This window comes from Schistocerca cancellata, chromosome 2, assembly GCF_023864275.1.
Source record: "Schistocerca cancellata isolate TAMUIC-IGC-003103 chromosome 2, iqSchCanc2.1, whole genome shotgun sequence".
In the NCBI taxonomy this organism is placed as follows: domain Eukaryota; kingdom Metazoa; phylum Arthropoda; class Insecta; order Orthoptera; family Acrididae; genus Schistocerca; species Schistocerca cancellata.
In genome coordinates this window covers 672,734,607-672,865,279 of record NC_064627.1, presented here as the reverse complement: position 1 = coordinate 672,865,279, position 130,673 = coordinate 672,734,607, and the positions used below count along the sequence as shown (strand labels likewise).

The 130,673-nt window shown below is 39.7% G+C and overlaps 1 protein-coding gene and 1 pseudogene across 1 annotated transcript; one reads left to right on the top strand and one right to left on the bottom strand.

The window, feature by feature from the left end:
• Positions 1–28,608: 28,608 nt before the first annotated feature.
• Positions 28,609–113,399, bottom strand: LOC126162394 (adenosine deaminase-like). The gene is made up of 9 exons (XM_049918872.1): positions 113,290–113,399; positions 79,982–80,043; positions 70,338–70,463; positions 53,082–53,218; positions 41,852–42,055; positions 41,484–41,596; positions 36,876–37,045; positions 31,772–31,898; positions 28,609–30,025 (listed from the first exon to the last, which is right to left on the bottom strand). Exons 1-9 carry the CDS (start codon positions 113,332–113,334, stop codon positions 29,933–29,935), a joined length of 1,077 nt encoding a protein of 358 aa, XP_049774829.1. The 5' UTR covers positions 113,335–113,399; the 3' UTR covers positions 28,609–29,932.
• Positions 82,529–82,645, top strand: LOC126163503 (5S ribosomal RNA; annotated as a pseudogene).
• Positions 113,400–130,673: the final 17,274 nt, after the last annotated feature.

Sequence of the window (130,673 nt, the reverse complement as noted above, 5' to 3'; positions counted from 1 at the left end):
TTTCACATACTTGTAAATCAAAAGAAGTACAGATTTTCTTAAAATATACTGTTCAGAAAAATGGACTTTGCAAAATGTTATTTCCTCTGGAAACTTAAACAGCAACAAAATGTATTCTCCAATTTTTCCTGATATCCACATTTACCTGAAAATGCATATGATAATTGTGGGTTTACAGCATTATATTCCTTGAGACTTGTAAATAAATGATGCACTGTGGGTGTTTGTGCATACAGAGTTATTTTAGTCACTACAGTTGGTTTCAGGTTTACACCCATGTTTCGTAGAATGTAATCAGGTACATATGCTAGTGCTTGTCTATCATTTATTAAACCACCACCAGCAGGAGCGACTTCATTATCAGCAAGGGCACTGTATAAAACACTTTGATCAATAATGGAATGGTCTGTTGTGGAGTCAAGAAAGCTGTCATCACCTGCTCCAAAAAATTGTTTAATGGCATGCATCTACCATCCTCATAATTACCTAGTGAATTTATAGGTATGGACATGTTATTGACAAGAACTGTTTCCACTGCTGCTTTGAACTGAAAGCAAGCTGGGTTGGTGTTAGCAACACTATACTGCCTCCCACAACAAAATACATTCTCCAGTGGGTCTTGATTGAAAGCCCTCATGCTTTAAAGCAATTTTTTTAAATCTATTTCAAACGAACATCATTGATATTATTGTAGTCTGCCACCCACTTATGAAACTGAACATTTTTGTCTTATCTATCCCCGTGCCTTGCTCCAATACTTTCCAATTTTCCATTTACTTTAACAGACTGTACCACAATTCAATATGTGGGGTCTCTGCAGAGAGGACACACTTATTAGATTTGCCTTCTTGTGGATAATAATGGGAACTGTTCAGTGAATCAAATAAGCAGTACATCTTTTCAACAAATTCTGCAGTGTATATTGCCTCAGCAGGTAAGATATTAAATGCCACGTAAGTTTCAATAACTGCAGCAACTGTAGACTAAGCTGGGCTGCAGCTACCTTAACTTTCATTTTAGCAAAAGAATACTTAAATTCAAAATGATTCCTCTGTAATTTTGGCAATGTATTAATCATCATCTGCTGATCCAGATGTACATTTGACCTCCATAAATGCCCTAAATCTTGAAACCATGAAATTTGTTGTTTGCTTGCATCATAATAGAACCCTCTCTCCAAAGACATTTCATCAAACAACAAAGCACAATAGTTATCACTGTTGTTCATTGCCTCAACTTCTGCTTTTATTACATTCATCCCAGAAGTATTCAATACCAGTTCAAAAGGTACAGAAGACAACAGAGACTTCAGATGCCTCAAAGAAGGAAGGTAAAAACGAACTGACAAATATTTACAAGGTGGGGACTTCGTTTTTATAAAGATAAACCAAATACTTTGTCCTCAGATGTCCGTTGCCATACATCTCCTGATCATTGAGCATTTCTTAAAATTTATGAAATCTTTAGCAACAGAATTTTAATTAGTTTCTAGGAAAGAGAAAGTATTGACGTTGTATAAATCTTTGAGTGTTTTCAGTTCTGATTTTTCATGATGTAGCTTTGCTTGAGTACCTTGTTAGAGTATTCCTATGAATCTTGTACATTTTTCATTTTCTTGGAGTTACGGCTGCTTTTGAAACCTCTGTACCTAAAACTCCACTTTCCTCATTACAAAAGGTTCCAGATAAGAATGTGTACTCACCATCTGCAGATACATTTTGTGGGGAGATAAACAATTTAAGAGCGGTATCACTCAATGAATTACTCTGCTAACGCCAGTTTCACTTCTGGTAATGGCACCTGTATATATTCCATGGCACCACTAGTGCTTGGTAGACCTAATTCACTATTACTACCAGTTTCACGTGATCCATTTCTGGTACTAACAGCTGTGTGAGAACTACTTGCCACAGCACAACTAAAGCTTTGTTGTTCATTCGGCCGATCTCCTCCGAATGGAGGACTCCCGGCCCACAATGCTGTATGCTCATCTCATTTTTTACCAGTTTCACTTCTGGTATTAGCAGCTTTATAATGAACACTTTCCATACCACCACTAGTGCTTGGTAGGCCTAACTCACTATTAACAGTTTCACCTGATTCACAAGGAACACCTGCCACATGTTTTGGAAACACATCCCTGTTTAGCCTATACCTAGTTTTATTCATAAAACCTTCTTCAGAAAAATGATCTTCGCAAACAAAACAAGTAGCACAGTTCACATCAGGTGACAGTTTACACTTTTCCATTTCAGAAGCAACTATTGAGGTTGTTTTGGAAACCTGTAGAAATGCTTGTTGCTAACTTTATCTGTTGAACCCACATAACATCCAGATGAACAGCTAGAGAATTTAAAGGAGTATTTCAATGTCAATTTGCTGTGTTTAATATTCTGAAAAAAAAAATTCTTCATTAAATAAAACTGTTACTGACATATCAGTTTTTTAAATAAACAAAGGGAAACTACACAGCTTAATTCACAATAGAAGAGAATACATTTCATCTATAGGCTGTGAGATAATTTACTGAAAATTAAATGTCTTACCTTAGGATTAAGCAAGGAGAAACTACAACCATAATTTTTCCCAAGGGCATGCAGCTTTACTATACGGTTAAATGATGATGGTGTCCTCGAGAGTAAAATATTCCGGAGTTAAAATAGTCCCTCATTCGGATCCCTGGGCAGGGACTACTCAGGAGGGCATCGATATCAGGAGAAAGAAAACTGACGTTTTACAGATCAGAGTGTGGAATGTCAGATCCCGTAATCGGGTAGCTAGGTTAGAAAATTTAAAGAGGAAAATAGACAGTTTAAAGTTAAATATAGTGGGAATTAGTAAAGTTCGGTGGTAGGAGGAACAATTCTTCTGGTCAGGTGAATACAGTGCTATAAATACAAAATCAAATAGAGAGTTGGTTTAATAATCAGTTTAAAAAAATAGGAACACGGATAAGCTACTATGAACGGCATAGTGGACGCATTATTGTAGCCAAAATAGACACGAAGTCCACACCTACCACAGTAGTACAAGTTTATTTGCCAACTAGCTCCGCAGATGACGAAGAGATTGAAGAAATGTATGGTGGGATAAAAGAAATTATTCGGATAGTGAAGCGAGACGAAACTTTAATGGTCGTGGGGGACTGAAGTTCGATAGTAAGAGAAGGAAAAGTAGTAGATGAATAATGAATTGGGGTAAGGAATGAAAGAGGAAGCCGCCTGGTAGAATTTCACACAGAGCATAACTTAATCATAGCTTAACATTTGGTTCAAGAATCCCAAAAGAAGGTTGTATACATGGAAGAGGCCTGGAGACACTGGAAGGTTTCAGATAGATTATATAAATGTTAGACAGAGATTTAGGAACCAGGTTTTAATTTGTAAGACATTTCCATAGGCAGATGTGGACTCTGACCACAATGTGTCAGTTATGAACTGTAGATTCATTCTGCAGAAACTGCAAAAAGATTAGAATTTAAGGAGATGGGACCTGGATAAACTGAAAGAACCAGATGTTGTAGAGAGTTCCAGAGAGAGCATTAGGGAGCGATTGACAGGAACTGGAAAAGGAAATACAGTAGAAGAAGAATGGGTAGCTTTGAGAGATGAAATAGTGAAGGGAGCAGACGATCAAGTAGGTAAAAAGACGAGGACTAGTAGAAATCCTTGGATAACAGAAGAGATGTTGAATTTAATTGACGAAAGGAGAAAACACAAAAATAAAGCAGACAAAAAGGAATGCAAACATCTCAAGAATGAGATGGACAGGAAGTGCAAAATGGCTAAGCAGGGATGGCTAGAGAACAAATGTAAAGATAAAGAGGCATATATCATTAGGGGTAAGATAGATACTGCCTAGAGGAAAATTAAAGAGACCTTTGGAGAAAAGAAAAACACTTGTATGTATGAATATCAAGAGCTTAGGTGAAAAACCAGTCCTAAGCAAAGAAGGGAAAGCAGAAAGGTGGAAGGAGTATATAGAGGGTTTATACAAGGACAATGTACTTCAGGGCAATACTATGGAAATGGAAGAAGACATAGGTGAAGATGAAAGGGAGATATGATACTGCATGAAGAATTTGACAGAGCACTGAAAGACCTACGTTGAAACAAGGCCCAGGGAGTTGACAACATTCCATTAGATCTACTGATAGCCTTGGGAGAGCCAGCCCTGACAAAACTCTACCATCTGGTGAGCAAGATGTATGAGATGGGTGAAACACCCTCAGAGTTCAAGAAGAATGTAATAATTCCAATCCTGAAGAAAGCAGTTGTTGACAGGTGCGAAAATTACCTAACTATTAGCTTAATAAGTCACAGCTGCAAAATACTAACGAATTATTTACAGATGAATGGATAAACTGGTACAAGCTTAGAATTTGTAGACTTAGAGAAAGCCTTTGACAATGTTGGCTAGAATACTCTCTTTCAAATTCTGAAGGTAGCAGGTGTCAAATACAGGGAGCAAAAGGCTATTTACAATTTGTACAGAAACCAGATGGCATTTAAGAGTCGAGGGACATGAAAGGGAATCAGTGGTTGGGAAGGGAGTGAGACAGGGTTGTAGCCTATCCCCGATGTTATTGAATCTGTATATTGAGCAAGCAGTAAGGGAAACAAAAAAAAAAAAAAATTGGAGTAGGAATTAAAATACATGGAGAAGAAATAAAAAGTTTGAGATTTGTCGAGAGACAGCAAAGGAGCTGGAAAATCAGTTGAACGGAATGGACAGTGTCGTGTCTTCCTAGGAGGATATAAGATGAACATCAGCAAAAGCAAAACAGGGATAATGGAATGTAGTCAAACTAAATCAGATTATGCTGAGGGTATTAGATTAGGAAATGTTACACTTAAAGTAGTAAATTAGTTTTGCTATTTGGGGAGCAAAATAACTGATGATGGTCGAAGTAGAGAGGATATAAAATGTAGACTGGCAATGGCAACAAAAACCGTTTCTGAAGAAGAGAAATTTGTTAACATCTAATATAGATTTACAAGTCAGGAAGTCTTTTCTAAAAGTATTTTTATGGAGTGTAGCCATGTATGGATGTGAAACATGGACAGTAAGTAAACAAGAAGAGAGTAGAAGCTTCCAAAATGTACTACAGAAGAATGCTGAAGATTAGATGGATAGATCACATAACTAATGAGAAGGTACTGAACAGAATTGGGAAGAAGAGGAATTTGTGGCCTATCTTCACTAGAAGAAGGGATCCGTTAGTAGGCCATTTGAGGCATCAAGCGATCACCAATTTAGTATTGGAGGGTAGCTTGAAGGGTAAAAATCGTAGAGGGAAACCAAGAGATGAATACACTAAGCAGATTCAGAAGGATGTTGGGCGCAGTAGTTATTTGGATATGAAGAAGCTTGCACAGGATAGAGTAGCACGGAGAGCTGTATCAAACCAGTCTCTGAAGACCACAACTACAGGATTAATTGTGGACAGTTTTTCACCAGGAAATCTCTTCTATTCCACATTGAATGTTATTAAATTTAAAGTAAAAAAATCTGCTTTAAATGAAGATCAGTTATATGTAAATATAAAACAAATACAAAGACGATGTAACCGTAGAGTTCAGTATAGAGCAAGAGGACAGAATATCAACAACCACCATTGGACAGCTCTCATTGGTCAATTCCAGCTTCGTTTGACCCCTAGCGCCTTTAGTGGTCTGGAAGGAACAATGTGGCTTGTTGCCCCCTTCTCCCATGTAGCTTTCACCTCCGGCTTGTAGCTGCACTCGCCCACAATCGCCATGTAGTACCTCTTGATGTGCACAAATGGCTCTGCTGCTTCGCATTGTTCAGTGGCGATTGTAACCTGTTACAGCTTGCCCTGTGCATTTGGTGGTGTTAACCACCAGACGTGTGAAAATAACGAAAAAAGTATACCCGTGTGTATTTGTTACTTAAAGCGACAGTATTCGTTACAAACATACCGTTACACATTACCTTCGTTGTGACATTAACAATGAAAATAACATCTACGTGAGTGTAAAAGTATCGCACTTGAAGATAATTTTTTCAAACTAAGTGAAATCAAAACACAAATAATAGTCATTAAACTGAAACAATTGCTGGTAAAAAAATAAAAAAAAGTGTGTTTGCATTAAAGGCGGACCTGCAGATCACATCGAGTATTAATCTGCAAACAGTGACCATAAGTGAGATCTAAAATATCTTATAATGAATAATAACTGTCTAAAACTACGCATAAAAATTTGTCAAGGAGTTATACATAAATTACTCACCTCACAATAAACATTAATACAATATACCAATTCCAAAAACAATATTTTAAATTAAGTAATTTACACGAAAAGAAAGCTTGTGTGACACAAGCAACTACTGCGCTGATGAGGGTGCATCCTTTAAATTTTCAAAAATAGTCGAGTAGTACCGGGCGAGCCAAACCGTGCCGGACGCAGAGCGCAGTAACGACTTCCATCCAGTGTGCCGCATCGAGTGACAGTGCCATATATTTTGTATACGTAGATTCGTACCGCATTCACCATTGCCACATTCCAGTATACACATGATCCGTATTGATTTCTTTTAGAGAGATGGATAGATGCGAGTAACGTATAATATTTATGAATAACGATTCAGTACTTCGCGTCAGTACTTTCATCATTCAATACTGAATATATCCAGTTTGCTACATCTCAACTAGCCATCGCACAACACATCTTGATGTGTGTTTGTACAGACCATATTTTAGGAGAATGTGTGGCCTCAATAGAGCTGTCACCAATGTTGCTGCAATAAATGCCAATATTATGGAACGACTGGGATATATCGCCGATTGAACAGGCTTGTGCAAGTAGTTGCCATACTGCAGAGGTCTTCCCTGTTTTATCCACCAAAGGTGGAGAATATTTCACATTGTCGGGCCATAACTGCTGCTACCCTTGTCTGTAAATACTTCCCAATACTGAGTATTGCACAATAATACAACCATCTGAGGGTGGTATTGATGGTTTGTGCGCAGTGTGTTGCACAATATATTGTACCGAGTGAGGGTGGTATTGCGCAATACACGGCAGCTCCTGCCGAAACCAAGAGAAATCAAATCTGCAAAGACCTGAAAATAGTAAAATGACAAAAGATGAGGGGCTGTGCTGGAGGATGTATATTGAGGCACCATGCTGTACTTTGAGAAATTCCATACTGTTTTAGGAAACACCACAGCCGTAGAAGAAACTGAAGATCGCAGTGTCGTGACAGGAAGAAAGAGTAACCAGATTTCATACAAATCAAAATATGGGACACAAATTGGAAGTTGAAATGAACTGGCATGTGGAAAGTTTTGTTAATACTACATCCATTTAGCAGTTTTGTGTTAAAATATGTGCTTAATTTTACAACAACATAGATCATCTTATGTTTACCGTTAAAACGTTCACTAAGAAAATGTCAAAATACCTTGTAACCATCACATTCATCCTCGATGTATAACATTAGAGATCTTAGAAAAAGACTGAGTGCTGGTGTCAGCAAGTGGTGATAATCTCCAACCTGTTATGTTCTGATTGAATGTGTAAAGGTCATACTACAAATTCAGTTGGTCTTTGATATTTTTCTCCTCTTGGTGTTGACCTATTTGTGTGAAAAATGAGAACAACTTGAGCTACACCCGAGTAAATTTGCATTTATGGCTCACAATAGCCCCATGTCCATCCCCCATTTTCACCCAGGAGCATCAGATTATAAATTAAAAGGAGGTACAAATAACGACAATAAACAGACAACTGCACAAGTTTGATGGTAATGGGTAACATCCCCCCCCCCCTCCCCCCCCCCCCCCCCCCAATCCCCTTCTCACGTTTTTACAGGATTTGCTTCGAATCATGTTGCTCCTGTTATACGCTGAGAGTACTGCATACAACTGAAACAACATTATTAATTCCTATTTTCTGTTAACAACAAACATGGAACAGCATAAAAACCAAAGCACCTATTTGATGCCCTTCTTCGTTGCAGACCATTGTATCAAGTCTGAACAGCACAGGCAGGTAGAAACCAGGTACGAACACCTTCTGACATGTGCTTGTGTACGTGCCATGTCCTATCGATCTCTACTCAGCACCATTCGAGACATTTAACCAAATAACAATAACAGCAGTATCGAAATTTTTCATAATAAAAAGATACATACACTGACATGCCAAAATGTCATGACCACCTGTTTAATAGCTTGTTTGTCTGTCTTTGGAACCAAATACATTACTGATTCTGTGTATCATGGATTCGACAGTTTGTTGGCAGGTTTGTGAAAGTATGTGACAGATGTCTGTGCACTGGTCGTATAATTCGTGTAAATGATGGCACTTGACCCATATGGTTTCCACAGGATTTATGTCAGGCAAATTTGGTCACGAAGACATCAGTGGGAGTTCCCAATAATGCTCCTCAAACCACTGTAGTGTGGTACTGGCTCTGAGGTACGGACAGTTATACTGGTGAAAGATGACATCACTGTCATGGAAGACATCAAGTGTGAACGGATGCAGGTAGTTCACAGCTGTCAGCATGTCTTCGATTACTACCACAGGTCCCATGCAAGTACAGGATAACGTCTCCCGCGGTGTAATACTGCTTCCACCAGCCTGTGTCCGTGGCATACTGCACATTTCAAGCTGCCGTTCACCTTGATGACCCTGTTTGTGAAGACACCTAGTGTAGCAAAAAAGTGATTCAGCTGAAGAGCCAACAGTTTTCTATTGATCGACAGGCGAATTCTGATGGACATGTGGCCACTGCAATCATAACTGACTATGTTGTTGGGTCAACATGTGAACATTTAGAGGTGGTCTACTGCGGAGCTCCATGTTCAAGAATATACAATGAGCAATGTGCTCTGAAACACTTGTGAATGCACCATCATTGTGCTCTTTTGGCAAAGACGCCACAGATCACAGTCTACCCTACCGTATTTACTCGAATCTAAGCCGCACTCGAATCTAAGCCGCACCTGAAAAATGAGACTCGAAATCAAGGGGAAAAAAAATTCCCGAATCTAAGCCGCACCTGAAATTTGAGACTCGAAATTCAAGGGGAGAGAAAAGTTTTAGGCCTCACCTCCAAATCGAAACAAAGTTGGTCCATTGTAATATGAACACAATTTAGGTCGAATGAATGACGATACAGCTACAGTAGTTTGGTTCGAGACGTAAGCTTAGCAGTTAAGCTTTACCAGGTAGCCATTGCTATGTGTCAGGCGCTCCGTCCGTATAGGGTACCCGTCCTTTTACACGTGCTTCGTCTGGTTTGAATTGATTGCTTATTTTTCTTTGATCTGTTAAATGCCGTTCTCTTTTTTATAGGTGTTTACGTCACTCTAAGCTGAAGATGCATTACTCTACTGTGTCATGCATTGTTTGTCGCATTCTGATAATGAGTGTTTACGACCTGTCGCCGCGCGCGGCATGGCTTGTTTTTGTGTGAATGTGCGCGCAACTGCAGCCTTTTTTTTTTTTTTTTTTTTTTTTTTTTTTTTTTTTTTTTTTTTTTTTTAAAAAGTGTGAGAGAGAGGGGGGGGGAGGAGGGAGGAGAATCGTCTCATTAGTGAAACACTGGCAAGAGACTGCTATTTGTTGTTACTTCACTGCTGCTTTCTTTGATAATGATTAACAAGAACCAAATAATAGAGTGTGTATGATTGAAGATGTTGTGAACGAGAGTTTAGCGAAAATTTTTCTCCGTTTGAAAATCTTTGCAGACGCCTCTTTAGTACATTACATTCTGCACAGAAATTAGAGTCATCTTAGATGTAAAAATCTAGTCAATTGCCGTGCTTCATTTCAGACTGTATCACTATTACGCATAAGAATAATACGAATATAAACATGACATGATATGTATATTCTTCCGCGTTTGCTGTTGTCTCACTCTAGTTTCGTAGTTTATCAGGCAGACAGGATTTAAATGAGATAGTAGCAAACACGAAAGAATATGTGGAAAAATGTTTATATTCGTATTATTCTTATGGTGAAGAGAATACTGTATGTGATTCACAATTCGTAAAAGATCTTATTAGCAATGATCTCTTCTCACAGGTAGGAAAAAATTCAGAACGTAGAGTTGGCCATATTGACAAACATCCCAAACAGTCTTGCCAGTCGGATTTTCGTAGTACATTGAAACGCTGCAACATTCGAAGAAGAACAATACGGAATTTGTATTTACTTCGATGGATAATTTAATTTACTTACTGATGCAGAGGTTTTGGCGTCAGTATTTATCTTTGTGCCTACAAAGCATGCCTGTGTAGCGCTACATATATTTGTTTTGGCGGCACCTACAAACATTTTTCAGAACTTCCGCTTACTTTGCACTCAATTCTAAGCCGCAGGTGGTTTTTTGGATTACAAAAACCGGAAAAAAAGTGCGGCTTAGATTCGAGTAAATACGGTATTTTATAGAGCACACAAGCCTCTGAACCTCATGTTCTGTGGAGAGTTGTGGACATCCAACTATTTAGTGTCTAGGGGTAGTTTCACTGTCCTCCTAGCACTTTCCATAGCTGCTCATGGCAGTAGCACATGAATATTTGACCAATTTAGCCATTTTTGAGATACTCATTCACATGCTCTGCGTAATAATAATCTGCCCCTTGTCAAAGTCGCCTGTCTCAATGAATTTCCCCATTTACAGTCCATCCATGTCTGCTCCACTTACGTACTTTTGTTACCACATCACTTGCCCACAACGCTACTAGGTGACATCCAATGTCACTGTGGGCAGTAATCATAATGTTTTGGTTGAGCAGTGTATAATGATGTAACATGACAGAATGTATTTGTTAGTGTGGTTCTTTCCTTCAACCCAATATACTTGTTTTGGGAAAAGGAAGGTTGTATTTTTATATGAGGCGTGTTTTCTAAGTAAGGTCTGTTTGAACATAAGTACACAATGAAAGGTTATTTCAGAAAAGTAAATTTATTTTCAGAAAGTACATATTTCACTCTATTTTACGACATAGTTACCAAGTTTGTTGAAACATGTATCATACCTCTCAACCAATTTAAAATACCCTCTTCATAAAAACTTGCCACCTGCTCCGATAACCAAGAGTTCACTGCCGTTTTCACATTATCGTCAGCATTCTAACGGTTGCCACTGAGGCGTTGTTTGAGGTGGCGCAAGATCAGGGCTGTAGGGTGGGTGGTCTAAAACTTCCCAGCAAAAACTGTCCAATAAATCCTGAGTCTGACCTGCAGTGTGAGGTCTTGCATTGTCATAGAGAAGGACAATTCCCTTTGTCAACATGTAGCGTCTTTTGTTTTGAATTGCTCTGCGTAGCTTTCTCAGGGTTTGGCAGTATGCTTCTGCATTGATAGTGGTTCCTCGTTGCTTGAAGTTGACCAACAAAACACCATGCCTATTCCAAAACACCGATGCCATGATTTTGTGCTGGGACAGTCTGTTTATCCTTCACCTTTACAGGCGAGTGTGTGTGTGTGTGTCTCCATTCCATGCTCTGTTGCTTCGATTAGTGCGATATGCAAAACCCATGTTTCGTCTCCAGCTACGATCTGACTCAAGAAGCCGTCACCTTCTTCGTGATAACGAGTCAAGAACTTCATCGTACACTCAAATCTTTGGTTTTTGTGGTCCTCTGTTAGGAGTTTTGGGACCCAACGGGAGCACAGTTTCCTAAACTTTAGGTGTTCAGAAACAATTTTGTAAGGCACTGATCTCGACACATCAGGAAATTCGTTTGAGAAACCTGTTATTGTGAAGTGCCTGTTCTCACGAATCCTCGCTTCAACTGAAGCCACCAAATCGTCTGTAATCAAAGAAGGGCAACTGGAGCGGTCCTCATCATGGACATTGTCACGGCCATCTTTGAATTCTCGTACCCACTTACACACTTTGCTTTCACCCATTGCAGTATCACCATACACTTCACCAATCTGTCAATGAATTCCTGCAGCAGACAGGTTCCTTGCTGACAAAAACCGTAGCACTGAGCTAACATGACATGCGGTGGGCGAGTTGATAGTCTTAAACATTTTGAAAACGCAGAACAGAACCATACATGTTAGGTACATAGCTAAAACTGAGCACAGTTGTTCCCGAGACATGCCGGTACATGATGCATGCGCTCATTGCGGTATGCACGCTAACTACTAGTGTCTGCAACAAAACGGACCTTACTTAAAAAACACGCCTCATATGTATACTAGGTTAGCACCTGCTGCTTCACTCATATAGACTGTGTGGTCTGCACTGACTTTTACTATGGAATGTATGGTAATTCCCTCTCATGACACAAACACAGGGCAAGCTGTTTTGAATAATGTTATACAACACCTTTGATCTCTGTGGCAAGTTAGAAAAGAAAGAAGAAATACCTGAAAGATGTGCAAAAAAGATGCAGGCTTTGTGATTAACAAGTATTTGTCTTTAATTAATTTCTGAACACGATTCAACTTGCCACTCATAACATTTGCACTGTTGTAACTCTGAGCTATCAGTTTTGCCCAGTCATTGCCAATTAATGGTTCAGTTTCTTTCAGAAGACTGTCAGATATGGTAAAAGCATTCTGACTTTCTGGATTGACAAAGTTCCATAATCATTCAATGGGTTTTCCATCAACAACCTAACGCAAAACAATAACCAATTGAAATTTGCGAGACACATCTGTGGTTTCAACCGTGATTATTGCAACATAATCAGCATGTTTTATTTCTTTATGAACTTCATCATGGTACACTTCCAACGTGCATTGCAGTAGTTCGTTCTTAGCAATCTTAGGAATGCCTATGAATGCTGATGTTTGACTGAGATGAACTTGAAGATCTTTATCCAGTTCTGCACTGAACTGAATTAGCTCACAATAAACCCCCTTATTTTGAGAGACATCAGGTTCATCATGGCCCCTGAGGGCCAGTTCCAAAGCACCACAGAACCGAATATAGTTTACAATTAAATTCAGTATATATTTATTCTTTTCTACTTGTTTGTTGTGGCTGTCAGTTGTTTGTCTGTATTGCGAATTTAATTTCCACTGAATGTTGGTTTTGCCTAGAAATGAGAGACTAAGTACATTATTGGCATTTCATGTACTTTCATTTTAGACCATATATGCCCAATATCCAATATCATTTATTCTGGTCTTACACCAATGAACATCTCCCCCAAATAACACACAAGGAAAACAAAAAACAGCAGTGTTTTCTTCACAGCCACAAATCCATTTGTTCTTTCAGTAAATTTCCAGATTGAACTTACAGCTTCGACTTTTTGTGTGCCGCTGCAGATTCAGGAGTGGCCTACCTAGTGTTTTTATCTGAATTTTTTCACTGAGAGCCCTGTCGCTAATTGGCGTTTTTAATAATTCACTTACTTTTTTCATGATTGCTACTTTCACAGTCAACTGAACCTTCACTTACAGGTAACACTGTGCACACAGCTGTATACAGTCAATTATGTGACTACACAATAGCTACAACATGTTTGTATAGAACTGCATTACACAAACATAACAGAAATACTATACTGTTCTTTGGAAAACTAGTTGCTAGACAGTAGGTGAATACATTATTATTATTATTATTATTATTATTATTATTATTATTTCTCTCTGTATCAATAGCCCTGCTGCTGTGAAATACACAAATATTGAAATAATGCCTCTTAGTTTCAAAATTTAAGGGCATAATTATATTCAAACTATATATAGTTATTTATAACGATATTTAAGTGTATTATTTCTGTATTCAATTTTATTCAGCATTACTTTGCATTTACGAATACATTAGCATTAAATTGCAGAAAGTTGTAACAAGAAGTTTGCGCCCCGATATATTCTAAATGGTCACTAGATGGTAGATCATGCTTTAATAGGTTCTGCACTTTACTGCTCTCTAGTGAAAGGAACATAAAGCTCTGAGTTGGAGCAGCTGTGGCTGCACCTCTGCCCTAAGAAGTGTGTAGAAACCGACGCCCGAGACTTTCACTCGGTGCTTAAGAGGGCGGATGGTGCCAGTCTGCAGTTGGCTCCAAGCTTCAGAAAACTGTGAGAAGAGCACATATGGCAAAATGCACCTCTTCAAATCATAGAATATGTACTCTGAAACAATGTTTTAGTGCAATTTAATTAGATTTCTCTTTCTTTCTTTTTCATACAACTGGTGCCACGGCACATTGGCACTATCTCAGAAGCCGCCACTGATATAATGAAACATTTTCCCAAAAATTTTCATCCCCTTAGGGATTGAATTTCCAAAAACAGTGAAATACATATTTTTTAGTCCTAATCAAGAAGTCAAATACCAACTTGCATACATATAGCTTTAAAAATGCTTTGGCAGCTTGGCTTGTTACAGTAGATTTCTTGCATACATGAGTGTAGTCTACAAGGTGTTTGGCCTTGCCCATAGATTGCTGTGTGAAGTACTTGCTGGGGTTTTTGGTGAGGCTTTTTTCCCTCAAACATTATTGCTGCATTACAAGTGATCACCATCTACACATCATTTTTGTTACAACACTTCATGGCAAGCTTTATATCACTAAATGTAAAATGGATTTCTCCTCGTTTAGGTTTGTCCTGTAGTTTCAACATGTTGCTTTTGTTCTTATAAACAGTACCCACCACATGTACACTGCCTCACAAAAAAGTGCCCAGAAGACATGGTTGGTTGTTAATGTAACTTCGTATCCATGCCCACCATCAGTAGGTATGTAAGTGATCAGAGCTGAAATTTTCTATGACGTGTAGAATGGCGACCAGAGTGCATTAGTGTTGTGGCAAGGCTTGGTTGGGTATTTAAGGGGTGTGAAGAGATGCAGATGTTGAGTAACCATTGTGAAGAACATGGTGATGCTTCGTATTTGTATGAGGCAGTGTTATCAGCATGTGACAAGAGCTTGAAATGAGGCCTCATTGTGTGACTTCATTTGGCTGGTTGGTCAAATCATCCAATATCTTGATTTGTGGAGTACTCAGTTGTAACGGTGGCTCAAATTTGGACTGCATGGGAATGTGAGGATAGCTACGCTCATCATCAAGATTCTGATTGAAGAAATGTGACCACCACAAGGGAGTATCAATTTACTGTGCACCGAGCATACTGTAACATCTTCATATGCACGCGTACCACCTAAAACCAAGCAATGGACTCCCTGCAACATTTTATTTCATTCCAAACCTTCGATTGGATACTAGCGGCAGCTGGTTTAGGGAATTAGTGTTGCATGGATAGGCTGCTGTTAATGCAGAGGAGCTGTTTTGGCATGGTGCCATGACCAGGAAGCATGGACTGCTGATGACTGGTGTCACATTTTGTTTACCATGAAACACTGCTCTGCACTACCCCAAGTGACCACTGTTGGTGAGTATAGCAGTGATCTGGTGAGAGCCCCATTCTTCCAATCATTCGCAGAGGCATAGTGATATTACACCTGGTATCATGATATGGGAAACCATCATGTGTGACTTCAGTTCACAACTGGAAGTGATTGAGGGAGCTTGGCATAGGGTACATCCTGGACATTTTGTGTCCTCATATGTTATCTCTCTTGTGACAACTATCATGGTGCCATTTTTGAGCAGGACAATGCTCATCCACACATGGAAATGTCTCTATGAATTGTATGCTTGATCCTGACCACTCCCATGGCCAGAAAGATCCTCAGATCTGTCCTCAATAGAATATGTGGGATGAGCTCGGATTTTTACTTTGTGTCAGTCTGTCTGTGTGAAAGCTGTCAAGGAACAATTAACACAGTTGGTGGTGAGCTTGCCCCACAAGAGGGTTCAACGGGTTTATGACATTCTTCCCAATTGAATAGGTGCGTGCATCCAGGTCAGAGGGGATGCAACATCATACTGATAAGTGGGCTCATACTGCCAAATTCTTTGTATGTTTGACTTGACTATCTATCATTGAACTAACATCACATACCATTTCAACTAGTGAAGTTTCGTGTTGTTTTCTCTTCCCCTTCTTGGTGCTTCATTTTTTTTTTTTTTTTTTTTTTTTTTTTTTTTTAAAAAATCAGTCAGTGTCGCTGTTCCACAGTTACAAAAGTGAGAGGAACAGGTCTGGGTTTGAATAGCTGCTGTCAACATTCCAAATATGCCTTCATGAATGTTGCTACTATGTCACTACTTTTCCCCAAAGTTGTGGAGCCCATTTTCAGTTTTTGCAGCTATATACAAGAAAATCTAGGGCATAAGCACTCCAAAAGTAGTGCAGCATCAATGCTTTTATTACAAACTTACTTCATTTCGGAACAATTAACTTTTGGAAGGCCATTGTTCTTTAAACATCAATGCAGAGCTTTTGATCTGGATGAAATATGCTTTGGAATGTTGTACGATCTTTATCAACAATGTTTCTAATTTTGAATAACCTCTCTCCTTGTCACTTCTGCCTTGCACATCTCCTGCTTCAATTGTGATTTTAATGAGGCACATTTGCCAGCTTAAATAGACAGATTCACTTTGCTGGACATCCACACCACATCCTTCATCTGCTCCTGCCAAGCAATTGATAAAACTTTACTGGGCTCCATATAATGGCTCGTCATCTGCTTTCAAAGAAATTGCACATGCAGAACACTATACCTTTAATTTGTTTGGATAATACTTGATATTATTCTTTATTGTCACCTTTAACTAATAGTTCAAGAACAAAATATGCTCTAAACGAAAGTCACCACTAAACTTTCAAAACACATTAGGTAATGTACAGCTGGTTCATGTGGTGTATTGTGTGTTGCTACTGTGTATCTCCCCACTGCTCACTTTCTTAACTGCACATGTCACTTTAGCCATAGTGAAAACTGAAATTATTCACACTGAAAATGTTGTCAATTGAAGATTTGATACTTGCTGTTAAAAATAACCCTGTTTGATTTATGATGCACGCCACAGAAAGCGATACCATATCGAGGCGTGTATCATCAGTAAATAATCTTCAGCAGATCACTAGCAGAAGCTACTTCTGTAAGGTACTTTATGTGGAAACACCCCCAGCACATTGAGTTCCACAAGTTTCATCAGCTTCTAGAAGCAGCTTTCACATGTCAGTAGAAACAGTTTCTTGTATCTTACTGCAAGTACTTGCCAGTTTCAAATGTACCACTGGAACCCTTAAACGTATATAACTGGGTCCACTAAGCCAAGGAAGTACATAATGAATTGTTCCCATTACTTTCTTTGACCAGAAGAGGAAATAGAATGGCAGTACAGACTTCTTTACATTTTAGTTGATTTTTTTAGTGTTAGCTTACACACACATGGATTACATTTGTAGTAAAAGTAACAGATACTGTTTGCAAAGAAACTGAGAGTAATTAAAAGGTGATCTCTTAGTGGTATTGCTTGCTGCACTTTTGTATCCTGTTTCTGAACATTTGATTGTACAGTAGACAAGAGATTTTCAAAATATGTGTACTCCATTTACACAAAGTTTTTAATGTAGGCAAAGATCTAAGACTGCAGTTCATTCTATGGTGCTTCTTAGCAATTTAAATGTGTATGCCCCTCTATCTATTTCTTCATCCAAATATTTCTTTTTCTTCTCAGCTTCTTATTTTACATTTTGATTCTTCAATAATAGTAATAATGCAAAAACAGTATTCTGGTTTCTAAGCATGTCACTGTGCACTTTCACTTTTGTATCTCACCACATGACTAGTGGCAATGCTGCTGCAAGTACTTGGAGCAATTTCTTGAGCTTAACTGGCTCAAGCAACTTGTATAAGTAAACTTGTACAAGTATTTTTCTAATGTAAATACCCCAGAAAGTGCTTGAAGAAGTTGCTTGCTACAGGACCCATGCCTTCAGATAGCATTTCGGTGTTGATTTTAATGTAATTGTCTGTGTAGTGCAAGGTGGCAGTTTGCTTTCAGTTGAATGAATTGGTAAATTTATCACATTTTTCATACCAAAATTTGAAGCTTTATTGTGAGAATTTTGCTTTATGACAGAAGCTAAGAACATCCTTTTAAATATTTAGAATCTATCTTATTAAAAATTGGTATTGGTGCATTAAATCTGTTGTTCAATAAAACAGTACACTGTCCTCTCCCATGTTATTTGAACCACATTTTTTACACACTGGGGATGTATTTTGGAACCACTTCTCAGTATCTGGACTAGCTTAAACTTTTATGGAATTTGATTTTATACAGTTTCAATTGTTTCGATTTCCTTATAATGGTGGCACTGCTTGTTATATTCACTGTTCCATATTGTAGACAACTGGTTATGGATTAATTTTAAAATAATAAAATTAACATAAAAAGCTGCTACTTCCTGAGCTATCTTAAATGACTGATTTTTATCTCCTATTGCTAATTTAATATCTATGTGACTACACTGATGTGTACCATGAAACAAATTATATTTTTGGCATAAATGTTCTCACCAAAGAACTCTGTAACAGATAACACAAGTGACCAGCAGAGCTTTGTGCTCGGGTCTATGAAGTCATTAGTTCTAATTGGGGTAGGGCGGGGGGGGGGGGGGGGGGGGGGGGGGCAAAGGTTAGCTGACACGCTGCATTCACAACTGTGTCATACTAGTAGGCCAGGTGGCTTCTAGTGGCCAAATCAAGAAATACGCAATCTATGAAACAGTGCACACACAAATTTGGTAGAATTTACAGCAATAAAACCAACGAATGTCTTCAGTTGTTGAATTTACGTTATCAAATAATTTGTGCAAGTGGCTAACGAGGTAATTTTTTTAATTTATGGGGACTGTGTTTCTTTCTCTTTGTTAAATGAAAGATTGTTGAACATCTTTTTATCAGAATACAGAACCAAACTATGAATCCAAGACAAGGAGGTAAAGTTCATCATCCAAAGAGATTATTTCTCTGTAATGTGTAAACACAGTTCAACTGACAATGACTTATTAAATGTACTGAAGTGCGTGTAATAATTCCTGGATCATTGAAGAGCGTCTTCAAGATGTTTGGTTATCTAATTTACACAGTATGCCATCTATTGTTGAATGAATACTTCAATAATTGTATCTGCATTAACCCAAATGATTACTCAGTAGTAGATAGGCAATGTCATACTAATTTCAATAGTATCTTGTGTAACAAAGCAGTGCAGTCTTCAAATCAACCATAAGATTGAGATGAGTACTTTACTATATTTGTTTTCATTTTAAGTTAAATGTTGTAATTATGTGGATCAATATTCTGTGTAAACATTTTGTGCATAAATCTTTCCTGGCAAGCTAGGCCAAATCAAATAATTGCTCCCATCATCAATCCTGATAACTGGTTCTATTCAAAAATAATATATCAGTCAGCATCACAAGCTTTTAAATCTTTGTATGCTTGTCTCAGCTAAGATTAGTGTTAAATGTCTCCTTATAAAATAAATGTACATAAGATTTTTAGGCCATGTTTTTAAAATAATACTGTTTATTCAGTGTTTTGAAAGGAGGCTATAAGATGAACATCAAAAAGCAAAATAAGGATAATGGAATGTGGTTAAATTAAATCAGGTGATACTGAGGGAATTAGATTAGAAAATGAGACACTGAGAATAGTAAATGAGTTTTGCTTTTTGGGCAGCAAAATAACTGATGGTAGCTGAAGTAGGGAGGATATAAAATGTAGACTGGCATTGGCAAGGAAAGTTTTTCTGAAGAAAAGAAGTTTGTTAACATCAAATACAGATTTAAGTGTTAAGAACTCTTCTAAAGGTATGTATTTGGAGTGCAGCCATGTATGGAAGTGAAACACGGGTGATAAACAGTTTAGACAAACAGGGAATAGAAGCTTCTGAAACGTGATGCTGCAGAAGAATGCTGAAGATTAGTTGGATAGATCACATAATTAATGAGGAGCTATTAAATAGAATTGGAGAGACAAGAAATTTGTGACACAGCTTGACTAAAAGAAGGGATTGGCTGATAGGACACATTCTGAGGCATTAAAGGATCACCAATTTAGTATTGGAGGGAAGTGGAAGTGGGGTCAAATTTGTAGAGGCAGACCAATAAGTGAAAACAGTAAGCAGATTCCGAAGGATGTAGGTTGCAGTAATTTTTTGGAGATGAAGAGACTTACACAGTATAGATTAGCTTGGAGAGCTGCTTCAAACCAGTCTTCGAAGAGGTGTGTCAAACCAGTCTTCAGACTGAAGACCACAACAACAACAACAACAACAACAACCACCACCACCACTACTACTCCTGCTACTTATTTGTGTAACTAAATCTACTTCTACTGAGGAAATCACTGTTAGGGTGACTACAGATTTTTTTGTAGTATATGGGACTGCTTAAAGTTATCTGGTGGTGAATTACGAGTAATCAAAATTATAAAATTTATTTTATGAAGCTTTACTACAAATACATCAATATTTCACATCAACTATATTGTATGAAAATTACACCAGAGATTTTTCTCTTTTCCTAATTTAAATGTTGCTTTTCAAGTTTTCTTGTGTAAAGGTACACTGTGTTGATTTGTATGACTTACTTACACTTCATACACACAATTCATAATTACTTCAGATATTCTGTAAGTTTAATTTCAACAACATGTGACTGTGCTTAGCACAGGCCACATCTGTCTGCAAGAAAGGTAGTAGAAGTGATCCACAGAACTACTATCTGATAGCCTTGACATCAATTTGTTGTACAATCTTAGAACATATTCTGAGCTCAAAAATAATGAGGTATCTTCAACAGAATGACCTCCTCAACACCAACCAGTATGGATTCCAAAAACATCGATTATGTGAAACCCAACTCGCACTTTTCTCAGATGAAGTACTTAAAGCTTTGGATCAAAGCAACCAGGTAGAAGCAATATTTCTTGACTTACAAAAAGCATTTCACTCAGTACTACACCTACACTTATTGTCAAAAGTTCAATTTTGTGGGGTATCAAGTGAAAATTGTGACTGGATTGAGAACTTTTTTGGTAGGGAAGTAACAGCTTGTTATCTTGGATGGAGAGTCATCATCAGACATAGAAGTCACTTCGGGTGTACCCCAAGGGTTTCGTGTCATTTTCTCTTCCCCTTCTTGCAGATGATGGCAGATATCTATAAGGAAGTACTATCTGAAAGAAGCTGCATAAATATTCAGTCAGATCTTGATAACATTTAAAAGTGGTGCAAAGATTGGCAACTTACTCAAAATCTCCAGAAATGTAAAATTGTGGACTTCACAAAACAAAAAAATGTACTATCCTATAATATCAATAAGTCACTTTTGGAATTGGCCAACTCACAGAATTACCTGGGTGTAACACTATGTAGGGATATAAAATGGAATGATCACGTAAGTTCAGTTGTGGGTAAAGCAGGCAGTAGACTATGACTTATTGGTAGAATACCAGGAAATTGCAATCAGTCTACAAAAGAGATTGCTTTCAGGTCACTCATGTGACCCTTCCTAGAATATTGCTCAAGTGTGTGGGACCCATACCAAACAGGACTAAAAGGTGATATTGAGCATATAGAGAGAAGGGCAGCATGAATGGTCACAGGTTTGTTTAATCCATGGGAGAGTGTTACAGAGTTTTTGAAGAAACTGACCTGGAAGACTCTTGAAGACAGACATAAACTATCCTAAGAAATACTATAAACAAAGTTTCAAGTACTGGCTTTAAATGGTGACTCTATGAATATACTATAATCCCCTACGTATCACTCACATAGGGAGAATAAGATTACAATAATCACTGCATGCACAGAGGCATTCGAACAATCATGTTTCCTACACCTCACATGTGAACAGAACAAGAAGAAATCCTAATAACTGGTACAATGGGACATACCCTCAGCCACGTAACTCACAGTGGTTTGCCGAGTATAGGTGTAGATGTAGACTTTACCCAGGTTTACTACATCTTTCCCTACCTTCCTGAAGAGAATTCTTAATTCTACAATTGTTCCAGCAACTTAAGATGATCCTAATTTTACTTCCAATACTTAAGCACCCTTTCTACTCTATCTACCATTCAAAATCATCAGTTTGTGTCTTCCTATATCACTTTTCAGTTGCAGCAATATCTGGATAAGTCAACATATCTTTGGTTGGTATGTGCTCATTCTGTGATCTCTACAAGGTATATTATTTAATACATTTTTATAGTGGGTGATGACAATCAAGTTATCTTCAGTGAAAAGTTTCTGAAAGAACAGGTTGCCATGCTGTTTATAAAACCAGGCTTTCGGTTGCAGTTGCTAGTGGTGTTCAACAGAGTGTTATGTCATCATGTTGTTAAAAAACTAATGTTTTTGCCACTGTTGTAAGTGACTGAAATGTTGGTTTTATGATCAATATGAGGGTTCTGTCACATTCCTACAAATTTTTTGTTGAAGATGACAATAGTAGGGAAGACAATGCTCATGCATTTTAGATTTATTTTAGCGATATTTTTGTTTGATAATGCATTTTTTATGTTTCTTTCTTCCTAATTTTGACTGTCTCCCTGATCGACTCACAAAGGACAAAGCTACAAAAAGTCACTTGGTTTAGACTTTCAGCTGAAAAACTTCCCAAGTTCACACCTATTTTTCCCATTCTTTGCTTGAAACAGAACCAGTGATTTATTCTTTCATCATGGTTTTTAAGATGCTGTTTTGTTTCTCATCATCCTTTTTTTCCTGTCATTCTGTCAGCTTTATACAAGTAGTGAGCTAATAATTTGAAGACTAATTTAATATATTTTACAAATTGCATCATATAAATGTGAAAAAGTTATTATTAAGTGAAAAACTTTCTGAATATAGTCACAATATTAACAAATCCTCATGTAATTTATTGCAATTTTTCTGTTAAATAACACAATTGTTACTGAAACTTAAAATATATGAAAGGTATAGTGGCATATGTTTTGTCCTGTTAAACATGTTTCTGTAGTTAGTGAAATTTTTATACAATGAAAAAAGTGATAAGCATGACAAACCAAAAAGGCACTTTTACACCAGCCTGACTTATTCTCAAACATTAAAGTTGCCATGCTGTCCTGAAAAGCAGAGTCTAGTGAAGTGCAACACTGTGCCCAGTGTTCATTACCTGGAGAGAAGCAAGTTGTGTGTACACACTGAGCAAGGTGGGATGACCATACCAAAAAAAGATCTGTAGTGAGAATGTTGAATTTTCCCCCTTCTCGGAATGTAAATAATCCAAAAAGAATTCAGCTTTTTGGATGACAGCAAACACAGTATTCCACATGTGTGTACTTGATTAACTATTAAAGAGAGAGAGATAGAGTAAATTTCCTTTACTTCACATCTATGGTCACAACATTTTTGTCATCAGACTATTGCATTTGGTCAATAATGACCATGTTCAGATCTGCAGTAAAATATGGAAAAAACACAAATACACTAGCAGATTGTCTACAGCTTAAAACAATGAAACATACCATAATGAAAAGTATTACTGACACACATGTGCATTTGTACACTTTAAATGTGAAAAGGCATACCTGTTTTATAAAAACATGTCCTAATATACTTGAGCCATAGTGGCATTGTCAAATTCTAAACACAAAATCAGCACCAACATCATCAAATATGTATAAATAATAGTATATACAAGAGTCATCTTGTCAGCTGCACTACTGTTCAAAGCAAATTGCCAAACCATAGCCGCAAACTGTTTGTGTTGCAAGTTCACCAGATGTCACTACTGTAGGCATACGCATATTCTTCATTGATTAATTGTATGATGTAAAATAAAAGGGGATACAATCAGTAAAGTCTGTAACTAGTTTATAATGCATAAGAGACATTACAGTAATAAAAAGCAATGAAATAAAACATGAAAAAAGTTAGAGTGTTAAAAAGGAAAAAGTTAAAAGACAGTAATAGACATACACTCAAGTTGCAATTTTGTAGATAATGACATAAATACTAAACCGCTTTCAAAGTACACAGAATAATATAACAATTACAAAGAAATAGCTAAAGAAGCCCAATGAATGAAAACAGACTGCCTCACATAATCAGTTCCCTCTGTTAGCGCTAATGCCAGAATGCCACATAGATAAGAAGTGGATAGAGCTACATGACAGCCAGAGGACTTCACATACCCTGCATCATACCATCCCAAGAAAAGAATAATAAAACCTTGTACTAGAGTTTGAGCAAGATTATCTAGTTAATGAAGTATATTATATGAACAGAGAAGGAACACGAAAACATTAGAGTTATTTGCACAATGAAAGAAAATGAAGTAAATATGTAAGGTACACAAGATAATATTGTCACAGTTACTGCAATCAATCCTGTATACTCCAGAGCCATCAAATTTGTCATAAATTCTTTTAGTTTTTGGTTGTTGTTAACTTGAAAGCCACAATTAAGATCAGACTTCCGAAAACATTTTTCTATTTGCAGGGACATTTTGCCACTGAATGTCATAGGAATGGTTTTAGTTCTTTCTTTACTGGTTCTGCATTCTATGTGAGTGTGTGTTTGCCTGCTATTTGTTATACATTTCTTTAGCCTGCTGTAAGGGTGCATGACATTTACAGAAAAACCCTAAGCTACTGCAGTCTGCGCTAACAGAGGGCACCGACTGCATGAGGCAGTCTGTTTTCATTCATTGGGCTTCTTTATGTCTCTTAGGCCTTATAAGTTGGTTACAGACTTTACTGATTGTATCGCCTTTTATTTTACATCATACAATCAATCATTGAAGAATATGTGTATGCCTACAGTAGTGACATCTGGCGAACCTGCAAAACAAACAGTTTGTGGCTACTGCATGGCAGTTTGTTTTGAACAGTAGTGCTGCTGACAAGATGATTCTTGTATATATTATTTATATTTATATATATTTATATACATTTGATGGTGCAGATCTGATTTTGTGTTTAGCATTTGACAATGCCACTATGGCTCCAATATATTAGGACATGTTTTTATAAAACAGGTATGCCTCTTCATATTTAAAGTCCACAAATGCACATGTATGTCAGTAATACTTTTCATTGTGGTATATTTTATTGTTTTAAGGTGTAGACAATCTGCCAGTGTATTTGTGTTTTTCCCATATTTTACTCCAGATCTGAAGATTGTCATTAGACCAAAACCGATAGTCTGATGACAAAAAATTTGTGACCATAGCTGTGAAGTAAAGGAAATTTATTCTATATTCAGGTCACTGTTCAATTTGTGACCATGTTGCAGCTTGTGAAAAGAGAGAGAGAGAGAGTTTCAGACTTGATTTCAAACAGAACCTAGCTCTAATGGACCTACAAAATCATGGCCACACAGAGTAACAATATTTATCAGTTTGTAGGAAAATATAAAGTAATTTTGCTTGATCATCACTAAACTCCTCAAAATTGTAAGGTGTATAATAATTACATGTTATTTATGGTTGTTCAAAGCAGAAAAATATGTAAAGACTTATTATAGGTTAAGTAAACTCCTCAAAATTGTAAGGTGTATAATAATTACATGTTATTTATGGTTGTTCAAAGCAGAAAAATATGTAAAGACTTATTATAGGTTAAGTAAACATCTTAGAGACTTTGACATGTTAAGCTACAATATTTGGAAGCTGCAGCAGTCAAACAAAAAAAGCCAGCACATGTGTGACACTGGTGACATTTTTGCCCAATGTGAGAAGGCCAATGACCAGCAGAGTTTGCACAGCAGCAGTCAGCATTTCGACAGATCGACGACCAAGCAGCTGGGCACTGCTTCCAAGGAGAACAATGGCCAGCACAGTTTGCACATCAGTGGACAATCCTCCAGAAATTGTCAGCACACTGAACTCACGTATGTGACATATCTGGCAATGCAGAAGAGGACAACAGGGCAATGCCCAACCATGCCAGCATAGTGGTAAAACAATGGAAAGCTGGCATGTGTGTCCACATTAGTCACATTTCTGCTCAACTCGAAAAGCATAGATCAATGACCACAGAGTCAGTCATCCCTGTAGAAACTTTGCGACATTGGCAAAAACACTGAATAAATACCTCTGACAAATGGGCATGAGATGGTCCTTTGAGGAGGTCCTTCGAGGGGAAAAAGAAGACACAAAGAAATGTCACCTGGACAGATGGGCCGATGGTTAGTCAGTGGATGTCATATTTCGCTACAACGATTTAACCACTATGCCGCTCAACAGAAGAAGATGCTGGTACTGTGCCAAAAGGTCAATGCAGAAAATGCCATTCCAGATGTTACCAGGATGAAGTTCGCATGGCATTTACCCAGGTGGCTGGTGAGGATGAAGGGGCTGCGGTCTCACCAAATGGGTCACCTGTGAACCTAGGGGTTGATGAGCTCCAGCAGAAGGCACCGAACCTGGGGTCTTGGTTTGATTCTGGGATGGAGCACTCCACGCCACACCGTAGCTGCTTATTAATAACGCAACAAGCAAACTCACAAGTAGAAGGCTGCGCTGCCACCACAGAGAGTCACAGGCACAGTACTGAGGGAAGTATACACCATTGGCGTGACACTGCAAAATGAGCCATCTTCGCATAAGCTGTCACCGGAATCTGCATGCTTCAACTATGCCACTCCACAGCCATGAGGAATTAAGCAAGTGTATCACTGTGTTTATTTAAAGGGTCTTATGTCTCAATAAGTAACTGTTAGTGGAACCCTCAGTGTTTCATTCACACCTTACCCAGTGAGCCAAGGAAAGAGCCCACCCCACCACCCACAAAGTGTCACTTCAAAATAATGACCTTTGCTCCCCTCTGTCACTGTTGCTCAGTGTCTACTTTCACTAAACCCTGACCTGCTACAAAATAGACACTTCCATGTTACTTATATTTTACTCTTCTTTGAGCAAAACAGTTTAAGTCCAGAAATACAAAGAGAGAGAGAGAGAGGTAGTATAACATGGAATAATGACAACTTGGAGCAAAAGAAGTATAAGCAGGCATGCAGTGATTACCTCTGTTTGTGCGACTGCTGGAGTTTATCAGACTGAGCGGGAATATTGTTTTGCATTTTGAGCTAACATTCACAAATATAAATAACTTCAAGGCAGAAGGATAGAAGTGTGCCATGTTAAATTGTAGAAACAGGACTTCTGCCCAAAGAAGAGTGATCTCAGAATCCTTAACTGAAGCTGGCAGGAAAATGGTACAGCAATAGCAAGAGAGCCCATTATAACATGAAGCATCTTGACAGTGCACTTCCAGGACAATCGAGTAGCTTTCCATGTGTGTCAAATGCTGTAAAACTTCACAATGTGTGTAATGACATTTCCTCACCATATTTTCCATTTTAAGAACATGATTCTAAAGCTGTTCAGCCATACTGAATACAGTTAACATCAACTACACACACTCAAATGTCTTAGTGTGGCTGTAGTGGGAATTTCTGCTTACAGCTCCACAGTTTACACATATTTGGATTTGTGATATTGAGGTTCTCCAACTTCTCTACTATTGCTGTAACTATAGGATGTTGAAGCAGATAATGCAGCAGTATCAAGACCTGTTAGCTATAGCTGTGTCAACCAAAGGTATAAGCTTGGGCTCTCTCTGGTTGCCTTGTGATATACCTTAAACAAAGTTCTACAAACGGATAATTCAGATTTGCTAGTTTTGCTCAGTAACATAATAACACATCCACATAGAAGAATGTCATTTCATATCAACAAATCTATTTATAAGATTCCTAATCCATTTTGTAACTTGTATCATTTGAAGACTAAATGAATATGTCATCTTGAGTCAATAAGCGTCACCTTTCCAGCATGCAAACCACGTTAACATGCGATCTTACAGAACACATGGCTAGCATGAACTGACTTTGCAGACAATGAATGTTTCTTTGATTGTGTAAATAAATTTTTCTTTCATAGATGATTCTATAAAAATTCCTCAGAGGGATCAGCATCTTCCATGACCCCTTGGATTGCAGGCATGCAGTGATTACCTCTGTTTGTGCGACTGCTGGAGTTTATCAGCTTGCAGAGCCCCACACAAATACATGCCCAATGAGAAAAGATACACGAGACACAACACTATTTATTTAAATAGGGTATACCTGCGTGTCATTTGTCATCTTCCTTTGATGAAGCAATCGAAAGAAAATGCTTGATTTTTTACCTTATGTTGTCTACATTTCTGTAGAATGCTACTGAGTTCTTAAGACAATAGACTGTGCCTCATTCCAGTCAGCATCTCCTTCATTTAACACAAACTCTTCCAGAATGAAATTTTCACTCTGCAGCAGAGTGTGCACTGTTATGAAACTTCGTGGCAAATTAAAACTTTGTGCCAGACTGAGACTCAAACTCAGGACATTTGCCTTTTAAGGGCAAGTGTTGTACTGACAGCTACCCGAGCATGACTCACAACCCATCCTCACAGCTTCAGTTCGATCGGTACCTCATCTCCTACATTCCTGACTTCACAGATGCTCTCCTGCAAAGACAAAGGTCCCAAGTTTGAGTCTCAGTCTGGCACACAGTTTTAACCTGCCTGGAAGTTTCGACACACACTCTTGTTATAAGGGTAGTTTTAAGCCTTAAGAAACTGAAACAAAGATTCAGAAATTTGCTAGTTGTGTCACTGACACTTGGAATTAAAAAACAAATTTTTTGAAAGTGTTGCATATGAATATATATATCATAAAATTTCCCTGTTGCCATTTGTAAAATGTTCCACATGAAGAAGTTGAAAAATTCTGTGCACCTTCACAGACATGTCCAAACATTCTTTGACTCTAAACACTAGGTCAATCATTTTTATGAGACTTTTGATTGGTTAGTATCAGGAGAGAGCAGAACTTGAAAGAAACAATAGAGGTTTATTTTACAGTTTCTACCTGTGTACTGCTAGTGCTTTGTGAACATAAAATTTGATATTTATGTGACAGAATTAGTTCAGATTTGAAGACTAATTCTTTCCTGCTATTTCCTTTTTTGGGAAAACTAATTCACCATTCTTACTGATGCTCTACAAAATTACAGTCACTATTGTAAGGCATCATGAAATCTCAAATTTTTATTTTTTCCCAGTATTAGTATGAGTTCTCTGCACTTATAATTTATTCCTTATATGTAACATCTATGATATGTTGTACATGTGCATTTATAAGTGACTACTGGCATTTCATGAGAAATGAGTAACATTTTCCTTTCAATATGGTAAGGGAAAATCCTAAATGAGATATGAACAATTGAATGAGTAAAGACAGTCACTCACTTGTTACTAAAGGTAATAAGTTCCACAAATGATTTAGTGAATAATATCATCTAGTTCATTTAATGTACTTCCAATTATTATGATGTGTTTTAGCTACAGCCGTGATCAGATCCATAACATATGAAACAAAGTTAGAGTCAGTTGCAGTCTGCCTCTGTAGCGTAGCAGTAGCATTACCACCTACCACGCAGGGGGCCTGGATTCGATTCCTGGCTGGGGACTGGGTGTTGTGTGTCCTTCATCATCATTTTCATCATCATTGACTTGCAAGTTGCCGATGTGGCGTCACCTAAAAAGGACTTGTAATACAGCGGCCGAACTCCCCCGAATGGGACCTCCCGGCCAACAATGCCATACGATCACTTCCATTTTTTTTTTTAGAGCCAGTTGCAGTAAAACCTAGTCTGAAATGGTGCAGTAGCTAAAATGTAATAATAAATTGAAACACATTAAACAATCTAGAATCTAGATGGTATTATTCACAAAAACAACCAAGCACCATGTAGCTGACATTCTTAACATATGTTCCTATCTACAGTTTCTCAAAACTGTTATTTTTTGAAACTGTCTTTACTCACTTAATTATTTTATTTTAATTTTTTTCTCTTCTGGAACAATATGTTATTTTTTTGAGAAGTGAAGCACTGGAAAAGAAAAGAAGAAAGGGGAAGCAAGTCATTGTATCAATGTCAAGCAATGTGATTCCAATCCACTGTGGTAATTCCACTTTACATAATTCATTATTAAAGTTAATATATCAGAAGTCACCAACAGCATTTTAAATATAATTTAGTCACTTATGTTTAGTTCTTTGTAGATCTTCTTAATTAGCTGGGCTTTCTCATTATCTGGCAGAAAGCATGCGTGGGCTGCATTTAAATTCTGAAACAGACAGACATTTCACTGCTGTGTGTTCATATGTCAACAGAACAATGCACATGATATGTATGAATATTTTTAAAAAATGTAACTTTTTCTGTAAGAATATTAAGTGTTATTGAAGAAGAGTGTCTCATTAAAAGTTGACATGAGAATAAATGGTGTATCAGACTGACAAACACGTATAGTTAGAAACAGTAATGAACTGGTACAATTTTTTAAAAAAGCAATGTAGAGGAAGAAGGAACAGAAACAGGAACTTCCAGCAAAATGAAGGAAAGGCACAAAATGTGAGAGTAAGGATGGATTATTAGTTATTGGAAGAAATGACCTGTGAAATGTCAGTGCATCATTGCATCAAGTGTTGAGCAACCACTACAGTACATTCAGTAGACTCCATGCCTAGCCTTTCTTTGTTAGTTCTTTATGTCACACTAAATAGAATAGCAATGATTATACGATTCAGTGTTGCACTAATGGCAGTTGACTTAAACATCTGGCAGTGACATGTAGTGTTGTACAAAGTAATAACAGTGTTTTAGGCAATGAAAGCAGCTAATCATTACTAGGTCAGCCGAAAATGCTACAAGAGAAAATAAATCACTGTAAGGGAGCATGAATATTTAAAGGGCGAGTATAGCTCCCTTCTGTAGAGAAGCAGCTATCAGTATGTTCTTAAGTTTATTTGCTTACAAAAATTCTGACAGTTCTGTCCCAGGTATATGCCTGTGAAGCTTGGAATAGATAAAGGGGTACTGGTTGGCTGAGGCTGTGCACTGAGCTATGCAACACACTGGGGTGGCTGAACTGAAGCAGCCCTGCATTTTAAATTACAAGTGGTGTTGTCCAGCCTACAGTTAACTTGTCATAAACTTGCTGCTTCAGTATGTGTGTTCTTTTGTCTATGTTTTTTGCCAGTACTCTTTTCAAAATTTAATTTTATATGTTATTACAATAATGAAAACTACTTGATGAAATATAAATAGTGAGAGAGGACAGACAACAATTAACCTTTAAGACAAAGTGGTTAAAACACCCACACAAAACTGTGGAGTGTGTGCTTATATAGGCTGAGAAGAATAAGAAGAGCGGGAAAGGTAATGACTGATGATTAAAATAAAGCAAGAAGTAAGGAGGCACAGGCATTTTCTCACCAAATTCAGGAAATTGTGGGAGGAGATGGCAAGAGATAGAGAATCCATATAGTCATTATTTTTCTTTCTTATTTTTACCAAGAGTAAGAGAAAACCTGATAGAAGTTGGAGCAGGCCACTGAAAACAACACAATTTCTTTCAACAGCTGTTTCTGATTCATCCTGTACAACCCTCCTCTCAGTACCAGCACTTCTCAAATTTGAAAGTGTGAATTGTCCTTTTAACACACATTATTACCCCACACATCCCCTATCCTCCCATTCCACTACTCTGTATGCTCATTATCTCCCCTTCTGAGTTCCATGTCTCTATGTATCCATTATAATTCAGTTTTCCATTCCTCCCCATAATTGAGTCTGAACATATCTATTTTTCCCTGTCATTGCTCAACTAGTGTTTTTTACTATTTATCTTATTTGCTGAAACCAATTTCTTCCATGTTTATCATCATAATAAAATAATAGAAATCAGAGCTTGCTCAGAAAGATATAGGTGTTTAATTTCTTCTGTGTGCAAAAAAAAGAAAAAAGAAAAAGAAAAAAAAAGCTGCCAAAATAAAATAATAATTCTAATAATATCATTGGCTTAACTTACTGCACGAATAGCGTGGGCCTCAGTAAGACCCCAACTAGCTGCAAGAGCATAGTCATCTCTCAGCGTTCTTCCGGTTAGTGTGGGATCATCAGAATTGAGAGAGAAGTTAACACCATCTTCAGCAAATCTGAAAATAATAGATAATACACTACTAAAAATTTTGGCCATCATATATGCATTAACTCACAATCCTGCACTATATAATCCATCTGAAACTGAAATGTATATTCCTTATTAGTAGCCAGTCCAGGTTTATGATATAAATTATTTGTAAAACATGGAATAAAAGTGAACATAATGTTTATAGTAGTTTTTAGAAAACATGTTTAAGTGTCAGTTATGAAGAAATAGACTGCTTTGTGAATTTGTCAAAACTATCTTCTGCCTTTGTGAAATTGTCAAAACTATCTTCTATCTATCTGGCTTGTCAGAATGAGTTGATGTAAGCAGTGGAATCAAAGAATGCTTTATTGTCTTTTCAAAAAAAGGCTATACCATTTATCAAAAAAAGACTGATTTCTGAAGTTGCTTCATGAAATTATAACAGCAGTTGTGTGAAATTGCTCAAGTGTGTGGGACCCATACCAGATAGGACTAGTAGAGGATGCTGAATGTATACAAAGAAGGGCAGCACAAATGGTCACAGGTTTGTTTGATCCATGGGAGAGTGTCGCAGAGTTACTGAAGGAACTGAACTTTCAGAGTCTTGAAGACAGACTAAACTATCCTGAGAAAGTCAATTAACAAAGTTTCAAGAACCAGCTTTAAATGATTACTCTAGGGATATACTACCACCCAATACATATCACTTACATAGGGATTGTGAGGATAAGATTAGAATAATTACTGCACACACAGAGGCTTTCAGACAATCATTCTTCCCCTGCTCCATACATGAATGGAACAGGAAGAAACCCTAATAACTTGTACAATGGGACGTACCCTCTGTCATGCTCCTTATGGTGTAGGTGTAGATGTAGATGCAGAAATGAAATATTTTTATTTAAAAATGTACATAGGAAGTTTCTGATCTTTCAAACTTGCCTCCTCTTCTCAGAAAGACATTATTGGCACACATACCCCTAACCAGATTTTGAAATTTATTTAAGTTTATTGCCTGTTGCTTCTGGTATCCAACATATAGCAACCAACCTGTTAACAAACTATGTGATGTAGATGTTTTTATTTTCTAGTGCATTTCTTGCCATTGTGTTAGGAAACAATTAATATCACTTTGTAAGACAAAAATTCATTTTCAGACAAGTTAATTGAAGGCTAACCATACTGTACATTCACAACTCTGCATGCATTAGTAAAAGGCTGTGGCATATTGATCCTCTAAAACTCAAGCAATGGGAAAATTCAGGCTGTCTCATATATCCTCCCACACTGCAACCTACTCCAGTCCTCTAACAGGCATTTCTCACCCCATGAATGGCAGGGCCTCTTGTGAAAACAGCCATGTAGTCTGAAAACTTAGCTGCAACAACTGTGTGGCATTTTATGTGGGCATGATCATTAACAAAGTGTCTGTCCGCATTAATGGCCACCACCAAACTGTGGTCAATAGACAGCTAGATCACTCAGTTGCTCAGCAGGCTATGCAACACTATAAAGTCTGTTCAAAAAAATTTTCTGCACTTGCCTTTTACTTATTGTACTTGATCTCCTTCAAAATATTCTCTCCATAATTGAAACAAGACTCCCAACACCATTTCCACTTCTGGAAGTAGTCTCGATATGTCTCTTGCTGGATCACTCAAAGCACCATCTGTGAATTTTCTTTTATCTCGTCTATCATCGCAAAATATTTTTCCTTTCAATGAGATTTTCAACTTCGGAAATAAAAAAAAAGTCTGCAGGGGCCCGTCCTGGAGAGCACAGAGGATGAGGCAGCACAATGATTTCGTTTCTTGTGCAATAGTCATACATCAACAGTGATGAATGTGTGGGCGCATTACTATGATGCAAGAGCTATGAATTGTCTCACCAGTTTCAGGTCATTTCCTTCTCACATTTTCTCGCAGGCTTCACAGCATGTCCCAATAGTAGCATTGATTAACAGTTTTTCCCCTGTGGCACAAATTCATGATGAACTAATCCTTCAAAGTCTAAGAAAATAATCAGCATGGCTTTGACATTTGACCTGACCTGACAAGCTTTTTTTGGTCTTGGAGAATCTTTCCCAACTCATTGCGAAGACTGAATTTTGGTCTCTACATCATAACTGTAGACCCACATCTTGTCACCAACTGTGATTCTTTTAAGGAACATGTCATTCTCATTTGTGCAATCCAAAAGCTCTTCACAGATTGTGAGGCAAAGGTCTTTCTGGTCTTGGCTCATGAGCTGTTGGACAAATGTGGTGGCAACATGATGCATTCCAAGATGCTGTGCACGATTTCATGATGTGATCCAACTGAAATGTTACATTCTTCTGCAATCTCTTGGACAGACAGTCTTCAGTTGGCATGCACAATTTTGCTGATGTTCCTGACACGAGCATCTTCAGTAGACATTGAAGGGCGCCCTGAATGAGGATCATCTTCAACTTCTGTCTGGACATTTTTAAACAGTGTGAACGACTTGTAACACTGAGTATGGCTTAAGCACTCATCACTGCCTTTCCTGCATTATTTAGTGTGTCTCTGCAACAGTTTTCCCGAGTTTCACACAAAATTTACTGCAGATTCATTGCTGCCTTAACTCTGCCCTCTTGAAATTCACAAACTTTGCAATGCAACTTTCTACTCAATACAGCACTGAAAAATAACTAACAAACATACAACAATGAAACTTCTGGCAGTTACACATTAAACACAGGCGTGTGCCAGGATGCCAACTGCATTTCTCTCCAACACACCATTGGCATGTAATTATGAATGTTCTGGAATTTTTTGAACAGACTTCATATAAGCCTGACTTCAATAACTGCTTCACAGCCTGTGCTATCTGAATTCTTCCCACCAGCACCGGCTTTCTGAATTGTGCGGGTGGGAGATTTACCTGCCACATATCCTACATTTCCATAACCTTTCTGACCTCAACCTTCACTAGTCCCTCCCCTCCACTTGCCACAATCCCTCCCCTCATTCCACTCTAGCCTCACACACACCTTCTATCTCCACAGCTCACATGCATAATACTATCCCCACCATGTCCTTGCAAGTTCCCACAGGCAGCACTACAGCATCTTCCCCTGCCCTGCCCTGTTATTTCTCCTTATTCTCACCCCTTGCCTCTTATTGTACCCCCACTACATACCCCCAGCTGTGATTGCAACTCATCGCAGTGGGACTACAGACAAAGGACTTCATCTTTAAATTTGCCCATCTGTTATTCATTGCTTTTCTCTATGTGGTGAGCAGCAATCTGCCCCTTTTATAATATCCTTGATTAGCTGTATGACAAGGCTCTGCAGTCCTTGTGATTCACCTTATTTTTCACATTAACTTTTCAGATTAGAACTATCCTTGAATGCTGCTAAAATACAGGAAATTTCACAAAATATTAGAGAACAAGCTTTATTTAACTATGTTCAAGATTATGGCATAGACTATCACAAAGAGGTGCTATTTCTGCTTTCTGATAGTGTCATACAGCATTTGCTCTTGTTTACAGCAGTGTCACATAAATGTTTCTGGGAAGTTTTCCTCCACACAGTTTGTATGTGAGTCCATAAAAAGATCAACAGTAGAATGAAATTTTCACTCTACAGCAGTGTGTGTGCTGATATGAAACTTCCTGGAAAATTAAAACTGTGTGCCAGACCGAGACTCGAAGTTTGGAAGGTAGGGGACAAGGGACTGGTGGAATTAAAGCTGTGAGGATGGGGCATGAGTTGTGCTTGGGTAGCTCAGTTGGTAGAGCACTTGCCTGCGAAAGGCAAAGGTCCTGAGTTCGATTCTTGGTCTGGCACACAGTTTTAATTTGCCAGGAAGTTTCAGATCAACACTAGTTGCTGCAAAGTTGTGCTGAAGAAATTGCTTACCAATCTTAGTCCCCCTCTCCTCCCTCTACCCCCTCTCAAATATTCAAGACAGGGAAATAGGATTTGAGGAACATGGGCAATATGAAAGTGCCATTGATAAAGGAAACAGGCCTGTTACTGTGCAGGATTATCAGAATATAGCTTCATTAAAGTGCAAAGTTAATATTTCTTTCTGTTAACTCTCTCAGTTATCAAAAATAAAGGCATTGTCTACACACATAGAGACAGACAAGTTGTTGACTTATTACATAGTGTAGAGAAGGATGAGTCATCATCATCATGCATACATTTAGATAGTATTTATAAAAGGAGACTATGTCTAATTTTAATACAAGGAAAGAAGAAATCCCTCTACAGTTAGAAGAAACAAATATTTCAGTCTCAGGTTCCTGTACAAAAGTGATAATTTGGAGTTAATCAAGCCATACAATCAATTTGAGCTTGACTACATAGAAAAAAAAAACCATGAACCATGGACCTTGCCATTGGTGGGGAGGCTTGCGTGCCTCAGTGATACAGATAGCCGATAGTCGTGAATGAAGGCTGTTAACCACTGCATTGTGCATAGTGAGAGGTAATGCCGGAAATGTGGTATTGCTACACTCTTGACGCTGTGGATCTCAAAATATTGAATTCCCTAATGATTTCAAAAATGGAATGCCTTATTCAAGTAGCTGCAACTACCATTCAAAGTCTGTTAATTCCCATTGTGCAGCCATAATCTCTTCAGAAACCTTTTCACATGACAAAAGTACAAATGACAACTCTATCAATACACTGCCCTTTTATATCTTGTGTACATGATGCTACAGTCATCTGTAATATTATTCTGACAGATTTTAATTGTTAGCCAAATTAGCTTAAGCAAGTTCACTGGCAGAATTAAAATTCATAAGCCAGGCATTGTGACTGGAATAAAATATGGCAATTTCATTTAACTGATTATTAATAAGTTACATAACAGATTGAGGAATGTCATAAAAACAAGTGTCAGTAGAAGATATGAAAACTGAAAACATGAGATTTGTTTGTGCTATATGTTAAACTTTCTACATTTGCTGCTGTTTATGAAAGTTAGTTGAAATTAATATGTTACAGTGTTAACAATATTACCTGACAATTGGGTGCTTCCTTACACCTAATGGGACTGTTCCAGTAAGATAGCTTGACCAAGGACAGGTCTCAAAATGTACTCTTCTTTCTTTACAACTGCTGTAAATAGCTTCATTTTCAACCACACGATAACCATGCCCCACACGCTCTGTGTGGTATACATCCAGGGCCTAGAACACAAATCATTCCATATGAAACAACCTAGAGTTATCCATTAAGTATGGTATACTCATTGTCACTTATTTATTTATGTGGAATTTGGCCATCTATCTGAAGCAGTATGAATTTTCTTATTAAGATTTTTCTCATTTTCTTTGTTTATATTTGCTGTAGTATTAGTTGACCACAATATTATTGCACCTGGGAATGATTGTCCTATGGGTGGCTTATTGTGAATTTTTATTGTGATATTTAACCACAAATTCTGAACTGCTTGATAATATGTGCAAAACTGTCTTGAAATCATTTACAGTGTGATGCATTTTCCTTAGTAACCTTTGTAACTGTATAATGTAAAGTCACTGCATGTTTCAAATATTGGCCATGAGAGGGCAAGTGAGATAGTATCATGGTCAGATAGTACACATTTAGGTGAAACACAGCGATTTTTTGAAGTGCGTATCTTTACTAATATTTTTAAATAAGCGTGTAGTGAACAAGTCTTTGGATAATATACCTCATGTGAAAAATGTTGGGTGTCTATAGCAGCTTTATACACTGTGAACACAGAAGAAAAACAGCAAACTGCTCACAGACTGATAATAAGTATACACTGACCAGTGAGTGAATTAGTAGCACATGGGCAGTAGCGATCAGAATAAGAACATAAGGTAATCAAAGATAACGGGGCCTCACTTCAGTGAACAAGAGAATAATTTACCATGTGAAAAATAAAATGGATGTTTTTAACAAAGAGGTAGAATACCATAGAGAGGCAATGCAAAATGCCTTTCAACTGTAGCACACTAAATATGTAGTAGGAATATCAACAATGTTGGAAAAGATAGATTGCTACTTACAGTAAATAAGCCACATTAAGTTGTAGACAGGCACAATTAAAAGACACTTACACAAAGCTTTTGGCCACAGCCTTCATCAGCAAAAGAGAATAAGGAAAATAGAGAAACACAGACCATTCTGTCTTTTTCTGATGAAGTCTGAGGCCGAAAGCTTTGTGTAAGTGCCGTTTGATTGTGCCTGTCTGCAACTTAATGTGTCTCCTTTATATAGCAATCTATCTTTTTCTACATTTTTCTATGTAAAGCCACAGAGGGAGCAACGCTTGAGAACAGGTAACCACTTTATTCCTCTATGTTTGGAAAAGAAACATTTGTACCTACACAGTGATTGTACAGTGAAACAGAGAAATGAATCATTCAGAACACTGGTTCACAGGCTCACATCCTCTTTGACAGTGAGAGACTCACTGATAAACTCAAATGTCAGAAGGCTGTTTTCCATAAGAAGAACTATGCAGTGACATTCTAAAATAACATCAAATTGCCTGCTTACAAAGTTATTCTCCACATTAAATGGATATAATTAAAGACTGCTTTTGTGGGCAAAACTGACATAAATTATTCCACTCATGTGGTTGGCATTGAATGACATTTGTCAGAGCACAAGGTATCTGGAATGACTGTGCAAACACCTTTGTTTAGAGTCATGAGATTCTGACACATGCTATGAAAATAATTGTAAAAGATCATAGATTTCACATAACTATGCGACAAACAAAATATTGTTTGTGTAATTCAAACCACTATTTCTGCTCCTGTTGAGAGACAAACAGGCAATGCCTTCATGGAAAAATGTTTGTGCTTGCCCATGGAACCATGACTGTATTGGGGTGTGCACTTCTTCATCCAAAGCAAATTCATAGCCATGAATATCTTTCTTCAGGGCTCCAAAAATAAGAAAATCACTTGGGGAGAGATTGGGACTGTATGGAGGATGTGTAAATACTTCTGCAGTGTAGTCAAAACAACCTTGGCAACAGAATGATGCCGTCCATCAAAATTCTTGAGGATTTGGACTTGACTGTGAGCTTCAATTTTTTAAAAGTGTCCATTTGTCACATTAATTGTGATACTGTGTGCCAGAAAGCCAATAAACATCAGACTCTTGCAGTCGAAGAAATAAGTCATCATGACTTTCCCAGAGCTGGTGTGCATGGCTTTGGATTTTTTGGGTGGGGGGTGAAACCATGTGCTTCCATTATTGGATCTGACACTTGCTCTCTGTCTCAAAATGATGACATCATGTCTCAACTCCCATGACATAGGATGGAAATTGATATTCTTTATCATGATACCACTCCAGGTGCTGCAGTGAAGTTCAACTTCTGCTGCTCCATCAGGTTGTGGGAAACCCACTGTGCACAGACTTTCTGGAACTTCAGATGCTCTGTCATGATGGGGTGAGCAATAATGTGACTGTTGCCCAACATGAGCCAAATGTCTTCCACTGTCCACCATTAGTCATTTCTGATAGCAGCATCTATCGTAGGAATGACAGAAGGGGTAATGCCGCAATGTGCCTGTCCTGGCCAACCTCTGTCTTTCAATGAGATGCAGCCTTCTGGGAAACATTCATTCCACAGAAATACATTAACACATGATGTACTGTGTTCAACACACACGGCAGGCATTTGAGCATGAATTTCACAGCCTGACACTCCTTTTACAGTCGAAAACTGCATTACACCTCACTGTTTGTCTTCCGCACTCTGCATAGTGAAGTCAGATGCACACATGATTCACTGACCTCATGTTGAGCATGTCTAACAGATAAATATCACAGCTGTGAATATTCACACTGTTCCTTTGTGATTCCCAATAGAGGACACTTCTGTATGCATACCTACCTGTGTTACATACTACCTTTGTCAGAAAAGTTCCATGACAGCTTTTTTCCTAAGTAGAAAATGGCACTTACCAAGTAATGATCCTAGCTCCTATTGAAGTAGTCCCCTTGGCTATCTGTACACAGTTTCTGGAGGTCTTGGAAGAAAGCAGGGAAATTTTCAACTGTGATGCTTGTAAACTCATTTTTCACAGCCTGTTGCATGTCTGCAATATCTCGATGAAACTTTCCTTTCAGTAGCTTTTCACACATGGAACCAAGAAAAAAATCACAAGGTGAGATGTTGGGTGAATATAGTGGATATAGGATGGCAATAACAGAATGTCTGGCCAGATACTTTGTAACAAATAAGGTAGTATGGGGTCTTGCATTGTCATGCAGTAAGAACCTGTCCTGAGAATGCCACAAATCAGGGCAGCAACATTGAACTGCTTATCATATATGTTTCAAGACTTTGATTTCTTTCAATAGTTTTGTTCACTGTTTGACCTTGAGGAAAGTGTACTCAGGATGAGCTAATACTTTACTGTCAGAGAATGCAATCACCATTGTTTTTGTTCTTGAAAGTTGTTTTTTGACTTTTTTCGAAGCTGTTGATCCAGGAATCCACCATTCAGCACTTTAACACTTCATGTGAAGGTCATTCTGGTGGTATCATCTTTCATTCACAGCAATAATCTTAGCCAGAAATGTGGTATCATGTCTGGCTCTATCCAGTAGTTCAGCAGAAATTATTCATCTTTCCTTCATTGGTCTGTTAGTGTGTGAGGGCAGAGTTTTGCATTAAGTTTCCATTTCCCTATATCTTTGTGTAAAATCTTATGATACACATCATGATTCAGGTTAAATTCTTCTGATATCGCATGCATGGTTTTCTTGTGATAACGGCCTTACACGCTCCTCATCTTCATCTGTTTGTGCTGTAGACAAGCGACCAGCTCTGGTATCATCTTGCACTAAATTCCTGCCTTAATGAAAACTTTTGTGCCACTGATAAACATGACTTCTTGAAAGTGCCTCACCTGCTTAAGCTTGCTTGATAATTGTCCACATTTCACTAGTAGTTTTTCCATGCTTAACACAGAACTTAATGTTCACTCTTTGCTCACAATCAGCATCCACTGTGTCACAACAGCTATTGCACAAAGAACCCAAGCACTGTATTGTATGACAGCCCTGTCATCTCATGAGTTTGCACAGAAACATGGCCAAGCTCATTTCAAGGACACGCAGATAACAGGTAATATATAAACAACATTTTTTCCTTATTATATTGCAAACTCAGAAATAACAAAAAACCTGTGGGAACTTTTCTGACAAAGGGAGTATGTCTTTGCTGTATGTCGTTCCACATCATTACGAAATATCGTATTCATGATCCATGGAACTAGTATTAATCTAATCTAATCTAATCTACTCTATCCCAGATTTATTTGACTGCCCATACACAATTACACTGACTGAACTTTGGTGTAAGTAAACTCAGCCTGATTAACTTATGTATCTATAAGAACAGTTCAAGAATACTACACAGAGCATTTGTGTGCCTAATGCACAAGTCATGATTTAGGTTTATTATGATCTTTTTGTGCCTGCAGTTGTCATTCTGAGGACTTTTTAATGAAGATGACAATTGATTCTCCTAATGCCACAAGCAACAGCTCTCTAATTTTGCACATTCAAATTGGTCCAAGAAAAATGTTGTGATAAGAAAAATATATTAAAGCATATTCTGTAACATACCCTTTGTACCATTTCAGCCCCACCAGCTTCACCAGCATGCAGTGTTCTGTGAATTCCAGATTTCCTGGCCTCTTCATATGCACCAATCTCTTCTTGGTTTAATGGTACTTCAACTGATTGAAAAGATATTTTCACCATTTATTTCATGCTAATATATATGTCCAACACAATCTACATTGAGCAACATCTCTTCTCTTTTAAAGTCTATGTTTTTAGTTTTGAAATTATTTTATACTGGATTTTATACTCAATTTGTTTTAACAATAGGTCTCAGTAACTTTAGAGTCTATCAAGAAATCTAGACATTATGTTTCTGTACCTTCTTTTTCTTCTTAAATTTTTCAGTAATGAAAGTAAAAAAAGCTCACCGTAAGTTTCTGATTTGTCATTTGCATTCATTGCTATGTCCAATCCAACGACACCATCTCCTTTAAACTTCTTGCATAGCTCCACGATATCCTTTATCGTGCCAGTACCATTGAGTGCAGAGAGAATAGTATTTGCTTTGACACCAAAGTCATTCTCACCACGCTGAAAACCACGATTTACAGCACTCACAACCTCTCCCAGTTCTGAAATGTAATATATCATGAGTAAAAATAATGACAATTAATTACTTTTGAAAATATAATGTAACTGATAGACAAAAAATCTACCCATCAGGTGGTGGCAGGAGAACACACCTATAAAAGGTATACAGTTTGCAAGGTTTCAGAGCCAGTGGCTCTTAGAAAAGTTGCCCTGAACCCCGTGTTAGAGGAGACTTACTGGACAGGATGAGAAGGAAAGAGTATCAATATTATACATTTTTGAACTGTATCCACAGAATCCCAGGGATATTGTGTAGTGGAAGATACCATTATCAAATAAGTGTGGTCAAGGTATATTGAAAAGTATTGGGGTCACTGGAAATAAGCAGCAGAAGTTTCTGGATTGGAGGAAAAGAGGAAACTAAAAATGAACTTGTGTGTGATAGCACTTTTTGTTATTTTGTGACATAGTAAATCACTGATGAGAAGAATTATAGCACATCTACATTGCTATAAGAAATTAAAAATTGGAAATGAAGACTGAACATTAGAACATAATGGAGAAATTGCAAGCAAGGCAGACATATCACAACAGCGGATGGAGAAAACAGAAAGGCTTTATGAGGGAAAAGGAGTGATGCAATGACCCATAATGTCATGTTTTGACTTTGTACTACCCATAGTCACACCTTAATTTTCACATGTTAAAGGAACAAGTGCTTACTGATGAGTACTACTCTAATCAGAGAACAAGTCTTTAATTATAGAGCATTCACTATTTTACTCATATCATAATTTCCTGTGCAACTCAGCACTGGGTACTGCTGCACTCTGGCAGTTGCAAATGCTACTATAAAAGAAAAAATCTACCTTCCAGTGCAATTATCAAAAGGACAGATCATCTCCTACTGAATAACACAGGTACACATGACAAACCGTATGTACTAAGTAACTATTATAACTTCATTTCAGCAATTGTTTCAAAGAGGCTTCTGCTTTATTCAATGTGTTGTAACCATTCAGAAGCCCATCCACACAATTTGGTATACTGCTATTTTTAAAAAAAATTCAAAATATTAATTAATTGAGATCTTAACTACAAGCAGGCTGACAAAAGCAATCAGGAATTTGATTTAGTTAGTGATTAAAAATACAGTGTCTCAAAGGATTCACACTTCCTGGTGCATAATAGGGAGCAGGATCACATAAGAGGACAACAAAAGTCCAAAGAAGAATGAAAGAGAAAAAAATAATACTGTTAATGTGCAGTGATGGAAAACCCAAACAAAATATATGTAAGCTGTATAGTATTGATCCTTGCATGGTGACTATAAAACACAAAAACAGCACCTCTGGGTCTTTACATGGAGACTCTAATCTCTATATTCTTTGCTTACTTCATATTGCTTGGGTTTTTCTCAAATTTGTTCATTGTGTGTTCATGCAGCTAGTGAATAAATTGTTCCACAACTTATCTCATGTTGGAGATTTTTATTTCTGCATCATACAACAAAGGGACAGAACCTACCACATTGGTGACCTCAGACCAATTTTCATTTCTCACATGTTTCCGGTGACTCTCTACTGTGTGGTGTGTGCACATTATGTACTGAGAGTCATTCATCATACAATGCACGAGATTCTATGTTCTCTATCACATTTTGCCTTTGCATTTTGAATCTAAGGTGTCCCACCCACCACAGACCATGTTATAATGGAACAGGAACGATTCCTTCCTCATGCAACACAAGGGAGCTCTTTAACCTACTGGAGTTCACAATGACACAAACCAAGTGCATTGTCTGTAGTATTTATGCAAGGACACGTCGATCTCAGCACTTCACAAGATCCACAGACCAATGAATTTTAGGACCTGATATTACTGCCCAATGTGGGGCTAATGTCCTTCATACATTGACACTGACACTCAGTGGCCAGCAAATTATTAACTACCACACTCGTCAAGCCCACCAAGGTATTGTATGTTCTCCAGTTCTGTATACTTCGCATCTTCTTCCATGTCACAAAATCTCACAGCCCACTGCACACTGCTGCTGCATTCAACAACCTAGGTCATTGCTGCCACATCAGTCAGCCATGCTCACATGCCTACAGGGTTATGTACTGAGTGTGGTCGCCATCTTAAACCCCCCTCCCCCCCATGATGACTTCAGCCAATGTTGCCCTGGGACAACATCCATCACTCAATCAAGATTTTGCCACTCTCAGTGCCTCTTCACTTTCAAAGCCTCTGGGTCTTTCACCTACACAGCATTTTTTGACTGGCAGGTTTCCTAAACTGCCCTCCACTGCTGAAAGACAACCCCCAGACTTGGTTCACCTTGGCTGACAACCTCTTCAACCTCCATGACATTGGGGATGACTTTTTGGCCAAAAATTTTATAATCAAACATTTATTAATCCTATACAGATGAAGTTCCTGTGACATATTGGGTCTTACTTTTATCTACAATAATGATGTAGGCCAAAGCAGGATTAACCCCATTTTGCTCACCGCTAAGGTGCTATTCCAGTATTGGAGAGCCTCTGCAATACTGATGCAAGTTTAGAAGGGGAAAAGCAATGGCCTGAGCTGTGAATTGGGATTTGTATCAGGGAGGGAGGCATACTTAGGTAATCCATGCAGTTGTGGTAGCCGCATTGCTAACTTGGCACAGCAGTTAGCACATCTGTCTAATAAGCAAGAGACCCAGGTTCAAATCCCAGTGCTGGTACAAATTTTAGTTCATTGCTTTATCTTGCATCACAATTGAGCATTTTTCACACCCTTCAATTAAAGTTATTCATCAGATTATGAACGATAAAAGCTTGGGATCATGTACTCCATCCCAACTCGGGCACCACTTACCTTCATTAGTTGATGTGGAATACATGCCTGACATAATGTTATTAACCCTTTAGTGGTCGCGTGGGGTGTTCAGGACACACCAGTCATCCTTATCGATGGATTATTGCATAATGGACAGCAGTATAATATCATGTTGTTTGGTACCTTTCTAGGACATAATACGAAAGCTTTTAGCAACAATAGAATCTACAATGGAAGTACAAGTTCGAAGAAAACACACAACAATGTGCCTTGAGGTGTTGCCGGCACCCCACACAACTCTTCATGTTGCAGTGCTGTGCGAAAGTGCACAGTTGTGTTCCGTAGCAGCTGCTTGTATTTTGTCATACTCTGCAGTTAAAAAAGCTATTGATCATTACAAAATAGAACAAGAAGGAGTGTGGAAGCTTCTGGAAGAGGTCTTAGATGAAATTTTTGAAGGAGCAGAAGAGAAAGAGGAGGAAACTGACAGTTGTGAAGTTCTCTCTCATCACAGTGACACAGAAATGGAGAATGAAGACAACCTGGAACTGTAACCACAAGTAAGTGCAGTGTATAATGAAAGCAAGCATGAATTTTTTATTGGAAAATGGATGAAAAGTTGTCCTAGTCATAATGTAAGAACTAGAAGTGTCAACCTCATTATTCATCTCCCTGGTGTGAAAGCTATCACAAAATCTGTGAAAACTGCTGTGGACTGTTTTTTGATATTTATAAATGACATAATAATTAGAACAATTACATCGTGCACAAATATTAACATACAACACATTGCAACAAATTTCACAAGAGACCATGATGCCAAACCAACAAATGAGGAAGAAATCAAATCTCTTCTGGGTCTGTTGATACTGGCTGGGCATTACAGGACAGGACACCAAAACCTGGAAGACTTATGGGACACAAATGGTTTTTGAATTGCAATATTTCATGCAACAATGAAATTCGATGATATTCAAGACAGACCACAGCATAGAGAACTTGATCGCCTAGCTGCATTCAGAGAAGTATTTGAATTATTCATGTCAAACTGTGTCAGTAATTACACTGTGTCTGAATATATGACAGTGGATGAACAACCGGTTGCATTTAGAGGCAAATGCAGTTTCCGACAGTATATACTAAGCAAGCCTGCAAAATATGGTTTGAAAATTATCACCTTATGTGATGCAAGAACATGATATACTTTGGGGATGGAAATCTATGTTGAGAAACAGCCAGAGGGTCCCTTTTCACTGTCAAACTCGCCTAAGGAGATAGAAAATAGACTTGAAGGTACAGGACGCAGTGTGATGCAAGACAACTGGTTTTGTTCCATACCACTGGCTGAAGAGCTCCTGAAAAAGAAACTTACAGTAGTAGGAACTCTTAGAAAGAATAAGAGGGATAAGAGGGAGCTCCCTCCCGACTTTGTTTGCACAAGAGGTCATGAACTTAGAAGCAGCATTTTTGGATTCAGAAAGGATATCACCATAGTTCAATATGTGCCAAAGAAGAGCAAAAACTTTATTCTCCTTTCATCTTTGTATCATGACAGTGCCATTGACACTAATACTGTGGAGGAAAAGAAACCAGAAATTATAACAATGTACAATAAGACCAAAACAGGTGTGGCCACAATAGATGAAATGTGCACTACTTCTTCAACCTCAAGAGACACTAGACACTGGCCATTTGCCCTATTTTTCCAAATGATTGACATTGCTTGCATTAACACCTTCATCATATATGCAAATAACAACAATGAGAGGACTTCCCGAAGAATGTTTTTACTTGACATCGGAAGGTCATTAGTAAATCCCATAATGTGCAAGAGAGCAGCCACTCACTCCCTGCCTAAACAAGTTAGAAAGAAAGCCACAGAAATGACGGGAGTTGAAGACATCAACAATGCACCACCTTCTGAACAAAGAATACTTAAGCCCAGGTGCTGCACAGTTTGTCCTCGAAGTAAAGATATAAAATTTAAATCGCACTGTGCTCGATGTTTGAAAGTTATGTGTGTAAAGCACATGAGAAATGTGTGTGACAAGTGTTACAATAACACACCCCTTGTAGCCAGTGATAGTGACTGATTTCATAAAATGTTTGTATGAGTTGACTGAACAAATGTTTAATTATATGTATAATGTCTTATACCTGTAATACAGTATGGAGAATAACAGAAATAAATAATTAAACAAAATATTGTAAGAAAATGGGTATTATTGCATATGTTTCAAATAACCCAATTTAACACTAAGGTATTATTAAACAAAATGGTAATGTACTGGGAGACAACATTCTAAATAGCCTTTTGTGAAGTAAACATATTCATATCAGAGATATGCTGCCAAACAATGTCATTATAGCCACTTTTATTTGGGGTGCTAGCAACACCCCACATGACTATTAACGTTACGAAAAGCTACGCGACTGCATAAGGGTTAAGCTTCCATACAAGCTGCAGCTACAACTACTTTCTCATGCTTCAGATTCATTGGAGACTAAGCTCCACTTCATGGATCAGGCCTACAGCATCCTCTGACATAGACATCTTCTCTCTAACCCCAGCGGTCATGCAAAGGAAAAGGTTGGAACTACTGATGACCCCCCCCACAACCTCCCCTCCAACTCACCTAGCTGGCAGAATCTGTGTGAGAACACATTCAGTACTTCTGGAAGACACATAGCCACCTGGTGGCAATCTCCATGCACTGCCTTTGCTGAGCCCAAACCCTTTCCACTTACCACCCAAGTCCCATCTGAGCACACTGCTGACACCAAACAGAGGACACACAAGCAGCACAGAATACCCCCAATCTGTGTACCCCTTCTGCTGGTTCCAAACTACATTTGTAAATGCAACACAGAACTTCCAACCTTCCTGTGCATTCCCAAACTCTGCTAGCAACCCTGATTCTTACCACTCCCACTTTGTGCCTTATGAAACAACAGTCAGTGAATGACACTGGCAGTCCAGGTGATTGTCTCTATGTAATGGACCACACATTGGGTTTAAGATTTCTGATTGATATGGGTGCAGAGGCTAGCATCATACCTATTGTGTTAGCTCCCACTCACACATTTCCAGTCAAGCTAACTCTGTGTGCTGTTAACAACTCAAGTATCAATGTCCTCAGCGCAGCAGATCTTCAGCTGCATCTCACTCCTGATCTAAATTTAACCCAGACTTTCCATGTTGCAGACACTGATGAACCTGTGCTTGGTAGAGATTTTATTAAACATTTTGGTTTATCACCAAATATCCAGTCTGCCTCATTGCTGCAGTATGCCTCCATCTCCCAGGCTCATTCGGCTCTTCTCCTTTATTCACCACAGAGAAACCCCTCCTTAGCTCTCTCTCTCTCTGAGCGCTCCACTTTAACAGCTCAACTCACTCCATCATTGGTTGAGCTTCATCTGCCCACTGCAAGTGGTCAACATTCAACTGTGAACTCCTCATAGTCTATGAGTCGTTAAGACACTTCCACAATGATATCAGAGGCTGTGAAGTTACTTCCTTTACCTATTAACAGCCGCTCTTAAATGCCATCCACAATCCTGACAAGGACCTTCCTTCCCGATGCCTGTGGCCCAAGCACCTAATCAGGCAGGAAGTATTCCATTGACATATGCTATATACATGGTTCTGACAAAGTTGTCACTGACAACCTGTCCTGGGTGAACATTATCATGTCTCCCATTGACATGGACAAGTTGGCCTACCTGCAAACTGATGACATGGAGCCTGAAGACATACTGAAGGACACAAAATGTGCACTGACTCTTGAGCCACACCCACTACTGGGCTCATACATTCCCATCATGTGCAACACATAGATGGCTACCCTCCGACCAGTTGTACCTCCCCCTCTCCAGCGAGTGGTATTAGCATCCCTGCACAATCTTGTTTAACCCGTAACCAATGCCACTATGAAACTGTTGCTGAGCAATTCATCTGGCTGGGAATTAAGAACAATTTTTGTGATTGGATGCATGTCTGTATCCCTTGCCAGAGAAGTAAGGTTGAACGACATGCACAGCCACCTCTAGGGCAATTCAGTACCCCCAAAGGATGCCTATTTCATTTAGATATTGACATTGTCAGCCCACTCCCTCTCTCTGAGGGCTTTTAATATACACTCTCAACCAACAACTGAGTCATGAGGTGTGTTGAAGCCATGCCTCTAGCTGATATTATGGTTGATTTGGTTACCAATGTCTTCATAAACTCCTGGATTTCTTGCTTTGGTTGCTCCTCATCAATAACCACTGATGAGAGCCACCAATTTGAATCCTCTCTGTTCACCAAACTATGTGTGCTGTGTAATATTGACATGTTTCATACCACTGCCTACCACCCACAGAGCAGTGGCCTCTTGGAGCATTGGCGTCCCACCCTCAAGGCAGCACTCAATTGTCACAGCAGTTCCTGGTTGGAGGCACTACCATGAATCCTCCTGGAAATATGCGCCACATACAGAGAGGACCTACAAGTATTGATTGTCGGTATCCTGTATGGTGAGCTGCTTATCCTTCCTGCTGAGTTTGTCGAACACTCTTACCTCCCAAACAATGACAAGTTACCTGCTCTAGTTGATCAAAGTTTGCGAATATATTTTGCATATCTGCACTCCTCTACTGAAACCACATTCATTACCATGAGTCTTCATTTACAAAGAACTCTTCCCTCTGTGCTTATGTTATGCTTCATGATGACTCCATCAGGCAATCTCTCCAGGCTCCATACTTGGGCCCTCACAAGGCCTTCAACGGTGGACAGAACCCATTAGACACACTGCTAAATGGCAGACACCAACAGTCTCAGTGAATGGGGTAATGTGAACCTGGTTGTCAGCTTATGACCAACATCTGCTTGTTTCTACAGATTCACCTACCATGGCCAACAACATCTCTCCCTCCAATGACATCGACCCTCCCCTATGAGACACAGCTTGTGAACTGTGCTACGATTTCACCCCTCCCTGTGACACCTCCCTCTCTACTCCTTCACCCCTACTTGATACAGTGTTTGCTGTTAACATCACAAACATTGACACTGATGAACTCTCCATCAAGATTCAAAATGGCACTGTCTTCATTTTCATCTCTCTGCTAACTCAACACGACACCTTGACAAATCACATACAGCTATGAATTCCCTCAGGCTCCCTCCAGATGTTGAGCAGTACCTACAGCTGCCAAATTCTTGAGCAATGGCAGCCTCTGAATTCTTATCCCTCTCTGCCTGCAGCTCAGAGACCTCACTCCAGTTGACAAATTTTCCTTCTCGAGAAACTTTCCTGTTCTTTCCTGTTCCTGCATGTGACATCATCCTTATCCACCTACATGGCTTTAAGATTTTGTCATGGACAGCACCTTCTGTTCAGTTCCTCCCCTGTGCTCCACACAACTGTTGAGGGTGTGGGAAAGGGGGAAAGGGGGAAAGGGGGGGGGGGGGGGGGGGGGGGGGGAGTGCTCTGTGGCAACTATTGCCCACAAAAACAGCACCTCTGAGTTTTGACTTGGAGACTCTGATGGAGACTCTGATCATTATGTTCTTTGCCTGCTTCACATTGCTTGGCTTTTCTCATGTTTGTTCATTGTGTGTTTTTGCAAGTAGTGAATAAATTGTTCTACAGTGTATCTTGTGTTGGTGATTTCTATTCCTTCATCACACAACAAAGGGATGCAAACTACTACATTTAAATGAATCTAATATTACCAATATTTATGCCAAAATAGTAGTGTCCACCTAACATCTTCAGAAACAACAACAGTTAGAGCAGAGAAGACAGGAAATTTTTTTTAAAAATACTGTAGAATTCATAGTTTTCAGCAACTTTCAAAATGCCTCCATCAGTATGTATGTAGGAAATTGACACAAAAAGAGAAATAATACATGTTTTAATTACAGGAAATGTGCAGAAAGTAATATTACACTAATGGTCAATACTCAAATATAAAAAAAACAGCTAATACTGAGACTTGAATAACAAGTCAGAAATGAAACCTAAGGCATACATGGGAACCATAAGTATAAGGAAAAGAACATAAAAAAGGAAAAATTGATATTGCTTATATAGACAAATATTTCCATTAAGTAATTCTGAATATTACAGATGTGTTTCAAAAACTATTGGAGCACCTGCTTGACTACCTTATCTCAAACATGTCAATCAAACAACTTTATGTGATGTAAGAAATGAAATAAAGTGGCAAGCAGTAGAAGAGAAATGCACCCACTGAAAGTGAAAATCAGTGTCAGACTGCAAGAAACATGCAAAGATAGCTGCAAACTGACAGTTAAAGGAAAACATGTGGAACACAACTTACAAAAATGTAGGAATGAAAAGAAGGAATGATCTAAATAAAATCATTCACAAAGATACACTCCTGGAAATGGAAAAAAGAACACATTGACACCGGTGTGTCAGACCCACCATACTTGCTCCAGACACTGCGAGAGGGCTGTACAAGCAATGATCACACGCACAGCACAGCGGACACACCAGGAACCGCGGTGTTGGCCGTCGAATGGCGCTAGCTGCGCAGCATTTGTGCACCGCCGCCGTCAGTGTCAGCCAGTTTGCCGTAGCATACGGAGCTCCATCGCAGTCTTTAACACTGGTAGCATGCCGCGACAGCGTGGACGTAAACCGTACGTGCAGTTGACGGACTTTGAGCGAGGGCGTATAGTGGGCATGCGGGAGGCCGGGTGGACGTACCGCTGAATTGCTCAACACGTGGGGCGTGAGGTCTCCACAGTACATCGATGTTGTCGCCAGTGGTCGGCGGAAGGTGCACGTGCCCGTCGACCTGGGACCGGACCGCAGCGACGCACGGATGCACACCAAGACCGTAGGATCCTACGCAGTGCTGTAGGGGACCGCACCGCCACTTCCCAGCAAATTAGGGACACTGTTGCTCCTGGGGTATCGGCAAGGACCATTCGCAACCATCTCCATGAAGCTGGGCTACGGTCCCGCACACCGTTAGGCCGTCTTCCGCTCACGCCCCAACATCGTGCAGCCTGCCTCCAGTGGTGTCGCGACAGGCGTGAATGGAGGGACGAATGGAGACGTGTCGTCTTCAGCGATGAGAGTCGCTTCTGCCTTGGTGCCAATGATGGTCGTATGCGTGTTTGGCGCCGTGCAGGTGAGCGCCACAATCAGGACTGCATACGACCGAGGCACACAGGGCCAACACCCGGCATCATGGTGTGGGGAGCGATCTCCTACACTGGCCGTACACCACTGGTGATCGTCGAGGGGACACTGAATAGTGCACGGTACATCCAAACCGTCATCGAACCCATCGTTCTACCATTCCTAGATCGGCAAGGGAACTTGCTGTTCCAACAGGACAATGCACGTCCGCATGTATCCCGTGCCACCCAACGTGCTCTAGAAGGTGTAAGTCAACTACCCTGGCCAGCAAGATCTCCGGATCTGTCCCCCATTGAGCATGTTTGGGACTGGATGAAGCGTCATCTCACGCGGTCTGTACGTCCAGCACAAACGCTGGTCCAACTGAGGCGCCAGGTGGAAATGGCATGGCAAGCCGTTCCACAGGACTACATCCAGCATCTCTACGATCGTCTCCATGGGAGAATAGCAGCCTGCATTGCTGCGAAAGGTGGATATACACTGTACTAGTGCCGACATTGTGCATGCTCTGTTGCCTGTGTCTATGTGCCTGTGGTTCTGTCAGTGTGATCATGTGATGTATCTGACCCCAGGAATGTGTCAATAAAGTTTCCCCTTCCTGGGACAATGAATTCACGGTGTTCTTATTTCAATTTCCAGGAGTGTATGTATGCAAATTGCATCACTTTTATTGAATGTTGGAAAATAGTACAATATTTTAGAACCTTACCATTCTTTGATTAAATTCAGTGATTTCTTTTTAGCACTTGAAACTACTTATTTAAAATGGATAACTGCATTTCTCTCAAAGTATGTAATGAAAAAGTGCCAGGTACTGGAAATGGGGGAAGTGGTTGAGTAAATGATAATTTGTTCAAAACAATACAGCTAGAGAGATACACTTGGTAGGATTCAAGTGATGACCAAGAAGTAATTCAAAAAGCAGTTTTCATGCAAAAATCAGCAATAGCATTAGCACTTAGGGTCATATAACAGTTTTGGTAACAACATATGTATAAACTAATAGAATGAAATACCATAATTATTCAGGTATATGCACGATACTATGTGCTGACAGTTAAGCAGTCACCTTTTAATTTCCCATGGAAGTCTGTTGTGCCCAGCCAAAAATGTGGACAGTATCGAGCTTCAACATAAGCTACTCCGTTCTTGGCTTCATCTTCACAGAACTCATAAGCAATTCTCTCAATTGCATCAAGGTCACCACTGTGAACATTATTCATGGCGTGAGAAGTTATTTAATATAACATAAAAATGTTTTAGAATATATTATAAGGTAAGGCCCCAATTTACAAAATAATGTTTTAAATCGTATCTAACACAAGTTACTCAATATCCATTGGTTCCCCTGTTTTAACAACCTCCTTCAGAATCTATGATACAAAATTACCATACTTACTACAGTTCTTGTCAAAGGAACTTCTTCTGAAATCATAATGCACACACTGCAACGTTTCCACCATGACAGGGTATTTTGAATTATGGAATTGGTATAGTTGTTTTGAATGAAAGCAGAGAAGCAACTCACTCGAAATAGGAGGTTCAATGCAGTTAATAGAGCACACTAACAGTAGATCATTAGGTTTAAAATTCTACATACTTGTCCTTTCACTATCTTATGTTTTAAAACATGACAAATCTATTCTATTTGGTGTTTTTGTCTAACTGTTCACATCTTTATCTTTAGATTTCGCAATATCCGCTCTATTTTAGTATTTATATATTCCATTACATGTTTCTCAATATTACTATTATTACTACTACCACTGTTATCATTATCATTAACGTCATGATCATCCACTAGCAGTGTTTGACATGTTCACACTCTGTAGCTATAGAACCTATTCAATCCATTAAGAATTTATATTGGGATACTTTATGTAATAATTAATATTCTAAGGCATACTGTTAATATAATGGTATTATTTAGCTTGGTACATTTAGACTCTGTGTAACATTTATCCTACATGTTACTGTTTTCTTATATTTTCACCTGTCTCTCAGTCTCTGATTCTGATAGATCAAAATTTGCTTCAATTAAGAGGAACCAGATTTGATATGGTAAAATTTTATTTGAGTTTACTTTCTAATTTGTTTGCCAAAATTTCACTTTAATTTTTCACTCAATTAATTACAGTACTTTTTGTCACCTGTCTTCTGACTGGTTTGATGCAGCCCATCTTGATTTTATCTCCTGTGCTAATCTCTTCATCTCAGACTTACACCTAATGTCCTCAGTTGCTCATTATATATATTACAGTCTCCTTATTCCTGTGCAAGTTATGCAGTCCATGGTTCTCTCTCATGTCACTGAAATTATTTGTCGATGCCCAAACACGTATTGTATCAACTTGTCCCTTCTTATAGTCAATGTTTTCCTCTATTTCCTTTTGTCCTGGTTCTATGAAGAACTTTCTCATTCCTCATCTTATCAATCCACTTCATTTTCAGCATTCTTCTGCAACACCATACTTCATATATTTTATTTCTCTCTCTTTATTTTGCCCATATTAGTCTGCTTATTATGTCATTACTTTGTCGATAAGGTTAATATTGCTTACACTGAAAGAGAATTCCTTCACATCAGTTTCTACATGATCCTCAATTTTAATGTTACTCTTTTCACTAATCACTCATCTATTGTTCCTCAAAACTTTCATCATTCTTTCATTTGTTGTCAATCCACATTCATTCTGTGCTCAATTTCATTCAACAGTTCCTTTAATTCCTTCTCATTGTCAAAGAGAATGGCAACAATATCAGTAAATCATTTCACTTGAATTATAATCACACATCTGAATCTTTCTTTTATTTCCTTCATTACTTATTCAATATACAGGCTGGCCAGTAGAGGAAAAAGACTGCTTCTTTGCCTTACGTCCTTTTTAATCTGAGAACTTCTTTCTCTGTCTTCTGTTCTTCAAGTGCCCTCTTGTTTCTTGTGTATATTGTGAATTTATAATCTTTCCCTATAGTTTATACCTATTTTTCTGAGGATCTAAAATAACAAGCACAATTTTACTTTATTGAACATGTTCTCTAGGTCAACAAATCATAAGAGAGTGTCATGATTTTTCTGAAGTCTTGCTTCCATTATGAAGTACAATGTCAGAACTAACTCTTTAGTGTCTTTATCATACCCAAGGTCTAAACTGATCACCTAATAAATCCTCAGTTTTCATTTCTATTCTTCTGATCAAATATGTAACTAAGAAGTGAAACTTCCAGATAATACAGTGCAGCAAGAGTTACTCTACTTGACTCTTTTCACATCTCTGAATGCTCTTGCGCTTATGATGAGGGAACTGTTCAATGGCTGCACAACATTAACAGATTTGGTATCTAATTGAATGTCCTGTAAATGAAGCATTCATGCTCTTATAACACTCTGGTGTGTATTACACACACACACACACACACACACACATTACAAATGATTGAAGCGATTTCACAGCTCTACAATAACTTTATTATTTGAGATATTTTCACAATGCTTTGCACAGACATACAAAAACTCAAAAAGTTTTTTTAGGCATTCTAAAATGTTCAATATGTGCCCCTTTAGTGATTCAGCAGATATCAAGCCGATAATCAAGTTCCTCCCACACTCGGCGCAGCATGTCCCCATCAATGAGTTCGAAAGCATCGTTGACGCGAGCTCGCAGTTCTGGCATGTTTCTTGGTAGAGGAGGTTTAAACACTGAATCTTTCACATAACCCCACAGAAAGAAATTGCATGGGGTTAAGTCGGGAGAGCGTGGAGGCCATGACATGAATTGCTGATCATGATCTCCACCATGACCGATCCATCGGTTTTCCAATCTCCTGTTTAAGAAACGCCGAACATCATGATGGGAGTGCGGTGGAGCACCATCCTGTTGAAAGATGAAGTCGGCGCTGTCGGTCTCCAGTTGTGGCATGAGCCAATTTCCCGCGGGCTACGCGTGAAACTTGCCTGCACGCGTTCAACCATTTCTTCGCTCACTGCAGGCCGACCCGTTGATTTCCCCTTACAGAGGCATCCAGAAGCTTTAAACTGCGCATACCATTGCCGAATGGAGTTAGCAGTTGGTGGATCTTTGTTGAACTTCATCCTGAAGTGTCGTTGCACTGTTATGACTGACTGATGTGAGTGCATTTCAAGCACGACATATGCTTTCTCGGCTCCTGTCGCCATTTTGTCTCACTGCGCTCTCGAGCACTCTGACGGCAGAAACCTGAAGTGTGGCTTCAGCTGAACAAAACTTTATGAGTTTTTCTACGTATCTGTAGTGTGTCGTGACCATATGTCAATGAATGGAGCTACAGTGAATTTATGAAATTGCTTCAATCATTTGTAATAGCCCTGTGTATATATATATATATATAGATATATAATAGAGGGGAAACATTCCGCGTGGGAAATATATCTAAAAACGAAGATGATGTGACTTACCAAACGAAAGTGCTGGCACGTCGATAGACAAACAAACAAACACACCAAATTCTAGCTTTCACAACCAACGGTTGCTTCATCAGGAAAGAGGGAAAGAGAGGGAAAGACGAAAGGATGTGGGTTTTAAGGGAGAGGGTAAGGAGTCATTCCAATCCCGGGAGCAGAAAGACTTACCTTAGGGGGAAAAAAGGACGGGTATACACTCGCACACACACACATCACACACATATCCATCCACACATATACAGACACAAGCTGACATATACAGAGCCAAGAGTTTGGGCAGAGATGTCAGTCGAGGGGGCACAACCAGCGGTTGTGAGTTTGTGTGGCACACAATGGTAGTGACATAGAAGCATGGGTTAGGGAGGGGTGACGTGACAAAGGAAGGTTAGACTGTTGGACAGAGGATGTGGGTGCAGTGGGTTAACAGAGACTGCAAGCAGCAGGTTTACAGGAGTGAAGGGTGTGCTGCAAAGATAAATCCAGTCTGCATAGTTCAGAAAGGTGGTGCTAGTGGAAAGGATCCATATGGTATGGCTTGTGAAGCAGCCGTTGAACTCAAGCATGTTGTGTTCAGCAGCATGTTATGCCACTGGGTGGTTTTAGTATTTGATTATGGTTCTTATTTCCCACTTATCCTGAGTATTGATAGGGAGAACACATCAGAGATGTTCAGGCTCTAGGCGACAGCCACAGCTCGTGCCTGTGCGAGGCACATTCATTGCGGCAAGCATGTCAGATGGCTTTACTGCTAAATACCGCAGTCTGACTACTATTGGTAGCCAGTCTCTCATTAGTTACTGAAACCTTTAGTTACAAACTACTGAATAGTAGATTTTTAATCTTGGATTATTTATGTTTGTGATTTGGATTGCTCTCTGAATTGTTGTATCTGCTTAAGGCAACTTTGCTATGCTCTGGACTTGTTTTGATCATTTATTCACTTTGTGATATCTGTCATTTACCTCTGGAACAACTCTTTTCATTCTACTGGATCTATGTTACCACCAGTGCAAGTTATCATAAACAGTGTTGTACCTGTGTGAAGTAGGATGGAAGAGTGGTATATGCTGCTCTTGGCCACAGATTGGCAGTTCCATTCATTCTGTTGGACGGCTTGGTGACTATCATGCCCAGATCAAATGCTGTGCAGATTTTGCAGCAGAGCTGATTTACAGCATGGCTGCTACCACAGGAGACCCAGCCTCTGATGGGATAATCCTATGAGAGGAATAGAATAGAATGTGCCGGGTGAGTTAATTGGTCAAGCGTTGCACCGAGCAAAAAATTACTACATTTCATCTCCAAGTCATCCCATCCTCAGTTAAACATTATCCAAGCAACAAGTTACTACATTTTATCTCTAAATGAATCTACCCCTCTTCACATATTGCTCCCATCATAATTTTAGGTCTGTTCTCCTTTCTTTGTCCATTTCCTGTGGCTATTTCATGTGCTTCCTCTCCACCCACTAGTGATATCCCATACCAAATGAACCATGCTGCATCTATCTGCAGTAATTCAAAAAAGTATCCCTATCCCTAGCTAAAACACAGTCCCACATACTGTTCCTTAAGTTTTGCTTAAGCCTTGGGATCCGCCCAATGACTTTACCCTAAAAATTCCATTCTTTGGCTACCACCCCTCCTTGACCTTTAGATTTTCAGATGCTGCCAGTCCCTATCCCTTAAACACTACAGAAACAAATCTCTTTGGTGCAGACATCACAAAACCACCTCTGCTATGGTCTGGGCTTGTTTTACTTATTCATTCACTCTGTGATATCATCTGTCATTTACCTCCAGAATCAACTGTATCACTCCAGCAGCCTCTATATTACCACTGGCACATGTTACCATAAACCATGTTCTACTCATGCAGAGTAGGTTAGAAGAGCAGTGACAAGTGCTTTCTCACTGTGCCATTATTCTGGTGAGGCATTTGTTATAAGTTTCTAAAATTGTGGCAACAGCAGTTGCAACAACAACAGCAGTTACAACAACAGCAGAGCAACAACTGCAACAACTGTGAGCAAAACAGTGGGTACTCCACCAGCAACAGCAGTCAGCTAGGCAGACAGTGTTGATAAGTCTATTTACATTGCTTTCTTCTGAATGTCAGTGTGCACTCTTGCTGTCTTCTAGCTGGAAACTGTACAAAGTGGTGAAAGATTATGCCTATCCTCAAGTCCTAGTAGTCTGACTTTCTCTGCTGTTTGTAGTTTGCTGAATGACTATTACAGTCACCAAACTTCTGTCATTGCAGCTAAGCTCATGGTTAATCAACTGTTAAGCAATGTAAGCAATGTTACACAGCATGGCCTTCTGGCTTACATTGTTTGACATGCAAGTGTGATTTTTCCTGTAAATAGTGTGATGCATCATGTGTGGACTCCTTGGTCCATGATGTTATTATTTGTCTTGCTCCTTATCAAGAAATCAGTGCAAAGGCTTTAGAGGCATATGATCCCACCTCAGGTGAGGTGTTAAAAATTTCCAAAGCTCATGAAGTAACTACATTGGTGCAAGCTATGTTTCACAATTCCTCTGTTGTTGACATAGTTAGTAGTATTAGTCACTGTTGCACTCTATGATCAGTGATGGCTTACAATCAATGTCATCATCTGATTTCTGAGCACCCATTTGTTCAGTAGTCCTGCAACATAGGTTTCTGTAGTTAGTGCAGTAGTTAGCAATCTCCCACCCTCATCATCGACAGACATACAGAGACAGAAGCACTTTGTTTGATGCTAGTGTGACCCAAACTGGGTGTGGGTTCATGCAACATTTCTTTCCTGTCATTGTGAAAGGATCCCAAAAATGTTCATGACATCAGAACATATCCAGACTTCAGCCCACAGTATCAACAGTACCACTGCCTTTTCTGTGATTTCATCTGCTTTGCATGCAATGAAATGGGGCACCTTGCCATTGTCCACCTCAGCTGGCGTGTATCAACCACATTAGCTATCAGCATCAGCAGCTATCTTGGTGGTTCCCTGGTAGCAGCAGGCAGGTTGCAGTGTCTTATTTTGAAAGTGGATGTTAACAGGATGATGACCAGTTTCCAGGTCTACACAGACATGGTTGTGTCTCTGATAAATGAGGACACATACTGAAGTTAGGTATAAAAATCAAGTTCAGCAACTAACCTTGCTTGTAGTCAAGTTGTGCACTTCTTGGTTCCCTTCTAATTTCAGCTATGATCCCATAATGGAATTTGATATTCATATGTATAATTTAAGCAGCTGTTTGACCCTACATGAAGGTTGTGCAATAGGGTTCCAGGTCTACATACCCTTAAGGCAATTGGCACTGTCTAAGTTCTGTAGAGCTCATCTAGTGCCTCTTACCATGCATGAGCCAGTTGGAGTGGAGCTAGATTCATTGTGTAGTGTGAGTGTTATATCCCCAGCATCATATAACCTCTGGGTTATGCCCAAGGTTGTTGTTAAGAAACCTAAAGGATCGTTTCTCATTTGTGGTGAGTTTGGGTCTACCATTAATGATCAAGCAAATGTCGATTTGTATCCACTTCCTGGGCCAGAGGAATTATTGGTTAAATTGGCTGGGAACCATTATTTTTCAAATGTAGATCTCACTGATACCTACTTTCAATTGCCTATAGATGATCAGATGAAACAGTTCTTAGTGGTTAGTATACCATTTGGCATGTACTATTAAAATGGTAGCCATTTGTAGTTGCAAGTGCTTCCACAATATTCCAGAGATGTCTTGGGCAACTCATCCAAGGTACCCCTGACTGTGTTAATTATTTAGATGACGTGTCAGTTATGGGGCCACAGGGAGCAGCACCTGTGCCATCTACAGATGTTATTTGAGTGGCACCATGCCCATGGTCTGCATTGTCGCTTCGACAAATGTAGTTTCTTTGAGCAATGTGTCAAGTACTTGGGATATACATTAAGTAGATATGGGCTCACACTCACACAGGATAATATGGATATAATCGCTGACTTACCAGCTCCTAAGGACCTCAAAGAACTACAGTTGTTCCTCAGCAAAATAAATTATTATGCCAAGTTGTTGCCAATGAGGCCCACATTTCCCATCTGCTCAATCTGTTGCATAAAAATGGTGTTAATTTGTGTGGTTAGAGGTGAGTTAGAAGGCTTTCATGCAGCTTATAAAGTGCCTTATGTTGTCCCCTGCTTTAGCTACATTCCATCCTAGGAGTTGCCACTGATGCGTCATATTTTGACATTTGTGCCATACTGTCCTACAAATACATTATGGCACAAAGCAGCCCATTCCATGTGCATCTGAAACATTAACTGCACCACAGAGGAATTATTCACAAATTGAGAAGGGGCATTAGTTATGCACCATAGAGCCATGTGTGTCTGTGGTGCTAAGTTTTACCTGATAACTGATCACAAGCTCTATGCTTTTCTGTTTGGCCCCTCTTCAAGAATTCCTGATAAAACAGTGCTCTTGCTGCAACAGTTGGCATTGTAACTATGCCACTACTGCTATGAGATGTATTATTAATCTATCACAAAGCTCTCCAATGCTGATACACTTCCCTGCCTGCTGTGTGGCCCATATGCCAAATTTGATAGGCATGAGGCTCTGTATTTTGCCTTAGACACAAATCAGCAAGACGCTGTTGATGAATTTGCAATTATGGCATGCAAAGTAGCAGCAGAAATCGCCCACAATCTGCTTCTCTGCATGATGTTGACTGCTTTACCACAGGGTTGGCTAGAGCACTTGCCTAAGGTCACTGACCCAGAGTAGCTCACCTATTTTTCCTTACAACACTGGCCTAACATCACTGAGGGGGCATTTTGTTGGCTATGGATGATGCTGAATGGTGGGTGGTAGTTGCTCCTATGCTCCGGTCCAATGTACTGACGCTCCTCCACACAGCACATTGGGGAATATGCAGAATGAAGGCAATACTGCAATGTTATGTGTATTATTCTGGGGTGTTGCAACCATTGAATGCATCACCTGGAACTGCCATGCCTGCGCTCACAACCAGTTAACTAGAGCACAGTGTTTCAACCCTTGGTCCACCATGAACTCCCATGGCAAAGAGTACATTTTGCTGCACCATTCTGGGTAGCAATGTGATTGCTAGTAGTCAATGTCCTCTCTAACTTTCCACATGTAGCATGGATGGCTACAACTACTATGGCAGCTACTATCCATGCCCTGTACATCATATTTGCAATAGAGGGCCAACTTCCACCCTATTTTCCAACAATGGCCTTCAGTTTGTGGCATCTGTATCTCAGGATTTTTGTTGAGGCAATGGCACTGTGCATCTGACCACTATCCCTTTCCATCACACATCCAATTTGGAAGTTGAGCAGATTGTTGGAACATTCGAGAAGCAGATGCACAAACTACTGATGACAGACAACTCTAGGGAAGCACTCAACAGCTTGCTCGCCACCTACTAGTCCATCTCCCATGGATAGATGTAGCCCAACACCAAAATTTTGCACAGGCACAACCTGATTCAGAAGTTGCACTGCCCACACACACAGCCATATTACAACATGGCCTCCCATGTATGGGCACATACTTTAGGCTGAACCCCAGGTGGACTATGGTGTAATCATCATCAGCAGCAGGGGAAGCAGAAGTTTGAGGCTGAAGCCAGCAGGAGTAGCTGGTCAAGCAACAGACTTAGCTCCATCTGCAATGTGATGTACTGCCTCCACCTTTCCCCTCCACTGCCAACTTGGCGTGCCATCTGCAACCACTCCAGGGACAAGCCAGCCCACCAGTCCACCTCCTACCACTAAAATCTCTGCCCTATTGTTAGGCATTCACAGGAAGTGGACAAGGACCAATGATGTTACCTGATGGTCGAACAACTTCCTCCCACTTTGCTACTTCTAGCTCCCGCATCCACCACCAGTGGTCTCATTCCCTCATCATTGATGGAGGTTTAGTATTATGTGACTGTGGTGCCAATGGAGACCAACTGGTTGGTCCCATCTCAACCACACCTAGTGACTGCTACCCTGTTGGCTGGCCCAAGCTGTGCCCTAGATTTTGTCAATCAGGCAGGACTCACACAGATGGTGCCACCTCCCACAGTAGCCAATCATGATGGGGACCTATTGCAGGAGCCTTTGGTGGGAATTGCTGCATCTCTCTCTCTCCCCTTCCTCAGTGAAGTTGGCACAGGCTGGGTCATTTTCAGCTTAAGTGACAATTAAAGGTGGGAGAGGTTTAATATCTAATGGTGTTTCAGAGTCACTGTTTAGCCCAAGTATTGAGAGGGAGAACATATCAGAGATACTTGGGCTCAAGGTGCAGCTGCCATGGGAAGCACATGAGGTGGTGTCACCCTCAGACTAGTGTTTACCATTAAATACCTGAGCCCAGCTATTAGTAGCCAGTTTGTCATTAGTTACTGAAGCCTTTAATTACACGTTATTGAATAGCAGATTTTGACCTTGCCTGATTTACATTTGTGATTTGGATTGGTCTCTGGATTAGTGTTTACACTTAAATGACTCTACTATGCTTTGAACTTGTTTTGCTTATTCGTTCTCTTTGTGGTCTCTGTCATTTACCTCTGAAACATCCTCCTTCATTCTATTGGCCTCTGTGCTACCACCAGTGCAAGTGTACGTAAACTGTGTTCTACCTACATGAAGTATGACAGAAGAGTGGTCTACACTCCTCTTGGCCACAGATTGGCAGTGTCCATTCATTCTGTTGGACAGATGGTTGGTGGTCATGCCCACATAAAATGCTGTGCAGATTTTGCAGCAGAGGTGATATATGACATGGTTGCTCCCACAGATGGTCCAGCCTATGATGAGATAGGATAAGCCTATGACAGGAACAGAATAGGATGTGATGGGTGGGTGAATTGGTCAAGGGTTGCACTAAGCAACAAATTACTACATTTCATCTTCAAATCAACTTACCCCTCCCCACACATTGTTCCCATCACAATTTTAGGTCTGTTCTCTTTTTTTCTGCACACAATGGTAACTAATGCATAACAGAATATCCTGGCCTCACAGTAATATTGCACACATCTCAGCACAATTTCTTCTGAGGTTTTCATCCCCAAAACCCACACTATATTATCCATAGTTCCCTTTCCAACCATAGAACAGTTTGTCCATTTTCTGTGGCTATTTCATGTGTTTCCCCTCCACTCACTTGACACCCCATTCCAAATGGCCCCTGCTCCATCTGTCTGCCTTAGTTCAGAAAAGTACCCCTATCCTTAGCTAAAAGACAGCCTTACAGTTCCTTGGGATCTGCTTGAGGTATGGGACCTCCCCCCCCCCCCCCCCTAATGACTTTACTGTAAAAATTCCATACGTCCCTCACTGTGCAGCTACTTTCCTCATTCCATCGGACAGGTTCCTCCAGATTACAGTGTCACTGCACACTGACACTCTCATGATCTATGTTTTGTAGTGGCTTCCACCTCCCACTCTCTAGACAAAATGCTTTCTTCTTTATCCTGTTACATGAATTTTAGGAAATTATTAAAGCTTGACATTTAGTTGCATTTTAAATCTTTGTATATGTCAGCTGTTCTCCAAGTGTTTTTCTTTTGACATCTAGTAACTTATGAAGTCTAGAATGAGTTACAGAAAATTACCACTTGATGTAGCAACTAGAAGAAAATCCTAAACAAAGAAAAATCTTATGTGCTACATTCAGTGGTACCCCCCCCCCCCCCCTTTGTGAGGCTGTCTGCATTGCCACCAATGCTGCCCCCACCAGTCAGCCCGCATGCCATTTGTTAGTTTCTTTCATTAGTCTACTCGACTGAATTGAGTTATCAAGTAATTGTACTTTCCTATGTAGCACACGCGTCTGAGTCATCATATTTTATATGTTTCTGTCTGGCACATAGGGATCAACTTAATGGCTTAGCTCTGTTGAACACTCACCCTGACATTGATTGTCCTATTGATGGTGTAATTGACCAAGTTGCTAGGAAGAATAGGCACATAGAATTCATCATTTAAGGAAGAGAACCACAATTGTAACTTTTTTTTATGCTGTCATAAGATGGCATTGTCTTCTGCGTGTGTGCAATCAGTTTAAATAAAACTTTCTTAAGCTTTGGCTGTGACTTGATTATTTTTTATTGCAGTAAAAGTGAAGGTAGCTCAAGATGTCTTTACCGCCTCCTCCTTGAGGTTTTTCTGTGTCCGCCACTGCATATACCACAATGGGTAAAGATCTTCCACACAGATAATATTAATGGTTGAAAAGCAAATAATTAGCAACCTTTGGCTGATTTAAAACTTTATGTTGGACTTGTTGACATCTGCAGAAACTTTTCATCGAGGGGGCAAAATTCAAAACTTGTCATTTTTTTATATTACTGATTTGGTGAGTTTATAAAAATGTGTTAGGCCCCAGGAACTAAATTTGGCAAAAAGTGCTCCAAATTTGTTGTATCTCAAGAGATGAATACTTATCTACTTAGTACATTTATGGTAGATTTCTTTGGTACCTAAATGGTAAGCATATTTCATTAGAACATGAAAGTACACCTCTTTATCTTATTAATATGAATGTAGATGCCACTATTTGACTCAACAATCTGAAATTGCATCATCATATGACTAAATCCAGTGTATCCATTGAGTTATGATATAAAATTAGAAAATAGCCACACAATAATAATTTATCCCTACTCCCATAATATTACAAATACAAATGCAAATGTTTTATTCCACCATTGAGAATATTTACATGCTATTGGTGTTGTCAGTGTTAATACAATAATAATAAAATATGAACTTTGACATGACAAATGTTATTAACTACAATATAATAATCCTAGATGGATACAATACACATTTGTGCATATATCAATAACAACAAGAAGTTTCCTTAGAGATCAATTACAAGATAAATGAACTACATAGTAAAGTGAATCACAAATAAAGAATAAAACAGATAATTAACAATTAGTACATAAAACACTAATAAAATAGTTGCACAGCGTGGCATATGTATAGTTTGCAGTTAATTTATAGTTCATTCTCCGAAGGAAAGTCGGTCATTTGTCACATACTCAAGGAACTCTTGAGCAGAGTAAATTACTTTACTTTTGATCCACCTCAAAAGGCTAGTTTTAAATTTATTTACTGGCACTGTGTGGGCATTTTCAGGTAATTTGTTGACGTAGACAGGACCAAGATATTTGTAGCTGTTATGTGTCTTTGCAAGCCTAGCAAATGGCATATTAACTGTATGTCCACTTCTTATGTTATGGTCATGAACTGTTCTCCTTAAGTCAAATTTACTCAGATTCTCTTTAACGAAGACAAGGCAGTTGTAAATATAAACGCCAGGTACTGTCATTATATTCAGTTTCTTGAAAAAATCTTGACATGATTCATATGGGCTAAGTTCTGCTATGCACCTTATGGCTTTCTTTGCCATTTAAACACTAATCTTGAGCCTCTGGAATTGCCCCATAATAGTATTCCATAACTCAGGTGTGAATGGAATAACACAAAACAAGCATATAACAGATGTTCTTTACTGACACTGCTCCTCAGCTTGTACAGCAGTTATAGGGCATGTGCCAATTTACCACATATCCTCCCAGTGTGGGAATCCCAGCTGAGCTTTTGATCTATATGAAATCCTAATAATTTTACTGTTTTGTTATCATGACTGGGAGCATTCAGATTGAATACAATAGCTTCAGTTTTACTATCATTCTTCTGCAGTACATTTGCCTCAAACCAAGTAGTGCACCTCTCTATTGCCACTGCCATGCTGTTTTGCACATTTTCAAGATTGATACCATATCACATGTGATGAGTGTTGTGTCATCAGCATAAAGCACTGCACCACATGATACAACTACAGATAGATCATTTATATAAATAATGAAAAGGGAAGGTCCAATAACAGATCCCCTTTACAACTGGGAGACATTCTGACATTTGATTATTCACTTTAACTAACTGTTTTCTACTGTCCAAGTATGACTGCATTAGACATAAAGCATTCTCTATCACTTCACCGTGGAAGAGTTTTTTTATGAGAATATTGTGGGAGACCATATCAAAAACTTTCCTGAGGTCCAAAAGTGTTGCACAGATAATATCTTTATTCTCACAACAATTGTATATTTTTGCTACCATCCTCTCAACTGCTTTGACTGTATGCGTGCAGTATTCTATTATTTTTCATATTATAGATATAAGTGATATTGGCCGATAGTTACCTGGTGATGCTATATCTCCTTTCTTATGTACTGGTTTAACTACAGATATTTTTAAGCACTCTTCATTTAAAATTTTGTTGATTATTTTAGTCAGTGGCATTGCAATTTGATTTCTGATATATTTAATAACATAATTTGAGAGACCATAGTAATCCTCTGCTCTAGAATTACTGAGCTTAGGTATTGATTCATTGACCATATTCTCAGTTACACAAGTCCAGTGAAAGCTGTCTGTCTGCTTACGGTTCAGTAAGTGACTCTGCCTTACTCACATTCTCCATTATGTTGTTATCTGACTGACAATGACAAAATGCGTATTTAGAATATCAGGTGGAATTGGTGTCTGGTATACTTAACCGTCACAGTTAGTTTCTGTTTTAATAATTTCTCATTCAGCTTTGCATTTATTCACTGAGTTTAGTATATATGTATCATTTGCTTTGCACATAGCTGTCTTGATTTCAGACCTTTAAATCTTTTTCACTTTCACATACATTTCCTTGTCAGTATTATTGTGGTTTGACCTATCATGATAGAGTAGCATTATGATTCTAATTCTACTTAGTTGTAGGGTGTACCAGCATTTTAGATTTTGTGGTTTGATATAACAATTTGCTTTGATATTTTCTTGCAGTATTTAGGACAACATGCTTCAAAATTTTCAGTTAATAGTTCTAGAAAGTTTTTAGTAGATTCATTTGCACCCACAGTGGTTGTTATTTTGTCCCATTTTATTAAATCCAATTTACTTGTCAACTTGTTTAGCTTCGATTCGTTATTGGTTTTATAATTTTACTACAGTCTGTGGAAGTTTCAGTTGCTTCACTGTTAAGAATTTATCTTAGCCATAGTCTCTCATGATCTGAAATGTCTAGCTTGATTGTGTTGAATTCTGTTTTGTTTAGACGAAAATTAGAAATTATGTTATCTAGACATGCTTCTTGTCTTGTGGATTTGTCATTTATGCAACTGAAGTTAAGTGATCTTAATGTATTTAGCAAGCTATCAATCTTGTTATTCTTAAACCTAATGTCTATATTGATATCAACAAATATTAGTGTTTGGAATTTTTGTGTCTGAGTAGCAAAAATATCAGTTTCTCCAGAAGCTCCACAAGCAGGTCTTCATTGTGTTATTTTTATTTTTTTTTTTTTTGGGAGGGGTGGGGGGTGGGGGGGGGGGGGGGAAGGATGGGGAAGTATACTGAAGCTATTACAATTTCCTGGTTTGGCAACATTATGGCAACAGCTTCAAATTTTGCTTCTATGCGCAATCCACTTACATCTATAACTTCATAGATTAGGGTCACAATATTAACCTGAAACTGAAAATTAAAAGTCAGAATGATTGATAAAATCCTGTGAGATATCAACAACAATGCCACATTAATAGGTCTTTAAGTGGAGAAACATGGAATAAACTTCTGAAAAGGCTTGTTCAACTTTGACGTCATCTGTAACACTTTGTTTGTTTTTGAAATCTTCACGTCTGTTCATGTTTAAAAATTTAATACATTTATTTCATGATTTATATTTTTCATGTGGAACATGTGACATTCGCCTGCTTTATTTCTTCATTGATAGTCCTGAGTGTCGACGTACTGCATTGTTATACTGGCTGAAAAATGGGGGGTAGTTCAACACTGACTACTGTAAATGGTGCAGCCGACAGTTGCACATTTGCTTTTCATAGCTCTTTACTTTCACTGTTCACAACCCCACAATACTACACAGTTATATGGCCAGTATACTACTGGTTAACTTTTGATAAACCTCATTAATAGTTTGCAGGCAAATGTCAGCATACTGCTACAATAATTTACCATTGAACAGTATGAGCAATTAAAACCTAACCACACAGTTCTTGCAGAATAATATGGTACGTGCGACACTATTGAACAGACACTGTCATTGTTTTAACACTCAGCCTATTTGTGTTACACTTATTTCATGGTTAAGTTGATACATGGTTCTTGATCTAATCAATACAGGTTTCTAATCTGAAAATCGGCTGTGGACTGACTGTCTCGGGACCAAAAATTGGGCCTTCATATATCCTCATGATAATAGACACTGGAACTACACATTGCTTAAGTTACAGAAATTACAATTAAAACATAACTCATTCAGTTAACTGAATACTTCGAAAACTTCCTTCTTTTTAACATTTTCTTCTCCCACAAAGCTCAGGCTGAATTATCTGTTTAAATAATGAAGTTAACAGATATAGTTGTGCAAACAATACTTTTGGCAAACCTGGCAATTATTTTGGAATTAATTAAGTGCTGGATTTCCTATCATGTTTTCGAATAGAGCCAAATAAATATTTAAAGAATCCTCGTAGTTCTTCTTCCAAATTTTTATAATTAGTACAGAATTTATATTTGTTTATAAGCCAACAATAGAATTTAAGTAATGAAACAATTATTGATTTCACCCTACAACAAAAGATATTAACTAGGAATAGTCAGATAAATTAGGAAATTAATGACATACACAAAACTAAGCACAAAATAAGACCTGGTGGTATATTCTTTAAGCCTGAGGGCCAACCTTTCTCTTTTATGGAAATGCAAATTATACTCATGTATGTTAATGGTAATTATGCAAAAATGAAAACAAAATGAATTTAAGAAGGCAGATGGCAAAACAAGAGGTGAAATAAAGAGATTCCAGCTTGCTTCACCACAACCAGCATACCTGAAGTAGGAAAAAATATTTTTTGAAAGCTATTTCTTTTTGGAATTGATTAGGAAAAATATAGCCCAGAGCAAGTAGATGACTAGATTAATATTTCAACTGCTGAGTTTGAGATTATGCATGGGTGTTAACACCTACAATATAGCATGGGTGTGTTTTCCAAGTGCACTACAATAGCTGTCTCATGTGAAACTGAATGCAGAATCAACAAGGGATTATGGGGTTCTCTTTTCCACAGATGAATCTTAAACTACAGTTGCAGCACAGAAGCGGCTCGTGGGCCCCAAGGAATCAGGGCATCATATTATGACATGACATTGCCTCTCGCGCAAGGATGAAAGACCAGCTCCTCTCTGCAGCTTGGTTAGGGCTGAATGATGAAAAGGGCTGAATGAGGAAATGACAAAAAAAGATCAAAGACATTATTTTGGCATTTTTCTGAAACTGTTCGCATTCATCTTAATTGTAGCTCAGCACTGAAACCACAGTAACACTAAAAACTGGCATAATTTTACATGAACAGAATCTGAACAAAGAAAGTCCAAGTTACATAGTGAATGCTAAAGTTACAGTACTTTTCATCTTGGGTGGTAAAGTTAAATGTGCAGTTCAGTGGAGTTGCAATGATTGACAGAAAGTCGAGAGAATTCTTTAATGAATAAAAAGACTGTATTCATATTCCAGGAGGGAGCAAGTGCCCTCCCCCTTTCCTGTTGATGCTAATGGCTGGACTGGAACCTGAACCCAGAATGTTGCCTTTCAGTGTGCAGTTCTAGGTCTGAACCTCAGTCAAGCACACAGTTTTATCTCCACTAGGAAATATCACATATGTGTGCACTTTGCTGAAGAGTGACATATACATTCTAATAGATACATGTGTTAGACGTTTCTTTAAAACTTTTTTGTTTGTTTGTTTGTTTGTTTGTTTGAAGAATGGAGTATACAACAATAGAAATATTTGTCTACAATTACTTACGCAATGTATTGAGTAAATATAAGAAAAGGCTGCAGAAAATGTGTGAGATCAACTGGATTTTTTATCACTAGAGCATCCTGTAGCTCTTCAAAGGTTCCATTTCCTGGTAGTTTCATATTTTTCTTCCTGTAACACCAAATCACAAAAAAATTGAAACATCTATTGCAAAGATTTACAATAAAAAACTAACAAATTCAGTGACAAACATACAAAAAACAATTTTTTGTGTTGTTCCTTCATTGACAGTGGGCAAAGGACATTTTAAAAAGTCAGAAAATTTGAATGAGCATGGGTCACCTTGTGCTTTATTTCTGCATTGGTCTAAGGATATTTGTTTATTTACAGAAGAAGCTTGAAAATAAATATTTATTTAGTCTCATACTCACTGTTCATTCTATTATGAGCTCTCGTTCATCACCCATATGCCAGAATAGCATGTCAATGAAGAGAATGAGGTGGAAATAACATATATTTTAGGTAACACAAGAAACAGTGAATGTATGCACTACAGGGGTACGAAATGAGTTTTCAATGGTAACAACAATAAATGCCAAGATACTAGTAAATAAACATTGTGATTAGTAAGAAAAGCAAAAAGTCTAATAAAGCTTTACTCTGGGAGCTACAGTTTTTTAATTCCAAGAATGAACAAATGAGAAGAGGAGAAATGTTGTAACATAACATTGTTAAAAAAAGAGTGAGGCAATTGTATGGATACTAGAATGTGTTAGAAAGAGCGGTCAGATACTAAAGTAGGTTGTTTCAACGAAAAAGATCCAAGTAAGTTAGAGTTATTAAATTTTTACCACAGAAACAAAAAGATATACAGGAGGGTGCTGATTGCAGCAAAAAGTCACACAATGAAAAAATAATATATAATGCAGAGAATAAAAGCAAAGCAGTCTGAGATGTTATAAAACAGGAAATGAAGTGAGTGAGACAAACAGAAAGGTAATAAGAATGGATAAGAAATGGCAATAAATTATTCACACCATCTAACGAACCTTTTGGATGAGTATTTTTCAAGTATTTCTGTGAAACTGTAACTAAAATTTACAAAATAAGATATGATACATGTTAATAATTATACATGAAGCATAATGATGTTATTACAAAGCACAAAATCAGTAAAACTGCCCAAAAACTAAAAAAAAAAAAAAGGTCAGCAGGCCTAAATGGAGTTCCAACCTAACTCTGCTGAGGTAAGCTAAACCAAAAGACAGAAAACTATAGGCCATTTTGCTGTTGACATCATTTTCAAAAATAATAGAATAAATTATGAAAGACAGATTAATGAATTCCTAGAAAAAATACAGCCTTCTAAATGCACAACAGTCCGGATTCCGAAGTGGCAGAAATACAGAATCAGCTGCAGCAGAATTTATGAAAGTGTTTCATGATGCCCTTGAGAATATGAGGCTTTTGAAACTGTTGACCACAAAATTCAACTAAATTAGCTGGAATTATTAGGAATAAAAAGTGCACCTAATGACTGGTTTCCATCACACCTAGTAGATAATATACAAAGAACAGAGAAAACACACTCTCAAAGGATAAACTTTTAGTGGAACACTTATCAGAACCAAAAAGACACTAACATAGAAGTTCTTCATGGTTGTATGTTGGAGCCAATTCTGTTCCTGATATGCATAAATGACTTTCATACCAGTGTTAGTCATTGGGGAGAAATTTTCTTTGCTATTTATTTTATTTTTTGAGTCCAGGACATAAAATAATTACAAAAACTAATAAGTATTGATTCACATAACAAATTTGCAAAATTAAATATGTACAGCAGTATTTATGACACAGATTTTCTCTTTGCTGTTGATTGATCAGTGAGAGGACATTTACTAATTATTTACACATATCAAAAATAATCTTCTTAATTACTGCGCAAACAAATCCATTCACAGTCACAGAACAAGATTTACACTATCTAATCAAAAGTAGCAGTGCAGCCCTACGTGATGCAAAATTGACCACTAAATGTCATGAGAGACAGGGAGATGGGGAGTATTGTGAAGTAAATGGAGACACAGTAGCAGCAGAATGGGTCCATCAGGAGAGCCCAGTGACTTTGATGTGGACAAGTCATTAGATGTCACCTGAGCAACAAATCCACCAGGGATATTTGAACCCTTCTAAAGGTGTTTAACTTGTTTGTTGTTTATGTCATTGTGAAATTGACATGTGAAGGAGCTAGAGATGGGTGGTACACTCCTGAACTGATTCAGAGAGCCAGATCCCTTTAAGGAGTGAGTGATCAGTGACCCAGAAAAAAAAGTCTCTCTGGTAACACTAGTAAACAGAATGAAGACATGAAGATTCTGCGACAACATCCCATGTCACATGCTGAGTAAAAAATTTCACAAGCTGCAAAAAATGTGCTATAGACAATGTGCGTGTATGGATTTGCATATCTCACTAATGTGTGCAGCTTTTCTCAGCCATGAAAAGAAAAGAAACTGAAGAAAGATCAATTCTTCAGAACAATGGATTAACAAAGAAAGTGCTTTTTTAAGAAACTTACAAAAATGACCTTAAAGCACTTCACCACAACCACGCACACCCCCCACCATTCAGGGTTTCTAGTAACACAGAAAAAAAAGTGTCACTACATGAATTATTTCCCATATTCAAACTCTTCTGGTTTTCATTGACTGGAATACTGCAGCACCAGCTTAAGTCATTTACTTTCAAATTGTAAAACTGACATTTGTGTAAATTTCACCTCACAATTTTGTGAATTCTAACAGCATAACATTAACAATTAAATAGTTTTGTTTGTCTGACTGTATTGCTATGGAACTACTGGGCTTGAAAGGGTAAAGTTCTGATTCAGTTGCAAATGTAACTGAATTGGTAGTTTGAAGAAAAGAATGAATCCAAAACCTCCTGTTGTGAAGAAATACAAGAAAACTTGCTGCTGTTCTAATTTTTAATTTTGCCTTCACCAAATAGTTATATGAAATTCTTTATGTAGATCTCCTTTCTCAGTACCTTGGAAATATGAACTGGATTGTCCTGAAGGAGGCATCACAATATTAAAAACTGAAGATTTGTTCCCTTCTTCAAACTAATTATGAATTAGGCATTAAAACTTCTTATTAAAACATGAAAAATAGTTATATTTTCACAAAACATTCATAATAAGGCATGTACAGGAAACATCCCTACTTTTTACATGTTTTGAAAAAATTATCTGTGAAATTTACTGTTCAAAGTACTCATATGCAGTCTATGTAACTATATTATGTACGTTCTGGATCTTTTTATCGGGTATTGGAATTTTTCCATTGTATGACATTTCTGTTGGAATGTGGGGCATTCCTGCATTGTTCTTTTGCAGTACGAAAGCATTTAGTTTTCACCACACCATCAATGACCTTAAGGTAAGAAAATACCTTAAGGTAAGAAAATATATTATATAACTGTCTGTGCCTAGAAATTGGAAATGAGAACTTTTCCAGAAACTTTGTGGAGTTTTTATAGAACTTAGACTACCTGTTCCTGAAATCCTGGTATTTTCAGCAGATAGTATTGAATCGTATTTTTTTTGAAGATTGAATCAAATCATTGTGTTGATTAAATTCTGTCTTCTCATCTGATTTCCCTTTTTGCTGTGACAAAATTGTGATCACATTGAAGAAAGAAATGCCCTCACAATGGGAAATAATAATGTATCTTCGTAAATCATCAAGTAGCTACTAACACAAGGAGAAGGTGCACTAAAGTGTTGGTGTGGTTTTGACCTCTGTATTTACAACTGTAACTCACCTGACCAGAAGTCCTGTTTGTCCTGCGATTGCACTTCACTAATTCCCACTAGATCTAGCTTCAACCTGTCCATTTCTCTTTTTAAATCCTGTAACCTTTCTAACTAAGTAAGAGATCTCAAACATTCCATGCTCCAAATTCAGTACTGTTTTTCCTGATGTCAGCATCCCCTTAAGTAGTCATTGCCTGGGTATACAAATGGGAGACCATTCTGCCTTCAGAATATTTTATCTAAGAAGATATCCTGATTAATCCATGCATGCAGCTGCATGCCCCCAGGAAAAATAATAGCTGTAGTTTCACCTTGCTTCCAGCCATCCACAGTGCTGACATAGCAAAGACATGCTGACTAATATTACAAGGTTAGGTCAATCAGTCATCCATACTGTTGCTCCTGCAAGTACTGAAAAGGCTACTGCCACTTTTCAAGAACTATAGGAGAGTATGACCTCTCCCCATATACCCCTTTGTTGTAGTTGCACCTATGGTATGGCTACCTGTACCTGAGACACAAAAGCCACCTTGGCTAGTTCTGTGGTTGATGGAGGTGGCCTCAAAACTTGTGAGGCATTAAACCCCAATAATCCTCTACTTTGTAGACAAAAGTTAATATCTCTGTGTCATTATTAGTCATTTTTCTTTCATGGTTTTTGTGTATTTCACAGTTCATGCAAAACTGACCCATTATTTCACATAAATACTTCATTGACTTCTCCTGTGTTACTCTAGAAAGTTGTGCAGTATGCATTTCATCACTGAAAAAAGATAAAAACAAGACAAAAACAGTAAACAAGCAAAATATGCTTTTGATTGGTATATAAATATATTGTTATACATGTAGGTATAAGTATATTCTCCATATGTAATTACTGTTGCCTGTTAGCTGTTTTTATTTGTTTGTCTGCAGTTACATAATATTGGTTCTAGTAAGATAAAGACAAAATGTTTTGTGACCCCACTTTTTTTTATAAGAGCTGTGTTTGATTTCTTTATGATAAGGTATTATTGTGTCACTAAGAAATATAATGGGTTTTAAAATGCTCTTCAGTGACTCTTGAGATGATTTAAAGTCAAGAATACGATTGTTTTATTGGTCACTTTCATCATTTTTGTTCATAGTTACAAACTGATATAGAACAAGTTAATTTTTGTGAGTTGATGAGATGATATAACATGAATTAATATGATGATTATGCATTGTATATCTACTACAATATAAATTAGTTTGTATACATAAAACTGTAAGCAAATCTATACATTCAGAATTACTGTCGTCATGTGCCTCTCAAGAACTTACATGAGTTTTATAGTTAGTAAGCAAGAGGATTTTTATGTCATTGTGTTGATCATAGCATACAGTTTTTATAAGGAAACAAATTTGCCTTAAATCATGACACTTATGAATTAACAACAATTAATCTTAATAGTAAAAATGTTCAGATGTATGTGAATTCCTAAGGGACCAAACTGCTGAGGTCATCGATCCCTAGACTTACACACTGCTTAAACTATGCTAAGAACAACACATATACCCATGCCCGAGGGAGGACTCAAACCTCTGGCAGGAAGGGCTGCGCAATCTGTGACAGTATTAATTAAAAAACAGATTAATAGTTACAGTTATGACATCTTCTTGACAATAGGTACAGATTTTGCATTTGTTCAAAAGACACAAATTTAAAGATTAGAAAACGTTTACAATTTATATAGTTGACACTAACACTGGTTATATTACTAACTGAAGTATTCTACAAGAACTTTTCCAGATTTTAGAAGCACCTAGCTTTGATGGCTTCTATATAATTTAAGATTGTATATCTTCATCAACACTATAGTCATATAATTATTTAAAAGATACATTTTAGAGCCATTTTAAAATTTCTTAAATTTTCTTGTGTCTCAATGTGGTGTGGTAACCTGTTGTAAAGTTTTTTCCCTACAAGTAGAGGCCCATTTTATCGAAGTTTTGTTTTTGCAGATTCGCTATGCTGTTCCATTTTCTGTTGCGTATTGTACTTATGAACTGTTTCATTTTCCTGCACTAGTTGGTCTTCAGTGCCCATTATTTTCTTAATGAAACATGTAACTTCCAAAATGTATAAGCAAGGTAGTGGAAGACTTTGTAGGTTCTTAAATAATGGCCTGCATGCGCTTCTAGTAGGTACATCTCCTGTGGTCCTTATAATTCTTTTTTGAACAATAAAGCAACTTCCTCTGGCAGGTCAGTTCCCTGAAAAATTATGCTGTATCTCAACAGTGGTTCCACTTGTGTGTAATATATTTTTCTTATTTGTTGTGTCATGTACCCAGTAACAAATTTCATGCAATAGCAAGTGCTACTTAATTTCTTATGGATGAAGCTTACCTATTTGTCCCACTTTAGATTTTCTTGGATCCATATTCCAAGAAATTTAGTGCTGTTTACAGTTTCTAATTGTTTGCCAGATAACATTATGATAGGGCTTGAGTGGTGTATTCTTTGTGTTGTATGCAAATGCATAGTTGCTGTTTTTTCTGCATTTATGATAAGACTGTTTCTGGAGAACCAATCAGTTATGTATAACACACATACTTTGATTTCATTCTACAGTGCTTCTAAAGCCTTCCCTTTTATCAGATACTGGTGTCATCTGCAAATTTTATACTTGTCTGGGAAGGGGTTGCTGGCTCTAAGTCATTTATGAGCAGCAGGAACAGTATTGGATCTAGAATGGAACCTAGGGGCACACCATATTTAACTTTCTGTTTCCCTGACTGATAAATACGTATATTCTTTCCTTCTTGATATTTAAATTCCACTATTTGTAGTCTGTTGTTCAGGTATAATTGTACCCATTTATATCCCAGTTCCTTGACACCTACATGTTCCAATTTTGAGAGTAGTAGTTTATGATCTATGACATCCAAAGCTTTTGTGAGGTCCAAAACTATAGCAGATAATCATTGTTTATGATCTACTAAGGTCAGGGCTTCATTTACAAAATCAAAGATGGCAATTCACAGAACTGCCATCAGTTACATTTACAGAAACTGTGCTGCAATTTTGAGCAGAGATTATTTTTTTCTATAAAATGAACCAACCTATCATGAAATATTTTTTCTAATATTTTAGAAAGGCTGGATAGTAGAGAGATTGGTATGTAATTTCTTACTGCTATTATTTGACACTTTTTAAACAGGGGCACTTTTTAAACAGGACATTTGCTATTTTCAACTTTTCAGAAAAAATTCCAGTAGCCAGTGAAGAATTACAAACATCTGCAAAAGGTTTTGCTATTATAGCCAGCAAGGGTGTTATCAATTCCAGACGAGAATTTTTATTTCAGTTCCCTAATGACATTTGATACTTCTTTCTCATCCACCGGATATAAAAAAAGACACTTATTTAAACTGGAACTTGTTGTTTCCAAGCATTTGGTGGATGAATTTTTTTAATATTTTCTGCTACTTCTGTAAAGTAAGAGTTAAATTTATTTGCAACTTTTTTAGGTCTGATATTTTGGTTGAGTTTTCCAGTAAGTCAAAATTGTGGTGTTCTTCACAATGTTTTCCCGATTCTTTTCTTACTATGTCTCATATAGCCTTCATTTTGTTTGGGGCACTTTTTATAGAATTCTCATTTGTCAGTTTCTTAGACATTTTAATGACTTTAGGAGATGCTTATATGTCCTACAACAAGCATCAAATCCTGGTGGTTTTTCAGTTTGTTTTGATGATTTGTATAAAAATCTCTCTTTTAAAAGTGTTATCAGTATGCCTGGTGTGAGCCAATTACTTTTCTTATTTTTCTGCATTATTTTCTCTCTTTTTTCTTGGGTGGGGGATTTGGGGGGGGGGGGGGGGGGGACGTAGTTCAAAGTAATAGCAGAAGATGTTGCTGAAAATATCAAACTTTTCATTTGTGCCTGCAATGTTGTAAACTTCTTCCCATGAAAAATGGGAAGAAGTTGACAACATTGCAGGCACAAATGAAAAGTTTGATGGTTTCAGTAACATCTTCTGCTATTACTTCTGTCTGGTTAGTAAATACAGAAAGGAATGTATATTTTGTTCATTTTAGCTCCTAGCAACAGCTGATACAAACTGTTTCGAAAACTGACAATGATTTTTTAGTTCTACAGAAGTTATTTGTGTGCGCGTGATCCTCAGAGCCTGTATTGAAAGCTTTTGTATTTTATTTACATGGCATATTTGCAAATATTCGACACCAATTTTGCTGTTATCAATGTTGCTGCCTCTATTTTAGGCTTTAAATTAAAAGTTAAAAGAATGTCCAAAAGATCAGTTTTTGTTTTCTTTCTTTCAGGAAGTCAATATTAAAACCCCACACATAAAGAGATTTTTCTCTTTTTTGTTACGATGTGAAGGCAGGGTAGGTATATTGCCTGTTGGAGCCCTATACAAGCAAATAATAGCTACATTTTCAGCTACTAATTCAATTCTGGATGTCCCTAAATCTCTTTCTATAGGTATATCTTTTGTTAAATGAATAGCTGCAAATTTTATACCATTTTTATGTACATACAACTTTCTCCATGGGGTAGTATAGGTCTACAGAAATAGCTACCTAACACAAAATTTTGCGGACTCAACATTTTTAGTTTTTCTTCTTCAACCCAATGTTCTGTTACGCAAGGTACAGTAACAAATTTAAGTTTAGTCTCTAGAAGAACTTGAAGTTCGCTCACTTTATTTGTCAGTGACTGCACATTTTGAGGAAGCACTGAGAAATTTGCAGAGTTTGGGATTTGAAAGTTACTTGTCACATTGTGCAGTGGTTTGCTTCTATGTTGTTCCTTTTCAAGTTACAGGAGGCATCATGAACATTTATCTTGTGTGTTTCCCCTTCTGTCTGCCTCTGACTAAAAAAAAATCATTCAAATGGGCAAGTGGCACTACTTTCCCCCTAGGCACAGCACTTGATGCTTTTTAGGAATTAATGAAGTACCAAAACTTTAGGGAAGGCATCAGAGATGTTCTTAATTTTAATTTGATTCCTATGAAGAAATCAAGGTGCAGCAAAAAATATTAAAAATGAAGAATTGTGAAACAAATATTATTTACTAATTAAGCATGTGCATGAGGTGAGTTGTATACAAAAGCATATTTTATGCAATTTGTTTTTAAAATAATATCAACCAGCTGAGTGTTATTGTTGTGCAACCTGATCTCCACACATTTCCATAAAGCACCTTGCATCCATTGAAACATCCGTAATGCAGTTATGGTAGATGATCAAAACTATCACAATATTTTAAATTAAGCTCTGTATCAACACAGAAACTGATGAGAAATAAATGCATGAAGATAAGTAAATTATGGAATTTTGTTAAAAAATGCAATGTCATATGCTTCTGTGATCACCATACCTCTACAGCGCTTAAAGACTAAATGACTCAAAGTAAGGTACCAACGTTGCACGAGGTCCCCGGGGGAAAAAGCTACACTGGAGCAAAATTACTTTATATTACTTTATATTAAATGTTGAACTTACAGATATGGATCTGCAAACATTATTGAAATTGATATCATACATTGTTTGACTCTGCCACATTAACATTTCAGATGCTAATTTCTGTTGAAATATTTTCCTCGATTAACTTCAGTGAAGACTAATGTTGGTGAAGAAGAGCCATTTTATATGTAAGAGATAATAGCTTAATTATGCATGCTCCTGACATTGAAAAATTTTTTCTTAAATAGCACAGTCATTCACTGTCAGAAGTGTACTGCAAAAATTAGAAGCTGTTGTTCTATCATTTAGAACTGATTCATAGGCAATTCATAGGGTACATCTATTCATAGGTTCACACTAACAGAAACATTAGAAGTTAAATAAGTGCACAAGTTGATTACAAACTTACTTTGCAAGTTCCCATAGTGTCTCATGCCTTACACTTCCATCCAAGTGGACATGAAGCTCAACCTGTGGAAAGAGTAGCTTCATGTAATTGAAAATCTGATATTAGAATCATAATTTTTGGAATTAATTGCATCAGATATGGTATTAATACTTTGCTTCAATTATTCATAGAAATCTCATCTGTAAAACTTAAAATACTCAGGTTTTCAACTTTCCATATTTCTGTTCATTCTGGGAGCCATTTTTTAAACGGAAGAGAATGGATTTCCAGTTTCATGCTTTTTAAAATTCTTTATTGTTTTCAGTCTCACTCATTAAAATACTGGAGGCTTAATGGCTGTCAAATTGATATCCAGCTTTCTGATGGTAATACTCCATAAAAGAATGTTTTATTATTATTATATTTTATTATAATTATTCAACAGAGTGTTATCACATAGTGAGTACATAATAAATAGTGTGGAAGCTTCAAAATTTGTATGTGTCAATATTGATGACTAAGCTTCTATTGAACACCTCTTCAAGTTTTATGCCTTGGTCATTTTTATAGTTTAAAATTGGTGCAAGTTGAAGCACTGGTTGTGATAATGTGATCTGGTGAAATAATTGAATCAAGTACATCTTATTAATCTGATTGAAACAGGTGTTTAATGTGGGTTAGTGCAGAATGAGTAGCAAGAAATCATGTGAGGAAGAGAGAGAGAGAGAGTGGAGATGAGAGAGTACAACAAGATTAATTTACTAAAACCTAACTGATTACTATAATAACTACATTAAGAGTTATGAATTTCATTTGAAGTGTGAAGAATGATGAGTTCCTACAGGGGCAGTATGTCTTTGTCACAAATAAATAAATGTACCAAGAAAGTAACTTTTGTACATGTATGAATTAGAAAGATACATGAATCAAAAGAATAGGATGAGAGGATGACACTAATTAAATGGATAGAGTAAATGGCTAGGTCAAATCATTATTAAACAGAGTGTTATCACATGGTGAGTACATAATAAATAGTGTGGAAGCTTCAAAATTTGTATGTGTCAATATTGATGAGAATTTAAGCTGAAAAAAAGGCATTTTGGAACTCCTAAAACAACTTATTTCAGCCACATTTGCACTTGTAGTCATAACAAATGTTGGGGAGAGAAAAATCAGTAAGCTGGCATATTTTGCTTATTTTCATTCAGTAATGTCCTATGGACTAAAGTCCTGGGATAAATAATCTGTTAGAAACAAGTCTTCATTGGTCAAAAATATTTTGTAAGAATAATATGTGGTGTTCATCCACAATTGTCTTGTAGACATCTGTTTAAGGATTTTTAAATGAAATCATTCCAGTTTAGTCTGTCAAAACATTATAAATTGCAATTGCAGTTTTGCACATGGTTATTTTCAAGTATTATGGAATGTTGCAACCCGCTCAATAATATAAAGCTGTATCATGTTGTGTGAAGTAATGCACACACACACTTGAAAGCCATGTGCATTAGCACGTGTTGTCATCTGCTAGAGTGCACCATGAAAGAGCAATGATGAGAACTTCCAATAGAGCCCTCCATGGGCAAGTGCCTACCTAAACCCTGCCACACTATGCTCACACTCGGTTATCATGTTATTATTACTTGCATACTTTTCCCTTATCTTATTGTGTTCAGTGTATCTTATGGTGACTGACATACATGCCACAGTCTAATTAAGTTGTACTAACATTCTTGGTTGTGTTGTGTGTCCAAGTTACAGCACTGTGTCAAAGCATTTGCATGTAGTGTTGTGAATTTATCTACTGTCCCATATACCATACATGTTAGAAAGTCGATGAAATATTGATATGAACACGTAAGTTTAAATTTCATGTAGCAGGAGTGATAAACGGACATAAAACTTCTATTTAAGGAATTGGGAATTTTGATGACTACTTCATAGTATATTTATTCCCTCATGCAGTTTGTTGTAAATAATCCACTACAGTTCAGAAGGAATAATGATGAACATAATTACATTACCAGAAGAAAAAAAAGAGATTGATTACACCACATTGATATTGCTGTTAGCACAGAAAGCAGAGCACAATGCTGCATCAAAAAATTTTGATCATTTACCCAGTGATACAAAATGTCTGACAGTCAGAAAAGTAAAATTTGAAAATAAACTGAAAAAGTTTCTCAAAAGAATTTTTATTATTGTAATGTGTAAAAGGATGTGGGTACAAATTAGTAGCAAATGATGAATGGGACATGAAACTAACCTACTGATGTAATATTTTATTTCCTTATGTACATCATAGTCTGTTTGTCCTCCAGAGACTCATTTATGCCACACCGCAGTTCTGTCTTGTAGTGATTGCAGCACAGAGACACATATAAAATTTAAGCTTTTTATGTTTGTAGACCAATTCTGTTGTCTGTGTGCAAAAGGACTTACACAGTCAAGAAGAAGGATTACAGTTAACATTAATTTTCATATTGTACTGATTTTTCATTTTTCCAAAATACAGGTGGCTGATAGTGTTCACTGAAATCTTTTAAGTTAAAGTTACATATATGCTTAGGCAATGGCCTTGCCGCAGTGGATACACCGGTTCCCGTGCGATCACCGAAGTTAAGCGCTGTCGGGCGTGGCCGGCACTTGGATGGGTGACCATCCAGCCGCCATGTGCTGTTGCCATTTTTTGGGGTGCACTCAGCCTCATGATGCCAATTCAGGTGCTACTCGACCGAATAGTAGCGTCTCCGGTCAAAGAAAACCATCATAATGACCGGGAGAGCGGTGTGCTGACCACACGCCCTCCCTATCCGCATCCTCACCTGAGGATGACACGGCGGTCGGATGGTCCCGATGGGCCACTTGTGGCCTGAAGACAGAGTGAGTGCTTACATATATGCTTATTGTAAATATAGTAAGGAATGTTTTGGTAGAATGTAAATAATTTAAGAGTAAAGGAGACGACTCACTGAAAAGCAGAAGTGCTGAGTTGTTCACAGGCATATACAGAAGAAAAAGAAATCTTGCAAACTTTCGAAATAAATTCTTTGCCAAGCTAGAGTACACACACACATACCTATGCTCTTACAGTGTGACTCATCCTAGAATATTGCTCAAGTGTGTGGGACCCATACCAGATAGTACTAAAAGGGGATATTGAATGTATACAGAGAAGGGCAGCACAAATGGTCATGGGTCTGTTTAATTCATGGAAGAGTGTCACAGAAATACTGAATGAACTGAACTGGAAGACTCTTGAAGCTAGACATAAACTATCCTGAGAAAGTCTATTAACAAAGTTTCAAGAACCGGCTTTAAATGGTGACTCTAGGAACAGACTAAAATCCTCTGCATATCATTCACATAGGAATCATGAGGATAAGATTAGAATAATTACTGCATGTAGAGAGGTATTCAAACAATCATTCTTCCTGCACTCCATACATGAATGGGACAGGAATGAATCCTAATAAGTTGTACAGTTGGATTTACTCTCTGCACAGTGGTTTGCAGAGTATAGATAGAGATGCAGATGTGCCAACTGGATACATAATGTTGGAATTTAAGCAAGGCAAGTGGACTGGTGTGGAATGGGGTTGGGTTGCATAGAGGGAGAGACAGAAAGGAGGCAGAAAGAGGGGTTGAATGTGGATAGCTAGTAGCATGGAGGGAGTCAGCAGCTTTACTGGCTAGTAATGCAGAAGGGAGGCATGGCATAACATCTAGGTGTGTATTAAGAGCGGTTACAGGAAGAGAAAACTGTTGTGTAGAGAGTGTGGGGACAATGGGTTAACAAAAATACAAAATTACATACATGCTTACTATGAAGCAATACCTAAACAAGCAACTGAGCAGTGTAAGGGAAACAGCAATGAATAGTACAAATGTGTTATTACACCTAGTATACTTTAGTTGACCTTATGTAATGTCTTCCAATTGTGCTAACCTGATTTTGGACTCTAGAGGTCTACAATTTATTATCCTTCCATAGAAATCAGTTGAAGTGATTGGTTTTCAAATCTACTCTGGCAAAGTATGTGCAGTAAGGCATAAATGGAGGAGTAGCTAAGCATTTCCTGTAGTCTGAAGTCATTATCTGAGTTCCTCAGTTCATTACTCACAATAGTCATTCTTTATATATTCATTCACTGAAAAAGCCTGCATTCTCAATCCATAGTTTATAACAAATAATGAATGTTCTTTGGATGTATAGCAAATGCCACTGGTAGCTACATGCCCCCATAGAAAAAGAATCTTTCTGCCTCAGCATAAATGAGTAACTAAAGCTGTTTTTGTGTCATACAGTTTGACCAGTCTGTTTACTTCTGTGTTGGCAAGTTTATGGTTATACACAGTCTTTTTGTTCTGTACTGATTTTATAATACTTATTTCTTACTACTGATATCAGTATATAATCTCATTTCTGGACTGTTCACTTACAAAATTCAGAATATAATAAAAAAAAGTAAAATAAATATACAAATGTTAAAATTAAATTCTAGTTTATAGAGGTTATTAATTGCTTTCATTTTTAATTTAAATAATTACTTAAATTTTTATCTGCCTCCGTAACTGAGTGGTCAGAGTGGCTGCCTGCCATGCAGAAGACCCAGCTTCGATTCCCAGTACTTCCAGCGATTTTTTTCCTCAGTGGGAGGACTGTTTTGGGGCACACTCAGCCTCATGAAGCCAATTGAGTGGCAGTTCCAAGATCTAAAAACCAACAACAACTAGGAGAGTAGTGTGCTGATCACATTCCCCTCCATACCGCATGGCAGACTGGTGATCAGTCAGGCCCAATTAGCCCACCTAGAGTCAGAACACAGAACTCTACTGACCTGCGCCATCAGGTCTCTGGCAAACAATATCAGAGAGGCTTGCCATGAGTCCACGGCTAGCCTGGTGTGAGCTCTCAGACATTAGACTGCTTATGATCGAGGAAGAGAACACATGGTGCACTGGAGTGCCTTGTGTAGCACCCAGCATGTGTAGTCAAGATGTGGCCATGGCCACTGAGCTAAAACGGCAGCCCTGAGTTGTGCACATTGAGTGCAGGCTGTTAGTATGTCAGCCAATTCTTGGTGTTGTGCAGCACATAGGACGGTGTCCGCATGGCCATTGTGGAATAACAAGCATTGAGTGCAGGCTGTTGGCCAATCATTACCTCAGGGCTGTGTACTGAATATGAAACTTGGACAGATGCTGCGGAGTCACTGGCTCTGACTGTAAGCTATCAGCTTGCCTTTCTATTTTCTCATTGCTGTATATGGAGTGTTGCACCTGGGAATATTAGCATGGTGCTCAGTTGAGGCCGCAAGTGGTTGATCATATGTGTGTGACCAACATTGTTCTGTTGGTCATTATGGTTCATATAGCAGTCTTGTTTTCCTGTCTGTTACAACATGTTCATGTTGTTCATTGAGTTGTGTAAGCGTTGTCTGCTGTGCATGAGCTACTGTCCCTGTTAAACTGTGTATGTCATTTCTTTGATCCCTCGTATAAGTGAGGGGGCCTGTTATGCAATGTCAAGCTTCATTCTCATTTTCTCCCTTTTAAAATTAGTGTTAAGTTTGGGTTATCATTTAGTTATCTAAGTCTGTAACCATGCATTTCCAGTGGTGCAGAAAACTGTCATGTTCCATTGAGATGCTCCTGACTACTCCACTATCTGTAAACATGTAATGCACTAGTAGTGCTGAGGTTGTCTGTCAGATGGTTTGCTTTATGTTGTTGATCTCAGGAGTCACCATTTTATTCTGCATAGTTTAGTGTTCCAGCTGACCCAATGTAATGTAAAGATTTCTATGTGTGTTAATAAATCCAGCAGCAACTTCTACTCCCTGTCTCTCACACTCCCTGTCATCTCATTTACCTCTTTTTTTTTTACTTAAAGTTTTTACAGTCAGTGGATATTCTGCAACTCTAATATGTTGACAGGAGCTATATGGTGCCAAAATTGGGAAACACTTATTTTGGTGTTCCTTAGAAATATTTCAGGAAAGTATACTGTGCGGTTTTAAGTGTGGGAACAAATGAAGAAGTCTTGTGATGACAGATGAAGAGAAGGACATGATGAGAATGAAAACATAAGGAGGAAGGGCAAAAGGAGTGGAGAAAAGAGATAATGTACTAGACAGAGAAAAGGGTGTTGATCAGCAAGGGTAAGTGCATAAATTGGGAAAGGAAATATCTGGCAAGAGTGGGGAAGGTAATGAAATTTGAGGGCAGAGAGATGTGAGAGGGACAGAGAGAGGGAACAGGGGTGAAGGTCATGAGCAAAGAAAGAGAGGAAAGATACAAGGATGAAGGTAGGAAAATAGGGTTGGAAGCAAGATGAGGGAAGAGAGTCAAGGACTATGATGGATTCTGGGAGGCGGAAAAGGAAGTCATATGTAGAAGAAAGAAGAGGGCTGCAAGAAATTTGTGGAGCATTGATGTTGTCAGTATACAAATCTGAAACTAACTATATCAACACCTCTAAAACAGTAAATGAAGGAATTTGCAATTAGTCTCTATTTTAAGTTTCTGACCATCCAAATGAAGGCTTTCACTGTCGGAGTTTATTGCTTTAGATGTTTGGCCAAGGTGTTAGGCATAATTTTCTTTCTAACAGTACTTTAAATGAGGACATCCTATGTCCATGTCTCTATACTCACTTTATAATACCCCATATTGTATTTAGGAAGCTGTTCTCTGTTTTTAGACAACATACGTGCTCTAAGTCTACTGAATAAACATGTTGCTGATCCACTGGGGCTAATGCTCATCGCAGGCCAAATATCTCACTTGTACTATTTGCTGTCTGCAAATATCTGTGATCCACCTACTTAAAATTTACAAAATTAGTGTTTCAGTAGAAACTTCTTTTGAACAAAGGAAGTAATCAGTCTGACCTGTCCTTCAGTTTTACACTGAATCCTATGGTACAGAATGCTGAAACTGCAGTGAATAATGAAAAAATATGAGTCAGTGGTGATTATTGACCACACAAAATAAAAAAAAAATGTAATGGATTATGTGTCTGTTAGTGACAGCACTAGCAGCACAGATGACAATGTTTTGTCAGATAATAAAAAATGGTTCAAATGGCTCTGAGCATTATGCGACTTAACTTCTGAGGTCATCAGTCGCCTAGAACTCAGAACTAATTAAACCTAACTAACCTAAGGACATCACACACATCCATGCCTGAAGCAGGATTTGAACCTGCGACCGTAGCAGTCACGCGGTTCCAGACTGAAGCGCCTTTCACCGCACGGCCACACCGGCCGGCTGTCAGATAATACCCCCAGCCGTACTCTGCTCCATTGGCTTACACCAAAAGCAGTGCTCCAGGCAGATGATACACCCTGTGGCTCCAAATAGGGGGATGTGGCACCCACCAGTGATCATTGGGTGGCATTAGTGTACCCACACAATGAAACATAGGCAGACTCACGTGTGTTCACAGGATGTTACAATGCTATGCTCGAGCCACATCACCAGTGATGATTCTTGCTTACTCCATGTACTTGTGGCAGGTTATTGTGTTGTCTGGATTCTTGTTTTCTGTTTATGTATGATTATAGTGGATGTGGTTCAGTGAATTGGACTTGTCCTTTGTGTGAGCTGTTCTGTCTTCTGTACAACAAATGTGACATGCACCACATCATTACAGTGCTAATGAGTTATGCAGTCCAATGAGAGAACCTCATGGACAGGGCAACTGTGAAATTATAGGCAGTCCAACAGAAATATACAGGTGTATAGAAAAATTCTGGCATCAACAGCCTGCAGCTCAAGAATAATGATATCAGCAGCTGATGGCCAAGCAACAGCAGAAGCTATCAATACTGTCAGCTATATTCTCAGTAACTTCTGCAGTTCCACCATTCTTGTCATTTCAGATGGCACTGGTGGCTGGGGAATGTATATCTGTTGATTACAAAATTATTTCACCATTTTCGGGGTAAACAATCCTGAGCTTCAAAAATCATTCTTTATGTCTTCATTGCCTCAGAACACAGCGTGTCTTCTTAGAAAACTACACATCTTGGATGACCCTGGTAAGCTGACAACCTCCAGGATCAGTGAAGAGCTTTCTGAATATTATAGTGGCAGAATGCAAACAATATTTTCCAGATCAGAATTCCACCACTGTCAGAAATTGAAATCTGAATCACAGTACACCTGGCTATCAGATCTAAAATTACAGAGTCATCATTGCACTTTATGTGTGCAAATAAACAACACAAACAATTGTATGCTGATCCCTAGTCAGGGACTAGGTTATTCTTTATGCATATGACAAAGAAATGCATACTCAGATGCAGTTTTCAGATTCAACCATGGGCAAAGTTCTCAGAATTATGCAGTCTCAGATTCTCACAACAGTTTGAAAATCATTGGCAAACACACTCCGAAGTTTCCACATTGAGCACAACTACAACAGACAAACAACCAGATAAGCCAGTGAGGAAGCAGACTACAGTTATGAACATCAGTCGTAAATTACAGTGCCCAATGAAGTACTCAATTGTGGAACAACATATATCATCCATCCAAAAGTTTCTGAGACTGATTTTATTTCTGGTATACATTCAACATCAGTGCACTAGCTACAGTGGCAGCTTGAACAAACAACTGTAAACAACAGATATGCATTTGACCAACCAGTTGTGAGCAGGCAGTGTTAAGCAGTGGACATGCGGCCATGGTGTGTCAGTGTTGTTGCGTCACAAATTGCGATGAAGCAACATCTCTCAATCAAGTGTTCAAGGCAGTCTACAGAATGTTTTAAAGGAGAGCAAAGTGTGTGCAAAGTTTGTTATGTACATCCTTACTCCTGAACATAAGCAATGATGTGTAACACCTGATGCAGCTTGACTAAAATGCAAAATGAAGAAAAGTCTTTTCTGGAAAAGTCATTATGGGTGACTTGGTATTATGTATGTGAACATACCACAAATGACAATGTGCATAAATTTACATGAAGGGCCAACTCTTTGACAACATAATAGACATTCAAGCCAATGTGATGTGTGAACTGAACAACATCCACAAGAAGGACTTTCCTGACAGTTTCTCATGGTTCTATAAACATTTTGTTCTGAAGTGAGGGAAAACTATGTAGAACGTCAAAAGCATTCACTTTTCTCTATTTTTTATCAATCCAATCTTCAAATTTTTTGGACTGGTGGGGTAGAAAAACAAGTTCCTTACTGCATTTTAGTATGTAGAATATTCCTCTTGCTATTTGCATCATGGCTCACTGAGTTTTGCCACCAATCTGTCATGAGTGTTTTATATGGTGCTTGCATCATCAGTTTCCTAAGTATAAGGGGCATTCAGATGAAACCCAGTCACTAGTATAAAGTAATGGTAACAATTTTATTAACTCAAAAAGGCAGTTATACATAGTACACATACTCAAAAATAGTCACCAAAACTTTTGGCACATTTATCCCATTCCAACACTGGCCTGTCAGTTCCATCCTTGAAGAAGCTAGTTGGCTGCTGTCGGATCCAGGCCTGGACCCAATCACACACTTTGTCATCCATTGCAAATAGCTTGTTTTAGAGGTCCAAACACATGAAAGTCACATGTGAAAGGTCGGGACTGTATGGTGGATGTTCCAGCATTTCCCACCGAAACTGCTGCTGTGTTGTCTTCACTGCATTGGCTGTGTGTGGGCAGGCATTATTATGCAGAAGGATAACACCCGTGAACAACATGCCTTGGCATTATGACTTGATGACTCATCTAAGGTTCTGTAAAGTGGCTTCATAAAACCGGGTGTTGATGGTGGTTGCCCATTCCAGGAACTCGATAAGCAGTGGGCCCTTGTGGTCAAAAAAGAAGGACATCATGATCTTACCAGAATTGGTATGAATAGGCTTTGATTTCTTTGGAGGCAGTGAAGTTGCATGTTTGCACTGTTTGCTCTGACACTTGCTTTCAGGTTCAAAATGGTGACACCATGTTTCATCACCTGTGACAGATATTCCTCCTCACAATAACATTGCAGATGTCTCAAAGACAGCGCAATACGAGTATTGCACTGTTCAGCAGTCAGTTAGTGGGGAACTCACTGTGCACAGTTTTTTCAAAACTTCAAATGTTGTTGCATTATGGTGTGGGCAGTGCCCACGCTAATACCCAGTAACCAACGGATATCGACCACTGTGGTTCTGCAGTTGTCCAAGACTAAAGCATTCACTTCTGCAACCATTTCTGGTGTGATGACATGATGAGCCTGTCCAGGATGAGCATCGTCTTCCAGTGATTCGCGTCCCTCAAGGAATTGTTTGCACCATTCCACAACATATGAACAACTGACTGTACTCACTGTACGCAGCCTTCATCCGTTGATACATTTCATGGCCTCCAACTCCCTCTGCCACCAAAACTCAAATCACTCCTCATTGTTCCTGCTTACTCACCTGCCTGTTCAGTAGTGGTTGATAACTTGTGCGACCACCTTCTCTTTGGCGTGAAACTGCACTGGTGCTATGCAACATCAAACTGTGCACATGAGTCAGTAGTCTCTCTACCAATAAATCGCACCACCATATCTGCAGCTACATTATGCCACTTTATGTGTAAGGCAAAGGTAGATGTACTAACCAGGTTTCGTTTGAATAAACCTCACAGTTTAAAATCAGTTTCTGTTATGAGAAATGTGATCACATTTGTAGTTTTTGTAATACTTCCACTTTTCACAAAAGCAAAAAAGCCTCACAATAATGATTCAGTGAATAAAATTCAGATGTTAATAAACCCTGAAAAGGGCAATCCACAAAATAGTTAATAGATTTACAAATCTTAGACAAAACGGTAGTATTAAAAATTGACATGTGAGCCTTTGCACCACTAAGTAATACTTACATAGCTCTTGGATCACCTTCATTACAATTATTTGCCAATAAAGTTATGAGATACAGTGGACGTGAATTACAGATATGAGGGAGATTGCTGATTGAAGTTTCCTGTAGGTGACTTTCTTTTTGCCTGCAGTCTACTGGACACAGACAATATTTTTGGCCTAGGTGATTTCAGTCATTTTGGATTCTCAGTTAATGTTAAAATCCATATAGTGCCCACTGAGACTCCATTCCAAACAGTTTATTAATTATTTACAAAATTCTCAGACCTTTTTTCCTATGCGGTTAGGTTGCGTAAGAGAAGTACAGACTGTGGTTCATGTCAAATCAACTGCAGTTTCCATTTTGCCCAAGCCTGACCAAATCTCATATCCTATGCAACAGAGTATGCACTTAAGAAGAAAGGCACTAAATTTATATGGTCATTTCAGTGAGATGAAGCATTTTACACTCTCAAACAAGAGTTACAGTCTGCACCTTGTCTTGTCCTGTACTCCCCAAGGAAACCACTGATACTAGCTACTGTTGCACCTCAACATGCATAGGGGCAGTTTTGTCACACAGTAAAAATCATAGCTGTGAGTACCCTACTACATTCATGTCCAGGACTCTAAAAGCTCAGCAGAGTTATGCTCAAATAAAGAATGAGTAATCACAATTATTCTTGCTGTACACAAATTTAATACATATTTCTAAAGTGTGAAGTTTCATCTTGTGACAAACCATAAATTTCTGTTGCCATTGTTCAGCCCACAATCTTCTTTGTCAGGTAAGACAACTCAACACTTACAATGGTGGGATCTGTTCTTATTATCATATAACTATGGTGGTATCTGCTCGTATTATCATATAACTCTGTGTAAACTGTGTACAAGCCTGTTAGCCATCATATAAATGCATATGTACTGTCTAGGCTTCCAGCTGGTCAAGACCCTGAATCTGAGCACCAAGAAGCCAAACATTTTAAGGCTGACACACCATCATGCCTCAGTTATGGCAGAGTCATGCCTCAGTTGTGGCAGAGTTAAAGAAGGATGCCACGCTTCTACAAGTCTTGAAATGAGTGCAGTTAGGCTGGCCTGACCACCTATCTAATTGATCCAACAAGAAAGCTAATTTTCCTTGAGGTGTTGCTTAACTGCGCAAGATGGTGTGCCACTATTTGGCATGGAAATGAGTCTGACCGGATAATTGTTCAGTGTACCCTCTGCAATAAAGTGTTTTATTTATTTATTTACTTTTTGCTTTGATTTTGGGACCCCTTTCTAAGTTCAGTATGGCAATCAACACTGAACTCATTTTTATAATTCCCATATGCAAGGTAATCTTATTCGAATCTTTGCAATTGGAGGTCTGCCAAGAGAAGTAGTAACAAACAACAGTCCCCAGTTCACATTGGCCTCTGTGACAGTGTCCTGTGAACAACATGATACCCTGCACCTTACTGCTCCCTTCTACAGACAATATAATCAACAGGTAGATTGGATGGTTTGAACTGTCAGGGAAAAAATTAAGACAGGTCCAGTCAACACCCACAGAGAACACACTAGCAATATCTGTAAGTACCTACACGTCCACTGGGAACAGTTGAGCAGAGCTCCTGCTTGGCAGAGAGCTGTGGACTGTCTGCCTAGTCCAGTCATATTAGCATGACCAAGGACCATCACTCTGTCATATCCCTATGGGCGCTACAATGTGACTCTGAATGTTTGCCCCACACCATGGTGAGCCCTTGAAATAGTCACCAGTTCCCTGAGAGGCATGTCTACTTTATAGACACTGGCTTAAACTGAGAGTGTCATTCTAGGTAGTAACTCATCAATGATATATTGCTTGGGCCTTCAGGAACTTCTCAGATTCCTTTGTTTCCATGAAAAGTCTGCCATAGCTACCTGATGATAACTTAGTTCTTCTGCCTGAAATTTTGGAGAACTTCTCTGGAAGCATGGATAACCTACAACATACATAGTAACAAAGTATCACTCAAAAATTAAGATGTTCATTCTGCAGTTAGCAGATGAACTGTAGAAAGGAAACTGGAGAGAGAAAAGTTCAATGCTGAAAGCATCATGGAGCACAGTAGACAGAAGATGAAACTATAGCTTAAACACTAATAAAGATGAGGTAATACACCAAATTGACCAGTGACCTCTGTGGAATGTGTTACAAACCAGTGTGTGGAAAATGTGTGTGTAAATTAGAAATCCTGTAGGCAATATATGTTTAAAATGGAAGAATGACTTTAATAAACAGTGCCACAAAGTCCAATGATAATACACACATCTAAAGAAATAGTTTGATGAATAAACACAGAAGAAAAACATGAGGAACATGTATGTAACTTGTACTACAACAAAAAACTATATTAAGTAACTGTAATTTATAATAAATCAAAAAATAACAAAGTGCTGAATAATAAATAAAATTTTTTTGCAGAAATTAACAAATAAAAATAATCATGTTGTTGTGTAAAATTCTTGATTAGCTGTTTTAAAGTTCATCTCCTAAAGACATTTGGATATAAGATTTCCTTCCATTAACAGATTTCATTCCTCTGCATATTCTCCATATCCTTTGACTTTTCGCTGAAAGACAGGAGCCATTTAAATGATTGGGTTCTCTCTCATCTGTTTGTGACAAGATGACACAATCTACTATCTGTATAAGCATTCTCAATGCAATTCTTTATGTAAGTGAAGTTGTAAAGTCCTTTTAGAATCACCCTATACTTTCCATTTCTATTTTGGCTTGAAGAAGACTCCTCAGGAATGAGAGGGATTGCCATGCTTTTGACTTCTCTTTCGCTGGAAGACAGGGCAGCTGAATTGGAAGACTTGCTGTCCATTCAACTACAGTACCACTTATAGAAACTGCAGCTACATCAGAAAGATGTAGTAGATGAATATGGATTGGGGGTAAGAAATGAAAGAGGAAGCCACCTGGTAGAATTTTGCACAGAGCACAACTTAATCATAGCTAACACTTGGTTCAAGAATCATAAAAGAAGGTTGTATACATGGAAGAAGCCTGGAGATACTGACAGGTTTTGGATAGATTATATAATGGTAAGACAGAGATTTAGGAACCAGGTTTTAAATTGCAAGACATTTCCAGGGGCTGATGTGGACTCTGATCACAATCTATTGGTTATGAACAGTAGATTAAAACTGAAGAAACTGCCCATTTCCTCCTCTCTGTAGTCTCTCCATCCTCTGCACCCTTCTCTCTACCCACCTCTTTCTCCCCCACCTCTCTCCATTTCCTCCTCTTTCCTTTCACTGCCCAGCTCTTCCTCTCCCCATCTTCTGTTATTGCCCCTTCCCTCCCTCTCTGTTCATTTCCCCGTCCCCACTTCTGCCTGACTATCTGTGTCCATCTCCCTCTACCCCTCTCTGTCTGTCATAAGCTTTTCCCCCTTCTCTCTCCACGTCATCACCTCACCCCAATAAGAGACATGTTGTTATACTCCCACAGTATGGTTTTACAGATCATAACTAAAACGTGTACCAAATTTGGTCAAAATCATTCCAAGGGTATAGGATGGGCTTTTCTCCTATGGATTTGTCCAGGAACGCACATATCAAATATATTTAACATATTTCACATGTACTTGTTCACACGTTACACCTGTATCTCTAGTGAATTTCACCCTGCAGTTTCACTTTCATGCAGCTCATTGTTTATGACATATCTCCTGAGCTACATGGCGTATTGTGATATAGTTTTGCAGGTACATCCAGTGGTATATGTGGCTACTATCTGCGACATGTGTTGTGAATAGAGTATGTAGTCAAGAAGTAATAAATTACAACTTCATGCATGATGCGACAGTTTTTCATGCATCTCAGTATTCAATGTCATATCTCCTGAACTATGAGTCGTATAATGATATAATGTTGCTGGTACATACAGTGGTGTATCTGAATATCATCTGTACAATGTGTCACGAATAAAGTTAGTAGTAAGGAAGTATTAAATTAAAATGTCATTCTTCATGTGGCAGTTTCTCTGCAAGAACAGCAAAAATGTATTAAGCAATAAACTTTTTTTCATCATTTTGTGGGAGCGAGAAAAAGTTTCGTAAGGTTTGAAATTATGTGTAAAGTTTGTTGCAAGTCTCTAAGTGCTATTATTCTCAGACACTGGATGAATCAATTGTAGGTATTTGCATGCCATGGGTTACACTGCTTCTTCACCCCAACCTCTTTGATAAACAGATGGTTCTTACCACCACAGTGATTTTTTCCACAGCGATTCTTCCCAGACAGCAAGCGATATGTGTACCAAGTTTGGGTTCAAATCGTCCAGTGGTACAGGAGGAGATGTGGAACATTCATTACATGCTCAGTCATATTAATGTGAGCATCTGACAAAAGCTGGAATAACCACCTTTTGCAGCACGTAACATTTTGAGGCATGCAGGAAGAGAGTCAGTATCGTTCTTGGAGATACCGACAGGGATGTGGAGCCTTTCCGACTCCAGGATACAGCTAGTAGCTGTGCTAGGTTTCTGAGCTGAGTATCCATGGCATAAACAGCCTGATCGAGGCGGTCCCACAGATTATGAACTGGGTTTAAATTAGGGGAATTCATAAGCCAGGGGAATATGGTAAACTCATCCTGCTGCTCTTCGAACCATGCATCTATACTGTGAGATGTATGAAATGTTGCATTGTCCTGGTGGTAGATTACATCCTGCCAAGAATAAACAAATTGCTTGTAGGGGTGGATGTGGTCCCAAAGAATAGATGCATAATTGTATTGATCCACTGTGCCTTCCATATCGACGAGATCACCCAGGGAATGCCACAAAAACATTCCCCAGACCACAACGCCACCATCACCTACCTAGACTCTTCTTTCAGACTTTTCACATGATTATCAGAAAAGGCCACCTGCCGCCACTCAGTGGATGTCCTGTTCCAGTATTGCTGTGTAAAGTACAATCTACATTGCCAATGAACAGCAGTCATCATTAATACTTGAAGCAGGTACCTGCTGCAGAAGTCCATATACAGCAACATTCGCTGAACAGTCTTTGTTGGTAGTCCCTTGATTCACCTGAATGGTCAGCTGCTCTACAGCTGCACATCTATTCACCCATACACATCTCCACAGCTGTCATTCAGCCCTGTCATCTATGGCACGTGCTCCACAGTTGCCTCAGCGCCAATTTTGGATAGCGCCATTTTGGTATCCGTGGTATACTTCAACCACGGCAGCACACAAACAGTTTACAAACTTAGTCATTTTGGAAATTCTTCCATCTTTGGCCTGAAAACCAATGATCACGTTCTTACAGACGTCAGATAAATTGCTTTGTATCGGCATTACAACATTGATGCACTGTTTCTGCGTCCACCAATATGCTTTATATACCCTCCACTGCTAATGCTCCCATGTACAGTCTGTTGATGTCAAACATAGGCAAACAAATATATATGGCTGTACCATGTATACAGGGTGTTGCAAAAAGATATGGCCAAACTTTCAGGAAACATTCCTCACACACAAATAAAGAAAAGATGTTATGTGGACATGTGTCCGGAAACGCTTAATTTCCATGTTAGAGTTCATTTTAGTTTCTTCCACCTACGCTCAAAGGAGCACGTTATCATGATTTCATACAGGATACCCTACCTGTGCTGCTAGAACATGTGCCTTTAGAAGTACGACACAACATGTGGTTCATGCACAATGGAGCTCCTGCACATTTCAGTCGAAGTGTTCGTATGCTTCTCAACAACAGATTCAGTGACCGATGGATTGGTAGAGGCGGACCAATTCCATGGCCTCCACGCTCTCCTGACCTCAACCCTCTTGACTTTCATTTATGGGGGCATTTGAAAGCTCTTGTCTACGCAGCCCCGGTACCAAATGTAGAGACTCTTCGTGCTCGTATTGTGGACGGCTGTGATACAATACACCATTCTCCAGGGCTGCATCAGCCCATCAGGGATTCCATGCGACGGAGGGCGGATGCATGTATCCTCACTAACAGAGGACATTTTGAACATTTCCTGTAACAAAATGTTTGAAGTCACTCTGGTATGTTCTGTTGCTGTGTGTTTCCATTCCATGATTAATGTGATTTGAAGACAAGTAATAAAATGAGCTCTAACATGGTAAGTAAGCGTTTCCGGACACATATCCACATAACATACTTTCTTTCTTTGTGTGTGAGGAATGTTTCCTGAAAGTTTGGCCGTACCTTTTTGTAACACCCTCTATACATATGTCCATTTTTATAATATGTATGGATTTATGAGAGCTACATTTTAGTATTACATCATTTTGATGTAACTGTTAGGGTTTAGCCAGCACATTGTAAAACAGTGCCCAGGAGGTCTTGACCTAAATGTTGCAAAATTGTTTAAACTGAAAAAATTAGCGATTTGCCCAATTAAGAACAAACTACATGGACAAGAGAGGGCATTATTTTCTATGTTGCCTCTCACTGGCAGTATTCTTAACATTCCGACTGATTGGAATATCTGTAATATTTGGCAGCCTCTCTGCAGAGAACTCACAGCAGCATCGTTTTAGCTTTACTTTCAGCCGGGGAGCAAAGATGAATGTATTCTCAGTCAGGATGCAAAGCAAAGCAGTACTCTTGGTCAAGGCTCTGGGCAGGCCATGGGTAGTGTGTGCAGCACAGATGCTTTTGCTGAAGTCAGTTTGTCTTTTCGCCTCAAGTTGGTAAGTTCTGACAGCAAAGTGAGGCAGGAGGTTAGTAATGAGACAGGAGTATTCACGTTATCAGTTAAAGCATCATCATATGTGTCACGAAACTGTGTTCTTAATTTACTTGAATGACCTGGTGATTTAGTTATGGAACCATTTTATTCTCCTCTTTGTGGACTTAACCTTTCAGTTTCTGGCAACTTTTTAACTACACACTTTTCATTTTATGATTTGTAGTCATCTCTAGAATGTGAAAGCGTTAACTATTAGGTCTGTTTATCATGTAATTTTCCTCCTGCAAAATATTTTATGATAAACGACGGTCTAAGTTACTGCTCTTTTATGTTAGTATTTAGAGATGAACCCCTCGATCCCCATTATCAACTAATAACTTCAACAAAAACAACGGGTGCCCATACAATAGTTTTTGGCTGGGCAGCACCTCAGATATGGAGTATTTTGATATTTTGGAAGACAAATGTAAGTAGCCATAAAAATGTTCCTGTTACGATACTGCTTTAAAAAAAACCATAAATCGATTCCCTGAAAGAAAAAACACTTTGCACTGTACTGGTTCCTTTCACTTTGAGCTAGAGGGGGTGAGGGGAGTGGAGCACCCTCCCTCCCCCGTCCACTTGCCCATGGGTATGAGCGCCCTTGACAGGAATCACACCCGTGACTCACTCGTCAGGACCACCCCTTCTCTTTCCGTTTCCATTGCGTGCAAATTATTCAACACACCTGAGTTGTAGAGGGATGATGAGCATATCAAACATGTTCATTCAATTCAGATCTAAGGCACTGTCTATGTTTAGCTGTAGTCCAATGGCATCTTTCAAACTTTAGCTTCCAAGCCTAGAGCCTTAGCCACTACGCTGTGGAGCTACTGGATAAAGTCATGTTTTTTAAATGGTTTAGTGTCTCACAGGAAATTATTTTCGTCACATTTTCACAAACGAATGTCCACCAGGGTGGATGCTCGCACGGTGTGAAATGTGGCACCAAAACCTGCACCACTGCAGGGTTGATATCAAAAGATCTGTCCCACTCTTGGTGTCTCAGTGGCAAATAAATCTTTACTGTATTTGGAAAAAAAGCACTCCGTCAGGCCACAAGTAGCCTACCGGGACGGTCCAACCACCATGTCATCCTCAGAGGAGGATGTAGATAGGAGGGGCGTGGGGTCAGCACACCGCTCTCCTGGTCGTTATGATGGTATTCTTGACTGACACCGCTACTATTCGGTCGAGTAGCTCCTCAATTGGCATCACAAGGCTGAGAACACCCTGAAAAATGGCAACAGCGCACCTGGATGGTCACCCATCCAAATGAATTAAAACAATAAGATTTTATTATCATGTTGAACATCAGTAACTGGTACCTACATTTTAAGTACGTTAAACATATAACATTTTTGTTTTTTTTTTAATTGGTAGCATATATATATACATACATACATATATATATATATATATATATATATATATATATATATATATATATATATATATATATATATATATATATAAAACAAATAAATTTACCATCTACTTCTGGTTTCTCGTTACCCTGTTGGCAAATTTCGCAATCACTAGATAAAATTATTCCGTATTTAACTCTCTTCATATTTTCTACAGTCGTTTAACAGTAATATTGTATCCTGTTGCCAGTAGTCCACAGTGATTGGCAAAGAAACAATGGCTGAGAAGAAACACAGCAAACGTGAAACTACAACACGTTATACAACAATGGTCAGCCAACAAGAAAGCAACTTTCACTTCAGATGGCTCATATCAAAAGAACTGTAAGATGGGTAAATACACTGTAGAACGAATGAACACTTGTAATAACAGACATACAGAAATAAATGTTATCCATTAATTACTTCCTCATTGGTGATCAAGAGACTCCTATCCCAAGTGAATGGTTTTGTGGTGCAGTCACATGGTATAGGTGATACAATAGGGAAAAATCCCAACTGCAGTGCATTCTGTACAAACCATTTTATTACCACTTAGTACAATATATACTGTCCGTTCACAGTGTGTACTAACTGTGGCTTCAGAAGCGGACATATACATCGTCTGTCAGCGGTATTTTTGTTCAGATTCCTCGCAGACAACCCCCCCCCCCCTCCCCATTCTTGGAGTGCAGACCACAGGTGGAGGTGCTATCACTGTGATGAATGACTGCCGCCGCTTATGTGAGTTCGTAATACCTGAGGTGTTGCGGGAGGCATCATGGTCAGCCGATCACCGATTCATCATCCACTGTTGTCAGCCATTGCGTGGATGATGCCAGTTGTTAACATTCCATTTAGTTGGGCAGCAACGACAAAAGTGGTGCGCAGTTGGTGGAGAGATCTTCCAGGGTCCATGCCAGTGTCAAACAGCTGATGGCCACCGTTGTCAGTTTGCTGTTGACCTCAATTCGGAAGGTGTTGTCACTGTGGCTGATGACACGGTATGGGCCTTTTTAGCAGTATGTGAGTGCAGATTGGACTGTGTCATCACACAGCATAAAGAACCGCATCATGGCCAGTGTCTTGTGTATGAAGGTAGACAGTGTTGTGTGGAGCCAATTCAATGGGATGGCAGTGTACTGAATTCTTCTCCATACCATTTGTAGTATTTCCTGTAACGGTTGTGGGTCATCATCCGTGGGTGGTACGAAAAGTTCTGCCAGTAGTTGCAATGTCTCTTCATAGAGCAATTCAGCCTGCAGATCCTCTTTCGTGGCAGTGAGCACTCCTAGCAAGACCAGAGGGAGTGCTTCTGCTCATTCACTGCCACGACACATTAGCACTGCTTTCATTCTTCTGTACCACCTCCCAACAAAAGCTTTACTCTGCAGGTGGTATGCTGTCATATGCCAGTGGTTGATGCCACACATGATACATAATGCTTCAAACAGTGGGACCTCAAAACTGTTGTCCTTGGTCCGTTATAAACATGAGTGAGCAGCTGAACCAGGCAACCTATGTATGCACAAACGCTATAGCTGTAGCTTCCACCATCATGTCAGTTGTCAGTGTCACCTCAACCCATTGTGTGAGATGATCAGTCATCGAGAGGATATATTTTTGTCCAACAATTCTGATAAAGGGCTGACAGTGACCAAATTAACGTGACAAAATTGTCCACGCAGAATTGTGAAGTAACCTAGTGGTGGTTGCAAGTGATGGCTGACTCTGCTTTGTTGACAGGCAGTGCACGCGAGTGTCCATACTTTGCAGTATTTTTTAACATTTGGCAGTCAGTGACAAGCTTCATTGTGGTCTGAATTCCGGGATGGGAGAGATTGTGCGACGACTGAAAAATGGCTTCACAAAAGGACGCTGGAACCAGTGGCTGTCATTTTCCAAGTGAAGTATCACAGAGTAGAACTGCTTCTACCTCCGGTAACTGACATTGTTCAATCTTCAGACTGGTCGCTGCGTCAGAAGTGAGCGCCATAATCAATAGATCTGACATCTGTTCGCGGGACATTTGAAGCTATATGGTACTGACTCATCAAAGGCAGTGCACCACAATGTTATCAACTCCTCCTAAATAGCAGAGATCCATAGTAAATTGAGAAATATAGTCGAAGTATCTCAATTGTCTAGGAGTAACTCGTGTCAACGAATGTTAAATTGTGTCTGTGACCAGCTTATGGTCTGTATAAATCACAACTGCTCGCCCATCAATATCTTCATTGAAATAGTGGACAGCTTTGTAGATTGCTACAAGTTCTTGGTCAAATGCAAAATACTGCGTTTGGGCTTTTGAGAACCTTTAGGAGAAAAACCACAGCAATTGCACTTGCTTGTCTGTGATTTGTTGCTATCTTGCTGGCGTCGGTAGTGGTTGTAAGAGGCGCAACTGGCACGAGGTGGCTAAAGCCACTGCCTGAAACCAAACTGTCGACAGAACTTGTGAAAGCCACTTGTATGTCTTCGACCACGTGAGCTGGAAGTGTCCGTGTGTTTTTGGTCCTTTTAATGCATCAATGAGGGAAGCCTGAATGTCCACTGCATATGTGATGTTTCTCCAATAAAAATTCAAGATGCTGAGATGCCGCCATAGGTTGTAGAATGTTTGTGATCGTGGAAGATTTCGTACGCCAACTGAAATGCGACTTGTTTTTGGCGAAGCCGTATTTTGTCCTTGTTGATTTCGACCCACACTTTGTCTAAGGCACCAAGAACTTGTCTGAGGTGTCTGTCACGCTCTTCAGCGTCTTTGGATAACTCTAATACATCGTCTAGCAACTGGGGACATTAAAAAGCACACTGTCGATGAAACTAGGCCATGTCTGCTCCGCATTTTTGAGTCTGTATGGTATCACAAAGAACTCGAACAAACCAAAAGGCGTGACGGTGGCAGTTTTTTGAATATTATTCGGGTGCATGGGAATCTGGTAGTAAGCTTTCTTGCAGTCACTGACAGAAAACACAGTACCCTGCTAGTTTGCGGGTAAAGTCTTGAATGTTTGGCACTGGTTAGAAATCATGTACAGTTCGAGCATTCAATGTATGGTAATTACTGCACACACAAACTGATCCATGTTTCTTTGGGACCACTTTTATTTGTGAGGCCCACGGATCGTCAGATTGCTGAAGTACCCCACATGACATCATTTGACTGACTGCTTCTTTTGCAGTGTTGAGTATTTGAGGATCTAGTCTACGTGCTTTGTGGTCACAGTGTATTGATGATCCTATGGAGCATCCCATTCCATATTGTTCGTGGATACACCGTTGGGGAGACACTGGCATCGGCTGGGGAAGCAGGTGAGGCAGAGCACGAAGTACGTACCTGTGTCAACTTATCCGCCCAGATTGGCTGTGGGCGTGAGTCTGGTGCAGCCAAGAAGGTTGCTGTGGGTCCCATAGATCGGCATGTGTGTTGCTATTTTAATGTACCGATTGTAGTGCAGGCCGTGTTGTGCTTCTGTGTAAGTGACTGAAGTCGTAGGTACAGTGAGTAGTTTTCTTCACGCACATCCAGGAGCTGTAAGTCGTTTGTAGTCAGGTTGTCATTCTAGCCAAGTCTTTCTACAGTACCGCAGAAGGAAAATCCAGCTTCTCGTAGCCCTATTACACAATCTCGTTCAAACTCAATGAGGTATCGATAATGACGTCTTTATAGCTGTAAAGGCATTTTCGACCACCATCAGCTCACAACGTGGAATCTCAAAGTTACCTAACGCTCACCACCTTTACTGCACAGAAACCTGATTTGCATCCTTACAGTGGCGCTACTAGCCCCACTCTTATGAGGCTGGCGGGAAATGAATGGACACCATCTTTCAGATGTAGGAACACGCCTACCAACTTTCGTTTATGTCTCATAACCCCTTCTTGGTGTTGCAAATTTTTTTTCCGTCAGTGTAGCCCTAATGGTGTTATCCATTTCCGTAACAGACATTTTGGGACAGCTTGTTTGTGTTCCTTTTTCAGAATGAATGTCAGAGACATTCAGTGGATCATTGCTATTTCTAGAAGCTCCATTGATCAATTAGGGAATTAGTGATCAAATAAAACACAAAACTGTGTGCTCGAGGAAACGTGATACCACTGTAGAAGAGCGGGTGTTTGCTACCAAGGTGTCTTCTTCAGCGCTCATTCACCTTAGCGTCTCGTAGCTACTCTGAAGACTGGACTGTTTTCATGTAAGAATTTGTACTGTCGTTGCGACTAGGATGATTAAGCCACAGTCGCCACTATCTGAAACACAAGACGGTCTGCAGTTGCACCAAATGTTGGCTGCTGAAGCTAGGACAATGAAGGACACTCATTGCAGACCAGTCTCCGGCTCTGGAGTCCCAGGTTCGCCAAACATGAACTCAGGGATTTGTTACCGAGCTTCTTGACGCGCTAGCCAGCTGGAAATACCCACAAGCCATGTGCAGCTTATCAACGGCCACGCACATGGCGATCATTACCCGCAACATTCGTCTGCCGACATGTATGTAAGCTGTTTTGTCTAATCACATACATGATAAGCGAAGAATGATTGCAGGGAGATAACACCCGTTTAAGTGTGTACTGTTGTTAACACATAGGTTACTGACAAACACCTCTGCAATCGACCGTTAGATAATATCACTGACGTACTTTAGATAACGACCACAAAAATAAACGGATGTTCAATAAGTAGTTATTTGTTTTTCATTACTCATATATAGATAACTGTAGGAAGTCAAATCTGTCCTTTTCAGACAAATATTCGCATGGCAACTTTGCTGACAATCCACATCATCTCAAGCAGTTTTAATCTTAATATGTTTTCACCGTTAACCTGTTTAAGTTGTCACTACTTCCTTCTGAGGAAGTCGTTTTTATAAAAGTTGGAACTATGGTCAAGGAGTTTAAATAAACCTCACAGTATGCAACTGATTGGCTGTTCATTATTTTTTCAAGAAGATTTTATTCTACAGTTCGTGTTCCAGCCGTGTTCAAAATTTTCAAATTCTGAGGCACATTCTTTGAAATATAATTAAGTCTGAGGCACCAGGAAGGGCATCCGGCCACTCCGGAAACTAAACATGGAAAATCCGTTGATACCCATGGCGACCCCGCTCCGATGCCAAACAAAGGCACGAGAAAAAGAAGCAGAAACACGTTTAAGTCTCGTTCGCAGGGCCTGAAAGAAAGTTTTTATTCTTTATCAACTACGATGGCGTGCTGAAAAGCAAAGCCTAAGATTTTTTCAAGTAGAAACTCTTAAAGGTTTTTAAGTGAAATAAATGCTACTTACACTCTGCATCTTCGTTCTTCATGTCACATATTCATTTCCCAGCATAGGAACCCTATCGACGAATATATTTCTCCCAACAAGAGACCAGTTTGTTGATTCTGTCACTGTAGAATGTTTGACTGTGTTGACGGAGCGACAACCTCACTTCTGCTTGCACCATGTCATCACTATAAAACTGAGGTCCTTCAAGGTGTTCTTTAAGTTGTTGAAACACATGAAAATCGGATGGCGCCAAGTCGGGACTGTATGGAAGATAATCAATGACAGTGAAACCAAGGCGCCGGATTGCTGCAGATGGCACAGCACTCATGTGTGGTCTGGCATTGTCGTGCTGAAAGCGAGGTTGCCCCATGTGAGGACTAACTTTCCAAATTTGAAATTCGATTACAGCAAGCTGTTTCTCACGCACTGACATAGTTACATAACACACCGCCATGTTACAGCCTATAATTCAGAGCCCTCTAGCGGCAGAGGGCTGCTAATATGTAGACATGAAGAATAAAAATGTAGAATGTTAAAAACGTTTGTTTCATTTACAAAGCTTTAAGAGTTCTCACATAAAAATTCGAAGGCGTTACTTTTCAGCCGATCTTATTATCATGCAAGTCAACATGAAAAAGGGTTCAAAATGGTTCAAATGGCTCTGAGCACTATGGGATTCAACATCTTAGGTCATAAGTCCCCTAGAACTTAGAACTACTTAAACCTAACTAACCTAAGGACATCACACACACACCCATGCCCGAGGCAGGATTCGAACCTGCGACCGTAGCAGTCCTGCGGTTCCGGACTGCAGCACCAGAACCGCTAGACCACCGCGGCCGGCTGAAAAAGGGTCATTCTTGGAAACATACCCAATGAAATTCAAAATAATGGGCATGATATACATTCTTCAGCCAAAACCTTATGATCACCTAAATAATGGCATGTCGGTCCACGTTAGGAGCGAAATACAGCAGTAGTTCTGCGTGGCATCTACAAGTCCTTGGCAGGTATCCGAAACTATGCAGCTCCAGATGTCTACACACAGGTCGCGGAATTTCCGTGAATTGCGGGCCAGTGCTTTGTGGGGGAGGAGCTCCCGCCATACGACGTCCCTGATGTGTTCCATCGGGTTCAGATCAGGCGAATTTGGCGACCAAACGATCAACGCGATTTCGCTGTTACGCTCCTGAAACCACGGTAAAACGATTCTCGTCTTGTGACATGGACAGTTAACTTACTAAAAGATGTCATTGGCATAGGGGAAGACATCAAACATGAATGGACACAGGTGGTCCGCAACAGTGTTCACTTAGTCCATAGCTGTCATGAGGCCTTAGATTACTGCCACAAGTTCCATGGAAGACTAGGCGTATGTTCCCCTATAATATAGTACTGCACCCACCATCCTGTGTACCTGGTACGTTGAGTGTTTTGAACAGCCGTTTGCTCGGATAATGGTGTATCTGGACACGACCATCGACCTGGTGTAACAAGAAATGTGATCCATCCGACCAGGCTACACGTTTCCATTGATCCACGGCCCAATCTCGATGAGCGCATACCCACTGCAGTCGCAACTGACGACGTGTTGTGTCGACGTGAGAACATATAGGTGTCATCTATTGTGGAGCCCCATGTTCAACAATGTGACTGAATGGTGTGCCCCAAAACACTTGTGTCAACAACATCATTGTAGTCTGTTGTCAGATCCACCACAGTTCACAGCCTATCCTGAGCTCTACATTCTGTCATGAGGGTCGACGTCCAACACCTTGCTGCCTACTCATGGTTTCACCAATCTTCATTCATTTTCCATAGACGCTCACGACAGTAGCATGCGAACAGCCGACCAGCTTCACTGTTCCCAAGATGGTCGTTCCCAGGTGTCTGGACATAACAGTCTGTCCTTTGTCAAAGTCCCTTACGCCAGTAGATTTCCCCACTTGCGGCTCTTATCGTTGCTAGAATGATTCCTCATCGGTCTCTGCTCTGAAATGTGAGGACAAAGGAGCGACTAAGATGAAGACAGTGTAAGATCCTAGAGAGTAAATCCTCAGTGGGAGAGGATGGACAAGGCATAGAGCGCACAGAAAATGAAGTAGTTTAAATTTATTTTCTTCCTCTTCTTTCAACTCAGATAAAAATCAGTTAATCCACCAGAGAGCTGTCAGTTAAGCTATCGATTAGTCGGCTCCTTTTATTTGATCACTTTCTCTTCTATTACACTGCAACTTTTTAAATCTCACGATATCACTGATGTAGCCCACACGAGCAGTAATAGTTTTCACTCATCATATTTATCATCGGTAATGTTTTCACAATTTCTTACTCACATGACATTCGCCTTGACAAAGATGGTATTCGTAAGTCAAAAAGCGTGTCCCCAGGCAATCCCAGCCGAAACAGAAATGTATCAATGTCATTCTACGATCTTCATCTTTCTTAGCACGGCATTTGAAAGTGAGTTTGCAGCAGAGAGTACGACTCCAATGGACCTCCTAATCTATAGGATGCAACAAAACCGACTGGCTGAAATTCGTGTTCCGAACATCCCCATCATGTGGTGCATAGGATTGACTTTCGGAAACCTCCATGGCATTCTGAGAAGGATACCACTGCGGAAGTTAGTTGAGGACAAGCATTCTCGTTCAGGAAAGGAACTGACCACTAAGGTCACGAGAGGCACGCCAGTATAAATGAGGCGCGAAGTATTGCGTTGTGAGGGAAAAGCAGTAACTAAGTGACTTTGAACATGGACGAGTCATTGGATGTCACCTGACTTCAACCCTTCTAAAGCTGTCCAAGTCGACTCTTGACGATTGTGAGGCTGAAACTTGAAGGAAATACCAGAACTAAATCAAGACCAGGAAGACCTACGTACTGACGGACAGAGATTGTCCATCATTGCCAACAGTGGTTGTCAAAAGTCACATGAGATCAGCAGGATGAATCACTCGTGAGATCCAAAGTGCTATCAGCACTGACTGCGAGAAGGGAATTAAAAGGAATGGGGTACAATGACCGATCAGCTCCCCACAAGACAAGCATTTGGGTAGACAATGGTAGGTGACACTTGAGGTGGTGTAAAAAGCGTCGCCATTGGACAGTGGAAGACTGGAAACGACTGATTTGGTGTGATTAATCACGCTACCTCCCGTGGCAATCAAACAGAAGGGTTTGGGTTTGGCGAATGCCTGGAGAACTTTACCAGCCATCATGTGTAGTACCAACAGTGAAGTGCAGAGAAGGTGGTGTTACGGTGTGAGGGAGTTTTTCATGGTTAGGGTGTGGTTCCCTTTTTGCAAGTAAGGAAGCGCAACGTTAAGAAGGATATGAACAGATTATACAGCACTGTGTACTGTGTACAGCAAAGTAACAGTTGTTTGAATAAACGTGACAATGCACCCTATCACAAAGCATCATCTGTGAGGCAATGGTTTATGAACAACACTCCTGAAATGGAACTTATCTGCCCAGAGTCCCGTCTTGAATCCAGTGACGACTTAGAACATCTACTTCAGCCCAGAACACAGCGTCTGAGAGCACTGTCATTTCTGGTTTCGGCTCTAGAGGAAGAATGAGCTTCCATTCCTACACAGAGATTCAGACAACTCTTTGAAAGCGTCCCTAACTGGGTTCAAACAATCATAAAGGCAAAGGATGGACACACCCCATATTAATGTTGACTAATAGTTGTTCGAATACTTTTGATCAGGCAGTGTTTCTCACATCTGTATCTCTGACCATCTATGAATATCTGAAGGTCTGTACACCCATCCAACATGATGCCTTCCCACGTCTATATGTAAATCTGCATGTGTGTGTACAGTGGTTAGCACACTGAACTTGCATTCTGGAGGACGACGGTACAAACCCGTGTCCGGCCATCCGGATTTAGGTTTTCCGTGATTTTCCTAAATCACTCCAGGTAAATGCCAGGATGGTTTCTTTGAAAAGGGCACAGTCGAGTTCCTCCCCCATCCTTGACACAATCCGAGCTTGTGCTCCATCTCTAATGACCTCGATGTCGACGGGACGTTAAACCAAATCTTCCTTTTTCCTTCCTTATCGGCCGGCCGAAGTGGCCGTGCGGTTAAAGGCGCTGCAGTCTGGAACCGCAAGACCGCTACGGTCGCAGGTTCGAATCCTGCCTCGGGCATGGATGTTTGTGATGTCCTTAGGTTAGTTAGGTTTAACTAGTTCTAAGTTCTAGGGGACTAATGACCTCAGCAGTTGAGTCCCATAGTGCTCAGAGCCATTTGAACCAACCTTCCTTATCCGCATGCATACACCGCAACCACCGTAAAGTACATGGCGAGAGTGTACTTTGCACCAATATTAGCAGTTTTCTTTTTCTGTCCTACTCCATTCGCGTAATGGGCAATGGAAAAATGTACAAATGATTGACTGTCTAGGTGCCCTGTACGGATCTAAATCTCTCTTGTCTTATTCTCATGACCTCTATGCGAGAAATAAGACGGTGACGGCAGAATGATCGCAGAATTCCATCGAATTAAGGTGCTCTAAATTTTCCCAGCAGTGTTGCACAAGAACTATGTCGAATTTCTTCCAATGATTCACATTTAAGTTCTTCGAGCTTCTCTGTTACGCCACACTTCCATATTGGCACACCAAACTGTTGAGATCCAAATAGTACATCCCTGAATTGCTCTCCTCAGTTGTCATAGCTTCTTGAGAAAGACTCCACATGCTGGAACCACGTTGTAGAACTGCTCGCACTGACATCTTGTATGTAATTTCCTTCATGGGTGCACTGCACGTTTTTAGCATATTCTTACCATTGTGCCAGTTACAGCCTTCCCTCTAAAGAAATATGAAATATTAGACAACTGCAAGCCGAAGCGGAATAAGGCGGTAGAGCGCGCAATCGTTCACTCGCCCTGATCCAGTCTCATTGCTGCTGACTCCGCAGTAAAAATGTCAGTGAACGCACACCGGCGGACATCTGGCGTACCGACCAATCACTCTGAGCCTCTGATGTATTCGTAGAGTTCGTCGAGAAGATGTGACCTCCGGGACAATTGTAGATAAGCTTGCAGTCATCGTTGGGATCGTCTTGCAGTTAAGGCCAGATGTTGTGAAATACTTACTTTTTCTCGACGTTTACTGGCCTACGGACATCTACTGTGTCTTTCAACCAACGCCGAAGCCTTGAAGTATCACTTGGTGGCACATCCAACAGACTGCCGTCTGTCTCTGACAAGCTTCGAAGTGTTGGAGGATTCTCTTGAGCAAGTACAGGGTCCAGAACACGTTTTTACTTCTGAATTGTTAAGCTAAAAACTTCTATTTGCTCACAACAAAAGTGGAAACAGTAATGAGAAATTTTTGGCGGAAAGGATTGCTTTTCATTATCTTTGAATCATGTACCTATTCAAAGTTGGGAACCCACTACTCTGACGAAGGTTGAGGAAACCTTATGGACATTCACAGTGACTACTAACCTCCTCTCTTGCCAGCTTTCACTTTTCCAGGTAATTCGAACTTTTGAACACTAGTGTATATTGGAATGGTGCTCGTATGGCCATGAATCCGCGAACATCTAGTATGTACAAAGAAGAGCAGTGCAGATGAACGAAGATTTGTTTGATTCACGTGAAAGCTACATATAGAGATAAAAATACTGGCATAGATTACCCACAAAATTCCAACAGTGTGCTCGTACGGCTGTGTACGAGGCAGTCTTCCCTTGCTCCATTTTTGATCTGAAAGATCTATTTCTCACATATAGCCCCTGCCACCACATATAGCCCCTGCCACCTAGCTTATGGTTATTTTAGAGGGTTATGTATGCAGATGTAGGTGTAAAATGTTAGATAGAGACCGGCAAAAGTCTGTTCGCTTTTGGCTCTGCTCATCGTCTCACTGAGAAGTGTACTTTTGTGTTCTTTTTTCGTTGAGTTGGCTTTTGCATCTCCGCCATATACCTTTCTGAAGTTTCAGTCACTTGTTGATATGGTCAATCATAATAGTACACTACTGGCCATTAAAATTGCTACACAAAGAAGAAATGCAGATTATACACGGGTATTCATTAGACACATATATTATATTAGAACTGACATGTGATTACATTTTCACGCAATTTGGTTGCATAGATCCTGAGAAATCAGTACCCAGAACAACCACCTCTGGTCGCACTAACGGCCATGATACGCCTGGGCATTGAGTCAAACAGAGCTTGGATGGCGTGTACAGGTACAGCTGCCCATGCAGTTTCAACACGATACCACAGTTCATCAAGAGTAGTGACTGGCCTATTGTGACGAGCCAGTTGCTCGGCTACCATTGACCAGACGTTTTCAGTTGGTGAGAGATCTGGAGAATGTGCTGGCGAGGGCGGCAGTCGAACATTTTCTGTATCCAGAAAGGCCCGTACAGGACCTGCAACATGCGGTCGTGCATTATCCTGCTGAAATGTAGGGTTTCGCAGGGATCGAATGAAGGAGGTCGTAACACATCTGAAATGTAACGTCCACTGTTCAAAGTGCCGTCAATGCGAACAAGAGGTGACCGAGACATGTAACCAATGGCACCCCATACCATCCAGCCGGGTGATACGCCACTAAGGCGATGACGAATACACGCTTCCAATGTGCGTTCACCGCGATGTCGCCAAACACGGACGCGACCGTTATTATGCTGTAAACAGAACCTGGATTCATCTGAAAAACTGACGTTTTGCCATTCGTGCACCCATGTTCGTAGTTGAGTACACCAACGCAGGCGCTCCTGTCTGTGATGCAGCGTCAAGGGTAACCGCAGCCATGGTCTCCGAGCTGATAGTTCATGCTGCTGAAACGTCGTTGAAGTGTTCGTGCAGATGGTTGTTGTCTTGCAAACGTCCCCATCTGTTGACTCAGGGATCGAGACGTGGCTGCACGATCCGTTACAGCCATGCGGATAAGATGCCTGTCATCTCGACTGCTAGTGATACGAGGCCATTGGGATCCAGCACGGCGTTCCGTATTACCCCCTGAACCCACCATATTCTGCTAACAGTCATTGGATCTCGACCAACGCGAGCAGCAATGTCGCGATACGATAAACCGCAATCGCGATAGGCTACAATCCGACCTTTATCAAAGTCGGAAACGTGATGGTACGCATTTCTCCTCCTTACACGGGGCATCACAACAACGTTTCACCAGGCAACGCCGGTCAACTACTGTTTGTGTATGAGAAATCGGTTGGAAACTTTCCTCATGTCAGCACGTTGTAGGTGTCGCCACCGGCGCCAACCTTGTGTCAATGCTCTGAAAAGCTAATCATTTGCATATCTTCTTCATATAAGTTAAATATCGCGTCTGTACCGCGTCATCTTCCTGGTGTAGCAATTTTAATGGCCAGTAGTGTATTAATGTCTTATTTTGCGTTACATATTCATGTTTCACTATATTGATTGCGAACTGCCAGTAACGACACATTTTAAAATTGAAATTAGTGATCAATTAACGTCGGTAGGCCTACATTCAACGTTTTCCTAAGATTTCGCTCTCTGTCCATATAAGACTACCGACCATAAAATCAATAGCCTTCCTTTATCTCAACTCTCGTAACGTGTAGTTTTCCAGTATCCTCTTTTTTTCTGACAGATAACCAGAAGCTCCGAGCACTGACTTATCTAGCGCCGTTTTTCGGCATTTTGAAACACCTTCTGTAAGTAGCCATATCCTGTGACTGTTTTTTTTTTTAACCGGTATCACCTATTCCAAAAAAAATTGTTGAGCTGGTTTCCTGGTTTCCTCACAGCTGTTTCAGTTACTCCAAATAATGTTCCACAGGCCCATTTGTTTTGTGGCTACGCTTTGAAATTATTTTTGATTACATCAGTACCTAGAAAACTTAAATTGCGAACACCGATAGTAGTATACTCATCAAACATTTATCTGCGAAGGGCGACCTCTAATGTTTGCGGAGCCCCTTCAGCTGTTCTGCTGGAGTGCGAGGAATACCTATAACTTGTAAGGGATTGTCACACACGTGCTGACTCGCCTGTCGACTGTTGCGGAAGATATCCGTTGCCGATAGAGTGGCAAGTTTTCCATGGCATTATTTACAGCGTGAAGAACATACACGTGACTGTAGTAGAAACTCCAGTCTTCTGTTCGGTTTCATTATAGGTCAGAACCTCTTGGCACTATTTGTGGCCGGCAGTAACTATATAATTGATTCATCGATTTACGCTTTCCGAAAAATATGTTTGATGTCGTCGTATTTTAAACATTCTGTGGCTGTGAGCTCAGCAACCGTGTACACAATTATATAAAATGAAATAGTCAGCCAAACGGCTACACACATTTTTTTTAAACGCATTAACCATGTTTCAATATTTCTAAGACTATCTTCATCAGAATGGCAAAAGTTACGTGAAATCACATAACAAGTTTATTCTTGACTCATGGAACACAAACATGTCATTTGACGAGAACACTGTTGCTGAAATTTTAAAGTTGTTACGTGATTTCATGTAACTTTTACCACTCTGATGAAGATAGTCTTAGAACTGTCGAAACCTGGTTAATGTGTTTTTTTAATTGTGTGCAACCTGTTTGAAATTTGATATCGTTGTTAGAGAAAAAAAAGCTTCAGGCTCTGAGACAGCTTAGTAAACCTTACATACTAGATACAAGGCACAAGATTCCCAGAAAAGAGAACAGATTCGATTGCTTAACTGTTTAAATACGGTAGACCATCTGGCAATCACTCTTAGTACATTTAATTTGCTATGTTGAACGACGAACAGACTCGTTATTCGAAGTTAATTTTGTCAGCTACCTATAATGTTTATTTAATTTTGTTCCTTTTTTTTCAGTAGACTATGTCTTCATCTTTAGAAAAATATTTGTTGTCACATTTATTGTCCGGTTGAGTCCGTCACAGCTTGTGGATAAATGAAAGTGTTTCGTGTTATAAACAACAATACTTTGTATCTGTAGTGTTTAAAAATGACAATGTAGACTTTGCGAATTAACGGTTCGAAGGAAATTAAGTACGGTACTACACAAAGAATATGGGAAAGCTACTTACCCTGGTTTTGGGCAGGTTTTTGAGAGCATTCTGAGATGGATTCATTTCCGTAAGCGAAAACGTGCACGATCGAGGAGGTGCGAAAGCGCTGATCTGCAGACGTCGACTGTGAGCAGATTGTATCGCTGGCCGGCCGCTCTCGTAGCGGTCTTTTAAACGTCACCGCTCCTCTAGATAATACTGCCACCAATTGCTGGCAGGTAATCGGGGCCGCTTTATGGGCGCAGACTACACAAATGCCGCTTGGGGCGCCAAGCTGAGGGGGAAGACAGAGGGACGAGTGTATCTGTACAGCAATGGTGGCCAAGCTTGTTCCTCAAGAGCCAGTACCGAGACTGTAGGACAGAAGGTAGAGCCGCATGTGTACCGATTTTATTGTAGGGTTCCCTATAATTTACAATGGGCTTATGTCTGAATTTTTGTAACCAACCGAAGAGTGGGAAGTGGACGGATAGAGTATCAAACTGATTAATGTGAGTTCCAGTTTTTCAAAAAAAGGGTTTATTTGCTTGCAACTCATCAGGGAAATTGAGAAAAAAATTATTAGTGATTTGAGGGAAAGTTTTTGTCCAAATTTTCGTAGTCAAACGAAAGGTAGGAAACGGTTAAAAGGGGTATAAAAAAAATAAAAAGATAAAAAAAGGCTCTGAGCACTATGTGACTTAACATCTGAGGTCATCAGTCCCCTAGAACTTAGAACTACTTAAACCTAACTAACCTAAGGACATGACACACATCCATGCCCGAGGCAGGATTCGAACCTGCGACTGTAGCGGTGGCGCGGTTCCCGTCTGTAGCGTCTAGAACCGCTCGGCCACTCCGGCCGGCAAAAGGGGTATCAAAGTGGCAAACATAAGGTCTAGTTTAACAAAAAAGGTTTTGTTTGCTTGAAAGTTATCAGGATAAGTAAGAAAAACTTAATTAGTGACTTGAGGGAAAATTGAAATATTTCACTAAGAATTTCTACTAGATCTGTAAATGAAGTGTCAAAAAGTTGATCTTTTCAAGGCCTAGCAATTTTGCGCGAAAACTTGACATTGGAGTGATATTTAACTGTCAGAACGGTTTCCTTCGAATCAGGTATTAAATTCAGGGCATTTCTAGAACAGAAGACACTAAGAAAGGAAATGAAATGTGAAAAAGATCATGCGTTCCGAACAAATCTTTAAAATAAAATGAAAAAATTAAAAATCGTCGGAATGTTTTGTGAAATGATTTGCCTAAAAGTGAGAAATAAAGTAGGTTAGATAAAAGTTTTATATGCTTCTTTGAATGTTGCTCGACATCATGTAAAGCAGATGAGGTGCATTAAATGCTTCTGCTATCTGTTTTATTTCTTATTTTTAGATAAATTATTTCACAAGACATTCGACCGAATTTTTCGCAAAATTTCTTTATTAATTGGTAACCTACATAAATTAGTATGTTATGATCTTCCAGTAGAGAGCTATAGTAAATGGGCGATTAAGTTGCCCTAGTACCGATCATTAAAAGTCGTCAATATTCGGATCACTCCTTGCCGATCTATTTCAAATTGCTGCCAACCTCAGCGACGCCAAAGCTGTGGCACTGTACCTGCTCGGCGAAGTGCTGCTGTATTGTCTCTGTGAGTAATAGTAATTGTGATTATACAGAGTGATTCAAAAATAAAGAATAGAGTTTAATTGTTTATTACAGACAAACTATAAAAGGTAGCAGAAACACTTAACGCATGTCACAGGATAGAGAAAGATTTCAAGTATACGTTCGCACAGACGCTATATCATACATTCAACATGAGCATCATGCATTACTCGGGAAGCATCGAAACGATAGTCCATTTCATTCCACACACGAAGCCTCGGTTCCCTGTTTATTGAATCGACAGCTTCAACAGCTCTATTTCTCACCTCTTGAAGAGTAGCTGCCTTAGATGAAACAAAGACTCTGTCTTTTATGTACCCTTACAGAAAAAAAAAAGCTCACGGTTTGAGATCTGGTGACCTGGAGGGTCAAATGCAGTGAACAAGATCTTGTTGTCCATCTCTTCCAGTCCAACGTTGTGAGATGGTCTTGTTCAGCTAACGCCGTACCTCAAGGAGAAAGTGACGGGGATGGGGGAGGGGGGGGGGGAGTCTTCGTGTCGTCGTCATGCATTAAAATGAAATCATTTGAATCTTCGTGAAGTTGAGGAAACAACCAATTTGCGGAATGTCCAGGTATAACATTCCTGTGACAGTTTCCCCTGCAGAAAAGTAAGGTCCATAAACTTGATGAACAGAAACGACACAAAATACATCCAATTTCGGTGAGTCTCTTTCACGTTCGACGATGACAGCAGGATTTTGTGACCCCCAAATTCTTACATTATACCAGTTTACTTTACCCGATAGTTTGATGATGATGTTTGGTTTGTGATGATGATGATGCTGTTTAGTTTGTAGGGCGCTCAACTGCGTGGTCATCAGCGCCCGTACGAGGTTCCAATTGTTTACACAGTCCAATTTATTTCACGGTCCAGTATAGCCACTGTCACGAATGATGCTGATGAAATGATGAGGACAACACAAACACCCAGCCCCCGGGCAGAGAAAATCCCCAAGGCTGCCGGAAACCGAACCCTGGACCCCGTGATCCAGAGATAGGAACGCTAGCCGCTAGACCACGAGCTGCGGACTGTTTGGTCTGTGGGGCGCTCAACTGCGCAGTTATCAGAGACCGTACAAATTCCCAGTCTTTACAGAGTCCAATCTCGACACTTTCACGAATGATGATGAAATGATGAGAACAAGACAAATACCCATTCCCCGGGCGGAGAAAATCTCCAACCCGGCAGGGAATCGAACCCGGGACCCTGTGATCCAACCCGATAGCTGAAACTTCGATTCGTTCGAAGACAGGAGTCGTTCATAAGAAATATGCTCTGCCATATTCTGGAGAATTGAAATGGAAAATTTCCACCTTCTATTATGGTCGCCGGAACGCAGTTGCTGCAGTAACTGTAACTCGTACGGCTTCATATGCACGCATCGTTTCAGAACACGTCACACCGTTGTCTGAAGCAGTTGAAGTTCTGACCCACCTGTCTTGTGGACTTCCGAAGGGCTCCGTATGAACGCATTGCGTAATATAGTCGACATTTTCATCAGACATGCACGGCTGATCAGTGCTCTTCCATTTGTATATGCAATCAACGCCCAAGGATTTTGTATGCCAGTCATGAAACTGCTTGTGCAGAGGCAGCTTCTCGCTGAATCGACGGCGGAATGCACACTGCACTTGAACAATGGATTAACTTCGCGCTAATTCCGGCACACAGAATTATTTCTCTTGTGGCTCAGTCGCGTTGTTGCTACAAAGAAACAACAGCGCAGTTGTGTCAAAACTTTGAATTTTCCTCTGTCCCATGACGTGCGCGATGTGTTCTATCGTTTACAGTTTGTCTTAAATAAACAACTGAAATCTTTTCTTTCTTTTTGAATCATCCAGCATTTAAATGTACTATGCAATTTGAGACATGATCAGAAATGCTTACTAATTGTTCTGAATTTCATTTTTTTACTACTCATTGCGTTGTGTTACAAAAACCTTAATTAAATTTCATGTTCCTGCTTACAAATATGTACCGCATTTGAAGATGACCGTCTCTGTGAAGCGCATTCACGAATCCTTCTCAAAATTTATACCGCAGTAGCAAGCTAATCGCTACGAGTGGCGCACGCCTTTGACTTGTCAATGCTGAAAGACAATTCAAGAAACAACCTCAGAGTGGTCGTGTTACCCGTCGGTCCGTGAACTAAGCCGCGAACTTACCCATGGGCCGAATTCACCAACGTCGGTTAAAATTAAGCACGTCTTACATTATTACTGTCTCTGTAAGTGTTTTTGTTTGTTACTGAACAGAAAAATTACACCCTTAAGAAGCTCTTAAGATTAGTTGTCCGTCCTTGACTCAGATGTTGGTTGCTAGGTACAATTATTATAAAATATAGCTGAGCATCGAGGGACACATAATTACTTTCGTGCTGGAACACTGGTCTACTGGGGGTAGCGTACTAGTAGCAAAGATGGACATCGGTGAAAGTATATACGATACAAGAATCAAAAAACGTTCCAGCAAACATAGAACCGCAAATGTGCCGTTTACTATCGTCTTCTAACCAAACTGTGTGCCTATGGGGTATCGCCTCAGTTGTGTGACTGGTCTCATGATTTCCGTCAGAAAGGTCACAGTTCGCAGTAAGTGACGGAAAGTCATCGAGTGAAACAGAAGTAATATCTGGCGTTCCCCAAGGAACTGTTGTACGCCCTCTGCTGTTCCTGATCTTCATTAACGACGTAGGAAACAGTCTAAGCAACCCTCTCAAACTGTTTGCAGATGATGCTGTAATTTGCCGTCTTGTAAAGTCATCAGATGATCAAAACCAACTGCAAAACGTTTTAGACATGATGTCTTACGGCGGGAAAAGTGACAGTTGACTCAAAATACCAAAAAGTGTGAGGTCATCCGCATGAGAAATAAAAGAAATCCGCTAAATCTCGGTTACACGATAAAACACGAATATCTAAAAGCTGCAAATTCAGCTAACTGCTTAGGGATTAGAATTACGATAAATTAAACTGAAATGATGACATATATTACGTTGTGGGTAAAGAAAAACAAAAACTGCGATTTTTTGGCAGAACATTTAGAAAGTACAAGAAGTCTACCAAAGAGACTGCTTACCGTTCAGTACCCCTATCTGCCTCGTCATCATGAGTATTGCTGAGCAGTGTGGGATCCCCATCAAATTGAACTGACGGAGGATATCGAACAAGTTCAAAGAAGGGCAGCTCGTTTTGCATTATCGCGAAATAGGGGAGAGAGTGCCACTGACATGATACTTGAATTGGGTGGCAATCAGTAAAACAAAGGCGTTTTTCGTTGCGGTTGTATCTTCTCGTGCAACTTCAATCACCAACTTCTCCTCCGATTGTGAAAATATTCTGTTGGCGTCCACTTAGGTAGGGAGGAACGATCGTCATGATAAAATAAGAGAAATCAGAACCCGTACAGAATGAATTGTTCTCGTTTTTCCCTTGCGCCGTTCGAGAATGGAGCGGTAGAGAAACAACTCGAAGATGAAACTTCCTGGCAGATTAAAACTGAGTGCCTGACCGAGACTTGAACTTGGGACCTTTGCCTTTCGCGAGCAAGTGCTCTACCATCTAAGCTACACAAGCACGACACACGCCCCGTCCTCACAGCTTTAATTCCGCCAGTACCTCGTCTCCTACATTCCAAACTTCACAGAAGCTCTCCTGCGAACCTTGCAGAACTAGCACTCCTGGAAGAAAGGATATTGCGGAGACATGGCTTAGCCACAGCCTGGGGGATGTTTCTAGAATGAAATTTTCACTCTACAGCGGAGTGTGCGCTGATATGAAACTTCCTGGCAGATTAAAACTGTGTGCCGGACCGAGACTCGAACTCGGGACCTTTGCCTTTTGCGGGCAATTGCTCTACCACCTGAACTACCCAAGCACGATTCACGCTCCGTCCTCACAGCTTTGAAAGGTAGAAGACGAGGTACTGGCGGAATTAAAGCTGTGAGTACGGGGCGTGAGTCGTGCTTGGGTAGTTCAGGTGGTAAAGCAGTTGCCCGCGAAAGGCAAAGGTTCCGAGTTCGAGTCTCGGTCCGGCACACAGTTTTAATCTGCCAGGAAGTTTCATATCAGCGCACACTCTGCTGTAGAGTGAAAATTTCGTTCTAGAAACTTGAAGGTGGTTAGATGAACCCTCTCTCAGACATGAAACTGTGAACCGCAGAGTAATAATGTAGATGTAGAATTGTTTATGTGTGGTTACGAAACGCTACTGACTTCACTGTCAAATATTCTCCCGTTAGAATAAATGTATTTGAAATATTAACTACTCAATCAGGTCCCCATGTGAAACGATTCAAATGGTTCTGAGCACTATGCGACTTAACTTCTCAGGTCATTAGTCGCCTAGAACTTAGAGCTAATTAAACCTAACTAACCTAAGGACATCACACACATCCATGCCCGAGGCAGGATTCGAACCTGCGACCGTAGCGGTCGCTCGGTTCCAGACTGTAGTGCCTAGAACCGCACGGCCACTCCGGCCGACGGTCCCCATGTAACTGGGCTTAAATTTCACCTGAGGTCTGCCTTAACAAGAAGTACAATATCGCTTCAGCATGTGACCATGCTATAATTTACTGTACACTGTTACCTGTTAGCAAAGGTGTTCCACGTGTCACTTTCACATTTTGATGCTGTATTGCACTTAACTCTGTAGCGAATTACAAATTATTTAACGACCTCCGACACCCCCCCCCCCCCTCCCATGCTCCCCTGCCCATCCGGTAAATCTTGACAACACTGTGTAATTCGCTGCTCCAGTTCTTTAACAATATTGTAACCGGCTGTTGTTGCCGGAAGGTACGGACGAGCGGTTCCCTGCTAGAGGTGCCGACGATGTAGACAGTCTGTCGATTGTCCGAACTCATATATGAACGCAGCAGGCAGACAGTAGACGACAGGCTGCGACGAGCCAGGTAGTAGCCACAGCTGGGCAGGCGAGCCCAGCAGGACTATCCGGGCGATGAACACGGGACTGTCGGCCAGTGGGCGGAAGCGGGCGGCGGCCGTTGCTGGGCTGGCCGGAAGTCGCGGCTCGGCCTGAAGGTGGCGCCAGGCGCTGGCAGCGCCGGGCTAAGGCTCATTGCTTCGTGACCCGGAGATGTCGTCATAAATGGGAGACGACTGGCACGGGCTGTACGTCACAGAAGGGCCCAACTTTAGCGCTGAGTTGGCGGAAGAGTCGTGTTTTTGTGTCGTAGGGAAACTTCTGGAGCGGGAGCCGACGACCAGCGTCCTGCTGTCGTTTTGCATCAGTCTGTCAAACGCGGCGGTACGGAAGTGACGGCATCTGCTGAATTGCGATATCGGCAGGGACGATGTCCGACGCGTATAGTGCGTCCAAAACGCCGTGGCCGCTAGATGCGCTGTCGGATGTGGTAGCTTGGGAAGCGCGGCAATGGTGGGGGGCGGTCAGAAGCGCTGTAGGGGAAATGCCGATCGCTGGAGGAGAACTGAAACCTACGCTCACAGTTTTTGTAAATATGAATTGGGCCTCGTCAGCACCCACGCTTGTATGGTGACCATTCAAAAAGATCTACTGTCACCTCTGCTTTCATTAGTATCTAAAAAGAATTCCGCCGAAAATGCAGCGATTTACTTTCGCCTGGTTTGTTAACCATTTGTAACTTTCAGCCATTTGTAACTTTCAGAGAAGTGTCATGAGTGGCGAATTTTGAGTAAAACCTACGCATTTCTGTCATTTCCATGTTAAAATTTGCTACTTTTGCCAAAACACAGCCAAGTTTACACAGTCTCGCCTCACTAACATGTTGTGCAGGCACAATTGCGAGAGAATGCTGAAACATTGGTTCATTAAGTTTAGTAAATGAAGAAGTGAGGAAAAATAATATTTTATTTATTTATTTATTTATTGTTCCGTGGGACCAAACTAAGGAGAACTCTCCATGGTCATGGGACGAGTCAATACATGAAATTATAACACGATAGTAGAAACAGATAAAATGAAATATAATAAATGTATTCAGGTGACAAGTCGTAAGTTTAAATAAAGAAAATCAACAATGTAACACTGGAATTTGCTTAATTTTTCAGCTCTTCCAGGAGCTCCTCGACAGAATAGAAGGAGTGAGCCACGAGAAAACTCTTCAGTTTAGACTTAAAAGTGTTTGGGCTACTGCTAAGATTTTTGAGTTCTTGTGGTAGCTTATTGAAAATGGATGCAGCAGAATAGTGCACTCCTTTCTGCAACAGAGTCAAGGAAGTGCATTTCACATGCAGATTTGATTTCTGCCTAGTATTAACTGAGTGAAAGCTGCTAAATCTTGGGAATAAGCTAACATTGCTAACAACAAACGACATTAAAGAAAATGTACTGTGAGGGCAATGTCAGAATTCCCAGACTATTGAATAGGGGTCGACAAGAGGTTCTCGAACTTACACCACATATAGCTCGAACAGCCCGTTTTTGAGCCAAAAATACCCTTTTTGAATCAGAAGAATTACCACAAAAAATAATACCATATGACATAGGCGTATGAAAATATGCGAAATAGACTACTTTTCGTGTTGAACTGTCACTTATGTAAGATACTGTTCTAATGGTAAATAAAGCAGCATTTAGTTTCTGAACAAGATCCTGAACATGGGCTTTCCACAACAGCTTACTATCTATCCGAACGCCTAGGAACTTGAACTGTTCCGTCTCGCTTATAATAAGCCCATTCTGTCTGATCAAAATATCGGTTCTTGTTGAATTGTGAGTTAGAAACAGTAAAAACTGAGTCTTACTGTGATTTAGCATCAAATTATTTTCCACAAGCCAGCAGTTTATAAAAAAAGCACGTCTTCGGAACAAAAAAAGTCTAATGTCTTCACTTATGTTGCAAAGCCCAAAACACTTCTCATTTCACCAGCTATCGACGGCCCTTAAAAATCACATTGTTCCATCAAAAAGTTTGTAGTTAGTGGAATAACATTGTAGACAATGAAGTTTTACCTAGTAGTGATATGGCTATCATTTGTCAAACTCTCTTTTCGATATCACAAACCAGTTACGAAATATGAGGAATGTTGTGGATATTTCACTCTGGGTTTATTGCTGACGCGGCTCGATCGCAGATGAGTGTGCTATGTCAGATCAATTTTCTCGAGACTGGTGACAGATAGATAACTCTACCCAAGTCTAAAGAAAAATTCAGTATGTTAGCTGAATTTTATATGCAACAACGTATTATGTAATATGCACCAAATGCAAATCATAGCGACCTCTATTTTTCGTTGCAAGCTTTTCCGAATTCCGTGCAGCGTCGTACTTCCACACAAATATGACAAAAACTACGACCATCAACGAAATGATAGGCACATCATCGTGAACCTGATATATACAGCTATAAGTAAAGCAAAAATAAAATTTTTTCACCGAATAGTTTCTGTAATATCATTTGAGAAAGATTGTACGGCGTGCGCCACGATTCTGTCATAGCTGACCGGCAGAAAGGTGGAAAACACTTGTCGGCCTCCCCTTCCGAACAAACGAATGAAGTCGCCCAGCGCTTTGGACGCTTTGGCCACTGCGCATCGGCCACCCTGTGCTGTGCGAGCTGTAGCACTTGGTTGCGCCCCTGTTGCGGGTCTGGGCTGTTTTCTGTGCTGCTAGAGCTCTATTCCGCTACATGTCCTCTTTCCTTAGATTAATCCATACATACGGATTCCTTAAGAATCCGGCTGCAGCAGAGACACTGATTTTTCCATCATCATTTCTACACTTCTACTACAGTTTTTCGTAACTTTTCATCTTTGCCAAGTGGGGACCAGGTGAACGTCGCTTGTGGGTGAAAATATTCTCAAACCAGCCCCGCAGGTAACGCCACGGTGTAGCAGAGAGCTGGTGTTACAGTCTTGCTGGCAGATAGCGCTTGCGAGATTTTTCCACTTCATCTTTCTTTGCACAGGTAGCAGTGTGTTGTGGATCAGTTACTCTTCTACCACTATTTCACAAATGTAAAGTGGCAACGATACATATTTCCTTAATTTCTTACGTTTTTGAAAGTTAATAGCTAGCGAAACATAAATCCCATAATCACAATCCTTCCAATCACACAATGAAGATTTGTACAACCAGTTGTTTCGGCTGCTGGTGAATCTTCCGGGCTGTTAAGTCGTCGTCCAATAAGCATTTCCTGATCTAGCAGAATGAAGAGTACCTTTGAAGGTGTTCAACAAAATGTCAAGCACGAAAAGGCTTCACGGAATAAGACAAAACAACCACAGATACGGCAGCAACATCATCCTTCTGCCCGCAAACTCATACTCGGAGCCAGGGGTTGTTCCTGCGGCGGTAACGGTTTGTCACTGCATGCCCCCTCCCCCCCCCCCCACCTCAAATATAACTTGTTATCTGCTGCTTTCAATTTGCAAGAGGCGCCTGACACTTCACTAATAATAAAAACAAAATAAATACACCATTTAATTTCAGTACAACGTACGAGACGTTTTAATGTGATAATAATAATCTCTTTGCATTAATTCTTAGTGCATCCCTTTAGTATAACTTCCAAAAAATTTCAGTTCAGATAAATAACGCATCTGAACAGCATTCTTCTAAAAATGTCAATGTGTCAGTGCAATTGTATTAAGAAGTATAATAACTCTGTGTATTGTGTATTGAACCAGCGACTTAAAAACGACGGAGAGGCTTCGTCCCGCCGTAACCCTGAGTGGTACACAACCCCACAATAGGCCACAGCAGTCCACCCACCCTACCGCAGCCCAACACCGAACCCAGGGTTATTGTGCGGTTCGGCCCCCGGTGGATCTCCACCCTCCAACCCCCCACCACCGCCACCACTGGAACATCTCATACCAGACGAGTGTAACACCAAATGTTTGCGTGGTAGAGTAATTATGGTGTACGCGTATGTAGAGACAATGTTTGTGCAACAATTGCCGACATAGTGTAACTGAGGCGGAATAAGGGGAAGCAGACCGCATTCGCTGAGGCAGATGGAAAACCTCCTTAAAAACCACCCACAGACTGGCCGGCACACCGGACGACGACACTAATCCGCCGGGCGGATTCGTGCCGGGGACCGGCATGCCTTCCCGCTCGGGAAGCAGCGTGTTGGACTGCGCTGCTAGCCGGGCGGGCATAACTCTGACTACGTCGTGATTTACGTATTTTTAAATCAAATAGAAGTGAGCACTCACTGCTACCAGTATTCCATTCGGCACTACAACTGTGAACAGAGGTCGGCAGGCAGTTGCTGTGTTAGCGTGTAAATGAGGAGAGAATACTGTTTCTTTCAGTAATTTCCTCCTACATCCGAAGAGTCAGTCTTCATTGTTTTTTGTTTTTTATTGGAGGGTTTTCCCTTTCTGTCTTACTTTATCCAACTTCCTATGATTTGCCAGTCCTGCCTGTGACCTATTTTATGTTTTATTGATGTGTCTGGCTTCATGTGTAAGGTTTATTCTCTAGTGCCTGTGGCAAACCTAGCTTACTACTACACAAAACAGAAAGGTACACAGTCCCAGTTTTTACACAAATTGCAGCATATGATATAATACTGATCGACTTCAAAATATGTGTTATAAATTGTTTTTACGAAGTTAAGTTAAAACTACATGCAATGGTTAATCATATTTCTTGTCTCTAACTGGTACCAGCAGACTCAGATGCTTACATCCAGAGCAGTCACAGCTGAACTGTTCCAGTTAACTGGATCGTCTGTCACTGATTCTCTGCAGAACAACAAAAAAATCATAATCTACATTATCTAATGGTATCCAATTTCTAATAATCTAATAATCATCGTGAAATATGTTCAATAATATGATCTATTCATTTTTTTAAAACACATTTATAAATATGGCACTACAACTATCACTCTCTTTTCTATTCTCATCATTAACGACATTTTTTTTGATTAACTATTCTACATTTGGGTGTCACCTCATGATATCATCAACGTGTAACACAGTAGCAACCCTGTACAGGCACTTGTTCTCCACAGCTCCCCTACGGTGCTTCCTCGCTATGCTGCTAGGTAAAATTATCTTTTAGGTGACTACAACGATGGACCAACCCCTGGACGGACAGATATCACCCATCAGAAATCTTTCCTCTATGTTAGGAAATATTTCGTAATCACGTCTTCGACAATCGCTGCTATCCCACACTTCCTGCCACTCTTTCATTCAAATGGCTCTGAGCACTATGGGACTTAACATATATGGTCATCAGTCCCCTAGAACTTAGAACTACTTAAACCTAACTAACCTTAGGACATCACACAACACCCAGTCATCACGAGGCAGAGAAAATCCCTGGCCCCGCCGGGAATCGAACCCGGAAACCCGGGCGTGGGAAGCGAGAACGCTACCGCACGTACACTCTTTCATTAACTTATTTCTTATTTCTAATTTACTATAAGCATAATAGCCCACGTTCTCAAGGACCTTCGCTCTGTGACGTATGCAGAGTCAATGCATCGCTCACCTACGAGGTGTGATGATAACTGTTTACAACGTACCACAGCGGTGCAGAAGTCGAGGCGAAGAAATTGATGCAGAACGCTTGTGGTCTATCAACCAGGAAACAATCTCAACTAGCGTACAAAAGCCACCTAAGGTACAGCACATGTGCGTCGCGCATGATTTTGGATAAAATCGTCCTTTAATATCAAACAACAGCTGTTCTTGCATTTAACAAAATGTGACATAGACGCATGTGTAAATTTTATCTCAAGATGTGGTGAATATTATAGCATAAAACTACCAGTTAAATCGTTTTATTTGTCCAGCCTTCTTACTGTGAATCTACTGTGCTTGGAGGGGTTAAGTTTTGTCAAATTTTAAACGTAATTAATTTTTGCTCAACGTTTACAAAAGGCATTTTTCCTTCACTACCTTCACGGCGTATTAATGAAATAGCTGACTAAGCCGGTGGCGTAGACAGAAAGAGGATATTGAAAATATTGGGTGGCGTGCATGCACTGTAGTTTAGGTGGCTGTTGTAGTCCAAATTAATATTGTTAGGTTGGTGCAAAAGCTCGTAGCGTTTTTGTTTTCCATGTTGGTATTCCGATTTCTATAGATTTATTTCTCGATTCTCATTTTTGGTTTTTAGTTCACTGTTGCTATTTGAGATTACTTTCTATCATTTTGTCATTTGGAGATAGTGAGTGGAGCTGTGGACTCTAGAAAATGGAGAGCCAATTGGAGAAATCGGAACATTTCCGACATATTCTTCTGTTTGAGTTTAGTAGATAGGAGACCAGCAGCGGAAGCAGCCAGAAACACTTGCGCTGTGTATCGGGGTAATGCCAATGGACAGAGCACGGCAAGAAAACGGTTTTCTCGTTTTAAGGGAGATCGTTTTGACATTAGTGACTCTCCACGTTCAAGAAGACGTTCAGGGTTTAAAGAAGATCGTTTAAAAGTATTAATCCACAATGATCCACGTCAGTGTCATCGAGAAATCTCCGGGTGGCCAAATGTGCATCCCTGCTTGCTCAATTGGCTCGTTAACAACACAGAACATTCCTATCCTGCACCTTTACTGGTGACGAGAAGTGGTGTCTTCATACTAACATGAGGTAAAGAAAAGGATTGTTGAGCCCAAACAAAGCAGCAACTCCCTGTACGAAGACCTGTGCGCATTCACAAAAGATAATATCATGCATCTGGTGGATCAGTGACGGTGTGGTGTACTATGAATTGCTTCCACGAGGTGTAACCATTACTGCTGATGTTTATTGTCGACCACTGAGACGTCTTGCAGACGCAATACAAGAACAGTGACCAGGATGATTGGGTGAAGTGATGCTCTTCCACAATAACGCCCGCCCGCCTTCTGCTAGACTGATAAAAGACACTAAACAGGAGTTGGTTTGAGCTATCATTCGGCAACCACCTCATTCACCTGATCTTGCACCGCAGACTTCCACCTTTGCAGCTCTGTATCGAACAACCTTCAAGGAACTTCCTTTCCGGCTGAAAATGAGCTCCGAACACGACTCGACGAGTTCTTCGCCCCAAAACCACAGAATTTCCACAGTCTCAGAATCGAAAAGTTACCCCACCTTTGGCATACTGTTGTAGATGGTGAAGGAGATTGTATTATTGATGACTAGTGCCTCTGTTATGTGTACCTGTAGTGTTTATTAAACTCAAGGAAAACTATGAACTTATGCACCAACCCAATATGTCCCAGTTTGATAGATCGCAAGTGTCCTATAGCAAACAGTTTGTCTCGATTTCACTATACCACTGTAGAACGTTTAACCAGTTACAGTTTACACCCTGTGTATAGTACGATGTAGTGTGTATGTGTGAAATCGTATGGGACTTAACCGCTAAGGTCATCAGTCCCTAAGCTTACACACTACTTAACCTAAATTATCCTAAGGACAAACACACACACCCATGCCCGAGGGAGGACTCGAACCTCCGCCGGGACAACCGCACAGTCCATGACTGCAGCGCCAAGACCGCTCGGCTAATCCCGCGCGGCAGTACGATGTAGTCAATTGGCTGAAACTGAATTACGAACGGTGTCGGATTTTTGTTGTTGGCAGCAGGAGCAGCAGCAACCTGCGAATGCGAGTCTTTTCCTGCCTGAAATGCTCTCTGCAGACAACCAGGCCGCTACCCATTCGTGTATGCCACGGCTCAGACAAGCAATCGGAAAGTATCTCGTGTTAAAAGTACCCTAGTTTGTAGTTTATAGAACTGCTTGCCACATTTAAAACTCTTAGTTCTCAAGCTACCTTATTCTTCCAAAGTTAGCCGAAAAATTTGCAAGTTGTTATCTGTAAAAAATAAAGGCTTTTACTGAAAAGGTCTGTTCTTTATGTGGGGGGGTGGGGGTGGGAGGGGGAGGCTGTGATCCATACTTGCATGGGCTGGTCGCCACACTCGGATAGCTTGTGACTGTCAGTAATGTAGGTGCACTGCACAGATAAAAAAAGTCATAGATTTTACTCCATACATGCACTCTATACGTACACTTATAAACGGAATAGCCTTCCACATTTTTGGCTGAGACATACTGTTCCGTAATTAAATTAAAAATTGTTTCCATTCCACAGTTCTTAATATGGTTCTTACTAACTTTTTCTTCGTTGTAAGGCAAATACTGGAACTGGAAATTCCCTCCCAAATATTTCCGACAATTACTCCCTCTGCCCCACCCATAAGCTCGTCTGCTATTTGGCTACTAAGACCCTTACTCTACAACAGGCCACAGTTTAAATAGTCTGCACTGCCTGTAGCGATATGGTATAAAAAGTATTAATAACAAAATATCCCTCCACGAATGACTGGCTTCTAAACCTCATCTGTTCTTATCTCAGTACCTGAACAACGATTTTCTTCTCTAGATCTAGTAAGCGCCTCCAACCACGATTCTGATCTTCAACTTAAACTTCAAACATAAGCAGTACCAACCACGAATCTGTGTCACTGCCTCCTTCCCATCCCATCGCACTTCATACGTCACTGAGATCCACGTCTAATTCGGCATATTCCATCTACCTGCAGGAGTGTCCCAAGGATCAGTTCTATTCCCATCAATATACCTTCTTTACACAGCTGATATGTCCAAGTCACATACTGCAGTCCACCTACTCCAGAATGCAGACGTCATTGCCTTCTTGTCCTCTATTAAACAAACTTTTCTCTTCACAAAACATATATTCGTCTCCCCTCCAGCAGTTTCGCGGAATGATGGAAAAACAACCTGCCAACTCTGTCTTCCTGGCTTTTACCTCACGCCATAAAATTTGAACATTTATTTTATTATTTTATGTATTGTGTGTTGTTATAAAGTTTTGACATTTAGGCTAAGTTTATAAGTTATATAGATCTGTAGCTGCTTCTCTTTTTTCTCCAGCCCTTATAGTAAATCTTCCAAAAACTTCAATAAATATCGATCATCAAAATTTAGTACTGATGTCAACCATTGTATATTTCTCTTCTTCGAGAATTACTTTTTTTTTACCATACAGTTGATATGACTTCTTTACAGTAAATCTGACATCTAAGTATCGCTGAATTTATGTTATATCAGGTCTGTTTAGACTGTAAAGAGAGGTGGTGCGTGAAATGGGAACCACAGTGAACACACAATTAAGCCTTGTGCAGACGTTTTGGGCAGAGACTCTAGTATCCCTGTCGTGCTCATCACATTGCTCTTTACAGTTGTAAGCGCACACTGAGCATTGAAGGTGTCTAGAACAATACAGTCTCCAGCCAAATTTTAGGACCTTATGAGAGATTTTGCCAGATGCCTTGCAGCCCGCGTAAAACTGTCATGCTTTTTCTTCTTCATGACAATTCTCGCCTGCACTCTGCAGGTACAATGAAAATGCTCATGCAGCATTTTCGATGAGAAGTGTTTGATCACCACAACATAGCCCATCATTAGCTACTATGAGTTTCGTGTCTGCTCACATGAGCTGCTCACTATGAAGACAACGTTGTGGCACAGAAAACGAGCTGTAGCCCAGCATAGAGAAATGGCAGAAAGCCCAGGGAGCTGCCTTCTATGACAAAGGTATTGGAAAGTTGGTACAATGCTATGACAATGTTTAAGTCAGAGCAGCGACTACGCAGAGAAGTAGCTGTAAGGTGTAGCTAACTGTTGCACATAAAACGTTTTTTATTTTCACAGTGGTTTCCATTTCACAACCGATCAGACCTTACTTTCTGAATAGGCCTCATTTATGTAAAGCAGCATGTTTGTCCGTGTGTATGACCGGCATCTCCTCAACTAGACTTTGCATAGAAACAACAGGCCTCACAAGTATCAGCACCACAGAGTTTATATCTTCCTAACTCTAATAGGATCTCGCATATAGGCCTTTCAAATCAGCCTCCTTTGCTGGGCAACCTACACGTCAGGGGCAAGAAACAGTCTGGCCCCAACATGTAGGCTACCCTGCTGGCAGGCGTATTGCATTGGAGCAGTATCGGCCTGCTTTATCAGACCTGCTTTGCATGGTGGCCTGTATTGTCAGTGCCAAATAAATGATTTTGAAGCTCCTGATGTCTAGCCTACCAAGCATGACAGGTGTTTTGTGGAAATAATATTCGCCTGCTTTAATTAACTATACAGGGTGTTACAAAAAGGTATGGCCAAACTTTCAGGAAACATTCCTCACACACAAAGAAAGAAAAAATGTTATGTGGGCGCGTCCGGAAACGCTTACTTTCCATGTTAGAGCTCATTTTATTACTTCTCTTCAAATCACATTAATCGTGGAGTGGAAACACACATCAACAGAACGTACCAGCGTGACTTCAAACACTTTGTTACAGGAAATGTTCAAAATGTCCTTCGTTAGCGAGGATACGTGCATCCACTCTCCATCGCATGGAATCCCTGATGCGCTGATGCAGCCCTGGAGAATGGTGTATTGTATCACAGCCGTCCACAATACGAGCACGAAGAGTCTCTACATTTGGTACCGGGGTTGCGTAGACAAGAGCTTTCAAATGTCCCCATAAATGAAAGTCAAGAGGGTTGAGGTCAGGAGAGCGTGGAGGCCGTGGAATTGGTCCGCCTCTACCAATCCATCGGTCACCGAATCTGTGGTTGAGAAGCGTACGAACACTTCAACTGAAATGTGCAGGAGCTCCATCGTGCATGAACCACATGTTGTGTCGTACTTGTAAAGGCACATGTTCTAGCAGCACAAGTAGAGTATCCCGTATGAAATCATGATAACGTGCTCCATTGAGCGTAGGTGGAAGAACATGGGGTCCAATCAAGACATCATCAACAATGCCTGCCC

Excerpts from the sequence above, each read along its gene's own strand:
- LOC126162394 (XM_049918872.1), bottom strand. The coding sequence starts at position 113,334 with ATGAATCCATCTCAGAATGCTCTCAAAAACCTGCCCAAAACCAGG. Across the intron at positions 53,219-70,337 it reads ATATTTACTCAATACATTGC|TGGTGACCTTGATGCAATTG; the intron begins GTAAGTAATTGT and ends TAATGTTCACAG. Across the intron at positions 37,046-41,483 it reads GGGCTGAAATGGTACAAAGG|GCCCTGGATGTATACCACAC; the intron begins GTATGTTACAGA and ends TTTGTGTTCTAG.